The sequence below is a fragment of the Lemur catta genome, chromosome 2 (genome assembly GCF_020740605.2).
Source record: "Lemur catta isolate mLemCat1 chromosome 2, mLemCat1.pri, whole genome shotgun sequence".
NCBI classification, from domain to species: domain Eukaryota; kingdom Metazoa; phylum Chordata; class Mammalia; order Primates; family Lemuridae; genus Lemur; species Lemur catta.
This window is the reverse complement of record NC_059129.1, coordinates 1,473,104-1,593,845: the sequence shown is the minus strand read 5'-3', so window position 1 is coordinate 1,593,845 and position 120,742 is coordinate 1,473,104. Positions and strand designations below refer to the sequence as shown.

Genomic DNA, 120,742 nt, shown 5'->3' with positions numbered 1-120,742 from the left:
AGAGTGTCCAGGAGAGGCGGGTGCGCCAGGCGGGGCTGAGCCCAGAAGCCTGGGGTCCTTCCTGGAGGCCGGTCTCGCACACCCACCTCCCCAGGCCGGGAGCTGCCCTGCAGAGCAAGGGGCCTGTCCAGAGGCTGCCCTGCTGGGGCGGGGCCTCCATCCTGGGCCCCTCGGAGAGCCCGGCCCTGCGGCCCCAGACCCCCTGCAGGGTGACAGGCAGCACAGGGTAGCTGGGGGGTGGCCTCATGACCCCCATGTCAAGGAGGGCAGGGAGGGGGCAGGGAAGCTCCTATAGCCATATCCTGCCTCCCTGGCTTTTCCCCAGAGTCCCCAGGAGCAGCCTGGGAGCCCCCGCTCACTCTGTCCCCTGGAAGTCCCTAGGACTCCCACTCGGGGTGGCTGCTGCCCGGGGCTGGGGGAGGAAATGGTTTGCAGAGAAAGGTTTGTTTTATTGCAATTATTCAGAGAGCATGTCCCAAGGGGGTGGGGGAGGGGGCCCGCTGGTATTAAGTGGAAACATGTGTGGAGCTAGAGATCTTTTTGGAAAAAAAGCAAAAACACAAATTCCTTTCAGTCAGCAGGCCTGGGGCAGAGCAGCAGAGGCCCTCAACCCCCAGGTCGCCACTCTGCCCACCCCCCCCTTCTCTCTCTGTCCCTGTCCCTCTCTCTGTCCCTGTCCCTCTCTCTGTCCCTGTCCCTCTCTCCCTCTCTCTCCCCGTCTCCCCCCCATCTTGCTGCAACAGCCCCCCCCACCCCCACCCCGCACCCAGCGGGCAGGGGCGGGATGAGGGCTTCCTGGGGCACAGGTTTGTTTCTGGGTGGTGATGGGACCACCCTCCAGCCCACTGAGGCTTGGGGGGCTCTGGGGGGGGCCCAGCGAACAGGCGGGGGGGGCTCAGAAGTTGCTGAAGATCTCACGCTTGCGGTTCCAGTCCATCTGCGGCGCCCGCTTATTGATGCGAGTGGCTCGAGCCTTCTCCTTGGCCTCAGCCGCCGTGGGGCTCAGGTGAAGGCCACTCTCCTGGAAGGGGTCTCGCTTCCAGGCACTGCCGTCCTGGGGCGAGCAAGGGGGGCGGGGTGTGGAGAGTGAGCCCCAGAGCCAAGCTCCAGAAGGCAGCCCTTACGGGGGAGCTCACGCCGGAGGCCACCTGGGGGGGCTGTTCACTGGGCCCAGGAGGGCTTTCTGGAGGTGGTGGCCCCACTGCCTGGGCTGATGGCCCTCAGACACCCACCCCAAGACCTCTGGCACCCCCAGGTGTGAGCACAGCAGTGGAGGGAGGGCACCCGGGTACCTCGGTGTCCTTGTCCGAGCCAGGCAGGTCACTTCGGGATGAGCAGGCTGAGCCCCCGTTGAGCTGGGAAACCAGGGCAGGTTGTGCCCTCAGCATCCCCCCCGCCAGGGAGCCACTGCCACAGACACATGCACCCGCACGTACACATCCGCACACACACGCGCACCCACACACACAGCTACATCTGCTCCTCCGCCCAGAGGTGGGCGCCACACCTCTAGTACACTCCAGCTCCGGCTAGGTAGGGTGCCAGTCCCCAAGCAATGACCGGGCAGGTGGCCCTGGCCATGGCCGGCCCACGGCACAGTGAGGCAGTCTGGGTGCAGGAAGTGCCCGCACGAGCAATGGCCGGGGTGAGGCCAGGACTCCATGAGGAGGCAGAGACTGGAGGATGACTTGTTAGCTACGTGGTGCTGGGGACAGGGACAGTGGGCAGCAGCCCTGACCCTAGGTGCTGTGTGGCAGGGTGTGGCGCTGACCCAAGACAGGATCCACTGTGGGCATAAAAGCTGGGGTAACAGGGCCAGAGAGGAGCTCACATCTGCACCTACTCAAGGATGAGGATTTCTGGAGGGAGGGGAGCTTCCGGCAGGCTTGGGGGCCCCCAGAGGTGCCCCTGAGGTCTCCTGGGCCCACCCTCTCACCTGGGCAGGGCTGGTCCCGTTGGTGACTGGTGACGGCAGTGGACCTGTGGAGACACTGTGTCAGTGTCTGGCGGGGCCTCCACACGCACCCACCTGTGTGGCCCTGGGCTGCACCCACCTTCCACGTGCTCCGAGGTGGGCGTGGCCCGAAGCCGCTTGAAGTGCTCGTCTGTCTCAGGGTCCACCACCAGCAGCCGGGCCTCGTCCTCCCGCGCCTTGATGCTGGCGACGACCTCAGCGTGGCGCAGCCCCTCCACATTCTGCCCGTTCACCTGCCGCCACCAGCACAGGGTCAGCACTGCCCAAGGGCCCAGCCAGCCCCCCACACCACCTGGCCAGGTGTGGCATCAAATATTCATCAAAGCTGCCACCAGCCGAGGCAGCGTGAGGAGTGCCAGCTCAGGTTTCCGGAGTCTCCCTCCTCCCAGCAAGGACCCAGGGCCTGGACATGGACACACAGACACACCAGGGGACGTGGGCACACACGTGAGCAGCCCCAGCACCGCCCCCCCCCCCCCGGTACCTCAATGAGTCGGTCCTGGGCTCGGAGGCCAGAGTGGGCAGCGGGTGAGCCTGGGTCCACGGAGCGGATGTACTGGCCGGGCCGGGACTTGTCACTGTGCAGGTTGAACCCATAGCCCTGAGGTCCCTTTCGCAGATGGCAGAGCCGAGGGCGCAGCTCCCTTGGGGACCCATTGACATCCTACAGGGACACAGGACTCGGCTCAGGCTCTGGCTCCAGCCTCCCACCCCCAGTGGCCACGCACCCTGGAGGAGCCGCTGCCCAGCCCCACGCAGCCCCACACTCGGTATCACGTCCCTCAGGGCAGGCCTAGGTCTCGGTGACAAACACTTGGGCACCCCATGCCCCTGGGGCTGGCCCCTCGGGAGGGCTGCCTGTGCCTGAGCCCCCACTGTGGGATCCTGGGCAAAGCCTCAGTTTCTAAACCTGAAAACGGCTCCTGCTGGGACCAGCTGCCTTACAGGGTGGCAGGGAGAGTTCACTTGGCTCAAGCACAGGGCTGCACCCAGGCGGTATGGGAAGCGGCCAGGCCCCCGTGCACCCCTCCCGGAGCTCTCAGGCCAGGCAGTTTTGTTTTCTGTCCAAAGGCCTCCGTGAGGCTGCTGCGGTGGCGGTGGCGGCTGTGTTTGCTTTCACATTCCAGCAAACACTGCAGCTGCCCCGCCCCACGGCCCAGAAGGAAGGGGCTGGGGCAAAAGCCCAGTGAGAGGGCCGGAGCCCGCCCGCCTCCCTGCCCAGCCTGGGCTCGGATGGCCGCATGGTGCCCTGTGGGCCCCCCGCCCCCCGGGGCCTGCCTCACTTTACCTCTGGCATCCTGCAGTAGGGCTCTGGGCCTGGGGGCCGGGCAGGCAGGGGCCAGGCCTGGTGACCCCCACCCAGCCGGGGCCAGGCAGTGCCTGTGGCTGTGGCCCTGGCCAGCGGCTGCTGGTACTCAATTAAACATGGCGATGGCGGGAGCGAGCGGGCATGTGGCAGCTCAGGTTTCCTGGGAGCGCTCAGGGTTCCGGGGCGTGTGCAGGGGACAGCGCGCAGGCCACCTCCCTGCGTGTTGCTGAGGGACCGTGGGCCAGGCTAGGGCTGGGGCAGCACTGGGGGAGGGTCCCTCAGATCTCAGGGTTGGTCTCTAAGCCTTGGGCACCTCGCCCCCTGCAGCCCAGGCCACCCCCTGACCACACCAGCCACCTGGCCTGCAAGCTCACTCCAAACCCAAATCAGCCAGGAATGGCCCATGTCCGTGGGCAGCCACCCAGCCCTGGCAGCAAGGGCATCCTCTTGCAGGGACCCGGCCCCGGGCTCTGGGCCTTCCCCTCACGCTAGAGCAGCCTCTTCCTGTTCAGCCTGTCCAGACACCTGGCCTGGGGGTCTCCTGCCGACCCTCTGAACCCCGCTGCCTGGCCCCATGTGGCCCCCTGGTCCAGGCACGCCAGGGACCCAGCTGGGCAGCATGAGCTGAGCTGGAGGGTGCAAGATCCTCAGACCTCCAGGGCCCACCACGCAGACTCGGCCCCTTCCCCACACACACCTGGAGGAACAGGTGTGGGGCCTTGAGACTGGCCCTGACACTGGAGGTGGCTCTCAGGGAACAGCACCCAGGCAGCACCAGAGGCCAGAGCAGAGGTGGCAGCATGGCGTGGCCGTGCCTGGCCCAGGTGCAGTGGCACATTCATGTCACAGAGACAAGACAGCCAAACACACAGTCACGAACGCACTACTTAGATGACACGCGCAGCCACACCCATGGACGGATGTCCCCACGGTGCTGGCCCCTGCAGTCCCTTCCCACGCCTGCACGGCAGCCTGCAGGACAGCGTCCCTCGAGGTCCCCAAACAGGAAGCAGGATTTGGCAAGCATCTGGAGCCACGAGGCCAGGCTGAAGCCCCACCTGTGTTCTCCGGGTCATTCTAGCCGTCCCTGCGCCTCAGTCCAGAGCCGCCGGCTCTCACGCTCTCCCCGCTGGGCCGAGAGCTTCCTCCCAACACCTGGCCTACACCCCTCTCACTAGAACAGGGTCCGAGGGGTGCCACACTTGGCACCAGGCCCTCAAGTGGCGGGGCTGCAATGCAGGGGGCTGCTGGCAGCCACGGGTGGGGCTGGAGGGCCCGGGGGCAGCGGCGGGAGGCGTGAATTGCTCACATTCCTCCTTTGTGCCCTGGCTCAGCCGCACTTCCTGCCGCCTCCCCAGGCCCTCAGGCTCCCTCGGGCTCCCTGCCGGGCGGCCCCAAGTGGCAGAGCTAGGCAAGCCCTGGTCCCCCAGCCATGCCTGTGACCAGACAAATAGGCTGGCATGGGGTACCCCCCCAACGGTGACTCACCAGCCCTGGCAGAGAAAGGCCTTCATTGTTGCTCAGGGTCCAGCCTGCTTACATCACAGTCCCTGTCCCCTCTCCCCTCTTCTTACCCTGGAGGGCTAAGCCCCCTGCCAGGCACCCCCCCAGCCTGCCCCACCTGACCTGCATAGGCTGGGGCAGGCTCCGTGGAGGGGCTCCTGGGGCTGGGGCAGGCGGTGTGACACTCCCAGAGCGGGCCATGACAGGAGGGACAGACGAGCAGCGGCGGGTTTCTGGCCAGGGCAGCCGAGCTCTCTGGCCAGCCCAGACTGCTAGCCCACTTATCTACCTCCCACTGTGGCCCAGGCTCCCCGGGGATGGGTGGGGACATGGGGGCTGAGTCACTTTGGGGAGCAGGGTGGTGACTGAGCCCACTCCCCTGCGGAGGCTCCAGCCCAGCGCCCCCCACACAGCTGGATTTCCGTCCCAAAAAAGGAAGGAAGCTGCTGGAAGGCCCTGCCCTGCTCCAGGACCAAGGGCTGGGGGACAGGGAGGCAAGGGAGGGGTCCTGGCCCAGAACATACGACAGTGCTGCAGGGACCCATGGGTGCATGTGAGCCGGGGAGCCTGTCACAGGTGCCATGTCCTACCCTACGCAGCCTCCTCTCAGCCCAGTCACTCACTCTCAGCCCCCAAGGCCCTACAGACGGGGGTGGGGCACAGACGGGGGGCAAAGAAGCAGAGGACCCAGGGTCCGTCACCGCCTCCATGGCCCTGACACCGCTAGCTGCCCAGCGTCACTGCTGGGATCCACTACATGCAGCCGCAGCCACCCCCCGCCGGGTGCAGCCCAGGGCTGAGTCACCACTGACTAGGCCTTCAGGGCCCCCATAGGGAGGGGCGGCCACATCAGTGTCCTCCCCTGCCCCACCGCTCCGGCCCCGGCCAGAACAGAGGACACGGAGGCTGAGAGGGGCAAGAGTGGCCCTTACCCCGGGGGACCCCAGCTCTCCAAAGCAAAACCACACACATCACGCTCCTGTCCCTCTGCCACCAACACGCTGTCAGAGCACAGCCCCGCAGGGTGAGCAGTGCCCACAGCCTGCACCCAGCCCAAGCTGGGCGGTGTCTGAGCCTGGTGTGCGGGGGTCAGATGTGGCCCAGCTCTCCTTGCAATGCCGTGAGCTCAGTTAATGAATTGTCAGGTCTCTGGCCAAGAGGGAGAAGGAGAGACCCTGTCCCCACGCCAGCCTCATGCACAGAGGGACCTGCCAGTCCGGCCTCTCTTTGTTCCTCTAAAAATACGCCCAGAGGAAGTCCCTCCTAGGGCTTCCTGCAGCCCCCAGAGCCTGAAATAGCAGAGAGGGGGAAGGTCCCACCCAAGGTGCCTAAGCCACCCCACCCTCCAGATAGGGCCCGAGGGCGGATTTTTCCACCAATAGGTGAACTCTGCCATTTGTGTCTAAATCAATGGACAAATGCTCGAGGGAGGGGAACTTCCTCCTGGGACAGGGTGCCGGGAAGGAGGGAGGCTCCAACCTCGGCCTGGGGGAAGGAAGCCTGGGCCCGGTCTGCCCACCCCCGCCCCCAGGCCCAGCCGGGCCCCCCATCCAAGGCTCAGCAGCCCTGACTGCTCCCACAGCCTGCCCTCAAGTCCCAGGGAACAAAGTGTCCCATGGGTCCCCATTCCCAGGCTGGGCTTCCCACCAGGAATGCCATGTCCCCACCGAGACAGGCCCCGTGGGGCTCAGCTCACAGACGCAGCCAGCTTGAGTGCGGAGAGTTTGGGAAAGGGAACAAGGGAAACGGCAGAGGTCAAGTCCTCTGCACACCCGGAAACTTCAGACCTGACACCTCCACTGCCCGCGCCACTGATACTCAAAGTGGGATCTGGGGAACCCTGGGCTTAAATCCTCTAAAGCTGCAGTCCCCAGCCCCACCCCACCCCTGGCCTGTCAGGAGCTGGGCTGCACAGCAGGTGAGTGGCGGATGAGCCAGCGAAGCCCCTCTGTGCTCACAGCCGCTCCCCTCACTCGCATCACAGCCTGAGCTCCGCCTCCTGTCAGACCAGCAGCGGCCTCAGCTGCCCACAGGAGTGGACCCCACTGTAAACTGCGCATGGGGGGGTCCAGGTTGCGGCTCCTGGTGCGAATCTAATCCCAGATGCTCTGAGGTGGAGCTGAGGCGGTGATGCCAGCACTGGGGAGCGGCTGCGAATGCAGATTGTCCTCAGCAGAGAGGTCTGACTGGCCAGTAAATGTAATGTGCTCAAATCGTCCTGAAACCATGCGACCCCCCCACCTTCCGTGGCAAAACTGTCTTCCATGAAACAAGTCCTTGGTGCCAAAAATGTTGGGACCACTGCTCTAAATGGCTTTCTAAAAAAAAGAAGGACAAAAGGCACAGGGCACGAGCAACAATCACATTACAGCTTCCAAGAGGGCAAAACCAACAGCTAGGCAGGGCCACCTGCCAGGCCCGGCCACCTAGGAGGAGGTGGGACGGGCCTTTCCCTGTTCTTTTCGGGGCCTCCTGGCCTGGGGTGGCGGCAAGGCAAGGGAGAGGTGCTACCCGGCAGGTTCCCGAGAGGAACAGAAATGGGGGCAGGTGTGCGCTCACCCCATAAGCTCCTGTGGGGCCCGCCAGCACCCAGCGGCAGAAGGTAACAGGCCGCAGGGGCAGGTGCACAGCGGACCCAGCCCCGCCCAGCCCTGCTCCCAGCCCACTCCAGCCCCGCATGCCAGGCCCAGCTTGGAGTCTGCTCGGCTCCCTGAGCCCCGGCACTGCCTGCAGAAGCCAGCCCCCGCCAAGCCTTCGGCACCCACAGACTCACAGGCAGGCACAGGGCTGGGCACACCCAGACCTGGAATGTCCCAGCAACTCCTCCCAGGGTTCCTCAGCCACTAGGCAGGGGGAAGGGGGTGTGGCTTATCGGAGTGACCCCTTCCTAGGCTAGGTGGCTACCAAGCATCCCAGAGAAGAGGGTCAGGCCAGGCTGCCCTGACCCCATCGGGTTTGGAACACAGGCTGAGGGCAGAGAGCACCCAGGGTAGTCCCCAGGGGCACAGAGGGTGGTCGCTGGGGCAGAGAAGGGGCCCAAGAGACAGAAAAGAAGTGACCGGAGGCGAAGACTGACATCAGGAGGCTGAGACGGTGGCTCTGGGAGGGGCCTGGTGGTCCGTGTGGGCTGAGCCCTCCATACCTTCTTGCCAGCATCAGAACCCAGGCTGCCCGCACGTGCCCAGTCTGGCTTGGGCTCCCAGGGGTCGTGGGCCGGGGGGAGCCCCCGCTGGGCCATCTCCTCAGTGCAGGTCAGCTGCCGCCGGCGCAGCTCCGCATCCGTGTCCTCGTCCACCACCAGCAGCTGCGTGCGCCCCTCCACAGCCCTGATCCTCTGCACCACCTGGGGGCGCGGGGGGCAGGAGCAGGTCAGTGGCCGGCACCCTGGGCAGCCCATGGGCAGTGGCACACTCCAGGCTGGCCCGGGCATGGGCGGGCAGCTGGCCTGCCGGGGTGGGCGGCTGGACTGAGAGGCCTGCCGGCCCCGCCCCCCACCCCCGGGCTCCAGCGCTCCCTCCCCTGCTCCCGGCCCCTGACTCTGAGGTCCAGGCTGCAAAGGCTTCAGGGTCCTGCCAGGGCATTGCCCTCAGCCCAGGGTCTTCCCCAGGAGGAATGGGGAAGGGGCTGCCGGGTGCTGCCAGCTGGGTGAGTTAGTCTGCCTGAAAGTGACAGAGGTGGTGCATGGCTGGGCTTCAGGCTTTCAGGCTGCATGTGCGTGTGCATGCGTGTCCGCGTGTGCCCACGTGCATCCATCTATGTTGGAGTCTGTCCTCAGTCTGGGTCCGAGGGAGAGAGGTGTCTCCCTGGATCCCCGTTTGGGTGTCTGTACCCATCCCTGTCTTTCTTGGTGGTGCTGTGTGACTCCAGCCCGAGAAGCAGGAGTCAGATCCAGCCAGCGAGGGGGACGGGCAGGTCCACCTGTGGGACAGCTGAGGCGCAGGGGCCTGCGCAGTGTCTGAGCAGGCAGGAGGCCAGCGTGTGCGCGGGGAGAAGGAGCAGTGCCACCAGGCAGCGGGGAAGGAAGGGCGGCAGCGCCTCTCCCACCTGCAGCCTGGGGGAGGGCGGACGCGGCTCCCACCAGCTGCTGGGCTCCAGGTGTGGTCAACAGATGGGAGGGTCTGAACTAGGCCCATCTTCACCAGGCCCTCCTCTGTCCCTCCTCTGTCCCTCCTCTGTCCCCATGACCAGAGAGTGGCGGGGGGGGGGGGGAACCCAGCACCCTGCTGCTTCCCGACGGTGTGACCCAGAGAAGTCTCCCGAGATCTCTGAGCATCACTTTCCTCATCTGTAATTTGGGGTCACGATTTCACTCCTGCCCTCCTGGGACAGCGGGGAAGGTCCAGCATGGCTGTGTGTGTGAAGTTCTTAGAGACCAGCACCCAGAGGCCTCGGATACGCAGGCGTTATTGGGGCAAGGGTGGTGGAGACTATGAAACAGAGGCCGGGCACCAGCGCTGCCAGCCCTCTGCTCAGCCTGCCAGGCCAAGGCCTCCAGCCCTGACCCCCGTCCTTCTTCAGCCGACACTCCAGGTGGAGGACAGAAGGGTGGCAGACAGATGGACAGACAAGGCCCCCGGGTAGAACAGTTCAGCTCCTGGCCTAGCCAAGATCCAATCTGCTGATCACCAGGCCCCAGACTGGCCACACGGACAGGTCACAGACCTGGTGCTGTGAGGGACCCAGAGGACCGAGAGCAGAAGGGGTGCAGGGAGCCTGGCCCAACCAGGGTCTCAGGTGAGTCAGCCCTCAGGGAAGAGGGCTGTTCTTCCTGGCCGTGGGTCCAGCCACAGGAGGCAGGGACTGTGGCCAGTGACTCCTGCTGGGCTAGGTAGCCTCTGAGAAAGCAGCAGCATCTTTGGAGCTAAGGAATGTGCTGCCACCAGTGGCCAGCTCCCCTGGACCCAGAGACACCTGGCGGGACACACAGTGAGGGGTGCACATGGCCAGGTACGCAGACACATAGGCCTGGATAGGAACACCCCCACCTGTCCACACAGCACAGCCCAGGGCACACACGTCCAGCAGTGCGGACCTGTCCCCACACTCACACACTCACACACACACACACAGAGCCCGGGTCACACACACATCCAGCAGTGTAGACCTGTCTCCACACTCACACACTCACACAGACACACACACACAGAGCCCGGGTCACACACACATCCAGCAGTGTAGACCTGTCCACACACACACACACACACACACACACACACACAGCCCAGGGCACACAAGCCCAGCAGTGTAGACCTGTCCACACACTCACACACTCACACACACACACACACACACACACAGCCCAGGGCACACAAGCCCAGCAGTGTAGACCTGTCCACACACTCAGACACATACACACACACACACACACACACACAGCCCAGGGCACACAAGCCCAACAGTGTAGACCTGTCCACACACACACACACTCTCACACACACACACACACACACACACAGAGCCCAGAGCACACACACCCAGCAGTGCGGACCTGTCCACACACTCACACTCACACACACACACAGAGCCCAGGTCACACACACATCCAGCAGTGTAGACCTGTACACACACACACACAGCCCAGAGCACACACGCCCAGCAGTGCGGACCTGTCCCCACACTCACACACACACAGAGCCGAGCTCACACATGTACGGACCTGTCCCCACACTCACACACACACACACACACACACACAGCCCAGAGCACACACGCCCAGCAGTGCGGACTTGTCCACACACTCACATTTAGGCGTGCAGACCTGTATACTCAATGCATACAGTCCAGCACACACATCACAGATGTAAACACACACAGGGATGCCCTTACTGTGACCCCTCCTGGGTGCATAGGGCAGATGTGAGCACACATGGATGACCCTCGAGGGACCTGCCCACACGCACACCCAGCTGTGTGCACACGCACGCAGGTACACACCACAGCACCCAGGTCCCCACCTGCACGGAGACGCCCCAAGTTGCGGAAACCCTGACACATGGTACATTGAGGGCCCAGGGCCGGAGCAGCCGCAGTGCGGGCCCCTCCCTGCCAGGATGCCCCCCCACCCCCCGTGCAGGACGGAGCTTCCGGGGGGGGGGGCGAGGAAGGAGGCTGGTCGCCGCCGCCTCCTGGCCACGTCCCCAGCGCCCCCAAGGAGCTCCGCAGGCCGGGGGGGCGACCCCCGCCTGGCCCAGCAGGGACGCGCTCCCCGGGGAGGGCCCGGGCGAGGCGAGCACCCACCTGGTGGTGCGTCTCACCCTCCACGTTGACGCCGTTGACCTCGACCAGGCGGTCCCCGGCGCGCAGCGCGGCCGCCTCGGCGGGGGAGCCCGGCTCCACGCGCCGGATGAACTGCCCGCGACGGCCCTTCTCGCCGTGCAGGTGGAAGCCGTAGCCCTGCTCGCCGCGCACCAGGCGGCACAGGCGCGGCCGCAGCGCCTCCGGCGCGGCCATGGCGCCCGCTGCCCCCGGCCGGCCCGGCTGGCCCCGCGCTCCCGGCCCTCGCCCGCAAGCAGGGGCGCAGGGGCGGCGCGGGGACCGGCGGTGGCCTCGGCGGCTCCGCTGGCCCGCGTCGCCTCGGGCTCTGGCTGGGGCTCGGCTGCGGCGCCGCCCCCGCGCCCGCCCCTTCCCCGCCCCCGCCGGCCGCCCCCGCCCCGGGCCGCGCCAGCCACGCCGCCCCCGCCTCCGCGCCCGCCCGCCAAGGGGGCTGCGGGGCCGGCACCCCCGAGCCACTGGGAGACTGGGAGTCCCTCCGCCTCGCCCCTACTCTGGGCAACCTCCTTGGCGCCAGCGCCTTTGCCTTCTATTCCAGGCACATTTATTGGACACCTACTGTATGCGCTCACGGCAGGAAGGCAGGTTCTTGATGTGGGGGACAGTTTGGAGAAAGGGTCCCCAGGCCGAAAGACCCCGCACAGGGACCAAAGTGTAAGAACAGGGACGGCAGCCCGTCCCACCTTCCTCAGGAAGCCCCCTCCCCGCCCCTCCAATCCCTGCCTGCTCCCACTCTGCTGTCCCTGTATCTGGATCCCTTCTGCAGCCAAGCTGCCCTGGCCCATTTGCAGGAGGGCAAAGAGGGGTTTAAAAGTAGCATGCACCAGCCCCTCCCTGGACCCTGGAGGCCAGTGACCAGTGACTCCCCGACCTTCCCAGGCAATGTTTGGGCTATCTGCAATGCATGTCCATTCCCTCCCTTTGCTGGGGCCGCTCACCTGTGTTCCAGTCCACCCAGGTCTGGCCTGTGACTTCGCAATCCCAGGCTTGTGCGAGGCTGGGGGAAGGATGAGTTCGTCTGGCTGAAACCTGAGGGTCTTTGCTACTCTCCTCCTGACCTGGGATGAACTGCCCTGAGAACTCTGGCCTCTAGGATGTGGGCAGTGGTCCACCCACACAGGAGCTATTCCTGCAGGCCCCCCCTCCCAAGCCTCCAGCCGTCCATTTCCCCCAGCTTCTGCCTCCCCAAGCATGAGTGTCCCCTCTTCCCCAACTAGACAATACTAATCACAGTGGAGAGTCATCATGCACTGCCATGCCTCTCTGAGTGCATTTTACCTGGAACAACTTAGGGGACCAGGCCATTTTACAGATCAAGAAACAGGTCTGGAGAGGAAGGAGGCCTGAGACTGTGAGATTCAGAGTCCACATTCTTCGCTGTGGAGCTCTTTCTCAGTCTCACATACAGGAAGATGGCTAAGTCCCAGGCCCAGCTTGCCCCCCCCCCCAGCCTGGCCAGGCCCCCTGCACATACCTGGTACCCAGGGCTCAGGCCCAGCCAGCCAAGACAATTCCCCATGTGTGCAGGAAAAGCAGGCTTGGCTCAGTCCTGCCCTCTCTGTCCTCTCTCCAGTGCCCTTGGTCTGGGCTCCCCAGGCCCCACCCAAGAGCAGGGCCTGCCTCTGGGCAGCCTCCTGGGACATGGCCCCCTGGGTGCCCACACCCCAGCAGCTGCCCCTAAAAGCCACTTAGGCGGAGGCTGAATGGCTGCTCCCCCACCCCCACCTCTGCAATTCCTGGTGGAGACCGGCATAGGCTCCGGCCTAGCTGGCCGAGTCCATCTGTCTGCCTGTGCAGGGGATGGATGCCTTTCTGTACCCAGCCTAGTGCTGCTGCCCTTGGAGACCATGAGGATGGGTGTGGCAGTGTGGCCACCCTACACCCCACACACCACACCCAGGTGGGGCCCAGGGGTCATCCCACAGCAACCAGGCCCACCCCAAAGCTGCCAGCCTGTAGCTTTGTGGCCACATGAGAGTCCAGGGAGGTGGCTAGATGCAAAAGCCCCAGACCCGCAGGGGAGGGAAGGGGCCCCAGGTCCCCTGGGTCAGGGGGCTTGCAGAGCTCCTCCCCAACTATGTAGGGCAGACTCTCTTGATCAGCCTTGAGCCCTCACCAGCCTTCTGCAGCCCAGGACTCGGCTGCATCTTCCTGCCTATGACTGAAGATGGGATGGGGAACAACGCTAAGGGAGGGAAGGTAGCCAGGGACATGAGGTCACAGCCAGGGCCAGGAACCAAGGAAGTAGTATGCAGGACACTGCAGTTACAGAGTAACAAAGGAGTCCCTAAAGCAAAAGGGGAGCTGAAGAAGTACCAAGGAAGGTAACAGAGTAACAAAGGCAACATCATAGAGGAACAAGGCTGGGTAACAAAGGAAGTGGGCGCCCAGTGAAGTAGGTGACAGCAACAGGGTAAGTAAAGGCAGGCAGAGAAGAGCTGGAGGTAACAATGTCAGGGTGGCAGCAGGATCAGTGAGAGAGGCTAGAGTAAGGCATGGAGGGCTAGAGTACCAGGAGAGGAGGGTGACCCAGTGCTCTCATGGGCAAACCCTCCCGGGCCTGGCTCTGAGGCCGACCTTGGGCACGACAGGGCCTGTGACAGAGGTGTGGAGGTGTGGGAGACAGGAGAGGCAAAGGCCTCGCGGTGGGGACTTGGGAGGTGTCGGAGCTCTAAGCTGTTTGGAGTCTCCGAGAATGGGAAGGGGAGGGTGGGCTTTCTTTTGCTTGTTCTGCAGGGTGTGGATGGGGTGACCCGGGCCCCCAAGCCAGCTGCGGGAGGGAAGGAGGGTAAGTCAGGGGCAATCAGAGGCCTGGGAGAGTCCCCCATCCACTCCATCCCCTAAAGCCACCCCTGCCAACTTGCTACCGAGGCGTTTGTCCCCTTTGCGACAGAGGGAGAGCAGGCTTCAGTCTTTCCCTCCCCTGGGTTGTCGGAGGGTCCCCCAAGGCTGGGGATTGTCCCCGTGCTCCTGTCGGCAGGGGGTTTTCCTCTGAGCACTGAACCCGCATCCCTCCGGCGAGGCACCAGCGATCCGGACGGAAATAGGAGGTGGCCGTGCGCAGGGCCGGGCCCCATCTGGGGCGGAGCCGCGAGTCCGACGCCCCAGTAGTGGTCCGGAGCTTCCCGGCCGGCGCCGCCTCCCGGTGGGCGTTAAGGGCCCGGACCTCGCCGAGGCCTCCTCTCGCAGCCGACGCCGAGCTCTCAGGCTCGGAAGGGGCAGGCGGGGCCCGCGCGACGGAAGGAGGGAGGAGGCCAACTGAGACCAGGGGCCGGAGGGGACATAAGGGGAGAAATGGCGGGGACCCGGCCCCAGGCGGAGGAGGAGGGGCGGGAATGCGCCACGGAGAACCGCGCGCCCTGCCCCCAATGCCCGCGCTGGCTCCGCCCCCGAGCAGGGCCCGCCCGCGTTGGCCACGCCCACCGCCCGCTTCGTGCCCCGCCCATCGCTGGAGGCGCACGTCGGCGGCTGTCGCAGGGAACAGCGGCCGCGCAGCGCCACCTGGCGGGAGTTGTCGGGGTTGCGGGGTCCAAGCCCCCCTGGCTACGACCTGATCCAGTCCTGCGGGGTGGGGATTGGGGTGAGGCCGGAGCCCCAAGGGCATGGTGGGGTGGTGGCCCGAGGGGAGGAGCCCTGCCCCCCTACTTTGGACCTGGCACCAACCTCTCTGGGCTGTTGTACCTCCCAGCAACATGAAATCTAGGCCCTTCAAAAAGTGTCCCAGCACTTGTGACCAAACATTTGAGGACCACTTGGCACCCGGTGCTGGTAAGCACTGGGGAGACATCGCTGAGACCCTGGGAAACAGGGCTTTGTGCACCTCAGCCTCAGCTAGGGCAGCCCGAGGAGGGGCATTTGGGTGGGCGTCCTTCAGGGTGGGAGCTCCTGGGCTGTCCTGGAACCTACCTAGGGCTCCCGCAGGCTGAGGCAGGAGGGAGGGGGGCAATGGGATGGGGGACAGGGTCAGCCCTGTGGCCCAGCCCCAGGGCATGGATACTGTCCCATAGGCAGAGGGGAGCGCTTGAGGAGTTGTGCATTTGGGGATGACAAGATCAGGACATCCACGTTCCTAAAGGTCAGGTTCCATGAGGAGCAGGGCAGGAGTGGGGGAGGAGTGAGCTTGGAGGGAGGAGAACAGGTCGACCCAAGGGGTCTCTGCCTACTTCTTCCTCCAGTGCAGACCCTGGGAGAGGGCTGGGTGGACTCAAGGTAAATGCATATAGGGGTCCATGGAATGGGTGGAAGAAACAGGAGCATTCTCACTTGGGGTCAGCTAGGGAGAAGGATGCACCCAGGACATCAAAAGGAATGGCCAGCAAGGGATGAAGGGCGGGAGCATGGAAGCTGGCTCCACAGGGGCAGCTCTGGGACCACCCTTCCTCCAGCCCTTGCTTGGTGGCCCCAAGGGGAGACCCTGCACAGGGCCAAGGGAGGGCTCCAAGGGCAGAAGGCATCAGGGCACAAGACCCTGGCCGTGTGAGGTCCAGGCCAGTCGTAGGAGTCAGAAGCCTATAAAGAGCATTGGAGAGAGAGCAGGAGAGTGAGGGGGAACCAGAGGGGCCTGTAAAGGAAGGCCTTGGCATTCGAGATGGCACAGTGCGTGCATGTGGGGCTGGAGCCACGGCCCGGAAATGCAGAGGGTATGAGGTGCACGGGCTCTTGGGGAAGGGAGGGGACAGCTGTAGACAGGAGGAGGGCGTGGCATGAAGAGGGGGAGCCATACCTCTTCTCCCAAAGCCCTTGGCTGAGGGGAGGGAGGGGGCTCAAAGAGATTCAGGTTTGAAATGAATGCTGGGAGATGGGGGAAAGGGGGAAGTCCACACTGGGGAGGGGGACACTCTCTCCAGCCTGGCCAGAGGACATGCGGGGCACCCTGGGGGCTCCTAGGAGGCTGGGTTGAGGAGTCCCGGCTTTTCCCCTTCTGTACAGCTGGGCGGATGGGGCAGGGCCCAGGGTCTGTCCAGCTGCTCCCCTCAAGGAGTTCCTGGGGTCGTCAGCCCTGAGACCTGGTCTGACGACCCACCCCAAACGGGAGAGTGCGGCGTTGGCTGAGGGGACCAGACCCAGCAGCGTCTCTGCCTGGCCCCCCCTCTTCTGCCCCCAGGGACGTGCGGATGGCTGCGGGGCGACGCGGTCCACAGCTCCGTCCGCGGGGGCCGGTGACATTTGCCAGGGCGTGGGCGCGGCTTGTTTGCGCCCCGAAGCGAGATGGCAAAGTACACAGCGCGGAGGAAAAGGGTCACACGCGGGGGCGCAGGAATCAGGCGGGTTTTATTGACCAGACGGCCGTCCTGGCCGGAGGGAGCTGCGCGCCCGGGAAGCCGCAGCTACTCCTCCGGGGTCAGGCGCGGGGGCGCGGCGGGTAGGGGAAGCTCTCAGGGCGACCCTGCGGCCAGGCGGGGCCATGGCTGGGCGGGAGACGCGTCTCCGAAGGCTCTAGAAAGAACAGAGCAGGTCCGTAGAGAGGGGGCCGTGCGCACCCCCTTGCCCCCCGGGCCGCTAGGGTAGAGGCTGCTCCGGGAAGGCCCTTTTCAGCGCCGAGTGGAGGATGGAGGGGCCGGAGATGGCCCCGTGGACGCGCGGACGTGTGCTCCGGGCTCAGACCCCCGGGACTCCTGCCCGCTGCCAACCCGGCCTCCTTCCTCCCCTCACGTACCTGGCCCGCTCTGCGAAGGTCCCGGAGTGGGGGCCCAACCGCGGCTCCGGTTCCAGGGTGCGCGGGCTCCGGGGCGCACGGACGGGGAGCCCAGCCGGGGAGCTCCCGCGTCGCGCGTCCCACGGCTCCTGAGGCCCGGAGGGATACAGGAGGAGAGCATCGCGGGCGGCGGGCCCCGGGGAGAGGTCGTCCCCGGCGAGGGGCCCAGCGGCCGCGGGCAGCGCGCGGCGCCATAGGTAGGGCGAGCGGCGCAGCCCCATGAGCAGGCCGGCGGCGCGGCCCACCGTGTGGTAGCGGGGACTCGCCACGTGCTTGTACCAGGCGCCAGCCGGCGGCAGCAAGAGCGGGAGCAGCAGCAGCGCCAGCAGCCGCCGGCTCGCAGGAGCCCCCCGCACCCCCGGGCCCTGCGCCAGGGCGCTCGCGTCGACGGCCGCCCGGCAGGGCGGGCCAGGAACCGGCTCGGCTGGGTCTGGGCGCGCCCCGAAATTGGGAATTGGGGCGTCGGGGAGCCGGAGCGCGGGAGGCTGGAAGTGAGCAGTGGTCCCGGCGGGTCCAGCTATAACCGCTTGGTGGCCCCGCCCCGCGCGCCCCCGCAGTACCCGCTGGGATCCCCGCAGGTGGCGGCAGGGATGGAGAAGAGGGAGCGCGGGCTGTGGGGCGGGGACGCGGTTCCGGAGCGCCTCACTGAGTGGGCCTCGCCAGAGCTGGTCTTGAGCTCCCCTGGGGCGCTGCCCCTTCCTGTCCGCCTCCTCCCGCAGAGGTGGAACTACCAGGAAGGCAGTCTGGGGCCGTGAGCCTCAGGCACCATTCGAGACCATTCTGTGTGGCTTCTCCCCCGAAGGCTGTCCCTTGTCGTTGCCTAACACAGCTCTCAAATCTGTGCCCACACCTGTCCTGTCCTGCCACCCCTAGCTTCTCCCACCAAGCCCTTACCCCATTGCAGTCAGATGGAGGCTTGGAAACCTCAAGCTGGACACACAGCTGTCCCTGAGGTGAGCGGTTCTCCAGCCCCTCCTCACACCTCCGGCCCTGGCAGGACAGGATAAGACCCTACAACCTCCGGCGCCTCCTGAGGTCACAGTCCCCTCCCCCACAGAACACTTTCTCAGCCAGTCTCAATTTTTTGTCTGAACCAACAACCTGTGATTTTGCTGCCTCTGTGTCTCTATGCTTAGAACATCCTTCCCTCCTTTTCAACTTGGCAAACTCCTACTCATCCTTCAGGACTCTGCTTAAATGGCCCTGGTCTGAATAGTCCCCCCAGTATTCCTCTGGGCCTGCCTGGGCCTAACATTCCCCACCCAGAGAGGGCAGACTCCCAGCAGGTGCAAATTTTATTTTGAGGATGAATCCAGCCCTCAAAATAATCAGGCTTCCCCTCCCACAGCAACCACACCATTCCTGGGCCACCCTCCAGGTCCGAGACACCGGGGATCTTGTTTGGGATCATCACGACATGTCTTATTTTGACCTCCAGACAGTGCCATGGGTGGGACTATTATTGATTCCATTTTACCAATGAGAAAACTAAGGCCTGGGCAGAAGTGGCTTATCCCAGATCACCTGCTGGATAAGTAGCGGGGGTTGGGGGCATGAGATACATCCTAGACCCCCCCCACAAACTTTGGTTTAAGGGAACGAGGGATCCGGGTTGAGAGGGGTAGAGGAGGGGTAGGGGGCAGAGGAAGGCACCTGGATGGGTCTGGCAGTCCCTGGGGAGGTTTAGAAGCAGCAGCAGTTCTCCCCTCAAACGACACACAGAACTGGGGAGACGTGGGCCGTGGGGCCTGGTGGCCAGGTTCAAATCTGACCCAGGCTTGACAGTGCTAGGTGCAGGGGAGAGGGTAAGTGCCTCAACCTCTCCTGCCTCGGTTTCCTCATTTGAAACCTGGGAGCAATAATAGCGGCCACTTCATCATCTTGTTGTGAGCATTGATGATCCAGTCCTGGGTCTTGGAACTGTGCCTGGCAGCCAGTAGGCATTCAATAAATGTCTGCAGCTGGGAGCTATTGTTGCTTTCCCAGAGGCTGACCAACCCCCCAACCTGCTAGTGAAGACACTTTGATGGGGGGACGGGGTAGGGGATGCAGAGGGAGCTGTTACCGTGCCTGGAGGACCACAGGGACCAGGGGCCGCTGCAGCAGAAAGCTACCACCCACCACCCCCGTGGGGCTCCCCTGGGGCCCCTTGTCCTGGAGAGCCACCTGGAGTGTGCAGTGGGCGGACAGTACAGCACGACACAGCGCGGGGGTCCCCTGCTAAGGGGACCTAGACACTCCTGGAACCCTGGGGAACTACAGTCCAGCCCGAGGAGGGCCTAGGGCGCCCCCTGTGGGTGGCTCAGGGAACTTGTGGGGGGGCGGGTCCATCAATATGGAAACTGATCAACAACAGTCGGCTGGGACAAGGTCCCTGTGACAGTTACAAATGGGAGCAGCATAGATGAACCTCAAAAATCCAATGCGGGACAAAGAAGAGAACACTCTGCAGCATGACAGGTTCAGTGTGCTACCATTTTCTGAAGTTTAATACCAGCAATGAATTCCTCTGTCTTGTTTATTGCTGCAGCCCAAGGGGGTGAAAATATCGGGATGTGCTGGGGGGATGTAGGCCACGTGGGAACAGCACTGGGCATGGTGTCTTCTGGGTGGGCGTGTGCAGAATGCATGGCGGGGTGAGCCTAGGGCTGGGTAAAAGGAGGGAAACCCAGAATCGCTTGAGGGTTTGTGGGGGTTCCCAGTTCAGGGTGCAGAGGAGGGGCCCCACCCAGTCCAGTGCCCAGGGGGCCTGGTGACTAAGGCTCTGCCTCCACCTCCAGGGGTCTGGAGCCAAAGCTCCACGGGAGAGGAGGTAATGATCCTAGTAGCCCAGGAGAGCTGACTCACCTCTCGTTCCCTCCACAGAACAGTCCCTCTTGGAGCAGCCGATCGTAGCTGGGTGTGTTTGCTCGGGGCCGGGACCACGTCTGCCCCAGCACTGAGCTGGGCCCAGAACAGGAACTGGAACTCCCCCATGAGGATAAGGTGAATGAGCAACTCTCTCTATTTTGTCATTTTTTAAATTATTAATTTTATCAGGATAACATACATTATAAACCAAATGCTACTATAAGAAAGAAAAACAGCTGTCTCTGGCCACCCTTTCACGTCCTGGTCCTGCTCTCCAGAGGCAACTGCTTCCAACTCTTTTGGCTGTTTCCTTAGTATTTATTTCCATATTTCAATCATAAGCTTAACTGCTATTTTTTTAAATGGTGGTCTTTTTAAGGAGGCATAACATACTTTCAGTAAACCGTGCGTATCTAAACGCTCACGTATGTTGCCTCCATATACACCTACACCTGCAAGCTCAAAGCCCAGAACAGATAGAGAGGATTTCCAGCTTCCCAGGGGGCTCCCGCTGCGCCTCCCTGGCTAGTGCCCCCAGCATGACACATCTGCCACTTAGGGCAGAAGTTCGCAGGCTCAGCGCCACTGACACCAGTAGGGGCTGTCTTTGCATGCAAGATGTTTAGCAGCATCCCTGGCCTTCACTCACTTTGGTAGGCAGAATAACAGCCCCCCAAAGATGGTCACCCCTCATCCCTGCAACCCGTGAATATTTATGCTACATGGTAAGGGAGAATTAGGCTGCAGATAAAACTAAGGTTGCTAATTAGCTGACCTTACTAGAATCTGGTTAGCCTCAACTATCCAGGTGGGCCCAATGTAACATGAGAGCTCCTGAGTGTGGAAGAGGGAGGCCAGGGCAGGGCGGGGTCTGTGAGGAAGGTGGAAGCAGAGCTTGGAGTGGTGCTGCCGACCTTGAGGACGGAAAGTGCCTGTGACCCAGGGAACTTGGGGAGCCTCTAAGAGCGGGGAAGGCTCAGAAGCAGGTTCTCCACTGCAGCCTCCAGAAAGGAAGGTGTGTTCTCCACACCTTGCTTTTAGCTCAGCGTGACCCACTTCAGACTCTGAGCTCCCAAACTGTGAAATGACAAACTTGTGTGGTTTTAAGCCACTATGTTTGTGGTAATTGTTATCGCAGCCTCAGGAGAGTCATGTACCATTAGATGCCAGTAGCAGTCCCGTCCCGCCATGAGAGCCCAGCATGTCTCCCGACATTTCCAAACATCTCCTAGGGGTAAAATCACGCCGGGTGAGAACCGCTGACTTAGGTTATAAACTATTTCTTTTTTTTTTTTTCTTTTTTGAGACAGGATCTCACTCTGTCGCCCTGGCTAGAGTGCAGTGGCATCATCATAGCTCACTGCAACCTCAAACTCTTGGGCTCACGGGATCATCCTGCCCCAGCCTCCTGAGTAGCTGGGACTATAGGCGCCACCACACCTGGCTAATTTTTCTATTTTTAGTAGAGATGGGATCTTACTCTTGCTCAGGCTGGTCTTGAACTCCTGAGCTCAAGCGACCCTCCCACCTCAGCCTCCCAGAGTGCTAGGATTACAGGTGTGAGCCACCGTGCCTGGCCTTGCTAGTGAATTTTTACTTATGCTGTTGTATTTTGAATTTACATGAGCTCTTTCTTGTTCTGATTGTTTTGTGGCTGTTATTGTTGTCCAAGGCATCCTATTTTCATTTCATGGAACCAGTATCTTTTCTGTGGATATCAAATATAGTTCTTTCTAAAGTGTCCTTCCACTCTCTGGGTCTGTTTGTTTTGGCCTGTCTTTCATTCTGCAGGCTCTCCCCACAAGCCTGGAGGGCTCTGGCCTCCTGTTTCCATTTAAGAATGAGACCCTACAGTGCTGCACCCCAGTTCAGTGCATGGACTTCCTCACAATCCTGCTTTCAGGGTCCTGTGTCACACACCCTCAGTGGTTCTGTGAGTGAAATTTCTCACTGGGGTCTCCCAGGGGTCTTTAGTCTTTAGGATGCTCTGAAAAACAAAGCACCTTCCTTCATCTTCTTTCTGTCATTCCAAAATTTGTTTATATCTTTCCCTCTCTGCTTCCTTCATCCTATTTTTTTGTGCTGGTAGATTAATAGCTTTTTCGTTCCTTTGCTGTCCATTTAGTGGGGTTTCATGAAGGTGAGACATCTGCATGGGGCCAGGCCATCTGATTTATTGTGTATAGTGATCCTGGTTTGCAAACGAGGACGTTAAGGACTTCAGTGAGCCAACCAAGGTCACCAGCAAATAAGTGGCAGAACTGAGTTTTTAAGCCCATTTCTGCCTGATTCTAAAGTCCAGGCTCATTCCCCCACAATATACTGCCTCCTCTCTAAAAGGGTTCAGATCTGGACCGGCCTGCTTCCCCGCAGAGGAAGCGAGTCCCAAGTGTGCCCGGCCCCCAAGGGTAGGGAGGAGGCCACCAACAGCTGCAGAAACCCCAAGCCCCAGGACTCAGCCAGCCATTCAAACATGCCCGGACGATCCTCTGTGCAGGCTCCATGCTTGGCAAGTGTGCCCAGCAGTGAAGGGGGCATGTTCCTTTCCCGCCTTCTATAGGCCCCTTCTCCAGAGGGCCGGGGCGAGATTGCCCCTAGCCCGGAGACCGGGGTCCCTCCGTGCTGTTGGAGGGTTTGAACAGGGAGCTAGGGGAGCAGCGTGGAGGAGCCTGGTGGCCAGGCTTGTGTGTGTTCCAGATACAAGAGAGAGGTCTGGGCTGGAGAGAGATGTTGGGCTCCTAACAAGGTTTCTAGATTTAACAAACAAAAATACAGAAGTCCAGTTCAATTTGAATTTCAGAGGAACAACGAGTGACACATTTAAGAACAGCCCGTCGACATTTGGGCTATACTTACGCTAAAACATTATTCCTCGTTCCTCTGAAACTCAAACTGGGCGACCGTGTTTCATCCGGAAGTCCTAGTCCACGGAGCCCGGCGGGGGAAGGGGGGGAAAACGGGCCGGGACACGGGTCCGGCCGGAGCAGCCCAGGGGGCGCGGGGGACGCCAGACCTCCGAGTCGCCAGCTCCGGCTAGAGCGCCCGGGGCCGGGCAGGGGCGCCGCTCTAGCCGGCGCCTCGCTGGGCCGGAAGCCGCGCCGCACACTTCCGCCGGGCGGGCCCGTTGCTGGGCGGGCCGGTGACGTCAGCCCGGAAGGGGCGGGCCCGCCGGGAGTCAGGCCGCGCCGCGCCGGCCGGGAGGGGGCCGGAGCCCGGACCATGGCGGCGGCGGCGGCGGGCACCGAGGGGCGGCGCGCGGCGCTGGAGGCGGCGGCGGCGGCGGCGCCCGAGCGGAGCGGCGGGAGCTGCGTGCTGTGCTGCGGGGATCTGGAGGCCACGGCGCTGGGCCGCTGCGACCACCCGGTGTGCTACCGCTGCTCCACCAAGATGCGGGTGCTGTGCGAGCAGCGCTACTGCGCCGTGTGCCGGGAGGAGCTGCGCCAGGTGCGTCGGGGGCGCCGGGGCGGCGCGGGGGGCGCGGCAGGGCGGGGCGCCCGGCGGCCGGAAGGGACTTCGCCTTCCCGCTGTCCGGCGGCGGGCCTGGCAGCGCCGGCTCTCCCGGGAGAGGCCTGGTCGGGCCAGCTGGGGCGGGGTTCGGCCGCGGCGCGTCCGGGCGGCGAGGCAGGATGCGGCCAAGCTGGGCGGAGGACAGCTGTCTGTGGGGACAGAGCCTGGGGACTTTCCCCCTGTGCCCCGGGAGTTCCTGCTGGGCCACGGGAAGGGCCCTGATCAGATCGAAAACTCTGACCTCGTCTTCGGAGTTCATTCTGTAGAGGTCTCCATTCGGCTGGAGAGAACAAGGCAAGAGGAGGTTTGTCCTGGAGGCGGAGGGTCGAATTCCTTCAGAGACTGGTGTTTCCATCTGTCGAGTGGCGATGACACTCCGACCTTCCCACCAGAGGGGAAGGTCTCCAGGTTCTTGGCGGGAAGGGATAAAAGCGTTAGCAAGTTGTCCTCTTTGCCGGTTCCCACTTTGGGGCTCAACTCCAGAGTGAGTGCGAGATGTTTCTGTCTCTGTCCAGGCCTGGAAGTGCTGGAGGGGTCAGAAGGCGCCATGGCGGTTCCCCCACCCTCTCCGCAGTGGCAGCTGCTGGCTCTGAGCACCTAGCTGGAGATCCCTGGGTTTGCTGCCCTTAGAGATCTGTTTGCTTCCAGGATTGTGAAATTCCCCTGGTTCATAGAAGGCTTCTACTGGTGACATCTGTCAGGAAATCTGACTTTGCTCTAAGTGACTCAGAGAGAGCAGCGTTGAGGAATAGGTTCTTTCTTTTTTTGAAAAGTAGACATTTGTGTTAAAAGAGCCAAAGAAACGCTGTAAAATCTTTTGGGCACTTTGTGGGTATCTACCTGTGCTCTGCTTGGAAAAGACGCTTGGAGATGCTGTGTTGTGGTGGAAGGAGGCAGGCCCAGACCCGGGAGAGAGCTGAGGTGCAGGAACAGTCAGGGAGCCTTTGGCCTGTGGCTTACTCAGAGGGCGCCTCCCGGCTTTGCCAGAGCCTGCCTCGCCAGCCAGTCTTGCAGAGCATGACGTAACTCTCAAAAAGGCAGGTTGCCCAGCACACCTGTAGCTTCCTTCCAGGAAGCAAGGTGCTAGGGAGGTCTTTACTTGTGAGGTCCTGGCCCCGGGTACAGGTATCATGCAGGAAATTCGTGAACACCACATATGGTTGCTATAGCCAGCGTCCGCCGTCTCCCTCCCTGCGGGCCCCACAGCTCCAAGAGCTCTGTGGTAAGAGGCTGTTGACATGCGCTGTCAGCAGGCTCCTGCTGGGGTGTGGTTTGGAACCAGTGCCCCTGGCTGAGCCGGGGCTTCCTCTGGGGCTGCCCCGCATTACTGGGCAGCAGGAGGGGGTCCTAGGAGGTTTGCTATTTAGTGAGAAAATGCCACCCAGCTCAGCTTGATGCCCTCCTCTCGTTTTCTTCCCACTCTTGAACTTGCAGCTTCACCCTGGCCCTGCCTTTCCCCTGCGCTGCTGTCTCGTGTCTGGAATTACCTCTGCCCAGCCCTCCCTTGTGGGACTGGGTCTCTGTGAAAATGGGGAGGAAGGTGTGCCGAGATGCTGTGTCGAATAGGCCGGCCTCGTTTGCTGGTTAACTCCGTACACCTTCACCAAGACCTTCCTTGTGGAGGCCCGGGCAGGGGCTGGTGGAGCGGACTCAGCCTGGCCCTGCAGCTGCTGGTCAGGCGAGGAGCCAGGTCAGCCCGGACTGCCCAGCAGGTGCCCCTGTTGGAAGAGAGGCGGTGGCTGCACTGGTCTTGGTGGGCACAGCTGAGAGAGACCTCTGGGTTCTGTCCCTTCTCTGGACACAAGTTTGTCACGGGCCGTTTTCTGTCTTGCTCACCCCCTCCTCCTGCTCCCTGGTGCTGCAGGAGTCTGAGGGGCTGCAGGCCACTCGGTGCGGCCCCACCTCCACCTCACAGGCAGGCCATGGTTGGGGGGACCCCGACAGCCAGTCCATGGTTACCCCAAGGCCCAGGTCAGGAGGCTGGACCTGCTGATTCAGGTCATGTTTTTCTACTGTCAATGTCCCTTCCCTGTCATACTGTGGTCCTGGCCCACTATGTACGATTATCCCCATTCCTGTCTCCAGCTGGGTTGTCTAGATGACTCCCCCCACCATACCCCTCTCCCCAGGCCTGGGCCGGCCCCGCCGTTGGCTCACTTGCGGGTGCCCATTGCTGGTAGCACTTGGCACTCAGTCCCTGCCCACTGCCAGGCCCCAGGCAGACACTCACAGCCATCCCGAGGGGCCGTGTGGGGCTCCTGTTCCTGCAGGCCTCTCGGCCCACTGACCTCACGCTCCTCGGGGATGGGCCCGACTGTCCCGGGACTCACCCAGCGTGCCCCTTCCTCTCAGTCATTTGCCACCCAGGGCAGCCCTCCTCCAGCGTCCAGGCCTGGCATGTCCTTCTGTCCTCAGACCGCGGCCCCTCCCGTCAGGTGCTCCAGAGCTGTGGTCTCCCTGCCACCTTCCATCTGGAGCCCCAGGCTGGCCCTCTCTCACTGGCCCCACATTCCCCTGTCCCCAGCCTGGCCTCACTGTAGTGTCACCGGGGAGGCAGGGTCTTGCTGGTGGATCCGTGCCCATCCTTGGCCTGGCTGCCATGCCCTCGTGCTCAGCCTTGTCCGGCCACTTGGCTGCCCTCATCCTCTGTGGGTGAGAAGGATTCTGGCCACACTGGGTTACACTGCTGTCCTGCTGTCGCTCCTCAGGTCTGGGGGGCCAGTCCTGGTCTCCCTGTCGCTTCTCTTCCTCCTCAGGGTCCCCACCAGCAGTGAGCACTCTCCATGCCCAGCCCAGTGGCTCCAAGCCTGCTGCCCACTCTCAAGCAAACCCCAGCCTTGACGCTCTGTAGCCCGGGGCAGTTCTTTCCTGAGCCTCTCCCTGTGGCTCCTGTCCTTGCATGAGCTGACCCGAGGCCCCTTCCCCATCTCCCAGCTGGCTCAGGTGTACCAGCCTGGGCCACCCCTACCAGACTGCTCGGGAGGGACGAACATCCTCAGGCCTTCCATGTGATCAGGGTGCCTGCCCCACCCACTGTGCAGACATACCCCCCCATCCAGACTCAGCTCAGTGGGCATCCTGACACCCCTGCCCTGCGCCCACCCCTTGCCCTCTTGGTCCTGCTGCCTCAGTGGCATGAGCAGCACCCTTGGCCTAGTGCAGCTGGCCCGGCTTCCTGGCACACACCCTGATGCCCTCGTCCCTCTTGCTCTGGGCTGCCCCGGGCCCTCCCTGACCCCACCTTGTCCCGGCCACTCTGCCCACCTCCCCACCTCCCCTCTGCCCCAGCTGCTTCCTGGCCCCTTCAGAGAGGCTGACTCTTGAGTCCCTCTGTCCCACCAGTGCTGTCCCACAGAGGTTTCTTAGGGGCTTGCAGTGTGAGGGCATTGCTCGGGGGTTGGGGAATTGGATGCCGGGAGGCGCAGGGTGGCAAAGACAGACAAGTGTCCAGTGTCCTTAGCGTGGCCTGGCACTGTACCCACACAGGTGGCACTCTGAGGAGACATACGTTAGGGGTGCCCTGGAGGCCCCCACAGCCCGGGTGGAGATGGGGCTCCTCACTGCAGCCGAGTCCCGGCCTATCCCCACACAGCCCAAAGAGACGCCACCCAGGGCGGAGCGGGGTGCACAGCTGGGAGGCGGTGACGGGGGCACCCCTGGCCCGGGTTTCCTCTGGGGAAGGAAGTCGATCCTCCGCTGAGTCTGTTGGGCTTGGATGCTTTTTGGCAGCCTCGGGGAGTTCCCTCGAGCTGCTCTGCTGGCCGCCTTGCAGGCAGACGCTGGGGCCCCTGGAGCCCCCGCCTGCGCTGCCTCAGGGAAGCGGCTGTGGGGGTGTGAGTCCCGGCAGTCAGCCCCCCAGGGCCCCTGTGCACCTGCTGGGGCCTGGGCCGGCAAGGCGGGAGGCAGGGCTGAGTGCAAGCTCCCCCAGGAGGGCGGGTCCCACGAGAAGAGGCCAGCACAAGGCCAGGCATCTTCCCCAGTCCGGGCCTGGGGGGAGCTGCCAGGAAGGAAGCGAGCCAGGGACACGGGTGGTGCAGCCCACAGGGACTGGCAGCCTCTGTGATCCATCGGGGCGGAGCTCTGCCTCCCACTTGAAGACGGTGGTGGGAGGGGATGAGGCGCCCACCTGGGCTCAGCACGGCAGGGACACAGAGGCAGGTGGCCAGATCCATCCCGCCCAGCCTCGCCTGACATGACAGAGAGGGCGAGAGAGGTCTGCTGGGCCACTGCTCTTTTGGAGGGGTAGCCGCGGGTCTCCCAGCCCTCTCCCCAAGCGTGTGGTCGCAGAAGTGGGGGCCGAGCTCCCCTGGCTCTCTCCAGGACCCTGTTAAAAGGGGAACCAACTCTAACTACTCTGCTGCTGGGGACAGAGCCACCCAGCACCCCGAGCACGGGTGGGGCTCACTCTCCCAAGTTCATGGCTGTGCTGGTCCCAAATCTCCTCTTTGGTTAAGGCCAAACATAACAGAGATGACCTTGGCCTGACCTTTCCCAAGGTGAGGACATCCCCTGGGTGTGCCGGGGGGGCCTCGGAGCTGAGGCCATGACCAGTGCCAGGCTCGGGGGCAGTGGCCGAGCGGGAAGCGGGTGGAGAGAAGACAGCCCCGGGTGGGCTTGATCCTCGGAGGGGTGTGATGGTACCAACGGTCCTCACCAGAAGGGCTTCGTGGAGAGAAGGGGGTGCTGCAGGGTGAGGGAGCCCCAGGCGGGACAGGAGCCCGAGCCTGCTGGGGACAGGGATCTGTGGAGGGGCAGAGCAGGCCTTGCCCCCACCCTTGCAGGAAGAGACAAGACTGGGGTCTTTGGGCAGCCAGGCTCCGGCAGGTGCTGCGGACCCCTGAGAAATGGGCCCTGGCTGCGGGTTTCTGTGCCAGCCCTGCTGAGTGGCATCCGGTCGTCCCCGCGGCAGCCCAGACCTTCCCGAACAACAGGCAAGGAGCGGTGAGGTGGTCGGCTCAAGAGGCCAGTCCTGTGGTGGCGTCATGGAAACGCAGAGGAGGGGGTGCCGGATGAGGGTGGCCTTGACGCACAGTCACCTGATGCGTCATGGCTGGCGGCCCTCCTTACTCCCTCCGAGGCTGCTTGGAGCACGTGCGTCTCTCCCCTCCGTGAGAGCTCCCCACAGGGTGGGGCTGGGGCCAGGCCGCGGCCACCTGGGGACCCGCCTGGCCGCCTAGTGGAGAGGCCGGGTACTTCCCGTCTGTCCTCTGCGCGGCAACCCCAGGCGGTGGGCTGGGGCGAGGAGGGGAGGCCTGGGTGCGCCTGGCCACTGCCCGCCGAGGCCTCTGAGGATGTCCCCTTCCTCTGAGCCTCGGCTGTGTCCTCGGGGGTATCCCTCTGTGGCCCTGCTTAGCCCCGCTCTCGGTTCCAGGTGGTCTTTGGAAAGAAGCTTCCTGCCTTCGCCACGATCCCCATCCACCAGCTGCAGCACGAGAAGAAGTACGACATCTACTTTGCAGATGGAAAAGTGTTTGCCTTGTACAGGTGAGAGGGGTCCTCGGGCCCGGAGTCCGAGCATCTGGGTGGCCCTTCGTGGCGGGGACGGGGTGCGTGGTGCGCCTGACTGCAGGGCCAGGTGCCTACCTCAGCTTCCACGGACCAGCTGTACGACATCAGTGAGTTCCTCTCCTGTGACCAGGGTGCTCACCCTGCCCTCCTAGGGTGGCACAGAGAGGGCAGGTGCGCTCAGGGAAGGCACCGCAGCGTGGGGACAGCGTCTGCCTTCTGGGGCTCTGTGAGAGACACGTGAGCTCCTGTGAGTCAGGCTTTAGCCTGTGGTCTGAGAACCCAATAACGGGCACAGTTGTCACGGGGATGGTCCCCATCTTCCGGGGGCAGCTCGCTGGCTTGGGGCTAGGGCAGAGCTTCTGACCCAGGCCCCTGTGTGGGCTCAGCCATCGTCTCCTGGGTCTCAGACCGACCTTACTCAGGGCCGTGCTCGCCTCCTGCCCGGGTTACGGCCCTGGAGAGTGGCCCTGCCCCACGTGGTGACACTGAACCTCCAGGGACAATGGGTGGCTCCCGGTGTCTCCCCAGGCAGCTGCTGCAGCATGAGTGCCCGCAGTGCCCCGAGCTGCCGCCCTTCAGCCTCTTCGGGGACCTGGAGCAGCACATGCGGAAGCAGCACGAGCTCTTCTGCTGCCGGCTGTGCCTCCAACACCTGCAGGTGCGCCCCCAGGGGCCCCAGGAGAGCCCTGCAAGCCACGGTGCCGGGGGGTGGGGGTGGGGGTGGGGGGCACACAGCTGTGTGGGGCTCGTCCGCGCTGCCCCTGATCCTGGGCAACTCACAGCGGCTTCAGGCTGGTCCCCCAGTGTCATGCCGCACACGGCCTGGGTGGGGGGAGCGTCCCGTGGCTGAGGGACCCACGGGGCTCTGGGCCAGAGCTGGTCCGTGGAGGCCCATCCTGCTGCTGCTCCGTGCCGGCCGTGGGAAGAGGCGGGGGGGGCCGGGATGCCCCGCCCTGTGCCCAGCCCCCCTTACCCTGCAGATCTTCACGTACGAGCGCAAGTGGTACTCGCGCAAGGACCTGGCTCGCCACCGCATGCAGGGGGACCCGGACGACACGTCGCACCGCGGGCACCCCCTCTGCAAGTTCTGTGACGAGCGCTACCTGGACAACGACGAGCTGCTCAAGCACCTGCGCCGTGATCACTACTTCTGCCACTTCTGCGACGCGGACGGCGCCCAGGACTACTACAGGTGGGTGGGCGCCGAGGTGGCCCTGCCCCGGGGCCCGGGCCGAGCGGTGGCGCTGGCCGGGCTCCTGCTGACACCCCGTCCCGCGCCAGCGACTACGCGTACTTGCGAGAGCACTTCCGGGAGAAGCACTTCCTGTGCGAGGAGGGCCGCTGCAGCACGGAGCAGTTCACCCACGCCTTCCGCACCGAGATCGACCTCAAGGCCCACAAGACGGCCTGCCACAGCCGGAGCCGCGCCGAGGCCCGCCAGAACCGACAGATCGACCTGCAGTTCAGCTACGCGCCGCGGCACTCACGCCGGAATGAGGGTGAGCGGGGTGCTCCTGGGCCCCAGCCTGGCCTGGGCGCCCTGGGGGGGCGGGGTCCACACGGCCAGAGCTCTGGAGGCTTCGGACCTCGGTCTGGAATCAGCTCCCTGCGGCTCCGGGGAGATGAGGGTGAGGGGCTATGCGTGCAGCCTCCACCTCCTCTCCCATTGGATGCGCGGTGAGCAGCGAATGTGGGGGACCCTTCCTCCCCTGGTGCTCTGGTCTGGGGGCCCCGGGGCTCCCTTGGGTCAGGAGGCTGTGACTGAGCAGCTGCTGTGACGGGACACCCAGGTCCTAGCGGTCAGTGGCTGGTGTGGACTTGCAAGCTCTCCATGCCCGTCCCCCAGGCTCAGGTGCCATGGGGGGCCGGGGAGCCTCTGCCGTCCGAGCCTGAGCATTAGCCTTGGTCACTCCTGCTGCCCTCCCGGTGCCAGGAGCAGTGACAGGCTGTTTGTCGGCTGCAGGGGTCGTTGGAGGTGAGGACTACGAGGAGGTGGACAGGTACAGCCGTGCGAGCCGGGCTGGCACGCGCGGAACCCAGCAGAGCCGCCGAGGAAGCTGGAGGTACAAGAGGTGGGAGGCTTTGTGTGCTGTTGACTTCTCCCGGCACCGCCTGGCCAGCAGTGGAGCTGGGCATAGCTCGGGGGTCAGGGGACTTGGCCAGAGCTTTGGGGTCCTGCGTGTGGCAGCAGGGTCTGCTCAGTGTCCTCCGTGGGGAGGAGTTTCTTCCTCTTTTCTCTGGTTTTAGCCGTAGCCTGTGGTTTGGGGTGGGTGCAGGGGTCTGTGTCACTTGGAAGGTCAGTGCGGTTGTGCTGGGAAGTGCTGGCCCAGCAGGTCCCGGCGGGGCAGAGGCATCGGGTCCCAGCCGTACCCCAAGCACTAGGCCCAGGCTCTGCCCATCTGAGGCTGTGGCCCGTGCCCTGCCCAGCCTGAGGGCCAGTCTCCCGCCCCAGGGAAGAAGAGGACCGAGACGTGGCAGCCGCTGTCCGGGCCTCAGTGGCTGCGCAGCACCAGGAGGAGACCCGCAGGAGCGAGGACCGGGAGGAGGGCAGCAGGCCCAAGGAGGAGGCAGCAGCGAGGGGGCCTGAGGAGCCCCGTGGTCCCCGGCGCGTGCCCCGGGCTCAGGGCGAAGGCCCAGGTGAGCCAGCCCTGCCCAGGCCGGGGGGCGGGAGGCCAGCTTGTGAGGAGCGTGGTGCCCGGGGCTGTCCGGGCCTCTGCGGGGCGGAGGGGAGCACCCTCGTGCTCGCTGATCCCCCCGAGGGCCTGACCCTGACCCTGCCCCTGACTTGGGGTCTTTTTCCTTTCTCGTAGGTCCCAAGGAAACCTCAGCAAACGGTCCTGTAGGCCAAGAGACCTTCGTAGCGATGGGACCAGCGACAGGGGCTGCCCCCCTGAGGTGTGTGGGGGCTGGGCAGGGTGCGGGGCACCGGCAGGTGGTGGGAGGGCAAGTGTGGAGCGGGCTGAGGCCTGGTGAGCCGCTGACCCGCTCTCCCCTTGCCGGACTTAGTGCCCTCCCGCCATCCACCCCCAAGCTCAAGGACGAAGACTTCCCCAGTCTCTCCGCCTCCACTTCCTCCTCCACGGCGGCAGCCCTGGGGCCTGTGGGGCTGGCGTTGGCGTACCCCATTCCTGCCAGAGGCAGAGGCAGGAACACCTTCCAGGAGGAGGACTTTCCCGCCCTGGTGTCGTCAGCGTCCAAGCCCAGCACCGCCCCCACCAGCCTCATCTCTGCCTGGAACAGCAGCTGCAGCAAGAAGGTGGCGCAGCCCACCCCAGCCGCCCAGGCTGCCGTTGGGGGCAGCCAGCCCACCAGGAAGGCTGGGAAGGGGAGCAGGGGCAAGAAGGGCGGCCCACCCGCCGTGGCGGAGGAGGATGGCTCGCAGGAGCTGCGGAGCACACATTCCACGGTGTTGGCTTCCGCCCAGACCTCCAAGGTCAGCAGAAAGAAGAAGGTGGGCTCCGAAAAGCCCAGTGCCACGTCACCCCAGCCACTGCCCCCCAGCTGCCCTGCAAAACCCCTCGGGGCTGAGCAGGTCCCCGAAGCTCCCGCCAGCAGAGGTGAAGGGACAGTTGCTCTCATCAACGGACACACAGAGGGCCCAGCCCCGGCACGCGGTGCCCCCAAGGAACCCCCGGGGCTCCCAAGGCCCCTGGGGCCCCCCCCTTGCCCCACGCCCCAGGAAGACTTCCCAGCGCTCGGCGGACCCTGCCCACCCCGGATGCCTCCTCCCCCAGGTGCGTGCGCTGGGCTCAGGCTTGTTCCTCAGGTGTCTGGGGTGGGGCCAGGGTAGTAGAACGAGTCCGGAGCAGGTGGGCACAGACTGGAGCACGGCCTGCAGGTGTGAGGTGTGGGGAAGCCTGTGCCCTGGCTCCCGGCAGTCTCTGCCAGTTGCAGCGCGTCACGATGCAGGGACAGCCATCTGTGACCCACATGGCCTCAGGCCTCCCCTTGGCTGCTCTGTCGCTTCCCTCCCCGTGGAACAGGAGACGTATCGCCTTGTAGGGCTGCGGGCGGGTGGGGGTGGCGCAGGTGCTGGCCCTGGGCTGCTCCGCGGCAGGTGTGGCCAGTGAGGGTCACGTCCAGGCCTTGTCCTGCCACCCCTGCAGGCTTCAACGCTGTGGTGCTCCTGAAGGGCACGCCACCCCCACCCCCGCCAGGGCTGGCGCCCCCCGTCAGCAAGCCGCCCCCTGGCTTCTCTGGCCTCCTGCCCAGCCCTCACCCGGCCTGTGTCCCCGGCCCCACTACCACCACCACGAAAGCGTAAGTGCAGGTGGGCTGCCTGGCCCGTGCCGCTGGGGGCTGGGGGAAAGGTGCCCTCCCCTTGGGCCACCCTAAAGGCCGATGCCTCCACTGCTTCCTCTCCTGTCCTGACCCGCAGGCCCAGGCTGCCACCCGTACCACGGACCTACCTGGTCCCCGAGAACTTCCGGGAGAGGAACCTGCAGCTCATCCAGTCCATCAGGGACTTCCTGCAGAGCGACGAGGCCCGCTTCAGCGAGTTCAAGAGCCACTCGGGGGAGTTCAGACAGGTCAGGAGCCAGGGGTGCGGGGGGCCGGCCCATCTGTCCAGGGCCAGGCCTGGGGCGGGGTGACTGAGTCTGGCTCTCCACGTGGCAGGGCATGATCTCTGCTGCCCAGTACTATAAGAGTTGCCGGGACCTGCTCGGGGAGAACTTCCAGAAGATCTTTAACGAGCTGCTGGTGCTGCTGCCCGACACCACCAAGCAGCAGGAGCTGCTGTCTGCTCACACCGACTTCCACAGCCGGGAGAAGCCTCCTGGCGCCAAGTCCAGGAAGAATAAGAAGAGTGCGTGGCAGACTGACACCCGGCAGGCGGGCCTGGATTGCTGCGTGTGCCCCACCTGCCAGCAGGTCCTTGCTCACGGCGACGTCAGCAGCCACCAGGCGCTGCACGCCGCCCGGGACGATGACTTCCCCTCCCTGCAAGCCATTGCCAGGATCATCACGTAGCTCCCGCCGGCGTGGCGGGCGCTGTCACACCCGTGAGCATCCTTTCTCCTTCCTTCTTCCTCCTGGCTGCTAGGAGGCCAGGAGAGGCCCTGGCGAGGCCACCTGCTCATCCTTGTGGGTGGCCGGGGCCACCAGGGAGTCGCCAGGAAGGTCTGCCCTGCCTGTCAGCACACCGTCACGCAGAAGTTGCATCCCCTGCGTCAGCAGTGGTCTTGGTTTCTATTCTGCTTTTGGAAGGCACCAGGGGAGGGAAGGGCTGGGGTGTGGAGACCTGTCCCTGCTGTCAAAGTCAGAGGTCACAGCGGCCTGCTCTGGGCCCTCCGGAAGCTGTGGGTCCACTGGTGCTGGAGTCAGATGTCATGTGTGTTGTGTAAACAGTTGGCTGTTTCGTGATTAAAGAATGTTCAGGATTAAAAGCAGACACGAAATTGTGCTACTTGAAGTTGAATCTTTTTATGAGACAAGCTGAATCTGGGATCTCAAATTGCCTCTGGCCTTTTATAAGACAGTTTATCTTCAAATAAATTTATTTTGCAATACTGCACCTAGCTGGTGTCCTGAGCTTCTCTTGCCTCCCGAGTGCACCCAAAGCCATATTCAGAAGTTGGGGGGGGTCCTCTGGGACACTATGGCAAAGTAACTTACTCTCAGTTATCTGGATCGAGTTCACTGAAACCCCTGCTTTCTGCTTCAAACACATGAACAGCAAAAATGTCCTAAACACACAGCCACATTCAAACCAGGCAAAGAAAACTTCCCTGGGTAAGAAACAACAGATTGTGGTGGGGCCGGGCGCGGTGGCTCACGCCTGTAATCCTAGCACTCTGGGAGGCCGAGGCAGGCGGATTGCTCAAGGTCAGGAGTTCGAGACCAGCCTCAGCAAGAGCGAGATCCCGTCTCTACTAAAAATAGAAACAAATTATCTGGCCAACTAAAAAATATATATAGAAAAAATTAGCCGGGCATGGTGGCGCATGCCTGTAGTCCCAGCTACTCGGGAGGCTGAGGCAGTAGGATCGCTTAAGCCCAGGAGTTTGAGGTTGCTGTGAGCAAGGCTGACGCCACGGCACTCACTCTAGCCTGGGCAACACAGCGAGACTCTGTCTCAAAAAAAAAAAAAAAAAAACAGATTGTGGTGATGAAGGGACAAAGCCTGTGGCCTGCAGAGGAGCAGGGCCGAAGCCGCATGGCTGTGTTGCCACTGCCCTCCTGAAGCCAAGGCCTTGGACAGTGGCACTCAAGCGGTGTCCCCTGGGTGGGGGCTGGGCTGGGTCCCGCTAGGCTATCCTCCGTCGGACAGGGTAGAGGTCACCTGCCTTCCCTCCACACCAGGGGGGGACCCTCACGCCACTGCCGTCTTTGCAGAGGATTGCAAGGTTCCGGAGCAAGACCGGCCCTGCAGAAGAGCGGAGCAACCTGGGACACAGGGCAGCTCATTGAGGATGCTGACAATAACTACTCTGGAAGAAGAGGTGACAGCCATCATACCACTAGGCCACATGTCAGCAGCAGCAGCTGACGAGCACCACTCCAGGTTCTTCACACACATCACTCATCAGTCCTCGTCCTGCGCTGTGCCCTGAGAGCTGTCACTGCCCTTTCACAGAAGGGGAACCTGAGGCACAGCCAGGCTGGGACACTTGTCCACGACTACCTACCTGGAGGGGCCAAGCTGGCTCTGGCTCCAGTTCTCAACTGCATCACGCCACCAGGAGGTTATGAAAAAGAACCAGCTAGGAATCTTAGAAATGGAAAATTGAGACAAAAATCCCAATATCTGTGTTCAAAATAAACAATGCCACACGGGGGAGTCTCCCAGGCTGTAACTGCAGGAGACAGCAGCGGGAGGCCAGGGGAGTCGGCCGCAGAACCTGAGAGCCCCAGGAGCAGGAGTGCTCAGAGGGGGATGTTTGGCGAGATTGTGACCGCTTTTCCCAATATGAAGAAAGGAAAAAAACAAGCACTAAGCAGGATGAAGTTTTAAAACTTCACATCTAAACACATCAGAAGTCAAAAGAATCCTAAAAATCATTACCAAAAAAAAAAGATAACTTACAAAGACGGCAAGTCACACTGTGGCTGCTCTCAGCAATACAGGACACCAGGACACGACACAGATATATCTTCAAGGTTTTAAGGAAAATAACTGACTTAACGTTTGCATACCCAGTAAAACCATCTTTCATGAATGCAGGAGTAATTCAATGAGTAAGACTTAGAGAACAATTAAAGATACACTCCAGCGAGAGCAGACTGTGGCAAAGTAATTTATGCTGAGTTATTGAGCATAAATTTTTTCTCCAGCAAGAAAAAATCAGAAACAGTATGATGCAAATCTAGACTTCTTCTGTAAGAAAATAATTTGTGCTTAATTATTCGCACCTAGGAGGTGGACAACACCCACATGGGACTTGGAAGGGTAAGAACCTGTGACATTCAGAAGTTAAGATAGAAATACTGGTTAACTTTTCTTTAAAAAAAACAAAGCTAGAGCACTCGGGGAGGCCGAGGCAGGAGGACTGCTTGAGCTCAGGAGCTTGAGACCCGCCTGAGCAAGAGTGAGACCCTGTCTCTACTAAAAATAGAAAGAAATTAGCCAAACAACTAAAAATAGAAAAAATTAGCTGGGCATGGTGGCACATGCCTGTAGTCCCAGGTACTTGGGAGGCTGAGGCAGAAGGATTGTTTGAGCCCGAGAGTTTGAGGTTGCTGTGAGCGAGGCTGATGCCACGGCGCTCTAGCCCGGGCAACAGAGTGAGACTCTGTCTCAAAAAAAAAAAAAAAAAAAAAAAAGAAGTGGTCCAAAGCCTGGAACCTGGAAGAAGTGGTAGTCAGTTGGAGCTAGGTCTGGTGAATATGGTGGATGACGGAGAGTTTCCAAGTCCAGTCTCTGTAGTTTGAGCTGCACTGTCTGTGTGACATGTGGTCGAGTGTTTTCTTGTAAGAGGACTGGCCTGTCTCTATTGACCAATCTTGGCTGCCTAATCGCAAGCATCCTCATCATTTCATCCAACTGGTTGCAACAGACATCTGCTGTAATGGACTGACCAGGTTTCGTGAAGCTGTAGTGGATGATCCCAGCTCCGGACCATGAGACAGACACTGTTAGGTTTTTTTTATGAATACTGGGTTTTGGACTGTGTTTCGGGACTTCATCTTTGTCCAACCATTGTGCTGAATGCTTGTGACTGTCAAAAAGAATCCATTTTTCATCAAATGGAACAATACGGTGTAGAAATGGTTCATCTTTATGTCGTGACAGCAAAGAAAGGCAACTCCGAGACAACTTCTCTGCTGACGCTGGTTTAATTCATGCAGAACCCATCTGTCCGGCTTCTTTACCTTGCCGATTTGTTTCAAATGGTCCAATATTGTTGGAGTAGTAACGTCAGACCTTGCTGCTAATTCACGTGTCAGTTGAGATGGATTCGCTTCCACTACAGCTTTCAGCTCATCATTATCCACCTTGGTCTCAGGTCGCCCATGTGGCTCATTTTCAGGATTAAAATGACCAGAACTTCTCAAACCATTGATGTACTGTGCATTCATTAGCCACATCCTTCCCAAACACTTCGTTGATATTTCCAGCTGTCTGTGCGGCACTGATTCCATGATGGAACTCATATTCGAAAGTAACACCAATTTTGACTTACTCCACAGTTTCACAAAAATTGCTCTAAAAAAAATTTGAAAGGTAATCACAAGCCAAAATGTGCATTGGAAAGAATGAGGATGCACCTTCACAATAAACATAAGAAGTATCAAAGTGAAATGCCAGAGATACCAACTGCCAAACTTAGTACTTGAAGAAATCAGACATTTCATACTTAATAACCTAAATATTTCCCAAAGAATGGCAACTGAGCAGATGTGCTGCCACAATCTCTGTCTCCTGTGTGATCTTCTCAGAATATGATGTTGATACTTCTCTCGTCAAGTGCTGGCATCACCGTCCCTTCCCTAGAACTGACTTAGACCTTGGTAACTTCCTTGACCAACAGATTAAAGAGGAAGTGACGGTAGGTGACTTCTGAGCCTGTGTCACAAAAACCTCAGGCACTTGCACCTTGATCTCTTGGGACCCAGCCACCACGGTGCAGGGAAGCCAAGCGGTCCACGGCAGGGGGAGAGGAGGACCCAGCCCGGCCCGCTCCTGGCTGGGCTCCCAGCCGACAGCAGCTCCCACTTGCCAGCGTGTCACTGGGTCATCTCGGAAGTGGACCTTCTAGTCTCCAGCTGACCTGCCCCAGCTGACACCATGCGGAGCAGAGAAGAGCCTTCTCCAGCAAGCCCTGCCCAAACCACAGATTCGTGAGCTAAATAAACGATTGCTGTTGTTTTAAGCTACTATCTTTGGAGATGGTTTGGTACAAAACAGTAGCAGCCAGATCAGTTTCGATGTCTGTGTTGGTTGCATTCTGATTACATCACAGTGAAGTGCTTGGGGATGGAGCAGCTGGTTGAGTGGTTATTTTGCAGAATGCCCCTCAGACAGTTCTCTCAAATAGTTCAGGGGATAAAAAGTTTTCTATGCTGTATTTGTAATTTTCTGTACGTCTGAGGTGGTTTCAAGAAGAACCAAAGAAAAAAAGAAGGAAAATCACTATATACTGAAGTTTGCGGGATGCAGCTAAACCAGACTGGGAAATTTTTAACCTTAAATGAATGTATTAGAAAAATAAAGATCAGAAGTAAGCTAAATTAAATTCTCAACTCAAGCAGCTGGACAGAGAAAAACAAAATAGCCCACAGAAAGCAGGAGACATACCGGAGATTGAAATGAAACAGAAAACCAACAAAAAAACTGGTAAAAACTAATGTCAGGAATTTTTTGTAAAAGGGACCGATACAGACATATTAAAATCAGAATACTAAGAAAATCGCTGACAAGAAACTTTCAAACCCAGATGACACAATTTTCTATATATAAATGACCACAGTTGGTCCAAGAATAAGTAGAAAGCCCATAGAAAACAGAAATGGAAATCCACCTGCACCCTCCCTCAACAACGAAAAGAGCAAAGAAGGTGCCACGCCCAGACTTTATAATTAAGTTCTACCAAACCTTGAAGAAACACAAAACCTTCACTTTCGTTTTTAGAGACCAGTCTTGCTCTGTTGCCCAGGCTAGAGTGCAGTGGTGTCATCCTAGCTCACAGCAGCCTCAAACTCCTGGCTCAGGCAATCCTCCTGCCTCAGCCTCCCGAGTAGCTGGGACTACAGGCGCCACCACCACACCAGGTGCAGTTTTTAGTTTTTCAGAACTTCACCCTCGGTTCAGTTGATACCAGCTACTGATGGCCATGTGTCCTGGGAAAACTGAGACGAGGAAAGGCCGACATCTCACATCACTCATTTCTAAATCCAAGGAAAAAAGAGCTGAGAGCGCAGAGCAGTTCCCTGTGGGGAAGAGGCCCCTGGAGGTGTGTCAGATGGTACAAATCCTAAACTGAGACTTAATCTTCAAATGTGTTTCTTCTACTTGCCCTAAAATAATCTGTCCACAAGTATAAAACTATAAATAATGTTGTTTTCCTACTGTGGGAATCTCTAATGTGAAAATGTATTCTATGAAAAAGTTTAAACAAAAAGGTAAGCTGGAAAAAAGTGTCAAACAAAAACACAAAAAAGGGGAAATTCTTGAAAATAAACAGAGCAAGTTTTTACCCTATTTCAAGACATATTATTATGTCATGTATAGTAATCAATTGACTACGATACTGCTGCAATAACAGGGAATGGGTCGATCAGAACGGAGAAGCCAGCGACAGGAGCGCACGTGCAAAAGCCTCCATCTGCACAGCGAGCTGCTCTCACACATCAACCGGGAAGGGACGTCCACTCGGTCCCTGGGGCTAAACAACTGGCCACCTTCATGGGGAAAAAAGTTGTGTGTAATGTGAACAGTGATGCTAAATTTTAGAATCTGTAGAGGTAGATTAAAGTTCCAAATATAAAGACTCCAAATTTCAAAACTAAGGAAAAAATATGCAAACATACACCTGCTTAGTATACACAAAACCTCTCTGGCAGAAAAACAGGTGCCAATGACAGTCACTGCCTTTAGGGGTGGGCGCCCAAGGTCAGGGACAGTGGGACACTGCACTGAACAGACTCCTGGCCCCTCGGAGTGTTGTACCTGTGTCTGTGTTACCTACTCACAAAGAAATTTGGCCGGGCGAGGTGGCTCACGCCTGTAATCCCAGCACTCTGGGAGGTCAAGGCGGGAGGATCGCTCGAGGTCAGGAGTTCGAGACCAGCCTGAGCAAGAGCAAGACACCGTCTCTACTAAAAATAGAAAGAAATGATCTGGACAGCTAAAAATATATATGGAAAAAAAATTAGCTGGGCATGGTGGCGCATGCCTGTAGTCCCAGCTACTCGGGAGGCTGAGGCAGGAGGATCATTCGAGCCCAGGAGTTTGAGGTTGCTGTGAACTAGGTGATGCCCTGGCACTCTAGCCTGGGCAACAGAGTGAGACTCTGTCTCAAAAAAAAAAAAAAAGAAATTAAACACACTGGAAAATAATTTGGCTCTTTTTTTTCTTTTTAAACTGCTTTATTAATTTCATAGTATGAAAAGAATTTTTTTTTCCTAAAATGAGTGCAGTTGAAAATATTCAATTAGAAACTGATAAGTGGAAACACTAAAAGGTTTGCGGAAGAAGTAAACCACAAAAATACAATCTTGTAAAGCAGCGGCCACAATAGTAACCTCAGGGGAAATCTTAGGGTTCCAAGTCCCCGTGACTATGGGCGTGAGAGGGAGTCTCCGAGGCTCCTGGCCTTTCTCTTGCTTTCCGCCGCCTCCGCCCAACAGACCTCCCCACATCTCCGGCTTCAGCAATAGCCTGTTAGGTGCATCCCCTGCCCTCCCCGACACTTCCTCCAGCGGCTGGCCTCCCCCCCCCACCCCCCCCCCCCCGATGGGCAGGACTCCCCTCCGTTTGCCGGGGCCGCTCCCCTCCTTCCTGCTCCCGCGGGCATCTCGGACAGTGATGGGGGACCCCGTCACTCAAGAAACTCGGGTTTCTTTTCAAACCCAACGTGCACTTACAGGGGACAGGAGGGGATGGGTAAATTCACACCGAAAGGGTTCAATGTGCACTATCTGGGTGATTGGGCACACTTATAACTTTGACTCAAAGTGTACAAAAGTACTTCATGTAACCAAAACATTTGTGCTCCAGTAATATTCTTAAATAAAAAATAAATAATTTTTTAGAAAAACACACGTTTACCATATAACCCAACAATTGCACTTTTGGGCATTTATTCCAGAGAAATAACAACTTACGTTCACTCAGGCAAAAACCTGTCCGTAAGTGTTGCAGCGGCTCTATTTGTAATCACCAAAAACTGGAAGCAACACAGATGCCCCTGCGGGGGTGAACTGCTAAACCAACTGTAGCACTGCGTCCACACCATGGAATACTCAGCAATAAAAGGAACAAAGTCTCGATACCTACGACAGCCGGGCGCCTGGCCCACGCCGGTAGTCCCAGCACTCTGGGAGGCTGAGGCAGGAGGATCACTTGAGCCCAGGAGTCTGAGGTTGCTGTGAGCGAGGCTGACGCCACGGCACTCACTCTAGCCCGGGCAACAGAACAGGGCTCTGTCTCAAAAAAAAAAAAGATACACACCACAACTTGGATGGACTGCAAGGGAATCATGTCGAGTGAACAGAGGTAATCTCAAAAGGTCACATACTGTATGACTCTGCTTATATAATGTTCTTGAAATAATCCAATTATAGAGACGGAGGGCAGGTCAGTGGTTGCCGGGATTGGGACAAGGTGCGGCCATGACAGGGCAGCAGTCCGAGCTGGGTGGCGGCGGAACAGTTCTGTACCTCAAATGTGGTGGTGGTTACGTGAGCTATGCAGTTGACAAAATTGCACAGACCCACAGACACACGTGCAGGCACACACAGGGCTCCGTAAAACCCACGAAACCTTAGTAAGCTCCGTGGACCGCACCAGGGTCCGTCCCGCTTCCGAGGGTGCACGACAGCCGCACTTTCGGTCCCACTGCAGAAGCTGGGTGAGGGGGCACAGGCTCAGGGTGGCTTTTTTTTTCAATTTCGTATGAATCTATAATTATTTCCAAATAAAAAGTGTGGAAAAAAGGAATTAAACATTTGTAAAACAATACCAAAAATAACAGGAGGGAAAGGACAAGAATATCGTGGGGATGACCCTGGGGTCACGAAAGGCCCCCAGACTGTGAAGAGTCACACCATGCGGATAAGGTTTACAACTATGGCATCAAAATTTAAAACTTCCATATAACAGAGGGTGACAGAAACAAGTGACAAACCAGCACGAGATAAATGCAATCTTTAAAAACGTAAAATACCCAGAATTATATGTAAGTCCTACCAATCAACAAAAGACAAAAAACAGAGAAATGAATAAAGGATATGAAACAAAACTCACAGATGAAACAAAAATGACTAGTAAACACAAGCTACATAGGCACATGTGTAATCTGGAACGAAATTTAAAAACAATAATAGCAGCTGATCACATTTCGTTCGTTTTACGAGCAAGGACAGTGACACCTGGCAGGGCTAAGCAACCCGCCATGGGGCAGGGAGGCAGGATTTGCACCCCCGCCTCTGGGCCCCGGAGCTTCTGTTCTAACCATTGCACCACACTGCCTCTCTGCAGGCAAGAACAGCCAGAGACTGTCACCTCTCAGGCTGGCAAAGGCTACAAAGTCTGACAACACCAAGAGTTGGCGAGGACATGGCCCCGGGAGCTCACATAGGCTAACGTGGGAATGCAAACACGTGCAGTATGTCTCTTCAAAATAAAAGGGCTCCAGCCACGTGTGGTGGCTCACACCTGTAGTCTTGGCTTTGGAATGCCAAAGCAGGAGGATCACTTGAGGCCAGGAGTTTGAGACCAATCTGAGCAACACAGCAAGACCCCGTCTCTACAAAAAATTTTAAAAATTAGCCAGGCATAGTGGCGCCGGCCCATAGTCCTGGCTACTCAGGAGGTTGAGGCAGGAGGATTGCTTGAGCCCAGGAATTTGAGGCTTCAGTGAGCTGTGATGATGCCACTGCCCTCTAGCCTGGACGACAGAACAAGACTCTGTCTCTAAGAAAATAAAAGGGCTCTGAGCCCTTGACAACCATGATCCTTTCAGAAGCCCTAGAGAAACACTGGCCCTGAGCAAACTATCTGCAGTGAGGAGCAAGATGCTGCAGATACCAGTGTCCGTCATTGGGAGGCGCTAAACGAGATTTGGTAGAGAGGAGGAAAAAGGATTGAGCCACATCTGTATGTGCCAAAGTGGACACATGTCAAAAACACATTGAAGGGAAAAGACCAAGCGGTAGAGAACATGTGCAGAGTGGTATGCAGATATAAACAGGAAATGACACACTTCCTATGGCTGCACACACCACGTTAAAGCATGTCGAAAAGGCAGGTTTCACGGTGCCTTGAACAGTTTGACATAGATCCAAACGTTACCATATGACCCAGCAACTCCACTCCCAGCTACATGCCCGAGAGAATTGAAGGTGAAGCCAAACAGATACTCGTGCACCAATGTTCACAGCAGCCTGAAGATGGAAACAACCGTGTCCATCAACAGATGAACAGACAAAACATGGTCCATGCACACAATGGAATATTATTCCAACACACGGAGCAACGAAGCACTGACATATGTCATAATGTGATGCTGGGTAAACAAAGCCAGGCACAAAAGGACAAATGACGTATGATTCCACTTATGTGGAATATCTAGAACTGGCAAAGTCATAGAGCTAGAATGCAGATTGGAGGTTACCAGGGACTGTGGGCAGGGCAATGGAAGTCACTGTTTAATGGGCACAGAGTCTCTGCTAAGGTGATGAATAAGCTTTGGAAATAGTGGTGACGGTCGCACAACATCGGGAGTATAATTAATGCCACTGAACTGTACACTTTCAGAGAGAAAGAGAAAGATACATACAAAGATAAACACAAATATACATATATGGCAACGACAGGCCAAACTCCTGGGGAGGAGGATTGTGGAGGGAAGGTGTGGGAGTCCGCTTTTCATGAGGACTCTGTATCTGTGGGGTCCTCTCACTATCACGAGAAAGGGTACACGAGCTGGGAGTCTCTCCAGCATGTCAGACAGCCTGCTCTGAGTGGCAGAGCTTTTGCCCAGACCGGTGTGATATGTGGTGGGGCCCCCAGAACCTGGGGTGGGGGTCAGCTTGGCCTCCACCTCCCAGCACCCTCCTGGGTTCTGGGCCCCGGTGCCCGTTGGACCCCGGCCCCAGGGCAGAGGCAGAAATGATTCCAGGAGTGCCCAGGTCACGGTCAACTTGTTTACAGTCTTTATTGTAAAGAAGTTGCAGTGGGAACATGGGACACTGAAAATACACAATCACCGATTGTTCTTTCAGAATAGGGAGGGAGAGATCTATATATACAAAAATTGTAAACATGTTCACTTAAATATCCACACAGAATTGGTCTATGCTACAATATACAGGGCTGTCTCTCAACTGCAACTCCAGAGAGAGGCATCTGTCTTAAGATGAAATGCGGCGACCGTGTTTGGTATCGACCTAATGTGAAAAGCAGCTTGAGCGATGCATGAGCAGTCAGCTATGCAGAGGGACCCCCACCTGGGGCTGGGCCGTAAAACAGGGTGCAGGGTGGGGAGGGAGGGGCCGGTCCAGGATGCCAGGTAAAGGGAACAGCACAGAATGGACGTGTCCGGGGCACAGCGGGCAGATGGAATCTCTCAGCCTCTCTCCTGGCGAGGGGCTTGTCTTGCCTGGCACCCAGGTGTCCTATTCCCTCCTTGGGCAAGGTCTCACCAAACGGCTGGGACAGGGCTGGCGCCCAGGCCCACAGCTATCTTGTGCCTTCCTGACCAGAACCATCAACACCGGGGCCTGGGCAAAGGCAGGTAGGGGCTGGGGCTGGGCCACAGACAGAGGAGCGGCTTGTGGGGCACTATGAGGTGGAACCTGAAGACTTAACCACAATCACAACATCGACACGGCCAGGTTGCTCTACCGAGCCTGCGAGAGGAAATGGTGGGAGGGTCTGGACGGGACAAACCATCATGACAGGAGCAAGGACAGTCACTACCCACAGGGACATGGGACGGGGAACACTAGCCAGGATCCCCAGCCATGGTAGGGGGTGTCCTTGTACCGGGTCCTGGGCAGTCCCTGCACCTGGTTGTGGGGCCAGTTGGACCCTTGACCCCAGAGTGCACAGGTGAGCCCGAGGTTGTCTGGCCCCTGAGGGGAACGCCTCCCCCAGGTCAGTACGCTCCAGCTAGTGGACACATGCCCTGGGCTGTGCTGTCCCCTCCTGAGGACCTCAGGCCTGGGGCCAGGTGCTGAGTGGACTGAGGGGACTTGCAGGGGGATGGCCCAGGCACTCTAGGGACTAGGTCCTCTTGGCCCCGGACAGCCCACAGTAGCCACGCCCTCTGTCCCTGGTGCAGGACTGGAAGGACCCAAGGGAGGCCCCAGGAGGCCCTGGGGGCTGCGTTGGTGGAGCGGCCTTCAGGCCCTGGTCTGGGCCTGCCAGCCACTAGTAGGCGGGCACCTGGTACCCTTTGGGGCTGGTGTCCAAGGTCTCGGTGAAGGGCGGGCTCTGGTAGGTCTCCGTGCCCTCCACGCCACTGCCCACTGGGTAGCCGGGGTAGGCCTGGCCCGCCCCGGCGCTCAGCTGTTCGGTGGCGAAGAGTGACATGTCGGTGCCCAGGCGGAACCGCTGCAGGGCCTTCACGGTGAGCGCCACCTGGGCGGGGACCCGCGGTCAGCCAGGGCCGACTGCGCCCCGCCCCCCGGCCCGCCCGCCGCCCCCCGCCCGCGGCCGCGCACTCACCCAGCTGAGGACCGAGAAGAAGCTGAAGGCTATGACTGCCCGCGCCGCGTCCCCCGCCTGCGCCGTGCCGGGCCCGGGCGCCGTGCGCTGCCACTGGTTGGCGAGGAAGCAGAAGCCCACGAACCACAGGAAGGACCAGAGCCCTGGAGGCGGCGGGCGCGGGTCGGGCGGCGCTCCACGCGGGCAACCCGCGTGGCCTCCCCGAACCGCACGGGGCGTCGGGCCGCGCCACCCCTCTCCGCCCCCAGACGCGCAGGTGCAGCCCGAGGGGCCCCGCCCCGCGCACCTGAGAAAGCCCCGCCCCCGCCCGCCCCGTGCACCCGAGAAAGCCCCGCCCCCAGCCCGCCCCGTGCACCCGAGAAAGCCCCGCCCCCAGCCCGCCCCGCGCACCGGGGAAAGCCCCGCCCCCGCCCGCCCGAAGCACCTGAGAAAGCCCCGCCCCCGCCCGCCCCGCGCACCCGAGAAAGCCCCGCCCCCGCCCGCCCCGCGCACCCGAGAAAGCCCCGCCCCCGCACGCCCCGCGCACCCCAGAAAGCCCCGCCCCCGCCCGCCCCGCGCACCTGAGAAAGCCCCGCCCCCGCCCGCCCCGCGCACCCCAGAAAGCCCCGCCCCCGCCCGCCCCGCCCGCCCGAGAAAGCCCCGCCCCCGCCCGCCCCGCGCACCTGAGAAAGCCCCGCCCGCGGAAGCGCCGCCCCACGCACCTGAGAAGCCCAGGTCGAGCAGCACGGCGCGCCGGCGGTCGCGGACGCTGCTGATCTGCTGGAAACGCACGTCGAGCAGCAGGAAGGCGGCGCAGGCCAGGAAGGCCCCCAGGCCGAGCGCGACGCCGAAGCGGCAGGCGCCCGCGTTCCCGTTGAAGACGCAGCGCAGCTCGGGGCCGCTGTCGGCGTTCACGTAGCCCTCGTTGATTATGGGCCCGAAGACGGCAATGGAGAACACCTGCGGCGGCGGGCGGCGCTCAGCGCCCGCGGGGTCCCTCTGCCCGCCCAGACCCCAGGCCTCCGTCCCCCACCCCGAGCGCCCCATCCCGGGCCGGTCCCGGCGGCACCCGCCCCTCTCTGGGTGGAGGCTCTGCGTGCAACCCCTCCTTCCCCACCCCTCGCGTATTTAGCAGCTATGACAACATGAACCGTTCACTGAGCATCTACTATGCCCAGGCCCTGAGCTAAAACCACTACGTTTGCTCAGTGAACTCTCCAAAAGCCCCACGCGGCCGCCATTGTTCTTGTCTCCTTTATAAATGGAGAAATTGGGGCTTCAACAGGTGAAGCGACCTGTCCAGCATCGCGTGGTTGATAGCCGAGGCCAAGATTCAACCAGGTCCTTCAAACCGCGTGGGGCCCCTGGGGTCCCCCCCGAGCCACTGGGGAGTGTGGAACAGGGGCCCTCGCCTGGATCGGTGACTCCCAGGCTGGAGCCGGAGGGGCAGGGGGAGGTGGCAGCCGGGGTGCCGCGGGAACAGGTACCAGAGCTGTTGCCAGGCCCCGTGCAGCCCGCCCGTCTTCTAGCCAAATGGGGCAAGGGCACAGCTCATGGAGTGCTGGGATGGAGAAATGTCCCCGCGGCTTCCCGCACTTGGTGGACACCCGAGGGATGATGACCCCCGCGTGACCGTGTTTAACTACTAATGTCGCCCTAAGTGTTTGGGCTCAAACAAGACACCGTGGACCTCGGGGTTCAGTCACACCTCAGTGCCGCTGCTCACCAGTTCTGGCGGGCAGGTATGAGGTGGACCACGGTCATTTTAGCCAGACGCTGCTCTTTCAGCTCTGGGCAGCCCTCTGTTGCCAAGAAAAGACCTCCAGTCTCAACTTCTTCCTTTCGCTCTTTTCCCGACCCAGCTCCGAGATACAACAGTCAGGGGGAGCCGGGGCATGGGCATGGCCCCCAACAGTGGGCCCCAGTCTGGACCTGAGCTAGGACCAGAAGGCAGGGCTCCTGCTTCACTCCCCGGGGAAGGCGGAGGCCCTCTGCCCCACCCTGGCGCGGTCTCCTCAAAGACCGGCCTGGGGGTGCGGCCGGCGCTAGCTGGAGCGGCTGGACAAACCGAGAACTCAGCCCCCGTCCCGGGTGGGAAGGAGGCGCAAGGCCCCGGTCCTAGGGAAGCCCCTGGACCTGCCCCTCCGCCACCTCCAGGAAGCCTCCCCCAGCCCCAGCCCCTCCTCCCTCAACTCACAGCCGGACGGGGGGCGGGGGAAGGACCAGTTCCTTCCGGAGCCTGGAGGGCGTGTGCGGGGAAGGGGCGAGGCTCCGCACGATCCCTCTTGGCTGCCTGTGGCCCCCTCCTCGTGCCCCTCCGCGAATCCGGTCCCCACCCGGCGCCCGCTTCCAGGTCATGCGAGCAGGAAAAGCGGAGCGAGGGCTGAGGAGGGGGCTTGAAATTAGCTCTGAAGAGGAATTAGGGGGTAGGGGGCGACTGGCGGTGACCTCTCAAGGTCCCTCTCCTTGGCCGCGGGTCTCTCCCCCGCCCAAAGGTGGGCGCGCCCGGCCGGGTGACGTCACCCCAACCTGCGGCCGGCGGGGGAGGGGCCGGCGAGGATGAGGAGGAGGTTGGGGGCGAGGGGCAGGGGGCGGGAGGGCACGAGGGCCGCGGGGCGAGGCGGGGTCCGGAGCCGCAGCCGGGGCCTGGGCAGGGGCCACTCACCCAGGACGCGACCCGCAGCAGGGTCTGGGGCCGCCGCGCGAAGCTCACGGGGTCCAGGGCGGCCCCCGCGCGGCCCGCGCCGAACGAGGCACCCTCCATGGCCGGCCCGGGCGGGACGCGCGCCCCAGCGCCCTGTGTCCGTCTGTCCGTCCGGCCGGCCCCGCCCGAGGCCGCCCGGGTCCGCTGCTGCTGCTGCGGGTGGTAAGGATGCTGCAGCTGCCGCCGCCGCGTCCCGGGAGCGCGCGCCGGCCGCGGCGGGGGCGCGCGGGGCGGGGCCGAGCCGGCGCCCCCCCGCCGGGTCCACGCGCGCGGGCCGGAGCCCTCCTCTCCCTCCGCCCCGCCCACCTCCGTCCCCCGCCCGCACCTGCGTGATCCGGTCCGAGACCACCCTCCCGACCTGCCGCCGGGCCTCCAGGGTAAAGCGGGCAGGGACTGGGCTCAAACTCCGCTGCAGCCTGGAGGATGGACAGGACGTGACTGCGCTCCTCTGAGCAGGGCCCTGCCCTCCCGGGAGCCAGGGCCTGGCTGCCTTGTGCCCCTGCGGGGACCCCGGGTACCTTCCCTTGCGCTCCTTTCAGGCCGGCCTGGCAGGAGTTCAGGTGACTCCTGTGTTTGTCTAGAGCACTGAGAAAAGTTTCCCTTTATCGAGCATTTATAGTGCCAGGTGCTTTCCTGCGGGGAGGGAGGGACTGTTGGTTCAACATCTCACAGCTTCTAAGCCCCCATTTTTCAGATAGGCAAATAAGCAGGTCACTTGAGTTCCTTGATCACAGAAAGTGAAGAGCTGGAATTCGAACCCAGGTCCCTGCTGTACCAACCCTGTGGACAGATGGTGGCGGCTGCCCCAGCTGGGCACAGGGGCAGGGCAGGTGCTGCCCACTGTATTTCGTCCAGTCCATTACACTGTGCGTCCAGTCCCGTCTCCTCTGTGTCACCATCTCCCCCTTTCACTTGATCATTCACATCAGCACCCAAAATGCTGCACTTCTGCCAGAAGAAACCCAAATACCCTTCGCAACCCCACTCCCCGTCCAGCTGCGGCACATGCTGCTCCCTTCAGCAGCAAACTCCATGTGGACACTCTGCTCCCACTACCTCTCTCCCCACCCCTCTGAAACCCAGGGTGACCAAGCTCCCACCACTCCACCCAAATGCACGGTTGCCAGTGACCTCCACTCCCAGTCCCATGGGCAAGTTTCAGATGCTGCCATTCCCTCCCTCCAGGATACAATTCCAAGGTCATTCTTGGGTCCCTCTTCTTGCCCACTTTGTGACCTGCAAGCCTTAGGGGCCCAAGGTACGATTCTGGGGTCTCCTCCCTCTAAGTTGGTTCCTTTGGTCTGTGTCGGCCCTGGAGTGCCAGCTCCAGCCAGAACCTTCCCTGGCACTGGAGCTCCACTTGCCTTGGGCTGGATGGCCTGGAAAACGGCCTGAGGCAAAGTGAAGTTTTATTGGGAGGTGAAGTGGGGAAGACAGGGAAAAAGGAAAGCAAGGCAGGGAGGAGGGCAGCAGACACAGCAGGGTGACACTACTGACCACAGCATCGCTGGAGAGCCTGGGTGCTTCCTGGTGCACTTGCAGAAGGCCAGAGAGAAGCCTGTGCCTGGGGGAGGGAGGAGGAGCAACTTCTCATTTATGCTACCTGGCCCCCTGGGCAGCCCCTGCAGAAGCCAGCACCCCACGGGGCCAGTCAGGTAGAGGTACCTGCAGCTCCCTCTGCATGAGGCATCCAAGGTCAACTTGTTCCCAGGGAAAGGCTGAGACACCTGCAGGATAGAGGTGCCCAGAGCTTTATGACCACAGGCCTGGAACACACATTGTGGCTGGGCTGTTCTGGCTGGGAGCCAAGGCCTAGAGGCAGGTGGAACTGAGCAGATCTGGGAAAGCCCAAAAGCTGGGTTCAGGTTACCCCTAAACCTGCTGCACTGTCTTCTCCATCTCACTGATGCACAGAGCGACTCCCAGTCTCCTCTGGCTCCTTTCTCAACCTGGGGATTCTCTGGTTCTGTCTTCAAGGGATCCAGCATCCTCTCCCCCGGGGCGAGCCTCCCTCTCAGCTGGCACACGGGTGACTGCCCTGGCTTCCTAACCTTCACCTGCTTCATCCCAGCTCAGCAGCCAGAAGGGCTTTCCCAAAGTCACATCACTCCCTGCCATACCTGGCTTCAAACGCTCCAAGAGCTTGGAGTTAAAGCAATGTCTTTGCTGGCTGGGGCCTTGCAGACCTTGTGCCATCACCTCTCCTTGTCTCTCTGACCTCCAGCAGCTACTCTGGCCCCCGGTGCCCCAGCCCATCAGCTGCCTTACTGTTGCCTGCTCCCACCTGGCGACCTCTCTCTCCTCCTAAGAAGCCAGAAGCCCAGAAAGGAAAGCACAGCTGAACACAGAAGGGCAGGAGCAGGCCCTGTCCCTTGCTGCAAGCCCCAGCACAAAGCACACTGAAACCAGGTCCTTGGTCACTTCTCCAGTGTTTTATTTTGGCCTCAAACTCTGAGGAGGCTGCCCCCATGAAGCCTCTGTTGACAGGGCTGGCACAGCTATGGAAGGCCCTGTGCCGGGCAGGGAGTGGGCAGCATGGTTGGTGGACCCTCAAGGAAGAACCCTGTCTGGGCTTCCCTGAAAGGACTGAGCGGAGTGGAGACCTCAGCGCCCAGGCCTCATTCCTGAAGTGGACGGCACAGAGCCACTGGGGCCACAGGCACTGCAGGTGTCCCCACTGTAGGCATGGGAAGGCAATGGCCTGGCCTCAAGGGGCAGGCATAGGGAAGCCCAGCCAGGTCTGCTATCTTCTTGTGTGAGGAACTTGGTGTCAGGGTGTGGGCTGAGCAGAAGGCTGCACCCTGGATGCTAAGGAGCATCCCAGGCTGCTCCCACCTCCCTCACCTGCAGTCCCGCGGGGCTGGGGCTGAGGAGGAGGCCAGCAGGGGGCCTGCAGTGTGCAGTGGGCACCTCCACTTCTACCCCAAACCTGAGAGGGGCGGGACCCCATGGGCAGTGTGCTGGTGGCCACCCAACTGAGATATGACAGGCTCTGGCTCTGTTCACTTTAATGAGTGCCCTGCTCCTGTCCAGCCAGGCCACCCCATGGGCCCTGGCTGGCTGCCCCACAGGCTCTGGCTGCCACTCTCTAGTCACAGGAGCCGTCCTTCCAGCCGTCTCGCCAGCGCTCATCCACTTTCGAGCAGTCGAAGTCAGGCTTGCCCAGCTTGCGGTTCACCTCATTGTGCAGGCGGCACAGCCACTGGGAGAAGCATTCCCGAGTGCGGGTGTCTGGCTGGTTCCTGCATATCCTGCGTGGGGGGAGCACAGGAAGGACAGGAGGAGGCAGTGGCTCCACTGTCTCTGCCAGCTCCTTGCCTGCTCCTGAGGGAGAAGAGCTGGGGCACCGAGAAGTGCCCTCATGCTCCGAGGGATAGGAATTCCTAGAACAGGGCTGACCCTGCAGCTTCCCAGGTGTGCTTGACTCCCAAGACTGCTCAAACACCCACTTGGGGAGGTTGGCAAACCCTGACAAAGGCCCAGGGCAAGACATTAAAGCATAGACCTGGCAACTTTACAACTTTATAACAATCAGGAAGCCTCATCCCAGTGTCCCTGGCCCCAGGCAGGGAGTAGAAGGGGTGGGGCTGGGCACAACCGCAGAACTGGAAACTAGACTTGTTTCTTAGCACCTGAGGCCCTGGAGCAACAGACGTCATTCTAACTACGCAGGCAGCTCTGTCTGTCCCACGTATCCAGCCTAGAAACACCTGTAACGGCCAGGCCCAGCTCTTGGGTGCCTCAATGAAGGAAAGCTGGCTTTGAGGGGCAAAAGCAGTGGGTTCCCAAGGTCTTACAACCAGCAGTTCTGCTCCAGAAGTCAGGCAAAGTGTTCTCCCTAACTTGCTTGGAGCCTCCATCAGTGCTAAACAAGGGAGGGAAGCCCTTCCTGGGAGCCTGTGGCTATAGAACACAGCGATGCCCAGCAGCAGATCCAGGCAGTGTGGTCTTTGAGGAGAAAGGAGAAAGCTCAAATAACCCCCGATCCCCACCCTATTGGTGGTCCTTGCTCCTCAGCAACCCTCTGCCACTATTTCTCTAGGCTCCCTTCTATGACATCAGCCAAAGGCCCCAGGCCCAGGCTCCAGGTGCAATGGTCTGTTGCCTGCAGAAACAGCTTACCTCTCCCTTAGGTCTTCAGCACATTCCTCACATGGGTAGAACTTGGAAAATAAATGTATGAATTGGGCCATGTCTTGCTGCTGTTCTGGGGTGGGCAGGTCGGGATAGTAGGCGGCCAGGGTGTGGAGAAGAGCCCAGCTGTTGCGGCCCAGTTCCTCTCGATCCTGTGGACAATCCTCCCTAAACTGTCTGTCCCGCTGTAGAAGTAGGCCGACTAAGGGTCAGTTCGTTCTCCCCCAACACAAACCCCACAAAATTCCCTCTTTTTACGCCCCGGCCCGTGACCCACGGACTCCGGAACGAAGTCCAGCTCACGCAGGGCTGAAAGACGAAAGGCCAGGCCTACGGGGGGGGTGGGGCGGGGAGCGGGGGCAAGGTTTAGGGATAGCCAATCTGGCGGCCTAAGCCCTTGGGAGGTCTGCCCGGGGCACCTGAGGACAAGGAGTAGGGGTTGAGGGCTGGGGCTGGGGGGTCGGGAAGGGCATCTGAACCTTCTGCTGCGTCCGCATCCACGTCTTGAAGTCCACGCAGGCCCTGCAAGGCCGCCTCCGGGAGGCGTCCTCAGTGACCTGAGAATCGAGGGTCGGCGCCTGGGCTGGCGTCGGGGCCGAGGCGGCAGCGTCTCTCCGCCCCGCGCCCCGGCCCCGCGCGTCGGTCGCCAGGTCGTCCATCACCTCCGAGCGCGCGCCACCCGGCAAGAAGGAGAAGAGGTTTCCGGGGTAGAAGCGGCCCCGTTCGCCGGGCGCCGCCATCTTGCCCGCGCAATGTCTGCCGGGCCAGGTCGGCCTCCAGATGGGCCTCCAGGTCGGCCTCCAGGCCAGTGCGCGCGCTGCCGCCAGCGCGCGGCCACAGGAGCCGGGGACGCGCGCCGCGGGCGCGGAGGCCGGGCCCGAGCCGGGGCTGGGGGCGGGACTCGGGGCGGGGACCGGCTCGGGGGCGGGACCGGCGGCCGGGGCCCGGGCCCTGGTCGAGGCGGAGCCAGAGGCCGAGGAGCGGGCCGGGGCGGCGCCGGAGGCCCGGGCCGGGGCCAAGGACCCCGCGGGGGCGGGGGCGGGGGCGGGGGCGGGGGCGGGGCTGGGGAGCCGGGCCCTGCTCGCGCCCCTGGGCCTTGTGCCCCGGCCCGAGGCCGGCTTGCGTCGTCCGTGGCGGCGCTCTCGCTTCCTCCAGTAGAAGACCAACGTGTTATGGAAGCTGCGCCGCGGCCGCCTTGTGGACTCCGGCTGAGACCGAGGCGAAGTCCGTGTTGCGGCCCGCGCCGCCCCCATCGCTCCGCTCTGGCCGTCCGGCGTGCCGGCGGCCAGGCTCTGTGTCCTCAGCCGAGGGGCGTGCCCACCTGCTGGCTGCCCAGGGCCATGGCAACGGGCGCCTGGCAACGCGGGGCGGGGCGTGCCCTCAAGGAGAGATGTGTGCGCTAGGACCCTGCGCCCGCGGTTTGGCCCCGGCGCCCGGCGCCATGGCAACGGGGGCAACGCGGGGCGGGTCCGCGGCCGCAGGGGAGGCGGTGCGCGCCGGGGCTCCTGTAGCCCGGATGAGGGCGCGCCCACCGCGGGAGCCTCGGGGGCTGCTCTGCCTGCGTGCGCGCGCGTTCGCTCCGCAGTATGCGTGCACGCCTTGCCTGTCCTGGTCGCTGTCCCAGGCGCTGAGAACGGGGAACGAGACTCCGTTCCCCGATCGCCTCACTTCACTACCCAGTCAGTGGCCAAGACAAGCAAAGCCAGGAGTCACTGACAATCCTCTCTTGCCAGCTGTGGCGAAGCGCAGACGGGCGTGGCAAATCCGGAAGGCCTCCTTCAGGAGGCGACCCTTGGACAGGGGCCCGAAGGATGAGGAATCGGCCGAGGACTACTCTCAGGGCCAAGCCCAAGCTGGGAGAGTCCTGGCGTTTTGCAGAGGCAGAAAGCCCGTGGGCAGGACGTTCGGGAGGCTGGCGGGAGGGCAGGTCCAGAGCTGGGCAGGAGCCCACTGAGGATCTTGCCAGCTGCTGTGGGAACTGGGAGTTTCTCCTAAGGGCAGTGGGAAGGTGCTGGGCGGTTTTGGGCAAGGCTATCCCAAGCGGATCCCATTTCTGTTTTGCAAAGATCCCTCTGCCTGTAATATGGGGAGTGGCTTTCATAGGGGCAAGTGAGGAGCACAGGGATGGGGGGAGCTGTTGTGGCCGCAGGGGGAGAGAAGGGGTAGGGGCGAGGCAGAGGAAAAGTGGACGGGATCCAGGGCTGACAGGTGTGGAGCAGGGGGCTGTCGGTCAGAGTGGGAAGGGGGCCTCAATCCCTCTAGGTCCCTGCTTGTGAGTTGCTCCTCCTCTCCTCTGCCTTCCAGGGGAGCAGGGTCTGTCCCCGCTTCAACCCCACCAGGCCAGTTGGACCCTCGGCTGAGGTTGGGGAGAGGGTGACAGCTAAGCTGAAAGACACTCTGCAAATCAGGCCTATGACAGCAGGTGTTCATTGCCTGGGCCAGGACCAGGCAAAGCTTGAGGGCTTCAGAGAGAGCCGCTGGTGGACACACACACAAAGGCCCTTTATTGAGGCCAAGGCGGTTTTCTGGAGGGATGTCTCAGAGGCTGACCCCTCCTTGGGGGGGGGGGGTTGGGGTAGGGACAATCCCAACACAGAGCTGGTGGCCCCAGCACCAGGAAGAGCCAGTGTGTCAGGGTTGAATGTGGTTCTGGAAATTACTATAAGGAAGCAATCTGGAGAGGTAGGGCACCTGGGTGAGCCCTCTGTCCAGAGATTCCAGGGCCTGCGACCTCCCCCAGCAGATGGGAGAATGAGTCCCTCCTGACCACAGAGGTTGTGTTTGCAGAAAGTTGTGATAAATCATGAATTCAGAGGGGGCTCTCAAAACACTCCTAGTGACCGCCTCCCCAACCCCCCAAGCGCCAGTGACTGCAAGGATGGACTCTCTGCAGCCCTGCCCAAGTCTCCCCACCACAGGAGAACTCCTAGGGAGAGCCTGTGAGGTCTGTGCCCCACCCCAACCCCCAGCATGCACAAAAAAACTCACAGTAACTATCCATTTAATTCTTTTTTTTTTTTTTTTTGAGACAGAGTCTCACTTTGTTGCCCGGGCTAGAGTGAGTGCCGTGGCGTCAGCCTAGCTCACAGCAACCTCAAACTCCTGGGCTCGAGCAATCCTCCTGCCTCAGCCTCCTGAGCAGCTGGGACTACAGGCATGTACCACCATGCCCAGCTAATTTTTTCTATATATATATATTTTTAGCTGTCCATATACTTTCTATTTTTAGTAGAGACGGGGTTTCTCTCTTGCTCAGGCTGGTCTCGAGCCCCTGAGCTCAAACAATCCGCCTGCCTTGGCCTCCCAGAGAGTTAGGATTACAGGCGTGAGCCACCGCACCCAGTTGATATCCATTTAATTCTTATTTCCTCCTGTGTGACTTGGGGACATTAAGAGACCTTTCCTCCAATCTTAGGATTAAGGCAGACAAGGCACTTAAAGCCCTAGGCATTGAGTGCTTGGTTCCAGATGACAAGCCCCTCAGGCCAATTCAAAGACAGCTGTTGGGTGCACTGAGGCAGGAAATCCCAGCACCTTGCAGGGCCAGGAAAGCCCAGAGAGGTGGGCCAACAGACCGGAGGCAGTTTGGTGACCCCCCCTTCTCCCCCCTCTTCCCATGGCCAGACTCAATGGGGGGTGCCCAGGCAGCAGCCCCAGCCCCTCTACCACCCAGTCTTCAGGACAGCGTCTTGCACACCTCGAGGGCCGGCAGCTCATTCTTCCACCATCCCTGCCTTGGCCCCCCAAGCCCTGCGCTCCAACCCCCAGATCTTGGGTATGGGGGACAGCAAGGAACCTGCAAAGGACCCAGGGGTGGGCGGGGTAGCTCCACAGGGACCCACAGGCTTGGGGCATTGGCGGGGAATTCCACTCCAGCCAGTCTTCTGGGTGCCCGGGAGCCTCCTGGAGGGCAGAGAGGCGGAGCAGTCGTCAGTGGTCAGCCGTGCCCACACACTTCAGAGGCCCACAGCCCGGGAGGTCACAGCAATGGCAGGTCCCCGGCACCCCGTTTCAGTGCGCGCCGCAGCCCTGGTGCAGATTAAGCAGCTCCAGGTAAGACCTGGCTAGGTCCCCACCAGTAAGAAGGGGGAGGAAGAGGGGTCCTGAGTTGCCTCCAACCTTTCCTCCCGCAGACTTTCGCCTTCTCAGTGCACTGGTCAGACGGCAGCGACACTTTTGTGCGCAGAAGCTGGGACGAGTTCAGACAGCTCCAGGTAAGTGACCCTGGGCGACCCCAACGGTCTTGGCTCCCCCCAGCCGGCCAGCTGCCTCCCAGAGCACGACTCACCAGCGAGCTCCCCCTGAGGGCCTCCCTTCCTGCCCTCTCGGGCTTCCAGCTCCTAAGATCTGGGCCAGGGACCCTGCCCTCCCAAGGGAACCTGGTGGGCTCTCCAGGACTGATACCCGGGTTCATGCCCTCAGAAGACCCTGAAAGAGACCTTCCCGGTGGAGGCTGGCCTGCTGCGGAGATCGGACCGCATTCTCCCCAAGCTTCCCGGTCAGCCCAGCAGGGGCCCCACGAGGGGTGGGGAAGGCAGCGCCTTGTGGGGAGGGGGGCAGGGGGGCCTGGGCGTGGGGTTCCACAGTGTGCCTTTGTGGTACCCGAAGATGCACCGCTGTTGGCGCACGGGGGACGCACGGGCCGAGGCCTGGCCCGCCTGCGGCGGCTGGAGACCTATTCACGGACACTGCTGGTGACTGCAGAGCGTGTGGCGCAGAGCCCGGCCCTCACCAGCTTCTTTGCACCGCAACCCCTCGACCTGGAGCCCGAATTGCCACCGGGCAGGTGCCTGACCCACCCCCAACTCCAGGGCATTTGGAGGCTGGGTGGACTTGGGGATCCTGGCGAGCCCACCCACCCAACCTCTCCCATGTGCCGGCTGCCCTTCCCAGCCTGGTGATCCTGCCCGCCCCCGAGGAGCCCCTATCCCGCCCCGCCAGCAGCCTCGCCATCCACAGCCTGGAGACTCAGAGCCTGCGCTGCCTGCAGCCCTTCAGCACCCAGGACACGCGGGGCAGGTCTTTCCACGTGCAGGCCCAGGAAAGCCTGGACGTGCTGCTGCGACACCCCTCAGGTAGGGCCCTACTGGAATGGGGATTCGCCCTCTGACCCCCGGTCCTGAGTGGGCCTCAGGATCTGAGTCCCCTCCCACTTGCTGCGCACAGGCTGGTGGCTGGTGGAGAATGAGGACCAGCAGACAGCCTGGTTTCCAGCTCCCTACCTGGAGGAGGTGGCCCTAGGCCAGGGCCCAGACGGGGTGCCATCCATGGGGAGCAGCGGTATGACCCTCCCCTCCCCCACGCCCACCGCTATCGCTGGACTGTGTGGCAAGACTGGGCCAGAGAAAGCACCAGAGGGGAGGGCAGCGGTGACAGGGGCCCAGGAGCACATGCTTGGTCGTCATAGCTAGAGGGAGCCCCGAATGGGTTTAGAGTGGTCTCTCAGCACAGAGCCAAGCATATAGGGACAACCTGGAGAAAAGTGGGAGCCCTGGCCTCTGTGGTCCCACAGTGATCCCCAAACACCCCCGCCCAGGCCCCCAGTTCTGTGCTTCCCGCACCTACGAGAGCAGCCGCGCAGATGAACTGTCGGTGCCTGCGGGGGCGTGTGTGCATGTGCTGGAAACGTCCGACCTCGGCTGGTGGCTGTGCAGGTGTGGGAAATGGGGCTGGGGTGGGGAGCCTGGGAGGTGGGCGGGTCCCTAACCAAGCCCTGCCCCTCACAGGTATGGTGGCCGTACGGGACTCCTCCCCGCAGTGCTGCTGCAGCCGGAAGGGCTGGGCGCGCTCCTCCGTGGGCCCGGGTTCCGTGGTGGGGAGGACAGAGCTGGTGAGGCCCGCGGCTCCCCTGACGCCCCCCAGGCCAGGACCCCTGCCCCTACCGTGCCTACCCGACCCCAGCTGAGTGCCATCCAGAGCCGCTGCTGCACCATCACCCGCAGGGCACTGGGACGGCACCTAGGGCCCCAGGGCTCCCCTTGAGGACTGTGGAACCACGGGGCGGGGGCCTGCGCTGCGCACGCCACAACCCCTGTGGGCCAAGGATCGGCAGGATGACTGCCCCTGTCCTGACTGTCCCTGTCCGTGGCTGCACCATCCCCAGCACCGGGGTAGTCGCTGGCTAGGGGACGAGTTCCCATTTCCTCTGAGTAAAACTCTCTTAATGACCCAAACCCAGTCTCACTGTGCTGAGGGGCTGCCAGGCCAGGGTGCAGGGGTGGGCAGGCAGGGTGGAGACCGACAGGCCCCGATGCCCACAGTGGCTGGTCGAGGTTGCGGCCAGAGACCTGGGACCGGCGCCCATGCAGCCATGCGGAGCCGGGATAGAAAAGAACACCTTTATGTGTTTCGGAGGGCTGGGGGGCCGCAGGGAGAGCGGGCAGTTTCATGTTGTGCCACAGGAAGTCCAGGAAGGTGGCTGCCTGCAGTGTCCTGCTGAGCCGCTGAAAGTGCCGCTCTGGGGGAGCACAGAGGGAGGTCAGGGGGGTCCACACACCCACCAGGCAGCTCCCCCCTCTCAGGCCACGCCCACGCACCGGTGTAGGGCAGCAGGGCCTCCAGTGCCGCCCGCACACCCTCGTAGGCCAGCAGCTCCTCCGGGGCCTCGTGTCGAAGGAGCACACTCAGCACGGCCTGGGCTTCATGGCAGTGCCGTGAGTTGGTGTTCCATGTGACACAGAAGCGCAACAGGGCCTCTGTAGGCAAGACAGGTGGTCACCCTGCCTGCGGGGCTATTCCACCCTGACTGGCCCCTGCACACTGGGCCACCCCACCCTGCCCGGCCCCTGCCCGCCAGCCCTGGACCTTTCTGGTCTCGCCGCAGGCGGAGCACGGTGGCTTCCAGCTTCTCGCAGGCCTCAGGGTCCCTCCGGATGGCTGTGGGAGGAGGGAAGACTGAGCCCCAGAAAAGGGGTCCATGGTCCCAAGCCCACCCTCCCTGCCCCTGGGGCGGGGGGCGCTGACCCTGGATGACGGTCAGCACGGTATGGGGCCGGTCCAGGGAGATGGCCAGGCCCAGAGCGCGCAGGTACCGCTTCTCCTGGAGCAGGTTGTCCAGTTCTTGCTGCCTGGTGGGGCGGGGGGAGGAGAAGGCCACTGAGGACCCTGGCTGGGGGGCTAAAGGCAGCACCCCCGGCTCAGCGGGCCTGGGCCTGCGCACGCACTGGTGGTGATCACAGCCCCCAGCCTCAGTTTCTCACGGCACAAGCAGGGGTGATGCTGCACATCCCCTGACTGCGGACTTACCTGACCACCTGTTCCTCCTGCCTGGCCTGCTCCTCCGCCTGCTCTGCCTCGGTCACGTCCTGCGATCAGACTAGTGTCAGAGGGGCCCTCACACTGCCCCAGCCCCGCCCCACCCCTTGGGGCCCCCAACCTTCCAGAGGATGACACAGGAGTCGCTGGCGCCGGTGAGGGCACGGTCGTCCAGCCGGCTGCAGTGCAGGCCCCACACCTTGTCCTCATGGGCGTCCAGCGTGCGCACACACTCGTTGTTCTTGACGGTCCAGAGCTTCACAAGCCCATCAGAGCCACTGGGTGTGGGGTTGGAGAGGCTCAGTGCTGGGGCCGGTCCCCTACCCTGCCCTCGCACCTGCCTCGCCCCACCTCTCACCTGGACAGCAGCTGCGTGCCTCGGCTCACAAAGGCCACCTTCAGCACGGAAGCATCATGCCCCTCAAACGTCTGCAAGGTGGGGAAGGGGAGGGCGTGAGATGTCACCAGGGTGGGGGGGCTGGGCCTGGGGGACGTTGCTGACCTTGAGACAGCTGAAGTCCTGTAGTGCCCAAAGCTTGATGGTGCCATCAGCCGAGGCTGTGGCCAGCACTTGGTCCATGGGTGAGAACTGGATACACCAGAGGCCGCGGCGGTGGCCTGAGAAGACGCCCAGCAGCTGGCACTGAGGCAGGGCCCACAGCTTGGCCGTGCGGTCCTGCGAGCCTGTTGCCAGCAGCTTGTCATTGGGGGCAACAGCCACACTGTTGATGTCCTGGCGACGGGAGCAGGCAGCAGCTCAGACCCCCACCCAGCAAAGGCTCGGCCACCGCCCCAACCCCATGGCCACGTGTGGTCACCTTGTCATGGCAGCGCTGGGTGGTCTGGGCCTGCAGGAGGATGGGGCCACCATCTGGAGCTGTGCTCTTAGACAGCAGGGCTTCAGGAAGGGGCCACAGCTTCACGGTGCAGTCCTGGCTGCCAGTCACCAGGAAGGACTCCTTCAGCCTGTGGCCGACGGGGGGAAGAGGAGGCGCTGCCGAGCCCTGGCCAGCCCTGATCACCAGCGCACCACAGGTCTGGCCTGCCGGACCCCACTCCAGACCAGAGGGACTATCCCAGGATGCAGACTGGCCGTGCCACCCCCAAACACCCCAGGGGCCAAATCCCCTTCTGCACTATCCACCCCTGGCGCCCCCATACCCAGTGACTTGGCCCCAGCCCTAAACAGCCTTGTTTAGTGTGTCTCGACCCCAACACCCTCTGCCTCACCAAGGCTACTTCCCAGGAATCCCCCCGCATCCATGGTGCCAGGGGCTCCACCACCCTGTTTGCCGTTCTACATCCCTGCTCAAAGAGCACGTCAAAGCCACCACCACTGCCACTGCCTCCTCTGCTGCTCCCCTGAGCTGCAGCACCCACTGGCAGGCCTGGGCCTCTGCCACCTCTGACACTTCCGGGTCCAGCCCTGACCCGCTACCTAGAGCAGCAGATGGTGCCCACGCTGTGTGTGTGCCCGGAGCCCTGAGCCACACAGGCCACCTGGCCAGCCTTGTTCATCCTCCAGATACGGACACTCTGATCCTGGGGAGAGAGGCTGGGCTGTGGTCCTATTGCCTTGGCCTCCCCTCCTGGGGTGCCCATACCTCTATACCTCTCAGATGCCTCACCTTGGCACAGCTGGCAAAGAGCCACCCCTTCCGGAACACATCCAGGGCCAGGACGATGTCTGGGAAGAAGTGTCAGGCTGAGCGCTCCGAGACCAATCATCGCAGAGTTGGAGTGGGGGCAATAAACCCCTGGGCATGAGCTGGGCTCCACTCACCTGTGTGGCCGTGGAGGATCTGGCAGGACAACGTCTGTAGCTCAAACACTTTGAGGCAGGGGCTATTGGAGGCCACAACGACGTGGGAGTCCTCCGGCCCAAGGAACCGGACATCCAAGACCTCCTCACTGTAGCCCGCGAACTGTAGGGGCAGGAAGGTCAGCAGCCAGGACCTGGCTACGTGGAGGGCTGGTGCCCCCACCCCCAGGCTGAGCAGGGGAGGGGCTCACCTGTTTCTGCAGCCGCAGCGAGCGTGCCTCGTAGAGCAGCAGATTGTGGTCGGCGGTGACGCTGAGGAGCAGGCTGGCAGCGTGGGCCAGCGCGCAGTGGGTCAGCTCCCGCCCGGGGCCCGGCAGCCGAGGCTGCGTGTACACACACTGCCCAGAAGCCGCCTCCCACACGCGCAGCGTGCCTGTGTGGGGATGGGGCTGCTGAGACGCAGGTCCGTGGGCCTCGCCCGGCCCCTGCTGTCTGCTCGTGCCCCACCCCCACATACCTTGGTCACCAGCTGTCAGGAAGTGCAGGCCTGGAGACTTCACACCCAGCTCAGGTGCCGGTTCCTCTGGCAACAACACAGCAGCCTCCACACTCTGGGAATGAGCTGAGTCAAAGGCTGCGGCCATGTCCCCTCCCTGCCCAACTCTCTGGCCTTGACCCCCAGATGCCCCCACCTCAAACACTGGCACAGTCCTCGTGGCCTGGCGGCTGCAAAGATCCCAAACAATGCAGATCTTGTCACGGCCGGAGCTGCAGGGAAACAGCCACCTTAGGTCCAGAGTCTCAGCCTCGGCCTCCCCTTCCTACCAGGGTCTGCCACTGACCTGAGCATAGTGTGGCCGTCAGTACTGAAGGCCAGCGAAGTGACAGCACTGTAGTGCGCAGTCAGCACAGCTAGGCACGACCTGTCCTGCAGTGACCACATGCGGATGGCAGCATCCGCGGCTGAGGAGAAGAGCAGCAGGCGGGCAGGGTCCGGGTGGAAGGCCACCAGACTGCGGGGACAGGTGGGACAGGATGGGTGAGCTGTGCGCCCTGAGCGTGGTGCCTCTGCATGCCCACCTCCTGCTGCCCCCACTCACTGCACGACACCATGTGAGCCCCGAAAGTGGTGTGTCCCGTAGTGCTGCACAATGTCCCAGATGCGCACAGCCCCATCACAGCCACCTGCAGGAAAGCGTTTGAGGTGAGGGGCTGGTGTGCCCAAAGCCCCTGCCCCCGTGCCCTTCAGCCCATCCGCCCCACTGGGGGCCTACCTGTGGCCAGCAGTGTGGAGGTGGGGTCAAAGGCCATGGTGGCCACGGGGGCTGTGTGTATCGCTTTCCACAAGCGGGTAACACTGCCCTCTCGCCAGGCCCACTGAGCCAGCAGCAATGCCCGGCTGGCTGTCACCAGCACCTGGAGGAAGGTGCAATTCAGCTGACAGGTAGAGACATCCTCATCCACTCAAAGTGTAAGAGGGAAGCACCAGAACTTGTCTCCCATCCCTGCCCCACATACCTCATCATCGGGGCTGAGATCAAAGGCCGTGATGTCCTCCTGGTCCTCCTACAGAAAAGAGTGGGTGCCCAGAGCGCCGTGTGCACAGGCTGCTCCCCGCTGGTCCCCTCATACATACCCCCTCTGCCCTCACCTGCTCCAGGCTCCGCAGCACGGCCCCCGAGGCCACTTCCAGGACATTGACTCTGGTACCACAGACGCAGAAGAGGTGCTGGCCGGTCCGGTCCAGCTGGGCACAGAGGGATCTCAGCCAAGGTAACATTTGGCACCCCCTAGCTTCCAGCTGCCCTACCACCCTGCCTGCCCCGGCATGGTACCTGTGTTTTTCCGCCCTTGTAGAAAGGCTCAATCTTACGCTCAACAGCATAGCTGGAAAGAGAACAGGGGAGTGAGTGATCACCCACCTCCTTGGTCCTCAGTGCCTGGCCCTGTGCTGGGTGCTCTTCCAGAGGTAAACCTGATAGGCCCCTGCCCTTGAGGAGTTCCTGGGCACCAGCAGGGACCCAGGGAGAAAACTAGCAGAACTGTGAGTGGGTGCTGGTATCCCCAAGTGATGGAGAAGTTGTGACCCAGAACTGGCTGGTAACCCCCACAGTGCACCACGCAGAGGCAGTCCACCAGCCCAGTCTTCCAAAATTCCTTAATGAAGACCAGGCAGGACGCTAGGGGGTGCCCTGAGGGCAGCCAAGCCTGGGTAACAGCCTGGAGCACCACCCTCCTCAGCGTCTTCATCCCTGACATCCAGCACACCCACTCCCCACCCTGGCTGCTCACCTACACTCTCTTAGCCCTGCTGCCAGTTACATTCCTCACACTCCTCCCAGAAGGGCTTTTGCTAGCCTGTCCTGTGTTTTCCTTTATTCTCACATTGCAGCCCATTGCTCCAGGCCCAGCCTGGTGACAGGTTTTCTATTTTCTGCCTGCCTGTTCCCTGCAAGAGGCCTGGGCTTCTTTTCCATGCAATCCCAGAAGTCTGCCTGCCAGGATGAAACCAGCCCCTCATCCCCCTGCACCCAGCTGACCCTCCAACAGAGGTGCTGCAGGCACTGAGTCTTCCCTTTGCTAGTGCTTGTCACCACCTAAGACCCTCAACCACTGATGAAAATAACTTATCCCACGAAACTGCGCTCCCCAGGGTGGGGGCTGAGTCTGTTCCCACCCAGGCACTAAGCACTTAGCTGTTCAGGTCTCCCGGGCCACTGCGGACCAGCCCGGCCCATCTCCTCTCTTCCTGCTCCCCAGACAGGAAGACAACAGGTGACCCGCCCCCCAAGGCTACCCGCCATCCTTCGTCTCCCACCGCGCCCAGAAGGAGCCCCAAATTGTGCTCAGCCCTCCCCTTCCTCCCCCTCTGGGATTTCTCGCCCCACTCTACCCCCACAAGCCGGCTCTCTGTCTAACCGACGCTCGCTGCGCCCTGCCGGCCTGCCCGCGGGGTGCCGGCTTCCACGACCCGCGGGCCAGTCCGCACACAGCCCTCGCGCCCTCCGCAGACCCGAACGGGCGCCCGCGCCCACCCCACGGCCCGCGCTGCTCCGCGCGCGCCTCCGCTAGTCCGGCTGCTAACCCGGCTCAACTCGCCGGGCAGCGCCCGCATCCCAGCGCCCGGGCTCACTTGGCCTTGAAGCGGCTCGCTCCGGCTGCGGTCTCTGCCATGTCGCCGCCGCCGTCGCCGCTCCCGCGGAAGTCGGCTTGAACCACCACTGCCGCCACCGCGTGAGGCAGATCGGCGCGGAACTCCGCGCTGCGGCGCGCCGCGATGGCGTCACCGCGCGCGTTACTATGACGTCTCGACGCGGGGCGCTCGGCGCCATCTTTGCTGTGGGCAGTGGCTGCCGCGTCGGGAAGCGGAAGCTGGCAGAGGCGTTTCTGGTCTGGAAGGTGCGTGGGCATGTGGGCGTATGCTGGCGAAGGGGTGGGGTGGGCCGCGCGCAGTCTGGTCTCAATGGCAATTTAAAAAGGTTTTCGTAGAAAGTGTTTACTCGTGCCCTCAGCATTCTGGGATTTGGGGGCAACCGTGGTCAGCTGTTGTCAGTGAGTAGAGCGAGCCCTAAAGTAGGCCGTGTGTCGGGGCTCCCACTCTGGCATGATAAATAATGCAAGTAAATCAATAAATTGGATAATTTCAGAGTCACTCACATATTCATTGAGCACCTTCTGTGTGCAAGGCAGTGTTCTGGGCACCTGGGGGACACCAGAGAAGAAAACGAAAATCCCTGCCCTGGAGTAGCTCTTATTCTCAAGGGCTGGGGGGGTGGGGGCGAGGCAGGGGCAGGGGCAGCACAGGGAATGCCCTTAGTAGGTAAGTGCTGTGTGCCATGGAAAAACAGATTAGCAAGGGCTGAAGGGAGGGCAGGAGATGCAGTTCACCCAGGCTGAAGTGCAGTGGCAGGATCATAGTTTACCGCACCCTCAAAGTCCTGGGCTCAAGCAATCCTCCTGCCTCAGCCTCCACCATGCCGGGCTAGCCTTTTTATTTTTGTAAAAGCCGAAAGATTTATACGATCTGAAGAGAAACCAGAGCATAACCTTTTTATTTTTGTAGAGCGAGGTCTCCTTATGTTACTCAGGCTGGTCTTGAACTCTTGGCCTCAAGCAATCCTGTCCTCAGCCTCCCAAAGTGCTAGGATTAGTGCTGGGATTACAGCCAGGAGCCACGTCCCCAGCCAGGAGGTGCAATTTTTTTTTTCTTTGCCAAGGAAAAAAGAAACTTGGAAAGGATGTGCAATTTTTTTTTATTTTTTTTATTTTTATTTTTTTTTGAGACAGAGTCTCACTTTGTTGCCCGGGCTAGAGTGAGTGCCATGGCATCAGCCTCGTTCACAGCAACCTCAAACTCCTGGGCTTAAGCGATCCTACTGCCTCAGCCTCCCGAGTAGCTGGGACTACAGGCATGCGCCACTATGCCCGGCTAATTTTTTCTATATAGATTTTTAGTTGGCCATATAATTTCTTTCTATTTTTAGTAGAGACAGGGTCTCGCTCTTGCTCAGGCTGGTCTCGAACTCCTGACCTCGAGCAATCCACCCGCCTCGGCCTCCCAGAGTGCTAGGATTACAGGCGTGAGCCACTGCGCCTGGCCTAATTTTTTCTATATATATATTTTTTAGTTGTCCAGATAATTTTTAGTAGAGACAGGGTCTCGCTCAGGCTGGTCTCGAACTCCTGACCTCGAGCGATCCACCCGCCTCGGCCTCCCAGAGGGCTAGGATTACAGGCGTGAGCCACCGCGCCCGGCCAGGATGTGCAATTTTAAATGGAGTGGTGAAGGAGGCTTTATTGAGAATGTGACTCCTGAGCAAACACTTAAGTTGGAGGAAGCAGCCCAGGCTGAGGAACTGCCAGCACATAGGGGTGCCATGGGGGGCATTGGGGTACCCCACATTTAGAAGACACAACAAAGCGTATGTGGCTGCAGGGAGTGTGGAGAGAATGTAAGGGCAGAAGGTCAGAGAGAATGTGGTGCCTTGAGCCATTGTGAGAAGTGGCTTTTATTCTGAATTAAAGGTTTTGAGCTGTTTGTGCTGCTGGCTATGAAGCTAATAAAACAAACTGGTAGAAAGTAACCACGGAGACTGGGAGAGGAGGATCAGGGAAAACCTCTGCGAGGAGAGAGACATTTGAGTGGAAAGAAGAAAGTAGGCAAACGCGGGCGACGGGAAGAGCTTTCCAGACAGGCACAATAGCCAGTACAAAGACCCAGTGGTGGTCCAAGGGAGAAAGGCCAAAGCGTCTCCCTGGAGTAGTGCCTGGAGAGGTCGACCGGGCAACAAATGTGACAGGGTGTGAGGCCAGCAGGCAGGGCGCAAGGCGAGCCGGGCCTGGGCTCTGCGTTTATTCACCTCCATTTACACCTTGGCCCCGGGCCCCCCACAGCTCAGCCCTGGCACTGCCTTCTGGGATGCCCCCAGCCTCCTGCGGGGTGCCGGCGAGCAGGGCTTCATCCTCCTCTAGGAAGTTGCCAAGCTGGGCCAGCTGCCGGCGTACAAGGCTGGTGGCCCGGTGCACCCGGCGCACACGCCGCAGCAGGCACAGCAGCAGGGTCCGGCTGCGCTCCTGGCGCTCACTCCAGGTGTCACGCAGCTCGCGATAGCAGTTGTGGCCAGCAAGCTCGGCTGGACCCAGGGTGGCCCCACAGCCCAGGGGACAGCACCGCCGGGCATCTTGCTGGCAATGCTGCTGGTGCTCGGCCAGGGCTCCACGTGGCACCCGTGCAGTGCAGCCCTCGTTGGGGCAGGCCATCAGCTCGAACGGGCACGAGTCCTGGTGCCCCTTGCGATGTGCCAGGGGGCATGTCACCAGGCAGCCTGCTTCGGCGTTCTTGCACTGCAGATGGAGAGCACTGTGTGAGCCAAAGCTCGGCATTGCCAGCTGTTCCCCCATGGAACCTCCACCCCTGGCTTTCTGCTCACCAGGTGCCAATGAACTGACAGCCTCCCAAGCTTTTCTGACTCTAGTGAGGGGATGGGGAGAGGACAGCAGGGCGAATGCTTAGAGGTGGGAAGAATCTAGAGGTCCCAGGGGTGGGGGCCTGAGTATTGGAGAATTGGGAGGTACATGGCTGGATTGGCTTGGTGAGTGATATGATATATATGCCGGGCTTTTTTTTTTTTAAACCTCAGTTTCCTCATCTGTAAAGTCAGGGGGCTGAAGAGTAATGACCAGCACACCAAGCAGTTCATCCTCCTTGATAATCTCCATTTTACAGCTGAGCCCCAGGGGTTCAGAAAGGTTAGCTAACTTGCCCAGAGTCACACAGCAAGTAAATGGTAGAGCTAGGATTCAAACTCAGCCACATTTGTTGACCCCAAAGCTGCACTTGGTTCTCTTTGAAGGTGGGATTCTCCTTGTCCCCTCTCCTGCCTCTGCTCCACACAAGGGTGATGTGAGTGGATGCTTTGAGCTACCTTAACTTCCAGACGGCCAATGGTTTTCCGGAGTTTATTCACATGGACCATCTTTTTCCTTTTCACCTCTTTCCTGCAGCATGGACAGGTCTTTTGTCTGGAAGGAAGTATGACAGGGGCGAGTGTTGGGAGTGGAAAGGGCAAGTGGAGGAGATATGTCTCCCCTGGTCAAGCCTTCACTGGGTGACCCAAGCAGTCCCTTCTCCAGCTGGAGGAGGCATGAGGGTAGATACAGGGAGCTCTCAGCTCCTAGGGTGGGGCCAGGGTCTGCAGACACCATGGGTGGGGTGAGGGGACCCACACATTTTAGTGTCCCAGGGGATTTGGCAGCTGAGTGTTATGGTCATTGTGACCCAGTGCTTGGCAGACTTTCCCCTCTCTTCTGGGCCACAAGAGTGGCTCCTAGCCTTGCCCCTGCCCTCCCAGCCCCTTGGGTACCCAGTGGCACCTGGCTAGCCACCGGAGGATGCACTTTTTGCAGAAGATGTGGTTGCATGGCAGCCTCACTGGCTTCTTGAGAACCCCATGGCAGACAGAGCACAGGAAGTTGCAGTCGGGAGGGCTGGCGAAGAGGTTGATATCATACCCGCCACTCTGCAAAGGCCAGGCCAGTGTCAGGGCCTGGCTGGGACGTCTCCCACTCCACATAACCAGCAAGAGGCCCCAGCAAGCTTTGGGCGGGGAGGTGGGCCACAAAAGAACCCCAAGTAGAGGGCCCAGATCAGCACCCACTTTGAGAGGGCAGCTGTAGGGTTCAAGACCCCCCCGAAGACTACCAGTCCCTGGCTGGAGAAGCTGGCCTTAGCGGGGAGTTAGACCTCGTCCAAGTCTTCTGAAAACTGCTGTATGGGGGCCCACTGACCATCCTTTCTCAGAGGGAGACATGGGGTCCATCCCTGGGCAGACCTCTGGAGTTGGGCACAAATCTCAGGGATGGAGACCAGAAGGCCCCAGGCTTACCATGATCTGTGTCTGCACGGCAGCTCCACTGATCCCCAGGGCTTGGGAGCCTGCATTTCACAGTGAGACTGGGCCGACATCACAGTGGCATTGTCCAGCTCAGGCCAATCACAGCACTGGTCCAGGGTCTGCTGGCGCCCTTGCAGCACATAAATGGTGGGTAGCCCTGACCTGGGACAGGTCTATGGAACCCCCTGCCATGGGGTGGCTGACTGCTGATCCCCAGGCAGCATCAGGCCACGAAGCAAGCTTTGGAAGCTGCTTCCCCAACGCCAAGGCTTTCAGCAGAATCACAGGGAGTGCTGCCAGGTGGCCAGACCTCCAGGAACTAGGAAGCTTTAGACATTGACCCATTGGGTCTCTTCATTTAGGGCCCAAGATTCAGGGTGCCAGCTCCAGGTCACAGAGGACTAAATTCCTGTGCAAGCTGCAGCCCCACAGCTGCAGGGGCGGGGCCCAGCCTCCCAGATCTCGTGCTTGAACATCTGGGCAGACCTGTGGGGAACGGGAATCAACTCCAGCCTGTGGAAACACGTTCCCACAGGTTTAGCGCTGTTGGAATGCTGCGTTGACCTAATCCTGAAGAACCTAACCCTGAGAGCACTAGGGAGCCACTGAAGGCCTGAACCATGAACTACCACACGGCCATGCTTGCGGGCCCCACCTGGCTCACCTAAGCGCGGGGTACTTTACCTGCTAGTATGGAGGCTATGTCTGGGGCATGGCTAGAGGCCAGTATTCTCAACCTGGCTCTGCCACTTAAGGGGTGTGGGGCACTAGACGTCAGCTGCCAACCTCCCACGTTCTACCCTGTGTGGTGTGCAAAGCGGAGTTGGCTGGCCTGGGAAAAGAAAGCATCCCACTAAGCTTTCGTTCCAGGCCGACAGCCGGGACCCCAAGAACATCCACACGCAGAGAATTAAACACAGCTTTACTCGAAACACTGGGGACAACCAAATCCCCCTCCCCCCGTGGTCCTGGCAGCGTCGGGCGGCCTCAGGCTCGGGGCGACGAGTGTCCTGTAGAGAGAAGGCAGGGTCAGGGGTCGCAGGCCAGAAGCCGGATCACGCGGGCGGTCGCACCGGGCTCGGGCCCGCGGCGCCTGTCAGGACCTGGATTGTCCCGCCGCACTCGTGGCAGCGGGCGCTGACCCGAGGCCCTTGTTGGCTCTGGGCGCCGCATCGTAGCCGGGGGTGAGTTTCAACGAACGCCGGCCTTCCCCGCCCCCCACCAGCACGCAGCGACGGACCGATCGGCCAGGCCGACCTCGGACGGCGCGGGAGGAGCGCCGCCTGGCGGCGCGGACATTTATAGCCACCATTCCGGTCACGCAGATTCCCGGGCCGCGGCTCGGGCAGGACGCGCAGGCGCACGCAGAGCGTGGCGAGGGGCGGAGCAACGCAGAACCAATCAGGCTTCCTTATGGGTCCTGCAGCCGGGCAGTGGAGATCTCGCGGCGCTGGGCTTGATATAAAAGCTCCTTCCCGGGCGAGCAGGTTCTTTTTCTCCGAGAAAACACGTGAGTTTGCGTGGCGATGGCGGCGGCGCGGGCCCTGGGCGGCGGCATCCGCAGACATCGGGCCGTAGTCGGGCTCTTGCTCTTGGGCGGAGCCCCCACCCGGGTCTCGCGGGCGGCCGCAGACGCTGGGGCCTCACTAATCGTGTGGGTTTTGTTTTTCCCAGCAAATGGCGGATGACGCCGGTGCAGCGGGAGGGCCCGGAGGCCCCGGGGGCCCCGGAATGGGTGGACGCGGCGGCTTCCGTGGAGGCTTCGGCAGCGGCATTCGGGGCCGAGGTCGCGGCCGTGGTCGCGGCCGGGGCCGAGGCCGCGGAGCCCGCGGAGGCAAGGCCGAGGACAAGGAGGTAGGTCCGAGGCACGGGCGGGGGCAGGCCCGTGGGCGGCGCCGGGGAGGCAACCTGTTCCCTCGCTCTTCTCTTTCTCCAGTGGATGCCCGTCACCAAGCTGGGCCGCCTGGTTAAGGACATGAAGATCAAATCCCTGGAGGAGATCTATCTCTTTTCCTTGCCCATTAAGGTACGCCTCGAGCGGTGGGGCGTTGAGCGAGTGCGCCCCCGTTGAGCCTTGGAGCCATTTGGGCTGGGGTCCGAAGGTTGAGATCTATCATTGGCCCACTTTGAGGGGCCCAGGGTCTCCCGTTGGAGTGATTGGGATTGCGTTATGGGCAGAGTCTGAGGAGGGGATTCCACTTGGAGTGAAAGCTTGGATACCTTGTGTGAGGACGTTAGAATAAATGAATGGTAGTATTTGTCTTGTTTAAGCACTTTATTTGATGTTTGCACTACGAGTCTTTTTTGTGTTTTGTTGCAGGAGTCTGAGATCATCGATTTTTTCCTGGGGGCATCTCTCAAAGACGAGGTTTTGAAGATTATGCCGGTGCAAAAGCAGACCCGCGCTGGCCAGCGCACCAGGTTCAAGGTGTCAAAGCAATTTTCGTCTGGCTGGGCTGTTGGTGCCAAGGGGCTTGGCGAGGCTCTCCCAGCTCTGCATGGTTGCACTAGGCTACACTCGTGTGACTTTCGTAATGTGGAGAGAAAGAAAAGATCTCCTCGGGACCTCGGATTAGCCTTTCAGTGGCTTCTCTTTCCTTGAGGGGTGCAACAGGTCCTGGGTGTGGGTACTGATGCTGTGTGGGACCGCCAGCTACCTCACTGTCTCTTTGCAGGCATTTGTTGCCATTGGGGATTACAATGGCCACGTCGGTCTAGGTGTAAAGTGCTCCAAGGAGGTAGCCACTGCCATCCGAGGGGCCATCATCCTGGCCAAGCTCTCCATTGTTCCTGTGCGTAGAGGCTACTGGGGGAACAAGATCGGCAAGCCCCACACTGTACCTTGCAAGGTAGGCCAGGGGGTGGTGAGTGTTGGGTCTGTGATGGAGCAGAGACTCCCAGCCCTGGTCTCCTGACTCCTGTCCTTCCCAGGTGACAGGCCGCTGCGGCTCTGTGCTGGTACGTCTCATCCCTGCTCCTAGAGGAACTGGCATCGTCTCAGCCCCTGTGCCCAAGAAGCTGCTCATGATGGCTGGTATTGATGACTGCTACACTTCAGCCAGGGGCTGTACTGCCACCCTGGGCAACTTTGGTAGGTGATGCATGGGGTCGGCCACAACCTCTCTCAGCTCCGCTTGATCACACAGGCCTAGTGTGTGCTTGGCGTATTTCCAGGGAGAGAGAGGAAGGCTCTCCTAATGCACGACAGACTTGCCCACAGTGGCCTCTCTGTTCCTAGGAGTGCGACATCTTCAGGTCCTGGGGTGGAGGACTTGTGTCAAGTCACACCACCAATCTTTCTTCTGATGTCTTTTGTTCTCCAGCAAAGGCAACCTTTGATGCCATCTCCAAGACTTATAGCTATCTGACTCCTGATCTCTGGAAAGAGACAGTGTTCACCAAGTCTCCCTACCAGGTACTGCCGCCCAGCCAGTGGGGTTCAGCTGTCCTTGGCCTTAGCACAGTCCAGAGACTGGGTGTTTGGTCGCTGCCTAAGCAAGCACGGTGGGGGGTGGTGGCGGCTACAACTAAGGCCCTGTTTTTTTGTAGGAGTTCACCGACCATCTTGTCAAGACCCACACCAGAGTCTCTGTGCAGAGGACCCAGGCTCCAGCTGTGGCTACAACATAGCATTTTTATACAAGAAAAATAAAGTGAAATTAAGCCTGTTAATGGTTGTCTCTTGCCTGCGTGACATGAATTTAGTGGTGGCTTGGATCTGGAAGGGAGGTGGGACGTTAAGATGAAGAATTAAGCAATTAGATTCACAGGGACATAGGCAGGTTGCATCACTTTATTTCAAGCATACAGTCGTATGTGGTGGGGGAGGAGGGCTGCACAGCTGCCTCAGGCTGCAGCAGCCTGTTTTGTGGCCTCTTTTGCTGCCTTCCTCTCTGCCAGCATCCTTTGCTTCTGTTTCGCCAGGCACTTTCTGGCAGAATAATGGGCCCCCAGCTCATGATCTGAGAAAGAGAAGGAAACAGACTGGAAACAGTCTGTCAAGGTCCTGGGGGAATCAGTCTATGTGCAGAGAGGAAAGTTGGTGGCTAAGGTCATAAACTGGACATAATGTACTTGTCCCCAGGTGGACCTAACTGGTAAGCTCTGGGCAGTGGAGCTGGCCCACAGCCATAGGGAGAGTGGACAGACTAGAGGGGAGTGAGATGGCAAGAAAAAGATTTGGGCCAGGGTGGGGGCTCGCTCAGGGCTCACTCACAGCGGTCCTGGTAGGCCTTGGCCACCTGGGCGAACTGCTCCAACTCCTTGGCACAGTTCTGCCTGTAGCTCTCTCCTTCCCTCTGCTGACAGGCCTTAAGCCTCTCCTGGATGATGTTGACAATTTCTTGATCAACTTTGCTGGACAAAAAGAGAACAAGAATTTATTTGTAAAGAATTTTTTCCTGTACCTGGGAAGACTAGAATGAAAGGACCTTGGAGCCCCATGGTCTGCCCCCCACATCACCCCCAAGGTCTGGGCCAACCCCAGGAGGCATATTCTGGCTGGCTGAGGCCGTCCCGGGGTGACCCCCAGCAGGATGTGCTGTGCAGGTCTCCACATTCCCTGTCGTTCACGTACTAGTCCCTTCTCCATTGCATTTCAGCTTCAAACATGCACAAGATGTCTTTCTCCTTGCACTCGGTGATCTCTGGCACGCGGCGGTACTCGCGGTGGTAGTAGTAATACCTGTTCTTTGCGTGCTGCCGCTCTATAAACTCTGCAAAGACAAAACCCCACACTCAAGAGCCCCGTCGGTTTGGACAGGCCTTTAGCTTTGTTATTTCTCAAAAGCCACAGAGTAGGGAGGCAGGAAGATTTCCTGAATGTTCCCAGCTGTTAGAGAAAACAGGCAACTCAACTCTGGAAGAGGTGCAGGCTAACACAGACAGTCCTGCAAGTATTAGGCTACAAATGTTTACCGCTGACAGCTCCCTTAGTGCCAGGCATCTTCCTCAGAGTTCCATATGCATTATCTCACTTTGTCCCCATCCCAGACAACTCTATGGGGCAGGTCCTTCTCATTTACATTTACAGACAGGGGACTGAGACTCAGACACAGCTCTGCAAGCTCAATTCCCCCACGGTAGAGGGACCCCACGGTGTAGGAAGAGACTCCAACAGGGAGCCACCAGCAAGCAGGAGAACCTGCCCTGTCCCCCTTCGGGCTTCAGCTTCCCCAGTGGTAAATAAACAAGCTAGACTAAAAGCTCAACCACCCAGACGCATAAAACAGCAGGACACTGCTACAAGAAAGGAGGAGCTGGGCCCAAGGCTGCGCCCTCTCCAGATCTTTGAGGGTTTGATTTGCAGACTTCATCCTTCCTAGTGAAAAAACCACCAGAGCATACCATGTACCCCACATATTTTTTTGTTGAAGGAATGAGATCAATTGAATGGATGAAGTGCCTGGCGCTAGTGACTGAAGACAGAGCAAGCTCTTGCTGCTGCCCCCGGAGCTGGCTGAACCACACAGACTGCATTGAGCATTCTCCTGATTCGGACCAGAGATGGGAATTTGGGCATCTCGGCCATCACCCCAACACCTGGTCATTTTGCAGGGAGACGGGTCTAACAGGCCCCAGGACTCTGCTGGTTGCGTCTGCAAACGGAGGCAGGAGGCCAGGGGTGCAAAAGAAGGCCGAAGAAGGCAACGGAGCTTGGGGGAGTCTCTGCGCTGGGGGTCCCGGGGTGCGGCAGGGGGTGGTCCTGGGGCGACGAGACCCGGGGAGAGGGGAGGTATTAGGGGGCGGGGGTCTCCAGGGGGCGTCAGGGAGATCCTGGGCAGCGGCGCAGCCCGGGCTGGTGGCAGGATGCCGGGGCCCAGGGGTCTCCGGAGGACGGCAAAGATCCCGGAGCCGGCAGGGCCCGCGGTGGGGGCCCCGTACCTCTCACGAGGGTCACGGGCCGGTCCACGAGGAGGTCAAAGGCCTTCTGCAAGTAGACAACGGGGTTGGGCAGCGAGGTCTGCGGCGAGAGCGCCGGCGTGCGGCGCGGAGGCTCAGGATACACGTCCTTGTCCCAGCTGTCCGGCATGGCGGCGGCTGGCGGCGGACTCCGCTCCCGGACGCGGCGCCCCGGCCTCGGCCTGCGCCCGCGCACTGCGGCCTAGGTTGCCGGTGCAGAGGACGCCCGGGGTGGCTGCGCCTGCGCACCGGCCGGCGCGGCCGCGGGGCACCCTGGGACTTGTAGTGACCCGGCTCGGGCCCGCCTCGCCGCAGCGCGCCCCCACGTGGGGCCTCAGCGCCGTCGCAGTCCGCCTCCTCCCGAGTCCGGGCTCCGCGCGGGCGGCGGGCGGGCGCTGGGGACCCGGCGGGAGTGTCTGCAGGTTGACGAGGAGGCAGAAGGAATAACGCAACGGCTCATGCCATTCCCGTTGCGTGCTAGGGCAGGGAGCAAGATTTAACAGTCCGGCTCTTACGGAGAGCGCAGGCTCCTAGGGCACGCGCAGCAAGTAAGCCAACGAGTAACAGGACACACCACACGCCCTACTCCTCCAGGAAGCCTTCTGGGATTGCCCAGTCCCTACAGGCTTCTCTGGACTCCACTCTCTCTGCCAGGGCCCTTCATGGACGGGCTGATGTTGGTGGGCTTGGGGGCCCGTCTAGGGCAGGAAGCAGGGACACAGGACCACCAACTCTGGGGACTCTCAGAATCTACAATCACCCAAACGTCAGATCTTTAAATTGTGAACTCTTAGAAATACAGGACATCAGACCCAAAGAATCTTAACATTTTAGTGGCATAGAATCTTAGTATTTAGCAATGCAAAATCCATGGATCTTGGAGACATCTTAGGTCTGTAAAACTCTGATCCTACAGCTAAAGAACTTTATAACCATAGAATCTTTGAATTAACAAATAAGAGGTTTCAACTCCCTTTTTATTCAAAACTTGAATTCAAGATTTACATTCATAAAAGCACCCAATTCTCATGGATCATAGGCTGTTAGAGCTAGGGAGCTTGTTTTTGTGTGTGTGTGTGGTTTTTTTTTTTGAAACAGGGTTTTTTTTTTTTTGAGACAGTGCAGGGGTGAGATCATAGCTCACCACAACCTCAAACTCCTGCTGGGTCAAGGGATCCTCCTGCCTCAGCCTCCCAAGTAGCTGGGACTACAGGCATGTGCCACAATGCCCAGCTAATTTTTCTATTTTTTTATAGAGACGGGATCTTGATGTTACTCAGGCTGGTCTTCGTACTCCTGGCCTCAAGCAATTCTCCCGCCTCAGCTTCCCAGAGGGCTAGGATTACAGACGTGAGCCACTGTACCCAGCTGGGGATTTTGTTTTTCTAATTGTTTTTCTTTTTTTTTTTTTTTGAGACAGAGTCTCGCTCTTTTGCCCTGGCTAGAGTGCTGTGGCGTCAGTCTAGCTCACAGCAACCTCAAACTCCTGGGCTTAAGTGATCCTTCTGCCTCAGCCTCCTGAGTAGCTGGGACTACAGGCATGTGCCACCATGCCCGGCTAATTTTTTCTATATATATTTTTAGCTGTCCAAATCATTTCTTTCTATTTTTAGTAGAGACGGGGTCTCGCTTTTGCTCAGGCTGGTCTCGAACTCCTGACCTCGAGCTATCCTCCCACGTTGGCCTCCCAGAGTGCTAGGATTACAGGCGTCAGCCACTGCGCCCGGCCCCAGCTGGGGATCGTGATCTTGGTGATCCTGGCCCTCCTCCTCCTCACTCCTGCCCCTGCCGTTTGTCCAGCTGTCTCATAGCCCTCAGGACAGGACCCCTCTGTTTGGTTGTCAGGAAACTGGACTCAGGCTCTCAGAAGCCCCCAAACAGGGTCCCTCAGCCCCTACCAGGCCAAGTGGGTCCTGTCCTGGGAGGGTCATGACCCAGTCTCAGGGCCATTGAGGAAAGGAGTGGCAGCCCTGGCTCCAGGTGTCCCCATGCCAGGCTGCTCATCTGATGCCTCTCCTGACGCCACCCTGCCTGGGCTGCTCCTGGCACTGGAGACCATGCTGGCCTCGGGGGATGATCGCGCTCTCCTGCCAGGGGCTAAATCTGGGAACTGGCTGCTGTGCATCCTGGCCCTGCCACTCCACCTCTGGCGCCTGGTGGGGAGGCCCCTTGCTGACCTTCAGGGATCGGCTGCCATGGTCAGTGGGGCCAGGGCAGCGGTGGGTGGGCTGGGGCTGGAGCTGGGGCATGCCAGTCTTCCTGGGGAGGGGGCAGCTGGGCTTCTGGACTCTGCCCCAGCAGGGACAGTCCCTGGGCCTGTGAGGGAGTGGGAGGTTGGAGGGGCAACAAGGGGGCCAGAGCTGGGCCAGTGGGTGTAGAAGGGGCAAGGAAATGGACACATGGCAGCGGCCACCTGCCCATGGAGCCCTCTGCCCGTGGGCCCGCCCCGCCTAGGCTCTGCCAGGCTGCGCCCACTGGGGCAGGAAGCCTGTGGCGGCGGAGGCCCCATCCCTAGGTGCTGCCCCTCGGTGAGCCCCCCGCTCCCCTCCTGTAGGCAGACGGGGAGGTGCTGGGGACCGCCCGGCCGCAGTCTGTGGTCTCCAGCTCGCTTGTTTGCCTCTGGGTTCCGGGAGCATCCTGCCACCACCACCAGGGAGACCCCACCTCTGACCTCCCTCCTTCCTGCCCCCCAGTCCCACCGGAAGTTTTCCGCCCCTCGGCATGGTCACCTGGGCTTCCTGCCCCACAGGAGAAGCCGCCGGCACCGGGGCAAGGTGAAGACGTGGCCACAGGATGACCCCAGCCGGCCCGTGCACCTCACGGCCTTCCTGGGCTACAAGGCGGGCATGACCCACACCCTGCGTGAGGTGCACCGGCCGGGGCTCAGTGAGTCACAGCAGCGGGGGCACCTGCTGGGGGGTGGAAACTTCCAATGCCATGAGCCAGAATTCACTGTCCTGGTCCAGGAGGGGCCACAGTCCCAGCAAGGCTGAGACCCTGCCCACAGGAATCACAGCCAGCACAGCGCCAGGATCCGCACTGGCCTTTAGTGCGGTTCTGTCACTGCGCTTGCTGACAAGTGGGGAAACCAAGGCTCAGAGCAGTCACGAGACTGGCCCAGGACCAGGTAGTGAGCGAAGGAGCCGATTCAAGGGCAGGTGCCCCACACCTGGCCTCTAGCCACCTGCCGGGCTGCCTGCGATTTTGGGCATTTCTGGTCTATTTCGTATCCTGGTGTTTCATGTATACATATTTATAGAGAGTTGAGTTTTTGTTTTAATTGTAGATTCACATGTCGTTGTAAGGAATGATACAGAGCAATTCCATGGACTCCCCCAGTTCCCACCATAGAAACATCTCGAAAGATTCTAGTAACATGGCACGACCAGGAGGCTGATGTGGACAGCCTACCCTTTCCTGCGGGTTTCCCCAGTTCTCAGAAATCCATTCAAGTGTGTGTGTGTTTGTGTATTAAGTCCTTTTTTTTTTTTTTCTTTTGAGACAGGGTCTCACTCTGTGACCCCAGGTGGAGTGCAGTGGTGTCATCATAGCTCACTGCTACTGCAAACTCCTGGACTCAAGTGATTCTCCTGCTTCAGCCTCCCGAGTAGCTGGGGCCACCACGGCTGGCTAATTTTTCTATTTTTTGTACAGAGGGGGTCTTGCTATGTTGCCCAGGCTGGTCTTGAACTCCTGAGCTCAAGTGATCCTCCCACCTCAGCCTCCCAAAGGGATTACAGTCTGGAGCCACTGCACGCGCTCCTAATATATTTTTTGAACATGTACTTCTTTCACTTCATGTCGGCCTAAGCAGTGATACCCATGAAACAACTGGTTTTGGACTAGTCATAGGCCTTGCTAGAACTTACAAAAATCCATTTATATATTATGCACACATTTTATCCACATAAAATACATTAAAATAACAAATGCTCATTTGGGGTCCAGTGAAGGAGGCCCAGCCCTGCTCTGAGGACACTGCCTGGCTGCTGGCCTGGCCCACCCTGCGTGGCTGGCTCTTCCCTCCCTTCCCGATGGTACTCAGGGGGACCCTGTCCCTGCATCTCATCTAGAAATTTCCAAGCGGGAGGAAGTGGAGGCAGTGACGATTGTGGAGACACCTCCCCTAGTGGTGGTGGGCGTGGTGGGCTATGTGGCCACGCCTCGAGGTCTGCGGAGCTTTAAGACCATCTTTGCCGAGCACCTCAGCGATGAGTGCCGCCGCCGCTTCTACAAAGACTGGTGAGCGCTGCTGCCCGTGGGTGGGCCGTGCCAGGGCTGGTGGGACCACAGGGCCTGAAGCCCCAGCTCTGTGCTGAAATGATGGGGGCAGGTGGACAGGTGGAGAGGTGTCAACAGTGTGTGGAAGATAGGAAAGTGTGGTGTGGGTGTGGTGCCTTCAACTCAATAATAGCTGAGTACCAGAGGGCTGGAGAGGAAATCAGGATTGAGGAGAAAAAGGAAGCAGATGTTCTAATCCTTAGGGTTAATTAAAGGGCTAATTTGATGGAATGTTAGAGTTGGCTGTGAGCTTCCTAGCAGCCAGGGTGAAAAGGGAAACAGCCAACGGAAAAGCTCTTGTACATAGACAGAAAGATATTCTCAGGCCTTAAATCTTCCCTGGCCCCAAGTCCTGAAAAGGAAGGGCTACCTGTCTGGGGAAACTCATAGACAGTCCCCTCACGGAGGCAGAGGAACAGCCCAGTCCTGACCCTCTGTGGGTGGTGACAAGCTTGCGCCCCAGGGTCAGAAGAGACCGTGACCACAGGCAAGTCAGCTGACCTCTTGAGTCTCTCTGCTGTGAAGTGGGGCTAGGAGTGATCCCGGCGCTTTGGCGGCTGCTGTGAGGACCGGCTGAGTGAAGCCTGCCGTGTGCTCAGCACAGAGGAAGCAGTCAGTACCTGCCGGCTGTCCTGGACTGTGCTGTCCCTGTTGTCAGTCTGCCCTCACCCAGGGGCTTTCACTGCTGTGCAGCTTGGTTCTTCACCTGTAGGATGGGATGATAATTTCCACCTCCCAGAGCTCCGGTGAGGGTTAGAAATGATGTGTCCCAAACCTAAGGCCTGGTGCCTGGCCATCAGCGGTCTGAGCAGTGTGGCAGCAGGGGCAGCCTCCAGGAGCCTGGCCCGCAGGGCTGACCATCAACCCCCCTCTGGCAGCTTCTCACGTCTGCCACTCACTCTTGGGCCTCCCACTTTACAGAGGAGGAAACTGAGGCCCAGAGAGGGAGAGATGGTCTATGTTCAGAGCTGGTGACCACAACAGCCCAGGGGCCTCAGCAGAGGTCCCAGCAGCGGGACCCCTGCTTGGAGGGCTGCGGGTAGGGAGGGGGAGGACGGGCCTGGGCAGCTGCCCCCGCTGGGGTCCCCGAGCACCCTCCTGTGTGTCGGTCAGGCACAAGAGCAAGAAGAAAGCCTTCACCAAGGCCTGCAAGAGATGGCGGGACGCCAGCGGCAAGAAGCAGCTCCAGAAAGACTTTGCCGCCATGAAGAAATATTGCAAGGTCATTCGGGTCATTGTCCACACCCAGGTCAGCCCCCACCCCCTGCTGTCAGCCAGTCCATCTCCTGGGCCCACCCTCCCCCACCCCGGTTTCCAGGAGCCCTGGCAAATGTCAGCCTAAAAATACCATGAGCCGTGGGCACAGCCCCAAAGGGCTGGCTGGCTGGCGGCTGTGCTGGCCACACGCAGCCCCAGGATGAGATGTCGAGTGTTGGTGTATTCCAAGGGGCCGTGGGGCATCAGCCATGCCCAGTGGGCAACTGAGGCCCCGAAATGCTCTGTAGGGCCTGGGTCTCCCACCAAACGTCCAGTGTGGAGGGCCAGCCACCTCCCTTTGGGTTCCGGCACAAACGTACGTGTAAATCAGTGTTCGTGTCTCGGGTCTGGCTTGATGCGGGCTAACAGGTGACTAACACCCTCTGACTTATTCTGGAACACTCCTTGGGATCTTGTCCTCGGGGAAGGCTTCCTTAGGCCCCCGGAGCAGTGACCTCCCCCTGCCCAGAGTCTCCCACATGCCCTGCGTACACACTGGCCACCACTCTCACACCGGCAGTCCATGGTTGAGCGAGTCATTGGCGAATGTCCACTTACCTCAAGAGACCTGAGCTCCCCAGAGCAGAGGCAGGGGGAGGGACCACAGCTGCCTTGTTCACTGCTGGGCCCCCAGCACCCACCAAGAGCCTGGTATGCAGTAGGTGCTCCATAAATACTCATTGAGCATTATTACGGGAGCTAGCTGGTCTGTTTCCACCTGTTTATTGCCATAGCCTGAGCCGCACGCAGCTTCAGCCAGAAATGTTTAAAATAAAAATCAGGTCGTATCACACCCCGCACCTAGAAGAAAGCTCGAGCTGTTCCCACAGGACCTGCCGGCCTGCCTACCCTCCTTGCTCACTACCATCTAGCCTCATTGGTCCCCCTGCCATCCCATCAACTCGCCACGATCTTCCCTGCCACCGGCCCTTTGCACATGCTGTCCCACTACCCAAAAGGATCTCAGATCCTCGCCTGGTGGTTCCTCCCTGTTATTGGTGTCCCCTCCTCAGAGAGGCCCTCCTTGAGCGGACCACTGTATCCGAAATGCCCCTCGCCAACCTTCCATCAGAGAACTTAGTCCTCTCTGGGAGTTTACTTGGCTTCCATCTGTCCCCCAGCTAGACAGTGACTCCCTCAGGTGATGGACCTCGTCGGCGTCGTTCCGCGCTGTGTCCACAGTCCCTGGCACAGCACGCAGCACACAGCTGGCTCACGGGAACATCCGTGAATGAATGCATGCATGAAAGATTTGGAGGGTCACTGGCTGGGAGTGACCCTTTGGGAACTGACCACTGTGCCGTGTCCTGCAGATGAAGCTTCTACCCTTCCGGCAGAAGAAGGCCCACATCATGGAGATCCAGCTGAATGGTGGCACGGTGGCAGAGAAGGTGGCCTGGGCCCAGGCCCGGCTGGAGAAGCAGGTGCCAGTGCACAGTGTGTTCAGCCAGAGTGAGGTCATTGATGTCATTGCTGTCACCAAGGGCCGGGGTGTCAAAGGTAGGGGTCAGTGTGGATGGTGGCTCCAAGGTGGGCTACTTGGAGGCAGTGGGGACCAGACTGGCCACTCAGCCACCGGCCCCTCCCACTTGCAGGGGTCACAAGCCGCTGGCATACCAAGAAGCTGCCTCGGAAGACCCACAAGGGGCTGCGTAAGGTGGCTTGCATCGGCGCCTGGCACCCTGCCCGCGTGGGCTGCTCCATTGCCCGGGCTGGGCAGAAGGGCTACCACCACCGCACTGAGCTCAACAAGAAGGTGCGTCCACAGCCCAGGGTGAGGGAGGGGGGTGTCGCTGTGTGATCATACCCCAGTGGGTGGGGTGCGTGACCCAGACACTGCCTGGGTCACAAAATGCCCCCACCAGTGAGCACATGTGCTGACGGGCCTGGACATGCGGCTGGCTCCAGAAGCCACCTCTGGCCCCCTCTTTTCCCGACAGATCTACCGCATTGGCCGGGGGCTGCACATGGAGGACGGGAAGGTGGTCAGAAACAACGCGTCCACCAGCTATGACGTGACCGACAAGTCCATTACACCGCTGGTGAGGGTGGACAGCCAGCCTGGCCAAGGGGGCCTGGCACGTGTGTGCAGGGCAGGCCCAAGCCCCAGCTGGGTGCTGCCCTGACCAAGAGCTCGAAATCTGTGTCCCAAACATTTGGCTGCAGCCACCTAGGTGGACCAAATCCCTGCTGTTTCTGGAATCTTCCAAGCCTCCCCTGGAGGCAGTTTACAACCAGCTGCTGTTCCAGGGTGTGGAGGGCAGCAGCTGCTGCTCTGGCCTGGGAGTCAGGCCACCTGGGGTCAAGCCTCAGCTCCAGCACGTAGCAGCTACAGAGCCTGGAGCAGGTGACCCCACCTCTCTGAGCCTTAGTTTCCTCCCCAACAAAAATGCAGGTTGTTAAATGAGATAATGTAGGAACAGGACCTAGCATGTGACTCACATGCTGCCCTCGTTAGTGTGGATCATGAGGGTGTCACCTCCACACCTGGGGCTGGGCGTGGGGCTCCTTCCACTCGCAGCCCCGCGTGGGGAATTTTCCCTGGGGCTCCCAGCCACCTCCTAACTGGACAACCCTTTCCTGGGCCTGGCCCCTCACCTGTCTCCTCTGCAGGGAGGCTTCCCCCACTATGGGGAAGTCAACAACGACTTCGTCATGCTAAAGGGTTGCATCGCAGGTACCAAGAAGCGGGTCATTACGCTAAGAAAGGTCAGCACGGAGTGGTGGGCTGCTGGGGCCAGCCTGTCCTGCCCTCCAGCCTGCTCAGGGGGGTTGGAGGGTGCCGGGTGGTGGGAGCAGAAAGGGAGGGGTCTGGCAGGAACTGGGTGAGCAAGACCTCGGTGCGGACTGCAGTGACGGGAGGGGGTGGGGTGAGCTCCGCCTGATGCCGGCCTCTCCCACGGATCCCCAGTCCCTCCGGGTGCACCACAGCCGCCAGGCCCTGGAGAATATTGAGCTCAAGTTCATCGACACCACCTCCAAGTTCGGCCATGGCCGCTTCCAGACAGCCCAGGAGAAGAGGGTCTTCATGGTGAGCCCCCTTGTTCTCTGGGCATAGACTCACCCCAGCCTGCCCCAGAGTAGGGCGGAGGAGCAGAGAGTGGGCAGTGGGGGGCCCGGGCACTGATCCCGCTGGGAGAGAAGGCCCCGGGGGACTCTGCAGGCTGGCTAGGGGCGGCGTTCCTGGCCACACTCTTGTCACTAACCCTCCTCCCGCGTCCCCCAACCAGGGCCCGCAGAAGAAGCATCTCGAGAAGGAAAAGCCGGAGAGCTCAGGAGACTCCTAGGCTGCGCGGGATGGGTGGTCCCTGCAGCGGCGCCCCGCCTGCCCTTCTGTCCAATAAAGGCCGGAGGCCCCTGTTCCCGCGCTGTCTCAGAGGGTCGGGGCGCGGACAGGACGAGAGTCCGGGGGGACGCAGCTCTGCGGGTGGCGCGCCACCCCCAACCTGGGCAGGCCCCACGTGCGCCTTCCGCCCGCCTGCCGCCTGGTGGCGTCCCAGCCGGGCGCTCGGGGGGCGGGGCTGCCGGCCGGCAGGGGGCGGGGCCTCGGTGAAGCAGCCCGGGAGTCGCCTTGGAAGCACGTCAGCGATGGGCGGGGCCTGCAGGAAAGACGGGCTAGGGTCCGCCCCGGAGGGGCGGGGCCTCGGGGAAGCGGCCCGGGAGTCGCCTTGGAAGTACGTCAGCGATGGGCGGGGCCTGCGGGAAAGGGGCTAGGGTTCGCCCCCCCCGGTGGGCGGGGCCTCGGGGAAGCGGCCCGGGAGTGGCCCTTCTCGGGGGGCGGGGCCTCCCGGAGGCGGAGGCCGGAGCTCGCGCCGGGTTGCGGGGCGGGGGGCCGGGGGATCGGTCCTCCGGAGCGACGGTCCAACGGTCGGCGGCCTCGGTCCGTCGGAGACGGCGAGTGCGCGGCGGTCCCAGTGGCGCCATGTCGTTCTGCAGCTTCTTCGGGGGCGAGATTTTCCAGAACCACTTTGAGCCGGGTTCGTGCCGCGGTCGGCTGGGGCGCGCGTCGGCGGGCTTGCTTGCCCTCCGCGGAAATGGAGCCCCGAGACGGGGAATGGGGCGTGTGGCCGCCGGAGAGAAGCGGCCGCGGGTCAAGCGGATGGCGGAGGCGGGCGGAGTCTGCGAGGCGGGCAAAGCAGGGTGCCCAAGGAGAGGGGGCGTTAGAGGGAGGGGTCGCCGACCCAGAGGAGGACAGGTCTCGAGTGTCAACGAGGCCGTTTCTGGGGCGACCCCGGGGGGCCAGGTACATGGACGTGGTGACGCTGGTGGGGGCATCCGGGTAAGGGTCGGGCCTTCGCAGGGTCGCGATGGAAGGTCTTGTCCAGGGGAAGTCCTGTGACTGGGCTGTCCTTACCCGGGGCATCCCCCTAGCCTTTCCTGTTCCCCCATTTTTTGGGATCCGCGGGATGGGTCAGTAAGCACAGAACGTCCCGTTCTGATCGGATGTGCCCTCCAGGTGCTTCCCCTCCTGCCCAGGGCCGGTGAACTTTGGCTAGTGAAGTCTGGCTAGACAGACTGGTGGTTTGGGCCATGTCCAGCCCTCAGCACTGGCCCCGTGAGTCCCCTTGGGGGCTGGGGCTGGCCTGGTAGTGGACTAATTTGGTAAAAACACAGCCACAGGCAAGACTAGAGCATTGGCCTCCCTGGGGTGGAATCCACTGGTGTCAGCCCTCTAGGGGGCTGGGCTGTGACACAGGACCACCCAGCACAGCCCTCCCCGGAGACCCTCTGGCTGTGGGAGGCCAGCTGTCCTCAGGCTGCTCCCTCAAGCCAGAATCTCCACTCCCGTTGCGGATTCTAGTTCCTCATTGCTTGCTTCTCCAGTTCCTGGTAAAGGCCGATTAGTTCACAGACTCAGGGAGGCTGTCCCCCGGCGATTCAGTGCCCTGGAGGTTACTTGTTTTAGTCCTTCAGATAGTTCTGCAAGTCAGTTTTGCAACGTTCCCTGCCTCCTCCACCCCAAAGAGACATTTTCGGGATCCTCTTTCCCAGCCCTCTGTCTTCCTGGGCTCCCTGTTTGGCCTGGAGGCCTTTTCTCTGGGACCATCTCTTCCTGCCTGGAGAGCAGGCCAGTGGCTGGGTGTCCAGCTCAGGGCTTTGCTGGGGAGCAGGGATGGCCACTTGAGAAGGGAAGGGCCAGGTGGTCGTGTTGGTCCGGGCCCTGCCATGTGGGTCCCCAGGGGATGGGGTGGGAGTGAGTGTCCTCATCACACTCCCAGGTTCCTGCAGCATCTGCATATCACTACGCCTCCCTGTGGGTGGAACAGGTGAAAGATTCCACGTCACAGGGCTACTGAGGAGAGCGAGGAGACAAGTGTGAGAAGCGACTCTCCTGGTCTCTGGCACAGCCACTAAGTGTGAGCTCAGTGCTATGTCTTCCCCACAGAGCCAAGCTGAGGCCTGTGAGTGGCGGGCGCGTGGGGAGGGAGTGCAGCCCACCCCCAGAGTAGGGCAGGGCTGCCTCAGCTTGTGTCCCAGGATTTGGGAGCTCGCCCTCAAGAGGCTGGAGCCAACATCTCTGCCTTTGCCTTTCCTCTGCCCCAGGTATCTACGTGTGTGCCAAGTGTGGCTACGAGCTGTTCTCCAGCCGTTCAAAGTACGCACACTCGTCCCCATGGCCGGCATTCACCGAGACCATCCACGCTGATAGCGTGGCCAAGCGTCCAGAGTGCAACCGACCTGGAGCCCTGAAGGTAGGTGACAGGGGCAGGGGCTGGGGAGGCAGGGAGGCCCAGAGAGCCAGTCCCACCTTCCCAGCTCTGCTCACCCCACAGCTCCAGGGCCTTAGAGTCTGTCTCTTCCAGGCCTCTGGACTCAGTCCGAGGCTGCCAGCCCAGACTATCGGGAGAGCCTGGTGTCCTGGGGGAGCATGGGAAACAGGACAGCCTTTCTGGGTTGGCCCCAGGACGAAGGTCGATCTCATGTGGGCAGCTAGCTTGGGGGATGGGCTTGCAGGGAGAGACACCATCTGCTGGTAGCACCGAGGGCCATAGCTGCGGCTGTTTCATGGCCAGAGCTCAAGTGGCTGCTTTGTGATCTTCCCAGGTGTCCTGTGGCAGGTGTGGCAATGGGTTGGGCCACGAGTTCCTGAATGACGGCCCCAAGCAGGGGCAGTCCCGATTCTGAATATTTAGCAGCTCGCTGAAGTTCATCCCTAAAGGTGAGCGTGCCTCGCACAGCTGGGACGGGCCTGTTGTAGGTCTCAGGGTCTGGGTCGGGGGAGCACACTGTGCTCGTCCACTTGTCATGACAAAGTACAGGGGGCACCAGAACATGCTGCCCAGGAACTAACTGCCCAGCGCCACCCCCAAAGGGACAAGAGGGCAGATGCTCTGCTTCCTCTGCCTTGTTGATCATGGGTGCCCCGAAAGAGGCATCTGAGGGAGAACGTGGCAGAGGGTTTTCTCCAGAGGCCTGGCCTTTCCCCGGGGCTAGTGTCAGAGGCGGGTGGGCAGAGGCTGGGGACCTGGGGTGTGTGCGTCTCCTCCTGGCTGTAGCCATGGGCTTGCCTGTCAGTCTGGCTGAGCCTGGCTCCTCCTCTGCTGAGTGGTGCGTGGCAGAGCCTCCTTCGCAGGCCATCAAGAACAAGTGCAGTTAGTGTGCGCCTGGAGCCTGGCACATGGTAATAGCTCAGTAAATCCGTGCTGCTGTTGCCGGTGTTCTCACTGTTCGTAGTCTGGGTCTGGGGAGTTGTCACCTGGGTGCATTGCATCTCAGAGCAGCCTCTGGCCCACTGTCCTCACCCTCACGCACATCCTCGTGTGTCATCGCATGTCTGTCTGCAGACCCAGTCACCCTCCGGACTCCGCCCCGTGCTCTGTAGTTTGAATCCAGGTCCCCCCTTGCTATCCACAGGCCCATGGCTGGTTCCTTAATCCCAGCCTCACCCTTGTACGATGGCTTGTCAGCAGCACGTGTTCACAGCCATCGCTGTGCTGTGGGGCTGTGAGCGGGCTGTAGGCTCTGGCGCATGGCAAGCACGCGGTGACATTTTGTCCTTTTGTTATTTGTCCGTCATCTGTGTGGAGAAAGAAGAGATTCTGGGTTCTCCTGTAGATCTCAGGGAACGAAATAGAGCAAATGGACTGCCATGAGCCGGGCATCTTGTCCCTCCCTCTCCCGGCCCGCAGGGGACGTGTCTGAAGCATGACTTCACAGTGACTTCCTCTTCTCTCCCAACCCTCCTTTCTTTCAGGCAAAGAATCTTCTGCCTGCCAGGGACACTAGGCAGCAGCCCACACTCCATGTGGACCCGACACCATGGCCACATTCTGGCCATCCTACCTTGGAATTGGAACCCCAGACATTCAGACAGGGAACCCGGTGGGGGTGGCTGAAACCTCCGGAAGGCTCCCAAGCCTTGGTTCTGAACAGGATCTCCTTTGCTGGTAGTTCATACCCCCTGCCAGGACCGGCCAGCTGTCTTGGCCTCCCGCTCGCTCAAGGAGTCTCCAAGGAGGTGGGCTCTGGGTGCAGCTCATCTTTGACGTCATGCCGTCGCCTTCTCTTCTTGGCCCACTGCCCACTCCCTGTCTGTCTGGACTCACCCCATGGGGCCCAGTTCCAAAGCTCTGGTCCTCACCAAAGCTTATACCCACATACCCCGGCTGTGCTAGGCTACAGAATGCAAACAGAAGCTGCCCTGGCCAGCTGCTCCAGCCCCGGTCACTTCATGATCCCCTCTGGCTAAACCCTTCCAGGCCAGCCAGAGTGGTGATGTCCATGACCTGCTGGGGGAGCAGGCCGGTGGGACACACCCTTGGTTTCTCGTCCGTGAAGGAAGAAGCCTGAATGCCGTTTCACAATCTGTGCGGATGTAGTTTGCTTCACTCGGGCTTAGGAAAGTGGCTGTTGCTCCATCACTGTAACCAGCACAGCGTTGGGGCCCTGGAGTTTACACCCTGGCAGAGACGGGGACCGTGCCTTACTGTACGTGCTCAGAGTTCTTGCCACGTGGGAGATGGGTGATGCTGACATCCCCACAACCATCTTGAATATTTTCTGGAGTAATCAGGTGGAAATCAATAAACAAATGAAACCCAAGCCTGCTGTCTTTTTTGTTTTGTTTTATTTTTTGAGACAAGGTCTTGCTCTGTCTACCAGGCTAGAGTGCAGTATCCTCATCTTAGTTCACTGCAGCCTCCAACTCCTGGGCTCAAGTGACCATCTGCCACAGCCTCCTGAGTAGCTGGGACCACAGGCGCATGGCACCACACCCGGCGAATTAAAAAAAAAATTTTCATAGAGACGGGGGTCTCGCTATGTTACTCAGGTTGGCCTCAAGCGCCCACCTCAGCTTCCCAAAGTGCTGGGGTTACAGGTGTGCGCCACTGTGCTCAGCCGGGCCTGCTGTCTTTATGCCAGGACATGACTGGTGGCTCTTTGCACAGTTTAGAAATATTTGTTGAGCATCTGCTGTGTCCCCAGTTCCAGCCTCGGTGCTGGGGATTTGGCTGTGAGCAAGATGGGGTCCCGGCCGCCAGGACATGTGGTGTGGCTGGGGAGGCACGTGGCAGTTAGTTAATGTCAGGTCCTCATAGGGCCGGGAGCAACTGAAGAGTAGTGATGCCAGAATGTGGAGGTGTGGGGGGTTGGAGGGCTGCCCTTTTGGCTCCATGGGTCAGGGAGGAGGACTCCGAGGAGGGTTGTCTCAGCTCAGCAGTGACAGGTGAGAACCGAGGAGAGCAGCTCCCAGGCAGTGGGCATAGTGCGTACAAAAGCCTTGAGCCCTCAGCAAACCTGGCCTGGCCTGGGCCCTGAAGGGGGAGGTACAAGGTGTGACCCACAAGGAGATGCTCTATACTCCAAAAGAATTATGCGATTGCCCCAATTTATATTGACAGAAATCTGGAGAAGAGCATGGGGATGGATATTAGGGGTGGGTGTTTCGTCATTCTGAGCCCATGGCTGGGATCACCCCAAAAGTTGTACCAGGGGAGTTCCCACAAGGGAGTGCCCCAAACCATCCTGAAATGGGTCTGGCTGAGACCCAAAGAAAGCAGCATTGAATGCCGGGTGCTCAGTCTGAAGCATTAGGGGAACTTGCTCACAGAGGGTGGCAGCCCACCTTGCCCCGACAAGAGAACAGGGGTGTCCTACCTAGGGGAGTCCACAGCCAGGGGTCAGGGCATGGGTGTATATGAGGGTTTGAGGAATCTGGCTCAGGGCTAGGTCGAGTTTCTTTCAGTCCTTTGGGCAACAACCTAGATACCTTTATCAGTGCCTGGGAATGTTCAAGGCCCCCAAAACTGCAGCTGGGTCATAAAATGTCAAGGCACTCTAATTTTGGGTCAGGACCCAGAAGAAAAGCGGGAAAGAACCGGGACACCCTACGGCAGGGATGACGGGGAAGGAACATAAAGTGGATTAGCTGCATTTACTGATAGGGGCCCACCAAGCAGAGATTCTGGGCTGAATGTTGCTGCTCTTGGGGTTACAAAGGGCCCTGGCTGGTTGGTAGTTGGGGGGCTGAAACGTGGGCCAAAAGTGACTTACGCAAAGTGGTAAAACGCCAGACCCACCTTGGTGCACTGTAGCGGACAGGATTCAAAGGCTTAGGGAGATCGGGGTGAGTTCCCCTGCCATGGGAGGGTCCAGGGGACCCACCTTCTGCCATGCCCGTGAGAAATGAATCTGTGAGGGGAGCTCCAGCCTCCTCCAAGCGCTCTGTGATCGCTTCTCTCTTGCAGGTCAGACGTCACACCGGCCACTGAGGTAGGAAACCTAAGTGCAGCAGAGCAGTCGGATCCCAGGGGGGCACGGGCCACATGTGTCAACCCCCCAAACAAGGTGGGTGTGGCCGCTATGATGGACAGCAGGGTCAAAGCAGCAACTGCCATTGTCTGCCACACCGAACAGTCAGGGAGTTCCTGGAAGTGAAATAGATGAGTCTATTGAATTCTTGCTTGATGTGTATGAGTAGACGAGTTCTAGGTCACGTGAACAAAAGTCTGACATAAAAACCCAGAATCGTGGCCCTCAATCAACTCCCAGACTAGAGCCAGGTTATAGACCCAGAAGCCCCTGAATGAAGGGGCAAGTCCCCTTGAGGAAGGGCCCCCAAATTTATCCTCTTAGTCTTTTTCCAGCCTTCTCCAAAGGGACCTAGATGGCCTTTCCCCAGGGTAACTACGAATTGGAGAAAAGACCCTTTGGGGACTGCTGGGTGCTGGCTCTGAACTGACGAGAATTCCAGGAGATAAACCTCACCGTGTCCGAGCCGGGGCTTGTGGAGGCCAGGTGACCCAGGGAGCGTTAGCTCAGGTCTGATCCCTGTGGGCCCATCTGTGGTTTTGCCGGTTCTGGAAGGTATGACTGGAACAGACATGCTCAGCGGAGGCTGCAGTCCTGCCTGGCAGGGCAGAGCCTGCAGGTGCAGGGCAGGTGGGGGAGGGAGAGGCCAGCTCGCGCTGCCAGCCCGTTCAGCCTGCTCACCCCTCGGTGACCGGACTCTGCCAGCGAGGCCCCCTCCCCACCCCAGGCTAGGGGTCTCTGGTCTGACTGGAGCCAGCAGTCGGCCCCTTCTTCCCCTGTGGTGCCCCCCTTTTTATTGCCAGGTGGAGCCCACAGGGCACCTGCTTGCTAGCCAAGTGCCGGTTCAGGGGCAGCCGGCTCTGGGTGGTCTGGGAACGGCCACAGCAGCTGGCAGGCCTGGGCACGGCAGGGCACATCCGCCCGGGTGAGGGGCAGGTGGTCTGGGACACCGTGGAACCCCGCAGGAGCCCAGGGCAGCAAACGTTTGCGTAATGAGCGAACTGATAATGCTTTGAACTTTTGCTCACCCAGCTTTTCTTTCCCCTGAGTGACAAGTGCCAGGGACAGCCGGGACCTTGGTGCGCGGGTGGCCTGTCTCAGGAACCTCCCCTCTAGGGGCGGGCGGGCAGATGGGAGGGGGCGTCGGAAGGGTCGGCGAAGGTCACCGCCGAGCCGGGCGAGGCCACCGTGCCGCTCACGCCCATACGTAGGAGGCCGGGCGCGACGACCCGCTTCCAAGCCCGCCGCGGTCAAGGCCACCTCCCCGGCCGGCGCAGGGGCCGCGTGCAGCACGGGCCAGCAGGGGGCGCGCTCGCCCCGCGCTGCCGGGGGCCCGGGGCGGGAGAGCGCGCAGGCGCGGGACGGCGCTGCAGTTCTCCGAGGAGCCGCCCGGGCGCCGCGGCTCCGACGACACGGCGGGGGCTCCGACGACACGGCGGGGTCCCCGCACCACCCCGGCCCCGCGGCCCGCGCCCAAGAGGCCGAGCCTCCGGGCGTCCGAGGCTGCTGGCGCGGGGACCCGCTTGCTGGCTTCGCTAGTGACGATGCAGCGAGAGCAGTCGAGGCCCGGGTGCCCGTCCCGAGCCAGCGCGACCGAGGCAGGGCTGGGGTCGGGCGGGACGGGGCGGTGGCAACGGCGGCGTGGCGGGGCGCGGGCGGAGGAGGACGCCAGATCACGCGAGCCCGGCCCGCCTCCCGGGCCCCCGGCTCTGCCCACGTCGCTCCCCACAACCGAGACAGCGCCTAGCTGCCTCCCCAGCCAGCCATCTGTGCAAAATAGTAGGCAGACCAGGTATTAAGTAGGCCCCCTCGGTGGCTCCCACGGCCCCTGCAGGCGCTGTCCGCGGCCGACCCCACCTCCAGCTTGATTTCCTGTCTGGAAAGGAGCCCGGTGGTACTTGTCATAATTACGTTGTGTTTATGCCCCAAACCCTCGCGCCTGCCCTCTAGGCAAAGCAGACTCGGGTCTAGAAACATATTCCTGTGTTCCTGGAGTTCCTTGGTCCCCTCCCTTCCTCATCCCCTCCCCACCTGTCAGTATCCTTCTAGAAGCCTTTCCTGGTGGCTCTGCCGCAGTGGCTCTCCCCTTGCCGCCCCCGCAGGGGCCCTGGGCGAGCCTCCTATACGCACAGCTCTTCTTGCAGGTCTCACTCCATCCCAGGTCAAAGAGCTCCCCAAGGCCATCAGCTGCAGCGCGGCATTTCATCCTCTTCCTCAAAGGCGGAGCCCAGTGAGTCCCACGTACAGTAGCAGCACGTGAGCAAATGCTCATCAAACCGCACCGCCTACTGCCCTCTCCTTCTGCGGGGTTGCACAGTTAGGACAGGTGCCAGGTGTGTACTCCCCATCTGCACGAGCACGTGCATGGTCGGACCCCAGGACCACCTTTCTCCCTGTCCTGGTCCCAGGCACTAGGGCTGTGGTCAGCTGAGCCCCGGAAAGACAGGCGGGAGGGGAGGTGCTGGGGAGAGGCCGAGGGTGACCTGTGGATAAGCCGCCCCCACTTCCAGCCCCTCTCCAGCCCCCAGAGCCTGTCTCCTTGTAAAACCGTGGACATTCTCCATGGTTCAGCCCCTGGTTTCCTGTCTTACCGTGCTTCATCTCCACCCGGGACATTTACAAGCTACTGTTGGCTTCGCAGGGCTTGGCGGCCGGGTCCGTGGCCGGAGACTGGGAGGAGAGTCTGGCCAGAGCTAGCTGGGTGCGGTGCCAGGGCCTGTGCGGTCTGCTCCTGTCCCTGGAGTCGGCCTGGTGGCCCTGGGCTCCCCGTTCCACCTCAACTCCAGTGGCTTTTTGTTCTCTTAGTCTGGGAGGGCGGTTCTTTGCTGGGCCCTGTGACTCGGGGGCCAGGAGCCCCTGGTGTGTGTCCAGGGCTGGGGGGAGGGCAGGGCAATTGGAGCTAGAGAGAGGACAGCAATGACCAGTGTGGGGGACAAGGGATGGAGTCATTGTTCTCTGAGAAAGGGGTGGGGGCTGAGTCTGAAGTTCCTGAAGCTTAAGAGGGGCCTGGTGGGGGTGGGCGAGGCAGCTGCCCCAGGCTTGGGGTCTTCCTGAGCACCGAGCCCAACAAGACTGGCCATGTGCCTGTCTGGGCAGCTGGGGATGGACGCTTGCCCCGGAGGTGAGCGCGGGTGGAGTGGGGCCTGGCCCGGGGGTCCTGTCTGCTGGCCAGGCTGGACTTACTCTTCAGAGTGGGCTTACTGGCTGTGACACTGCTGTGTGGGGAGATTCACCTGGGGCTTTCCACACTGGGGGGAAGGTGACCGGGGCCTGGATCTCTGCACCCGCTTCCACCTGTGCCCACACCTACACTCAGGGTATGCACACCCACGCGGTGTCAGGGACAGGCACGTCTGTCCTGTGCCTTCTGCAGAGCATGGGCCTCCTGAGCCTGTGTCCAGGTGTTCACGGTCACCTCCCAGCCATGGGGATCACAGACAGGGCACGGCTGGACAGACTCGGCCGCAGAGCCCCAGTGGCCCGACCTGGGACCACCTGGATGACGCCCTGCCCTCCCCTCGGGGCTGAAGGGCTTCCATGCCGAGGTCTGGCTTGAGGCCAAGAAGGTGGAGGAGGTGGGGATGGGGGAGCCCAGGCTCTGTGGGACCCTCCTGCACCCCCCTGAGACCCTCCTTGGGGATAAAGGCCTGGGTAAAGGATTGCTACGTTATGAATTGAGCTGCCGGGCTGGTGGGTGAGTAGCAATTTTCAGGGCCCAGCTGTGCATCCTGGGGACCCGGCTCCCGGCCCTGGACAAGCAGGGACCAGTAGCAAATGGCCCTCTGTGCTGGTCCCTCCAGGAACACCCCAGGGAAGGGAGGGTGCCTGGCTGGAAGCAGGCTGGGGCCACCCCTCCACGGAGAGGGGCCTGGCTCCTCCTGGCAAACCCTGCGTCCCTCGCTCCTCTCTACTCCTGCCCAGGGGAAGATTTTCCTGTGTCCCTCCTGACGCTGGGGATCTGATCTGCCCTGGCAAACCCCGGGCAGCCCCAGGACCTTTCTCTGTTAGTGTCCCCAGGTCACCAGGAACCAGATGTCCTGGGTTCTGGCAGACCAAACTGGCTCGCCACTGTGAGGCCAGGGAGGCTTTCCCCCTTCACTCTCGTCCCTAGGGAAGACGGAATTATGAGGTGCTCGGGTCCCCCAAGGAGGGAGCAGATTCAGGGCACCCCTGCTTGTACTGTGGTCACTGTGACATGTCCTCTGCCCCCTTAACATAAAGAACAGTCACAGAGCACTTAGGATGGGGCGCTCAGAGGCAGGAGCTAGTGTCACCTTTACTCGGTGAAGTGGAAAAGTGAGGATGGGGCTGCCCAGTCACCTGCCAGGGGGCAGAGCTGGGCTTGAGTCAGTCCTGAAGGCCCCAGGGCCTTGCTGCCAGCCTCGCCCCGTCCCCAGCCATGGGCTTGGCCCTGTGGGCCTGGGGGGGTGGGATGGGGGAAGGCCTTTCTCCGGGGCCTCTCCTTGGGAGGAACCGCATCCTCTATGTGCTCCAGCAAATCAGGCATCTGAAGTGGGGAAAAACCCACCAAAATCAAGGACAGCTGGGCCTGCCCTCTGGGCATAGCACCCCCTCTGCTCCCCTTGCAGGCTCCGAATCAAATCCAGCAGGCTGTGGGAGCGGGTCTGGGGGTTAGAGGGTGTGGTTTTAAGGGAGGGAGTTCCCAGAGTTCCTGTATGTGTGAAATCCCACATGGAGGGAGGAAAGGCAGTGTTATTAATCACTTTCCAGAGTGAGGCAGCTGCTTCCATGCCACGCCCTGCTGCTGGGGGGCCTGGGCCGGGGGTGCCCAGCCTGGGCACAGAAAGACTGGGAAAGAGGCAGAGAGGGGTGTGGGTGAGGGACACGCATAGACACTCTCAGTCACACACTGCGTGCACATACACACACTGACAGTCACTCAGTCACTCAACAAACATTTATGAGCACTTGCCGTGGTTGGGTGTGCAGCCACAGAAGGGATCAAGACTGACCCATCCTTGCCCTTGCAGAGCTCGTGGGCAGGCGGAGGCAGATGGGCGTCTCAACCGCCCGCAAGGGGATAGTTAAAGACTGAGAAGGGGCAGACAGAGCCGGATGCTGGTCATCGGTCTGTGAGGCCAGGCTGGGCCCTGCTCTCACCATGACTGTGCTCCTTGGGACTCCATCCCTCTCTGTCCCTTCCTGCTCTGGCCCTCTGTGTCGTCTCCCCCAGGGATGGGGTTTACTGGGCCTTCTCCCTCCCACACTGTCCCTCCGCCGCATCAGGCCTTCCTCCACATGCTGACTGCTTGTCTGAGGCCGGGCAAGGCGGGTGGACAGACAGACCACCTGCCTGGCTGTCCTGCCTGGACAGGGGTCCAGAGGAGCTCAGGCGTGGGGGACCCTCAAAGCTGCTGGGCCCCTGAGAGACCCAGCTGGGCAGAAGGAACTTGCTAACGCCTGTTTCTTGGCAGAGGAGGCTCAAGCAGACAGAGGTGAGTGACCCTCCCGGGGCACAGGGACAGCCCCCACCCTATGTCCCCATGGCTTAGTCTCTCTTTTACTGTGTGGCCCAGAGAGGGGATCCACCATCCATGGGTCATGCAGGAGCCAGCAGGGAGCTGGGGCTGGGCCCAGGGGTGGGGTGGCAGGGCAGGGGCAGATAGAGGAATGCCCAGACATCTGGGGAGGGGGAGGACACAGCCCTGTGCGTGAGGAGCCCAGAGAGGAAGGATCTGAAATTATCACCTTCTTCAGGGGTCAGACATGGAATCCCATAAGACCCAGCAATTCCTCTCCTAGGTACACACCTGAGAGAAATGGAACAGGTCCACACGAACTCTTATGGACCAATGTTCATAGCAGCATTATTCATAATGCACTTCCAAAAAGTGGTAACGGCCCAAATGTCCCTCAGGTGACGAGGAATAAACAAAATGTGGGCTGTCCACACAAAGGAGCATCATTCCGCCATAAGCAAAGGATGACGCACTGACACACGCGACATGCATGCACCGGGAAGACACTGTGCTAAGCGAGAGAAACCAGACACAGAAGGACAAACGTTGTACGATTGCATTTCTATGACATGTCCAGAGTGGCAAATCCACAGAGACAGGACGTAGGTTGGCGGTTGCCAGGGGCTGGCGGGGAGGGGACAATGGGGAGTGACTGCTTAAAGGGTCTGGGATTTCTCTCTGGGGTGACGAAAATGTTCTCAAATGGGTTGTGGTGGTGACTGCACAACATCACGAATATACCGGAAACCACTGGACTGTACACTTCAAGTGGCTGAGTTGTACGGTTTGTGAATTGTGTCTCAGTAAAGCTACTACCAGAAAGGACCTCAGAGTCAGGATCGGGGTCTCTGTTTTACAAAGAAGGAACAGGGGCTCAGGGCTGGGAAGAGCCCGAGGCCATGTGGCCAGAGAGGGTGGGACTGGAACCAGCCTCAGCCCCCACCCCAGGGATGGGCTCCAGGTCCTGCCCTCCAGGGGCTCCCTGCTGGGAGGCTGGTCTCCTCCTCCCCAACTAACCGTCACCTCCAGAAAGCCTTGCCTGAGCCCTCCGCCCATTCGTAGCCTTCCACTGACCAGCATTTATTGAGCGCCTGCGGGGTGCCAGGCTCTGTGTTAGGTGCTGGGATACACTGGTGAGCAAACAGCCCAGATCTGCACCACCCCTCTCGGGAGGGGAGATGGAGGGTGGGGGCAGGGGGCCAGCTTCCAGTAGAACTCTGCATGCAGACGCCTTGTCCCTGGACCTCACCCTGCCCCAACATGGTCTGCGTCCTGCCGTTCTTGGTCGATGCCTCCTGGAAGGTCCTCTGGCCCTCAGCAGATGAGGGGCTAAGGCACAGTCGCCCAGCAGGGGGATGGCAGAGCAAAAGCCAGGAGATGGGAATGACTATGTTGGTGCTGGCACAGGGAGGTGGAGGGGCCACCAGGGAATACAAACTGGAGTTTGGAGTCCTGAACAGTGACTGCTGAGACTGGTGGGTGCTGCAGGGTGGGCAGGACCCTCCCCCGGACACAGTTCTAAGGACAGCCAGCTTGTCTGGAACAAATCCCGTTTTCAGCTAGACCGGAAGAACTTCCCATGACCCCAGGTGTGCCGGCAGGCTCTCCAGACGGTGCTGAACCAACCTGCCCGCGGGGCTCCTGGCTGCGGGTTGCCCTCACGAGCAGGTTCAGCCCTGGCATCTGGACCCTGGTTGGGGGCCTGGTCAGTGCTCTCCACCCCATCAGCCCTGGGGGGCCCCATCTGGCCGGGCTGCCCCTAGGTGGGAGGTAGGAAATGGCTGTGGGTCACGGAAGCCCCCAGCACTTCCGAGGCAGCCCAGCCTGCTGGGACTGGTCCAGATGCCATTAGGCCCGGAACTGTTCATTAAGGAGCAGAACCCAGGACTGAGGCGTCAGGACATTGGCTGGAAGGAGGCTGGGCGTCTGCACGGAGCCTGTGCCCGCCTGGCACCCACCCCACAGCCGGGAAGGCTGGGGCAGAGGCAGAGAGAGGACCCAGGTCCAGTTCTAGCTCTACCCCAGGCCGCGCAAGTTGCTCCCCTCTGGGAGGCTCCGGCTCCTCTCCTCTGCCTTCCGCGCAGGCTCTGCGGGGGAGGGGGGATTGTTCGCGAACCTTGGGGGGATGAAGCTGCTGCAGAGTGTCCCAACCTCGGCTGGGGACTCTCGCAGCCCTCGGAGGAGCTCCCAGGGCAGGAGCTGAGCGCCCGTCCTCCCGGCAGCACAGGGTGTCCTCCAACCCCTGCTACCTGGTCACCCACATCCCAGGGGAAGGCAGGCGGACTAGGCTGGGCAGGAGGTGTGACCCGATAGACAGGGTCAGGGGACTCAGCTCTCCACCGCGCCCCTGGGACGGACGGCTGTCTTCTCTGAGCCTGTTTCCCCGACTCTAAAACGGTAACTGGGACCGCCTAGTCCTCCCCTGCAGGCAGGGCTGTGACCCTGATGAATCGCTGGGCCGACTGTCGGCGGGGAGTGCAAGGCCGCCCCTTCCCCGCCGCACACCCCTCCCCCACGTTCTGGGAGCCCCCTCTGCGCACGAGGGTGCTGGCCTGGCCTCATGCTCCCTTCCCAGGCGGGGCGCCCGGGTCCACGCGTTCCTTCGGTCCACTGGGCCTGGCGATGAGGCTCCCGCTCCCGGAGACCCGGGCTCGGCCCGCGCACCTGCGGCCCCTGTCCCAGAGCGGCGGGGACCGGCCCCCTAAGATCGGGTTCTGTGGCCCGCGCCGCCCTGTCACTGCCCTGTGTTCCGATCTGCAGCCGCCGCTGCGTCCTCCCTGCGCAGGGGTGAATACGCCGGAACCGAGCGAACCGGAGCCCTGGGTCTCGGCGCAGGAGCCGCCAAGTAGTCCCAGCGGCTCCGAGTCGCGCCCAGGCGTCGGTGGGTGCCGGCGTGTCCCTGTCCCGGCGGTGTCCGGGAGGGGGCGGGACTCCCCAGCCCCGCCCCGGCCCCGGCCCCGCCCCCGCCCGCTCCCAGGCACCGGGGCAGCGGGGCGCTGAGCAGAAGCCGGGCGCCCGCGGGCTGAGCGCGGCGCTGGCCGGGATGCGCGCCCGCCTGCGGCCCCCGCTCTCGGGCCAGGGCGCGGCGCGACCCCATGGCAGGTAGCGGTGGCCTGGGCGGCGGGGCCGGGGACGGCCAGAGCGCGGGGACCGGGCAGGGGGCCGCACTGCGGGCGCCCCGCGCGCCACTGCTGCTGGTGGCTCTGGTGCTCGGCGCCTACTGCCTCTGCGCTCTCCCGGGCCGCTGCCCTCCGGCCGCCCGCGGCCCCGCGCCCGCCCTCGCGCCCACCGAGCCGCCCCGCACCGCCCGCCGCCCCGGAGCGCGGGCTCTGCCAGTGGCCAGCGGCCCGGGCCTCCGGCGCTTCCCGCAGGCGCTCATCGTGGGCGTGAAGAAGGGCGGCACGCGCGCGCTGCTCGAGTTCCTGCGGCTGCACCCCGACGTCCGCGCGCTCGGCTTCGAGCCCCACTTCTTCGACAGATGCTACGCGCGCGGCCTCGCCTGGTACCGGTGAGCTCCCGGCGCACCCGCCCCGCGGCTTTGGTGCGCCCGGCGGTGCCTTCCTGGGAGGGCCTCGTGCGCGCCGGGGTCTCACTGGGCAGGCAGCGGGGCGAGGTCTCCGGGCAGGACCCCAAGGACGCAGCTCCGAAAGGAGGAGTGGTACCTGGTTGCGGGTCCCAGAAACTTTGGAAAGTTCGGGGAAAGCCCTGGTTCGGGTCTGCTGAGGGAACCAGCAAGAGCGGGGGAGGGGGTGCGATCCAGCCGGGAAGTAGTTTCAAGCCAGTGGGATTACTTGGGAGCGTTAGAAAGGCCTCCTGCTCAGTCGCCTCCTTGGCTGGGTCTCTCTGGGCATGTCTGCCCATCTGACCGCTGGCTAGTTACCCTAGGAAGGGGCCCCCAGGTTCCCTGCAGCCTCCCCAAGACCCCCGACCCTGGCCAGACCACCCTTGGTGGTCCTGGGAGTCTGGAGAAAGACCAGGCTTTAGGGAAGAAACTGCCTCTAAGTGGGGGTCCGAGGGCAGAGGTTCAGGCTCCAGCCTCAAGCATGGGGCTCTGTGGCTGCCCTACCCCCAACCCAGGAGGGACTTGGGGTGCCGTGGTGGAATGTGGGGAGCACCCCGTCCCAGCTAAGGCAGCCCGTCCTGGTGGCTGGTTATCCCCAAGCTTGGGCTGAGCCCCTGCCCAGGGTCACCTGGGGAATTAGTGCTGGGGGGGGGCAGTGGCAGGACCCAGACTCTTGGCTCCAGGTGCACCAGTCTGTGTTCTCAGATCCTCTTCCTCTGCCTTCCCCACCGCCATTTGCTAACTTTGCTTTTTGCATTAAAACTACTCTCGGGTTTGGAGGGCAGGCAGGGCGGGGCCTCTGTGAGAAGTGGGGGGTTGGCTCCTGAGCTTTGGGGGGTTGTGCTGCCAGGGGTCCAGGGAAGCCAGGTGGTGGTGCAGGGAAGATGAGGCCATCCTGGGCGCCTGGCCGAATGCTGCCATCCTCAGCTCAGGCTCCAGGGAGAGACCCCGGCCCCCTCCCGGACTGCAGCAGGGTTCACGCAGTCCTCCTCCCTGCAGCTCTAAGGACGGGGAGGAGGAGCAGTGACAGGGGAGAGGGGAGAGGGTTGAGGACAGGCAGCTAACTGGAGCGCAAACTTCAGAGCCCACCGACCCCAGAGCAAGAGCATCTCGGCTGGGTTTAGCTCTAGAAGGTTCTCAAAGAGCAAGGATTCTGAGGGCTCTGGCACTCGGTCTGGGGAGAATGGGGCCACAGACAGCCGGGGCCAGGCCGAGACTGGGGGTCAGATCCTCAGCCCTGGGAGGGGCTCTTGGGGACACTGATGCCCAGATGGGAGTGGGGGCTGTGCAGGAGACTGTAGCCCTGGGAGAGACTCTTTCTTCCTCATTTTTAGACCCCCACCTCCATGGGGGGAGGGGCGGGTTCAGAGGATTGGGAGGGATTGGCTCCCTTGGTCCCTGGCCCATTAATCTGGTGTGTCAGTCACTCACAAGTATCCCCAAACTCAGCCTTTGTTCATCTATTCACTCACTCACTGGCACCTTCTGTTTGCCAGGTGCTGGGGTCACCCCCTCACCAAGGCTTTGAGCTGGGAGGGGTGCCCGTCTGGGGCAGGTGGGGGCTACACTTTGGCCATAATACTTTGGAAAAGTAAGAGGAGGTGAGGGGGGTGTGGGTAGGGAAGGGGCTGCAATAGCAGTGGCTGGGGGGAGGAGGGGAGGGACATTCTGTGGGACTTACCCCCACTTGATCCTGGGGAGAGGCTCCGTGGATGGTGGGTGAGCCCCCAGCACTCTCTGGCACCTGTTCGGAGCATAACTGGTTTCCGCTGGGTCCCAGGCCCGCCTGATCGGCCCAGGAGAGGTCAGGGTGCCCAGTTAGCCCTGGCTGGCTGGAAGCCGCAGGGAAATGCACACCAGATGAGGTGGGCTCTGCGGAAGGGAGGGAGGGTCCCAGGGGCAGCTTGTCAGATGCTTGCCTGTAGGGGTCAGAGTCCTGCCCCTCACCCTCACTCCCAGAGCCCTCCCCCTCCATGCCAGCTGGGACAGACTTCTGAGGCCTGGGGAGGGTAAGTCATTGATCCCGGAGATCTCTGATCTCACAGCTGGTTTGTGTGAGAGTGGGCCCCGAAAGTTCTCGTTCCGCCTCCGTGTTCCTACACCCTTCCTCTGCGCGGGTCTGGGAGCATATTCCCCCCTGAGCTCTGACTTCCTTGGAGAGGAAGCATGCGGGGGTAGCATTTGCAGGAGCAGGGGGAGGGGTCTTCAGAGTCAGACGTGTCCGGTCTGGGAAAGGAGAGAGCATGGGCTCCTGGGGTCAATGCCAGAGTGAGGATGGGGGCCAGGGCTGGCGCCCTTCCCTGGGAGGGGCCCAAGGGATCTCTGCAGCAAGGCTGGGGGGGCACACTCCCCTTCTCATGACTTCTCCCTGGGGAAAGGGGGGGCCTGAGCTGGCTGCACCAGGCTGCAGCCCTGAGCCTCAGACCTTGGCGCTGACGCCACCCATGGCCTTTGAATTCATCCCCAGGGTGGCTGGGTGCTGTTCCCACGCGGTTTCCGGCTATGAGAGGTAGGGTGTGGGGTGCAGGGGTGCTGGGAGCAGCAGCAGAGCAGACACCTCCCTTCCAGCTGGGCCAGAGGGAGGTCGGCCCCTGCAGCCCTCTGTAGCCAGCGCAGGGGCGAGAGGGCCGAGGCCAGCGTCCCCCTCGGCACTTCCTGCTCGGTGGCTGAGCCTCAGCATGGGTGCCTTCGAAATGGGGCAGTGGGTGGGGTGGAGGGCACTTCCGCTCACTGTCACCAAGACGGAGGAAAAAGGATGGTCCCCAGGACTTCTGTGGACCAGCTCTCCCCGAGGCCTTGTTTTGAGGGTTGGGAGGCTCCTGTGCCGCCTACCCCAACGCTGCCCCGCCCGGGGAGGTGTCAGGGAGCCTGGCATTCTTGTCCACCACTGGGGAGCCAAGCACCCCAGGGCGTGGGTCTGTGCACCTGTGTGTGGCCTGGCCCGGGTTTTCTCGGGGAGGGGGAGGTTGAGCAGGAAGAGAAGACCCAGGCCCTGCCTCCTGCGGCCGAGTCTTGGGGCCACTTAGGTCAGCCTCCCGCTGGGGCCCGTCCTGGGGCTGTTGGGGCAGGGGCTGGGGGACCCCTCAGAGCACAGGAGGCAGGGCCAGGCAGGGCCAGGCATGGCCAGGCAGGGACGTCCCCTCCCTAGCACAGGTCCCCACAGCCTCTGTCTCTATTGACCCAGTTCTCAGCCCTCCCTGAGCTATTTGCTCAGCTGCCCCACCCTGCCGTGCCCCGCCCGACCTCACCCTGCGCGACCTGGCTGGCAGGTGCCGCCTCGGGACGCGGCCGGGGTGCCTGGGCCTGCCCGGGCAGGCGCTCAGGATGGGCTTCCCCAGGTTTGGGGCAGTCAAGGGGCTGTGGTCGGCCACCTCCCCCTGAACCTTGGGGTCGGGTCAGTTCCCTCCTCCCCTGGGTCAGAATGGGAGGCATTTCAGAAATGCCTGAGCCTGGCACCCTCAGCCTGGCACCCAGCGGCCAGGGTCTCAGGAAAGGTCCTCAGGCCAGGCACAGCCACGTCACTAACTTTTCTCAAACATGCTGGGCTCTGCTGATGGCCTTTTGGCATTTCGAGTCTGGGCCCAGGCTGATAGGAACTAGCAGGGCTGCAATCGAAGTCAGAGCAGGTGTAATTAAACTCAGGGGAGGGAGAGAGAGCGAGGGCTACTTCGTTGGGACATTTGTCAATAATTGATGCCTAATTTGGGGACACTGTCAGCCACCAAGTGAAAAGGTGACCTCGAGTGATTACACTGCAGTGGCTTGCAGGGCGGCCAGTCCAGGCGGGCTGGCCTCAGGGCTACTGGGTCTGGCAAGAGAGCAGTGCCAGGGTTGGGTGCATTGTAGCCCTGGGAGGGGTGGCTCTTGTGGGTGTGGACTGCCAGGATCTGAGGGAGCTGGCCCGTGGGGTGAGGGAGGGCAGTGCTTGTGCAGGGACAGTCCTGGGACGGTTGGTGGCAGAGAAGAGCATCCGGGCCCCACCCCATGACCATCGCACAGCGGCAGCAAAAGGGCAGCCCCGCCTCCCCGCCCAGGCTGCCCACGGCAAGCTAGGAGGGCTGGGCCTGAGCAGGGAGGGGGCCTGCCTGCCTTGGTGGCCTAGGCTCACTGGCAGGCCGGGGGCCCCTCTAGTGTGGAGGGGCCGTGTCAGCTCAGGCTGCCTCTCCTCCCCTCCGTCACACAGGAGCCTGATGCCGCGTACCCTGGACGGGCAGGTCACCATGGAGAAGACCCCCAGTTACTTCGTGACTCAAGAGGCCCCTCACCGCATCCACGGCATGTCCCCGGACACGAAGCTGATCGTGGTGGTGCGGAACCCTGTGACCCGGGCCATCTCCGACTATGCCCAGACGCTCTCCAAGACCCCAGGCCTGCCCAGCTTCCGCACCCTGGCCTTCCGCCATGGCCTGGGCCCCGTGGACGCCGCCTGGAGCGCCGTGCGCATCGGCCTGTACGCCCAGCACCTGGACAACTGGCTGCGCTACTTCCCCCTGTCCCACTTCCTGTTCGTCAGCGGGGAGCGCCTGGTCAGCGACCCAGCGGGAGAGGTCGGCCGCGTGCAGGACTTCCTGGGCCTCAAGCGAGTGGTCACGGACAAGCACTTCTACTTCAACGCCACCAAGGGCTTCCCCTGCCTCAAGAAGGCCCAGGGCAGCAGCCGGCCGCGCTGCCTGGGCAAGTCCAAGGGCCGGCCTCACCCGCGCGTGCCGCAGGCCGTGGTGCGGCGCCTGCAGGACTTCTACCGGCCCTTCAACCGCAAGTTCTACCAGATGACCGGCCAGGACTTCGGCTGGGACTGAGCCAGGGCCGGCCCCGCCTGGGGAGGCTCAGCAACTTTAATTTATGTCTGCTCACCCTGCCAGTGCAGGCTGCCTCCCGTGCGGGGTGAATATTTAAGAAATAAAGTTTGGATCTGGATTCTTCCATGTGACCTTGAGGATGGAGGGTGCAGGTGCCACCACCAGGGAAGTGGTGCACTGATCGCGTGCCCGGTGTCATCCAACACCTGTCCCTTAGACATCCTAAGAGGTGGGCAGTGTGCTTGGTTACACCTTTCAGGTGAGCATGTGAGGCTCAGAGACGCTTAGGGCCTGCCCATAGACACACAGCTTAGCCCTAGTGACTCTGGGGGCCGCCCTCGGGCTGTCTTCTCGACCGGGGGCTGCACCCACGGCCTCCACTAATCCCGTGTCCTGGTGCAGGGTGGGGGGCTCTTCCTTAAGGAAGCCTCATGGAATGGCCCCAGTGTAGCAGTGAGTGCTGGTGTCTGTTGCAGTAGGGCCCGCCACTGCCTAGGCCCCGCCCATGGCCAGGCCCCGCCCACTCCCGCAGTTCTGCTGCGTTTTTCCTGTGCCCTCCCCCCTGGGTGGGGCTGCAACCAATGCCCATCTGCAGCCCAGCTGCCCGCTCCTAAGCTCCTAACGGAGTCAGGCCAGACCCAGGCAGGCTGGGGTGCCCAGTCCACCCCTCTCCTCGGGAACGTGAGGGCCCCCTCAGTAATAACCCTTACCTGCTCCTGGCCAGGTACCCACCAGCTGCCCTGACAATGACCTCAGGGGCTGCCGGGCTTGTCACAGGTCCTGGCTGTGGTCTCTGCACCCCAGGCCGCTCCTTTGGTCTCATGGCCCTTCCTGGGTGCTGACGTGGCCTTTCTACCTCTGGCTGCTTGGAGCCACTCCCTGCCCTGGGACCCAGGGACACAGGCAGTGGGGGGGGACTTGCAGGGAGGGGCAGCCTGTCAGCCTCCACCCCCCTCTGGCTGACCCTCAAGGTCGGCTGTGGCCCCACCAGTCACCAGGGCCACTGTCTTTGTCATGGGACCTCATCGGTTGTGTGGACGTGGTGGGGTGGGGGGTGGGAGACCTGCTCCTGCTCCTACTAGTTTCTGGGTCCCCTGGACAATCTCCTCTGGACCTGCCCCAAGGGGCCAGCCCCGTCTGTGCCCCCCGCCTCCCCCCGGTCCCAGGCCAGGCCAGAGGCAGGGCCAGGAGCTGGTTCTGGGCTCCCCTCCCAGCACCCAAGGAGCAACCGCAGTCACGCGTGGTGGGTGGCTGTGGGCCCAGATGTGTGCACAGCCCCGACCCTCCTCCCCACCTCGGACCTTGGGCCTGGGAGGAGGAGAAAGGGCTGGCCTGACTTCCAGCAACCATGGAGGGGACAGACTCCACTTGGGAACCCCTGCTGGGTGGGGAGCCGTGGGCTTGGTGGCTCCATTCCCATCCTCTGCGCTGATGCCCCCCGTAAAGACTGGGCACAGTGGCCTGCCCTGGGTGGTGGGAGTCGGAGCAGGCAGGACAGCCCCTGACATAGTTCCCAGCCAGTGCACGAACATTTCCTCTCCCTGGACCCGCCCTTCTCGCATCTGGACAGTTTCAGGGCCTCTCACGGTGCCCCAGCACCACTTGTGTTCTACGCTGAGCTGTCGCAGTGGCAGCCAGAGGGGTGTCTTCAGGGCAAACCAGGTCCTGTTATTTTATTTATTTATTTATTTTTTGAGACAGAGTCTCACTCTGTTGCCTGGGCTAGAGGTCCGTGGTGTCAGCCTAGCTCACAGCAACCTCAAACTCCTGGGCTCAAGCGATCCTCCTGCCTCAGCCTCCCAAGTAGCTGGGACTACAGGCATGTGCCACCATGCCCGGCTAATTTTTCTCTATATATTTTTAGCTGTCCATATAATTTCTTTCTATTTTTAGTAGAGATGGGGTCTCGCTCTTGCTCAGGCTGGTCACGAACTCCTGAGCTCAAACAATCCACCCGCCTCGGCCTCCCAGAGTGCTAGGATTACAGGCGTGAGCCAGTGCTCCCGGCCAAGATCCTGTTATTTTAAAATGCTCCAATCCCCATCCCCACCACTTCTAGGATGAAGACTAGATGCCTGACCACAGCTGTGAAGGCCCTCTAGGGGTTGCCCCCTAATCCTGCATGCTCCCCGTGCCCCCACAGTCCTGCCTTACTGGCCCCTGCCAGCTCCTTCCACCTGCTTTCTGACCTCACGGCCTTTGCACATGCTGTTCCCTCTGCCTGGAATGCCTTTCCCTGCAGAAGGTGCAGCCTTGGAACAGAGAGCCGCGCTCTCACTTGGGCTCCCTGCTTCCTCCCTACGTTTAGAGTTCCTTTTCTGAGCCCAGGCAAGTGACCCACTTTCCCCCTCCTGAGCCTTCTGGGGTGCAGAGCTGGAGGGGTGTTGGCTTGCCCGGTGCCAGGGCCTGGGCCCAGGGCGTGGAGGGCTGACTCTGGAAGCAGAACGTGCTGCTCCCCCCAGCGTGGAAACTTTGCCAGACCACTGAGGCCTGTGCGCGGTGCCCAGCTGTGCCTCAGCTCACACTGAGGGCAGATGTGGGGGGTGGGGCTCCTGGGGAGAGTCATCAGCCTTTAATTAAAGTCCCTAAATTGCTTCCCCTGCTGCTCCATGAGTTTTCCATGTTGGAATGTTCCAGATGGGGCGAGAAGTGCTGATTCAACCACCCTCTTCCTGTTCTGCGCAGTGGAGGAGAGGGGCCCTGGAGCCCCTCTCTAGCCCTCCTACCCCGGCAGACCGAGAGGGTGGGTAGGGGGGTCCTCACAGCCCTGGGAGTTCAGGAGGGGGCAGGGAACCTGAGAGGGGCTGCTTCCACCTGGAGGGTCCTCACTCACTCCAGACCTCCTGGCCTCAGCTGGTCCAGGCTCGGGCACCATGGTGGGTCTGGGTGGCACACGGCGGGCACCGGAAGCCCTGCACAGACCCTGGCCCAGGTGCCCCAGTATCCAGCTGGAGACAAGGAAGCGGCTGGCTCCTGGACCCGCCTCCCTGTAGGCCCAAAAGAACCTTCCTCCCAGAAGCCTGGTCCTGGGTGAGGAAGGAGGCTCTGGCTGAGCCAGCAGCTGCCCTACCCCCTTCTCACGTGTCACCCTCCTGCAAAGCCTCCCTCCCTCCCCCGGGGCCCCACCAGCCTCTTGGGTAAAGGCAGAAGCTGGGGCAGTGCCTGCTGTCCCCTGCCCTGCTCCCAGACAGGCCTGAGGCCTGGGCCTCCCTGTGGGCAGAGCGCTGGGAAGATGGCTGGTTCGGGGGATAGTGAGCGAAAGAGCCCACAGCTGGGTTCATTCTCTCAGCTGACAGGTGCCGAGGGGCTGGCATTCGTGGCTCCGAGGATGCCCCAGCCAGCAGGGCAGGTTCTGTCCCTGTCCTCACAGGTGTGTGTGTGACAGAACAAACCACCAAGCGACCGAAAGCAAAGCGCTGGCTGCAGAGTGTGACGGGCACCAGGCAGCACGCATAAGGGACCAGACTGGGAGCTGCCCCGGTGGGACAGGTGACCGTTTCCCTGCAGGTGGGCAGCAGGCGCCTCGAGGCGGTGACAGACGGGCAGTGTCGGGTGATGGAGGGTGGTTAAGAAAAATTCCGGCAGTAAAACGGGCCCTGCACGTAGATGCCCCAAAGAGTTAAGGCCAGGGACGCGAGCAGACACCGGCACTCCACGTTCACGCAGCGCCGTTCACGGGGGCCAGGGGTGGAAACGACCCAGGTGTCCCCGGACAGATGGTCTCCGCGCACGGTGCGATGTCGTCAGCCACAAAAAGCAGCGAAGCACTGACCCCTGCCGTTAGTACGACGTGGACAGACCTCGAACACTCGGTGCTGAGTGAACAGGCCGGCACGGAGGGGCCCGCGGTTCGCGTCCACGCGGGTGAAACGCCCGGAGTCGGCGCCTCCGCAGAGCCGGGAGCAGCCGGGCCGGGGAGGGCGTGTCGCGAGTCAGCGCTTAGCCGCTACGGGCTGTTCCTCTGGGGTCATGAAACTGTCTTGCAGTTAGGTAGAGGTGGTGGCTAGACAGGTGGCGGTTGTTAAAAAGGTTAAATTACGGCTAAACTGGGCCTTCACCTTCGCTCGCCCAGCCGGAGCGCGCCCCGCCCTGCGAGCGCATGCGCGGTGAGTGCCCGGTGCAGGTGCACCGCTTTTTCCCTTTGATACCTGATTTTTACTGTGCCTTCGTCGGTGTTTAGACACGTTTAGACACACGAACGCCTCCCACTGTGTCACGGCTGCCTGCAGCGTCCGCCACGGTAACGTGCTGCACAGGTTCGCAGCCCGGCAGCAACAGGCCGTGCCATGTGGCCCAGGCGTGTGGCAGGCTGAGCCATCTAGGTTCGTGTAGGGACACTCTGTGACGTTCACACAAGGACGAAATTGCCACATGGTGCGTTTCTCAGAAGGCGTCCCGTCGTTAGGTGACGCAGGACTGTACTCACATTGCCCGGCAGGAGGGGAAGGCCTGCCACCCAGGGCCTGGGGACGCGCCAGGGGCGGTCAGCAGGTGGTCAGGAGTGAGGGGAAGCTGAGGCCAGAACCTTCACTGGGGTTTCTACGGGGAAGGCACAGCTGGGCTGGGGAAACCATTCAGCACCGGTAGTTTGAATAATTCTGGTGGCCCTGGGGCATGGCCTGGGTGACTCAGGGCAGGGGAGGTTGGTGTGTCACGTGAGAGTTAGGTAGGGAGGTGGTCAGAGGCTGGACCATGGGTGGCAGGGAGATGTGGACAACGTGGCTGCGGTTCGGCGGTGGAAGTCACGAGTGCCAAATGGACTAAGGCAGAGCCTGAGAAAACGCAGGACACCAGCCTTACGTCCGAGGCTTCCTGCCATGGGCTGTTCCCTTCGGAGCCCTGGCCCCTTGCCAAGCCCTGGACTGCAGCCCCTGCCTTGGGGACTTGTCTCAGATGGGAACTGGGTCCCGGCGCAGCTGGGGCCCTGGGCTGGGCACAGGTTGGTGGCACTGTGGCCCTCCCGGAGCCTGGCTGGTCCTGCAGCAGCCCACCTCGCTGGCCTCCCAGGGCAGGGCAGTGAGTCCAGGGAAGATCTGTGGGCCGCGCTGGGGGCACAGTGTGGGCCAGGCCTGCTGGCCTGGGCAAAAGAGGTTTGCTCCAAACCCCGGGGGCAGGGGGGTTGAGGATGGTTCCTGGAGGCTGGCCAGTCTGCCGAGGTCAGAGGCAGGGCCACCCGCTGGACAAGGAGCCAAGCCTGCGTCTTCAATCTGTGCGCAGGGCCTGGCCTGGAACGCAGCTAGTTCTCGGGGGACTCTGGCCACGGCGGCCAGCAGGGAGACTGGACAGGCAGCAGACCACCAAGGCCACGCAGACCTTCAGGTGCATGTGCCGCCTGCAGCCCCCGAGCCCTGCTGCCTGTGGAGGATGAGGAGACTGCTGTGATCCCCGCGACACGCATTGCCCAGGCTTCCAGGGACATCAGAAGACGAGGACCCTGCTCCCGCCCAAGGCTGTGAGGCCGAGGAATTCCTTTCAAGCTGCTTAATCGGAGCCACATTGCGAGTGCCTTTTGCTGGAAGAGCCGTTCGAAAACAGTCAGTTAACCAAAACAGTTCATGCGAAACTGTTGCCAGAAGGATTTCGTACCGGCATCCTGATTACGGGGAGAACGACGAGCTTTCCCGTTGGGCAACAGCAAACAACCGGAGATCGTGTTCCGACTGCGACTCTGGTCTCCGTGCTGCCGGAGGGCCCCGCGCAGGGGCAGGCGTCGGCTGCACTGGGCGGCCCCCCACGGCCAGATCCTGTCATCTCCCTTCCGTCCCCCCCTCCCCCGAGCAAGGACGGGCTATCTGATGGGAAGCCAGTCCTGGGGCCGGCGCTGGGACTGCTGCAGGGAAGCCTGTCCCCCTCGGAGATGACAGCAGGGGAGAGGCCTCCTGCCAAACACACCGACTTTGAGAGGAGAAGCATCCGGAGACTGGCCCCTGGTTTCACCATCTGGGCTCCAGTTGGGAAGGGGGAGCCCCCTTGTGCAGGGGTGACGCAGGGGCCAGTGCTTCTGCCGCTGGCTGGTCCTGCTGGGGGCCCAGTGCGGTGCCCTGCCCCTTCCTGCCGCGACATCCAACCCTGCCCTGCAGACTCAGGCGGCGGCTGTCTATGTCGGCCTCCCGGCAGCAGTTGGAGGGTCGTGTGAGTTACATGCCAGGAAAGTTTCTGGGACATTTCTAGTCCTGTGACACACGTGGTGAGACTCAGGCAGGCCTCACCCTTCAGGGCCCGTGTTCTTTGCGTTCCCCTCACGGCCGTCCTGGAGCGAAGCCGGACACCAGCAAACCCTCATGGAGGCTCCGCCTGGACAGTCGGGAAGCGAGGCCACCGGGCTTAGCTGCCAGAGGGGCCCGTCGTGGGTTGAATGGTGCCCCCCAAATTCACATCTACCCAGAACTACGAATGTGACTTAATTTGGAAATTGGGTCTTTGCAGAGGCAATTGGTTTAAGATCTTGAGATGAAATCATCCTGGACTTAAGGTGGGCCCTAAACCTAATGTCCTTTCAAGAGGGGGTGAGGACACAGAGACACCCAGTGAGGGACTTGTGCTCCACCCAGCACAGCAAGAGCTCCTGGGCAGAGCCCAGCGATTTCACAGAGTGGGCGGTGATGCCACTGCTGCCGGCCAGCACCAGGCTGTCCAGCCCCCTGGCACCATGTCGGTGTGCCCACCACCCTCCCGCCCACTCACAAAGGCCAGTCCCTGCTCTTCCTGAGAAGAAACTCAATTCCCGACAGACTCAAAGACAACAAAATCAGCCAGGGCAGGTGAGCGGGCTGTGCCACCTCCCTGGCGGGTGTGGGGCTGTGTTCCCACGGACCCTACGGCCCATGCCTGGCAAGACTCCGCCCGGAGTCACAGCAGGACAGGTGTTGGGGGGTCAGCGTCAGGGACCATTTTCATCTGGATTTTCTTTCTTTTTTTTTTTTTTTTGAGATGGGGTCTTGCTATGTTGCCCAGGCTGGTCTTGAACTCCTGGCATAAAGATTCTCCTGCCTTGGTCTCCCAAAGTGCTGGGATTGGCCTCCCACTGCACCTGGCCCAATTCATCCAGATTTTATTAACCTAATTAAGGAAGGGCCTAGAAGCAGAGGGAAGGTGGTCATCATGGGAGGTGCACGGACCCATCAGACAGGAGGTGTCACCCGTCACCCCCCCTTGCCCCAGCCTCTCCATCGTGACGCCGCTGAGGAGGCTTGTTGGCTGCTGTTCCCGCCGAGAATCTCTGTTCCGATCATTCCACACATGCTCCTCATGCCAGGCCCTGGGCCCGGCGGTGCTTTGGAACAGAGCAGAAGTGGCCCCTGCCTGGCAGAGGGTCGGGTCTGTCTGGGAAGGAGACGGACGACAGACGGTCACCCCCACACTATCTGACAGACGCCAGGCAGGGGGAGGCCGTTCCAGCAGGGGAATGTAGTTGGCTAAAACGCAGCCCCCAGAGATGCCCACGTCCCGTCTGCAGAACCTGCGAACAGCCCTCACGTGGGAAAGGCTGTATAGGTGCGGTTAGGTTAGCGTCTTTCCATGAGGAGATCACCCTGGATTAGCCGGGGACCAGCCCAATGTCGTCACAGGGACTCTCGAGAGAGGGAGGCAGGAGGGTCAGAGCCAGAGAAGGGGACGCGAGGACAGAGACAAAGGTCTGAGCGATGCCAGGGAGGGCCGGGAGCCTGGCAGCCTGGGAGCCGGGCAGGGTGGCAGCCCTTCTTCCCCAGAGCCTGCAGAAGCCACGCTTCCGGCTCCAAAACTGCAAGAGAGTAAATCTGCTTTGTTTTAAGTCACAGCGTTTCTGGTAATTGGTTCCAATAGCAACAGGGAAGCAGGGGCTCAGTGACCTTCCCGGAGAAGCTGACGTTGGGGCTGAGACCTGCGGGCCGGGTGGAGGCAGCAGGCAGAAAGCCGACGCAGCGTTCCTGGCAGAGCGAATGGCACGTGCAGAGGCCGGGGCTGGGAGGACTCCCGGGCCCTCAGAACAGCGGTTCTCAAACTTTCTGGCCTCAGAACCCTTTCACGCTCTTAAGAATTCTTGGAGGCCTCACAGAGCTTTTGTTTCTGTGGATTCTATCCAGGGCTAGCTACATAATTTGCAGGGCTCAGTGCAAAATGAAAACGCAGGGCCTCTTTCCCAAAAAGCAGGAAAAGATTACTGGGAATGGTACTAAAATAGTTTCCACAATCTCTCTCTTTCCTCCTCTCTCTGTCTTGACTTGTCAAAGGGGTTCTATGTGTTATTTAAGGTCACTCTAAGTAAAGAAAAATAAAATATTTAAAATAGGAACATAAATTTTACCATTCATATTTATATTATGCAATGCCAGTTTAAATGCAAAAGAGAGAGCATTTAACTGGTATTCAGGGTCACTGAAATGATACAATTTGTATTTTTTAGCTTGTCCCCAGAGGGTCCCTGGAGCAGGCCAGACTTGCATTGACCACAGACCCCAGTCAGGGCCAGGGAGGTTGGAAGAGGGAAGAGGCACGGAGCTGGCCTGAGGGGGGATTCCCAGGGCTGAGGACACTTACAGGGTGACTGAGAACACTGGGACGCGCTGGGGGCCTGGTGACTCACAGGAGGCGTGTCCACACTCCCACCTGACAGCCAGTGCCCCTCTGCCAGCCTAGGGTGGACGCCCGGTGCCCCAGCTGGGATGTGCTGAGCCAGGCGTCTGCTCCGGAGGTGTCCACGAGAGGATGGGTGACCTCCAAGGGTCTTTAAGCTCCACGCCGGCCACGCAGGTCCCTGGGTGGAGGTGGGCAGGAAGCTCACACCTGCCCCCCGACATTTAGGATCGAGATGTGAGGGAGAGTGGGCTGCTCGGGAACCCCAGCGAAGGGAGTCTTTCAAGGGGAGGTGATCAGCTGTGCCAAGTTAGTGCAGGTGTGTCACCCTCGGCACTGTTGACATTGGGGCTATCCTGTGCATTGTAGGGTGCTTAGCGGTGTCCCCGGCCACCACCCACTAGAGGCCAGTAGCACCCCCAAGTTGTGACAAAATTGTCCCCAGATATCACAAAGTGTCCCACAGGGGACAAAATCACCGCTGGTTAGATGGATTTAGCAACATGGGGCCTGTTTTAATTGCCTCTTGATTCACCTGTTGGTGAGAGAGGAACTCCCACCCTAGGGCTGAGGGCAGACAAACGCCTGACGCCCGATGCTGGGCCCACGAGCTCGCCAGCAGTTTTTAGTCACGTACACTCATGGCCCAGGGGACGGGGACGCCGCACACTGCACCAGGCCCCAGGGAGTTGCGCCTGGGAACACAGTGAACCAGCAGGGCCCGTGGGAGGCGGCTGTGTAGTACCAGGAGGGTGGGACGTCCCTGGATCCCGCAGGAGGATGCAACAGGCTTCTGTGAATAAGTCCCAGATGAGCCGGGATTGTGCTCTGTTTGACAAGGGGGGTTGTTTGACTGGGGGACCCTTTCCCTCCCAATTTCAGACATCAGGGCGGCACATGACACCGGGGCCTCAACTCAGGCCTGTCCCACTCCGCAGCCAGTTCCTGGGGATAAACGAGGGTCCCCTGCTGGGTCGATGCGTGAGCCCAGCCTGTGGCTTCTCCCTCCAGGGGCCCAGGGTATGGGCCTCGGGACTCATTCTTTCCTCCCAGTCACCTGACTGCTTCCTTTGATTCCCTTTTCTAAATTGTGTTCACCTGTGCAAATATTTGTGCTCCGCCTAGCCGGCTGCTGCCGGGCCCTTAAGGTCGCTGGAGCTGGCGCTGGCGCAGAGCTGCATCTGGGGGAGAGCGTGTCTCACAACCTCTGCTTGTTTAATTCTTTCCTCTCCCCGGGGACACGCATGTGTCTGTTCACTGACAGCACGCACAGGCTGTATTTAAAACGAGATTAAGAACAATATCACCGCGCAATTCTGGAAATATCACAGCTGGAAGGTGGAGTCCATGCCCGGTCATGAGCACACTTGCACCCGGCAGCCAAGAGCTCTCCACGGCTGGGGACGCGGCGCCAGTCGAGATTCCTGTCCAGCAGCGAGGACACTGCGTCGTCTGGGCCAGCGCTGCTCCAATACCCTCCTCTGATTCCCTAAGGTCCTCCGAGGACTGAAGGCGCGTCTCCCTTTCCCTCCTGGAAGCTAAACAGCAGCGGTGGGTCCAGCAGAGAGAATGTTTCCTCCACCCTTGCAGGGGCCAGTGGCACTGGGCTGCGGGGTTTGTCCCCGCAGCTCTGATCCCGGCTGCAGGCACCTTGTCCGTTTGTGCCCCGGACAGATGGGCAGGAAATCAATGGTTTTGCTCTGCTGACACACAGCGCCGGAGACCATTAAACACCACCGACACAATTATTCCCCATGAAGATGTAGCTATTGATGTAACAGTTATAAGGATGACACGCAGGACACTTGGACAGTGACAGCTGGGGGTAGTCTGCTTTTGCCAGAAAATCGGGGGAGGAGTTGAGCTTTTCTTTTTCCTCTTTTTTTGTACTTTAAAAACTGTATTATGAAGTACAGTTGACCCTCGGATGACACGGTTTGAACTGTACGGGGCCACTTGTACATGGAGTGTTTTCAATAAAAGTTACACCGAGTGTGCCCCTCCTAACCCCCTCCACCTCTGCCACCCCTGAGACAGCAGGGCCAGCCCCTCCTCTTCCTCCTCCTCAGCTGACTCAACGTGAAGACGACGGGGATGAAGGCCCATACGATGACCCACTTCCACTTAATAGCACATATGTTTTCTCTTCCCTATGATTTTCTTAGTAACGGTTTTTTCTCTAGCTGACTTTATTGTAAAAATATAGTATATAATACATGTAACATACAACATGTGTGTTAATCAACTGTTTGTTGTCAGTAAGGCTTCCGCTCAACGGTAGGCAAGTAGCGGTTACGTTTTTGGGGAGTCAGAAGTTTCGTGTGGATTTTTGACTACGTGGGGGGCAGTGCCCCTCGGCCCTGAGCTGTTCAAGGCTCAGCGGTAGTTTGCACCTCTGGGAGGGTTGCAAGGGTAGTTCGGAGGGTTCCAGCTTCCTCTCCTCCCTGTCCGTGTCCTACCGAACCACAGTGCGGCTGACAAGGCGCCGACAGCTATCACGGTCATGGCGCTAGCAGCTGAACTGCGACTCTGTTTGGATGGCACCAGTTTTTCCTCCAATGTCCTTTTCTGTTCCGAAATCCCACATGACATCTGGTTGTCTCCTTAATCCCCTCTGGTCTGTGACGGATTTTTAGTCTCTTCTCTTCTTTTGTGACCTTGTCCCTTCTGAAGAGCACTGTTCAGGGTTTTATAGAATGTGCCTCGGGTGGCTTTGCCTGATGCTCTCTTAGGGTCAGATCGAGGTTCTGGATTCGGGGAGGAGCCCCCAGAGGAGAGGCGAGGTGCCGCCCAGGGCACGGGACCAGGGGTCCATGCTGTGGACCCCTCTTTTTCCTGGTGATGTTCACCTTGCGCACCTGGTTCAGGTGGTGTCTGCCACCGAACGTTCCTGTTTTTCCTTTGTAATTAAGCAACACTTGGGGGGATACTTTGGTGTCACATGCACATCCCGTTTCTCCCTAAACTCTGCCCTGAATCTTACCATTCCTTGGCGCTTCGAATTCTGGAAGTTCTCAGAGCAGCCTTGTTTTCTTCATCTGTGAAATCAAACTCAAGCTGCTGGCCAGCCGGGCGCGGTGGCTCCCGCCTGTAATCCCAGCACTCCGGGAGGCCGAGGCGGGAGGATCACTTGAGCCCAGGAGTTCGAGACCAGCCTGAGCAAGAGCAAGACCCCGTCTCTAAAAAACAAACAAACACCCCCCCCAAAAAAAAACCCCTCCAGCAGCCGAGGGTCTTCAGGCCGTCTTCCTACGGAGCGTCGTGATTTCAGGGACCCAGGGAAACTGTCACCACGTGGCCACATCAAGGTGGCACCATGGTGCTAGTGTCTAATCAGCCGCCTGGTCCGGATATTCCTGGGAGAGAAACGACCTCGGTGCCCTGCTCTCCGTCCTAGGTTCTGGTTATGGACGTGACTTCAGGGCTGGCTTGAAGGGCATCCTCGCCTTCAAGCCCATGCCGCTGCCACTGGTCTGTCAGCTTCGTCAGGAGCAATGTGTGCAATTAATAAAGGAGACAGGCCAGCCGGGAAACCAATTATAACAAACACATCAGATATCCATCGAGCGGCACAAACACGCGTCCCCATTGATCGGTGCCAATCATCCTTGGTATCTGTGCCGCTCAGGCCCGTTTCCTGCTCCTTCGGGGACCTTGGTGACATGTCAGTTTCAGGGTATTTCCCGAGTGCACTCTCATGGAGCTTGCTCTGCCATGCACTGGGTCACACGTAAGTCGAACCGAGGGGGCATTTTTGCTGCCGTTATGTGCTTTGTTCTGACCCCTATCTGGTACGTATGTGAGAAAGACTTGAAAGGAAGAGTATGCAGAAACAACACCCGAAGCCAGGGCCCAGAGACTGAGCGAAGGCATTCAGGGAGGGCCTGTGTTCCGTCGGTGCCGAGTCCTGGCGCCTCAGCTCCTGGCCATGGGGGGGATCCCCTTTCCCACCTCCCTGGCTGGCGGGCGGCCACGAGGACACCCTCACCCCAGCTTGTTCCAAGGCGGCCCATTCTGTGGCTGGACGGACTGAGCCTAGTTCCCAAACGTCCCCCCGGTAATCTGAGCTCTGCCTGCCAAGCTCTGGCAGGATGAGGGTCAATCCCTTGCCCCTCAGCAGCCGCCCGAGTGCAGGGATCCTGTGTCTGTGTCACTCGTCCCCAGAGCCCAGCACAGGGCCTGACCAGAGTTGGCTCCAGTAGAGCTTTGCTAAGTCAAGTCCCAGCAGATGCCTGGGGAGCCTCGGGCCATCCTCCCACCTCAGCCTCCCAAGTAGCTGGGACTCCAGGTGCACACAACAACACCCAGGTAATTAAAAAAAGTTTTTTTTATAGATGGGGTCTTGCTGTCTTGCTCAGGCTGGTCTCAAACCCCTGGCCTCAAACAATCCTCCCACCTCAGCCTTCATTTCAGCTTACAAAAGCAGAGTTTTATGGAATTGCCATGGACTACAGAGCACTTAAGATGAGAAAGGGCATCCTTACCCCGTATTTTGGGAAAATACAACATTAGAACTCTATCAACAACACTCCAAACAAATATCAGCGATGTTTCTCTCTAAGTTCTCTTAGTCCTGTGCAATTCCTTCTTGTTCTGCTAGATCTTGGGTCCGATGAAGCCTTCTGCTTCTTGGAAGAGAGTTCTGGACACCCTAAAACCTGAAAGTTGTTTGCAGTCTCAGCTCTGACACCTCTTCTCGAGAGTTCCTTCTCTGAAGCGTCAGTAACTGCAGGAGCCTGCCGCAGGCTTTTCCAGGAGGTTGAGTTTTCTTCCTTGCTACAGACATGAACTCTGGCTTGCAGTTTATAGCAGGGCCTCCGGGCATGCACCAGAGTGAAACAAAAACTGTCTGAAGACACAGAGACTGAGTGGCTCTGGTTAATTTATTATTGATAATTTTCAAATCTGAAAGGTCTAGTAAGAGTTCATAATGAGAATAATGCCGGTGGAGAGGAACTATGGCTTCTTCTAGGGCATGCGAAATGAGATGATAAAGCCATTCCAAAAAATGTTTAGACAAAATGTCTCTAAGGATAACGATTAATCCTATTTTCAAAGAAGTCGCTGAATATTACATCTGATTTATAAAAGTGGATAGACATAATTTTTAGGAAGGGAAAAAAAATCTCAAGATAGAAGACGTAATTATCCTGAGACATAATTTTTTTTTGAACCGACATCAAGTAGAGAGATTCAGCAAGGTGGAAGTAGACATCAGTATTTTAATGAAACTTCCTGGGTAGCTCTGACGTGCCTGACCAGGTGTGAGCGTCTCTGGCCTGGAAGATGCTGGATTCAAACTGAAGAAAGAAGGCTGTGGCCGAGGAAACCTAAACCGTAACTGAAACCGTGAGGACCGGCCGGAAGAGTCCAGCAGGAGGTGAAATTGCCCCAGGCTGCAAGCGCGGAGCCCGAGGGAGGGGCTTCCTGAGGGTCTGCGCCCCCGTAGACGCTACCGTGCAAGGCGGGGGCGCCAGCCGCGCTCAGCGATGACTCCCTACGGCGCGGCGGTTCTGGAACACTGTGCTAACGCGTGGGTTCGTCTCTCCCAACACCACCTGAGGCTGCTGGGTGTCTCTTCTGCCTGGGCCACTCTTCCCCGTGACTCCCGCGATCTCGTGTCACGCCAGCACCCAGGAAACACACCTAAGTATTTCTAGCTCCTGTTTTCATCAGGTGAAAGAATAAATCCATGATTTTTCATTTCATTTATTTATTTATTTTTTGAGACAGGGTCTCAGTCTGTCACCCACGCTGGAGTGCAGAGGTGTCATCATACCTCACTGCAGCCCCAAACTCCTGGGCTCCAGTGATCCTCCTGCCTCAGCCTCCCGAGTAGCTGGGACTATAGGCGTGCGCCACCACACCTGGCTAATTTTTGTATTTTTTGTAGAGATGGGGTCTTGCTCTTGCTCAGGCTGCTCTCAAACTCCTTGCCTCAAGTGATCCTCCTGCCCTGGCCTCCCAGAGTGCTGGGGTTATAAGTAAGAGCCACCATGCCCGGCCCACTTTAACCATTTCTAAGCATCCCATTGGTTCCGTAGTGTCAAATACATTCATATTGTTCTGCAACCATCACCACCAACCATCTCTAGAATTTTTTCATCTGCCCAAAGTGAAACTGTGTACCTGTTCAACACTAACTTTCCATTCCCTCCCCTTCCTTGTCCCTGGTAAACCAGGTTCTGTTTCTTTGAGTTTGACCACTCTAGCTACACGTAAGTGGAATCATATAGTACTTGTCCTTTGGTGACTGGTGTCCCTGGCTTAGCACAGTGTTCCAAGTTCACGTGTGTTGTAGCGTGTCAGCACTGCCTTCTTTTTTAAGGCTGGATGAGATTCAGTGTGGTGAACTGACACTGAGCTTTGCCAACAGGTTTGGAGAGCCGTCAGATGCTGTCACAAGGTTGTAAATGTTGTAGCTGACACACACCTGTGACCTACTTCTTAAGATGCTGACGGCTGTGTCCCATCTGCAGAAATTCTGGTTGGATCGGTTGGGGTGTGGCCTGGACAGTCGGCGGTTTTAAAGTTCCCAGGTGATTCTACTTTGCAGCCAAGATTGAGAAGCTCTGCCCCGGGCCTGCTCCTCAAAATCTGCTCTCCAGTGTCCTGGGAGGGCAGAGAGCAGGCAGTCAAGGAGGGCTTCTTGGAGGAGGAGTGATGAGTGGCAGAGAGCATTCCAGGCAGAGAGGAAAGCTGGGAGATGGCGCAGGACAAACTGCAGCATCGAGGGGCAGGAAAGAACAAGCTTGATAGTCCTGGATGTCACAGCTCAGATCTTTTTTTTGGGCACAAGTTCAAGAACATGCAGTCCAGACAGGCTTCTGTGCAAAGGGAGTTTACTGGTGTCCGCAAGAGCATCCCCTGGGAGTCGGCTCCTCCCAGGCCCCCAGAACCAGAATCTGCATTTTAACAGGGTCCCTGGGTGACTCATCTGCTCATTAACGTTTGTCTCTGCTTTAGCAGATGAGAAACAGAAACTAAACCTGAACTGCAGAACAGAGTGTTCTGTCTAACCGGGGCTTTCCGCGAGCTGGCAGGACAGGGTTTGCATCTGTAGATCTGTCTCCGGATTCTCGCGTCTTTGCAGACAAGTCCCAGGAATGCTACTTTGTTGCCTGGTGACATCTCCTGCCGGGAGCCTGTGTGTCCGAGGGGAGGAGGGCTTTCCCTGCTTTGTCCTCTGATGAGAACAATACCTCACTCATCTCCGTATGTCAGCATAATGTGTTGCAAGAGAGTAAAAATCAGTGTAAAAAGAAAACCACTTTGCAACTGATCCTGTGGGATTTTTTATTTCCTTACCAGCTTTGAGATTGGCCTGTGTGCTCATTTCTCTCCGGATGAGAAGTGTAACGAACTTTCCGTCCTATGTACCTTGAAGACCCAGCTGACCCCTCACAGTTGACAAAGCCACTGTGCACACTGATTAGCACGCACTGCGCCCCCCGGCTGGGGCAGACCCAGGGTTAGGTGCCTTTGCGCCTCGCATTACATTTTCATCAGCTGATCGAGACATAGCCTTGTTTTATGTGTGCTTCTGGTTAAAGACAACTTAAAAAAGATATATTGTTGATTCCTTAACACCCCAGGCCGGTGTGTATTGACGTGGAGTCCGTCTGTCCTGTGTCCTCGGGGGCGGGGTGTGGATTTTATCTGGGAAGTCTCTGGGGGATTTTAAGCAGGGGAGAGACATGTTCCAGGTTACGGGTTTTGGGGATCAAAAGTTTCGCCGAGATGAAACGCACATAAGAGCAGCTATCTGAGAGTGGACGATCCCTTGGCGTTTGGGGTGAGAGGAGGAAGCAGCCTGTGAGCAAATCGGCTTCAGCAGCGAGACTGTCCCCGTTCCCAGCTTCCCCATCGCCAGCCCTTCTTCCTAAAGAACTTTTGGATTTGTCCCTCCTGCCCTCTCCAGGCTGTCATGGCTGGTCTGTTTGCACTCACCCCATAGCAATAATAAAAGTAATAGTTAACAACTACTGAGAATTGAATTACTGTGTTAGGAACTGGGCGACATGCTCTCAGGCAGCAGCTTGTTTACTCTTCATAAGAATTCTGTGAAGTAGGTTCTTTTATCCTCATTTTATATGCAAGCAAACTAAGGCACAGAGAGGTTAAGCAACTTGCCCAAGGGCACACAGCTATCCTACCCTCCAACTCTGCCAGAACTACCAGCCTAACAGCAAACCTGGATCAAGACATGCTTAAGACCTTCATTGTCTTCCCCCACTCCAGGCAGATAAAATTAAGGCCATATACTCAAAATAAAGACCACTTTGGCTTGAGAAGTTCTTGAGGTTCAAGCAAGCAAACTGACTTTCAATTGCCAGAGTCCCGGATTAGTAAATGATTAGTCATTTTCTTTATTAAACATGTACTTGGATTCTTAATAAAGGCCCTTAGCTTTCTAACACCTCAATAACTGGCACATCGACAAATCCTAAACTGGCAAGTCAGAGAAGTTAACAATAA

At 60.5% G+C, this 120,742-nt stretch overlaps 13 protein-coding genes, 2 long non-coding RNA genes and 3 other non-coding genes across 28 annotated transcripts; 8 read left to right on the top strand and 10 right to left on the bottom strand.

Annotated features, from left to right (window-relative positions):
• Positions 1 to 713: 713 nt before the first annotated feature.
• Positions 714 to 12,961, bottom strand: SLC9A3R2 (SLC9A3 regulator 2). Of its 5 annotated transcripts, none has more exons than XM_045541150.1 (8): positions 12,532 to 12,961; positions 11,996 to 12,054; positions 7,930 to 8,130; positions 2,460 to 2,639; positions 2,055 to 2,208; positions 1,937 to 1,980; positions 1,293 to 1,355; positions 715 to 1,054 (listed from the first exon to the last, which is right to left on the bottom strand). In XM_045541150.1, exons 1-8 carry the CDS (start codon positions 12,698 to 12,700, stop codon positions 896 to 898), a joined length of 1,029 nt encoding a protein of 342 aa, XP_045397106.1. In that variant the 5' UTR covers positions 12,701 to 12,961; the 3' UTR covers positions 715 to 895. The 5 variants fall into 5 exon arrangements, with proteins under 5 accessions (XP_045397105.1, XP_045397106.1, XP_045397108.1 ...); XM_045541152.1 differs by having other exon boundaries at positions 717 to 1,054; positions 11,996 to 12,115; positions 12,532 to 12,591; XM_045541149.1 differs by lacking the exon at positions 12,532 to 12,961 and having other exon boundaries at positions 714 to 1,054; positions 11,996 to 12,435.
• Positions 12,962 to 16,308: 3,347 nt separating this feature from the next.
• On the bottom strand, positions 16,309 to 18,163 carry NPW (neuropeptide W). Its single transcript, XM_045540938.1, has 3 exons — positions 18,124 to 18,163; positions 16,714 to 17,509; positions 16,309 to 16,493 (listed from the first exon to the last, which is right to left on the bottom strand). The coding sequence occupies exons 1-3, from the start codon at positions 18,161 to 18,163 to the stop codon at positions 16,433 to 16,435; spliced, it is 897 nt and encodes a 298-aa protein (XP_045396894.1). The 3' UTR covers positions 16,309 to 16,432.
• A 915-nt stretch (positions 18,164 to 19,078) lies between these two features.
• LOC123631480 lies at positions 19,079 to 22,665 on the bottom strand. 2 transcript variants are annotated; one of them, XR_006733168.1, is made up of 3 exons: positions 22,459 to 22,665; positions 19,600 to 19,719; positions 19,079 to 19,400 (listed from the first exon to the last, which is right to left on the bottom strand). It is a non-coding gene; the product is annotated as an uncharacterized LOC123631480 (long non-coding RNA). The 2 variants fall into 2 exon arrangements; XR_006733167.1 differs by having other exon boundaries at positions 19,600 to 19,713.
• A 93-nt stretch (positions 22,666 to 22,758) lies between these two features.
• ZNF598 (zinc finger protein 598, E3 ubiquitin ligase) lies at positions 22,759 to 34,132 on the top strand. 3 transcript variants are annotated; one of them, XM_045541146.1, is made up of 12 exons: positions 22,759 to 23,046; positions 28,481 to 28,593; positions 29,146 to 29,275; positions 29,598 to 29,809; positions 29,899 to 30,116; positions 30,581 to 30,680; positions 31,070 to 31,254; positions 31,428 to 31,512; positions 31,624 to 32,351; positions 32,724 to 32,877; positions 32,996 to 33,146; positions 33,235 to 34,132. In XM_045541146.1, the coding sequence occupies exons 1-12, from the start codon at positions 22,822 to 22,824 to the stop codon at positions 33,586 to 33,588; spliced, it is 2,655 nt and encodes an 884-aa protein (XP_045397102.1). In that variant the 5' UTR covers positions 22,759 to 22,821; the 3' UTR covers positions 33,589 to 34,132. The 3 variants fall into 3 exon arrangements, with proteins under 3 accessions (XP_045397102.1, XP_045397101.1, XP_045397103.1); XM_045541145.1 differs by having other exon boundaries at positions 30,581 to 30,689; XM_045541147.1 differs by lacking the exon at positions 22,759 to 23,046 and adding an exon at positions 23,121 to 23,413 and having other exon boundaries at positions 29,150 to 29,275; positions 30,581 to 30,689.
• Positions 34,133 to 44,599: 10,467 nt separating this feature from the next.
• On the bottom strand, positions 44,600 to 52,344 carry SYNGR3 (synaptogyrin 3). Its single transcript, XM_045541144.1, has 8 exons — positions 52,257 to 52,344; positions 49,800 to 49,861; positions 49,632 to 49,698; positions 48,460 to 48,550; positions 48,096 to 48,287; positions 46,153 to 46,390; positions 45,452 to 45,594; positions 44,600 to 45,364 (listed from the first exon to the last, which is right to left on the bottom strand). Exons 2-8 carry the CDS (start codon positions 49,822 to 49,824, stop codon positions 45,155 to 45,157), a joined length of 966 nt encoding a protein of 321 aa, XP_045397100.1. The 5' UTR covers positions 49,825 to 49,861; positions 52,257 to 52,344; the 3' UTR covers positions 44,600 to 45,154.
• GFER (growth factor, augmenter of liver regeneration) lies at positions 50,547 to 53,125 on the bottom strand. Its single transcript, XM_045541143.1, has 3 exons — positions 52,748 to 53,125; positions 52,257 to 52,453; positions 50,547 to 51,385 (listed from the first exon to the last, which is right to left on the bottom strand). Exons 1-3 carry the CDS (start codon positions 53,006 to 53,008, stop codon positions 51,223 to 51,225), a joined length of 621 nt encoding a protein of 206 aa, XP_045397099.1. The 5' UTR covers positions 53,009 to 53,125; the 3' UTR covers positions 50,547 to 51,222.
• Positions 53,126 to 55,594: 2,469 nt separating this feature from the next.
• Positions 55,595 to 58,441, top strand: NOXO1 (NADPH oxidase organizer 1). 4 transcript variants are annotated; one of them, XM_045541140.1, is made up of 8 exons: positions 55,595 to 56,321; positions 56,402 to 56,482; positions 56,694 to 56,766; positions 56,877 to 57,054; positions 57,162 to 57,343; positions 57,435 to 57,548; positions 57,805 to 57,922; positions 57,995 to 58,441. In XM_045541140.1, the coding sequence occupies exons 1-8, from the start codon at positions 56,046 to 56,048 to the stop codon at positions 58,248 to 58,250; spliced, it is 1,278 nt and encodes a 425-aa protein (XP_045397096.1). In that variant the 5' UTR covers positions 55,595 to 56,045; the 3' UTR covers positions 58,251 to 58,441. The 4 variants fall into 4 exon arrangements, with proteins under 4 accessions (XP_045397096.1, XP_045397097.1, XP_045397095.1 ...); XM_045541141.1 differs by having other exon boundaries at positions 56,691 to 56,766; positions 57,228 to 57,343; XM_045541139.1 differs by having other exon boundaries at positions 56,691 to 56,766.
• A 7-nt stretch (positions 58,442 to 58,448) lies between these two features.
• Positions 58,449 to 64,553, bottom strand: TBL3 (transducin beta like 3). Its single transcript, XM_045540937.1, has 23 exons — positions 64,418 to 64,553; positions 63,120 to 63,171; positions 62,936 to 63,031; positions 62,803 to 62,850; positions 62,559 to 62,700; positions 62,385 to 62,469; positions 62,127 to 62,297; positions 61,977 to 62,052; positions 61,802 to 61,895; positions 61,536 to 61,717; positions 61,306 to 61,447; positions 61,151 to 61,209; positions 60,961 to 61,064; positions 60,341 to 60,488; positions 60,025 to 60,255; positions 59,881 to 59,951; positions 59,644 to 59,800; positions 59,514 to 59,572; positions 59,232 to 59,335; positions 59,073 to 59,144; positions 58,805 to 58,963; positions 58,527 to 58,725; positions 58,449 to 58,464 (listed from the first exon to the last, which is right to left on the bottom strand). Exons 1-23 carry the CDS (start codon positions 64,456 to 64,458, stop codon positions 58,449 to 58,451), a joined length of 2,508 nt encoding a protein of 835 aa, XP_045396893.1. The 5' UTR covers positions 64,459 to 64,553.
• Positions 64,554 to 66,636: 2,083 nt separating this feature from the next.
• RNF151 (ring finger protein 151) lies at positions 66,637 to 68,870 on the bottom strand. The gene is made up of 4 exons (XM_045540936.1): positions 68,841 to 68,870; positions 68,158 to 68,303; positions 67,710 to 67,806; positions 66,637 to 67,128 (listed from the first exon to the last, which is right to left on the bottom strand). Exons 1-4 carry the CDS (start codon positions 68,868 to 68,870, stop codon positions 66,637 to 66,639), a joined length of 765 nt encoding a protein of 254 aa, XP_045396892.1.
• Positions 68,871 to 69,769: 899 nt separating this feature from the next.
• On the bottom strand, positions 69,770 to 69,878 carry LOC123633813. Its single transcript, XR_006733804.1, has one exon. It is a non-coding gene; the product is annotated as a small nucleolar RNA ACA64 (small nucleolar RNA).
• A 287-nt stretch (positions 69,879 to 70,165) lies between these two features.
• Positions 70,166 to 72,350, top strand: RPS2 (ribosomal protein S2). Its single transcript, XM_045541137.1, has 8 exons — positions 70,166 to 70,188; positions 70,353 to 70,532; positions 70,615 to 70,704; positions 70,999 to 71,106; positions 71,354 to 71,527; positions 71,610 to 71,769; positions 72,002 to 72,093; positions 72,228 to 72,350. Exons 2-8 carry the CDS (start codon positions 70,356 to 70,358, stop codon positions 72,306 to 72,308), a joined length of 882 nt encoding a protein of 293 aa, XP_045397093.1. The 5' UTR covers positions 70,166 to 70,188; positions 70,353 to 70,355; the 3' UTR covers positions 72,309 to 72,350.
• On the top strand, positions 71,161 to 71,294 carry LOC123633748. The gene has a single exon (XR_006733755.1). It is a non-coding gene; the product is annotated as a small nucleolar RNA SNORA64/SNORA10 family (small nucleolar RNA).
• On the top strand, positions 71,797 to 71,929 carry LOC123633749. Its single transcript, XR_006733756.1, has one exon. It is a non-coding gene; the product is annotated as a small nucleolar RNA SNORA64/SNORA10 family (small nucleolar RNA).
• A 103-nt stretch (positions 72,351 to 72,453) lies between the features above and the next one.
• On the bottom strand, positions 72,454 to 74,804 carry NDUFB10 (NADH:ubiquinone oxidoreductase subunit B10). Its single transcript, XM_045541138.1, has 4 exons — positions 74,562 to 74,804; positions 73,255 to 73,393; positions 72,895 to 73,034; positions 72,454 to 72,640 (listed from the first exon to the last, which is right to left on the bottom strand). The coding sequence occupies exons 1-4, from the start codon at positions 74,707 to 74,709 to the stop codon at positions 72,525 to 72,527; spliced, it is 543 nt and encodes a 180-aa protein (XP_045397094.1). The 5' UTR covers positions 74,710 to 74,804; the 3' UTR covers positions 72,454 to 72,524.
• Positions 74,805 to 76,634: 1,830 nt separating this feature from the next.
• On the top strand, positions 76,635 to 83,479 carry RPL3L (ribosomal protein L3 like). The gene is made up of 10 exons (XM_045541134.1): positions 76,635 to 76,777; positions 77,273 to 77,465; positions 78,653 to 78,821; positions 79,974 to 80,109; positions 81,431 to 81,617; positions 81,713 to 81,873; positions 82,058 to 82,159; positions 82,731 to 82,826; positions 83,029 to 83,148; positions 83,348 to 83,479. The coding sequence occupies exons 1-10, from the start codon at positions 76,637 to 76,639 to the stop codon at positions 83,402 to 83,404; spliced, it is 1,362 nt and encodes a 453-aa protein (XP_045397090.1). The 5' UTR covers positions 76,635 to 76,636; the 3' UTR covers positions 83,405 to 83,479.
• A 434-nt stretch (positions 83,480 to 83,913) lies between these two features.
• On the top strand, positions 83,914 to 88,160 carry MSRB1 (methionine sulfoxide reductase B1). Its single transcript, XM_045541135.1, has 4 exons — positions 83,914 to 84,094; positions 85,662 to 85,810; positions 86,163 to 86,277; positions 87,313 to 88,160. The coding sequence occupies exons 1-4, from the start codon at positions 84,040 to 84,042 to the stop codon at positions 87,342 to 87,344; spliced, it is 351 nt and encodes a 116-aa protein (XP_045397091.1). The 5' UTR covers positions 83,914 to 84,039; the 3' UTR covers positions 87,345 to 88,160.
• Positions 88,161 to 88,310: 150 nt separating this feature from the next.
• On the bottom strand, positions 88,311 to 90,694 carry LOC123631470. The gene is made up of 3 exons (XR_006733166.1): positions 90,327 to 90,694; positions 89,724 to 89,986; positions 88,311 to 88,873 (listed from the first exon to the last, which is right to left on the bottom strand). It is a non-coding gene; the product is annotated as an uncharacterized LOC123631470 (long non-coding RNA).
• Positions 90,695 to 98,354: 7,660 nt separating this feature from the next.
• Positions 98,355 to 103,829, top strand: HS3ST6 (heparan sulfate-glucosamine 3-sulfotransferase 6). Its single transcript, XM_045541133.1, has 2 exons — positions 98,355 to 98,858; positions 103,096 to 103,829. The coding sequence occupies exons 1-2, from the start codon at positions 98,446 to 98,448 to the stop codon at positions 103,709 to 103,711; spliced, it is 1,029 nt and encodes a 342-aa protein (XP_045397089.1). The 5' UTR covers positions 98,355 to 98,445; the 3' UTR covers positions 103,712 to 103,829.
• The last annotated feature ends 16,913 nt before the right edge of the window (positions 103,830 to 120,742 follow it).

Bases quoted from the DNA above. Each gene is read 5' to 3' on its own strand.
- SLC9A3R2 (XM_045541149.1), bottom strand. From the start codon at position 12,250: ATGCTTGGGGAGGCAGAAGCTGGGGGAAATGGACGGCTGGAGGCTTGG. The intron at 2,640-7,929 runs GTATGGAGGGCT...GTGTCCCTGTAG, and splicing joins GTTCTGATGCTGGCAAGAAG to GATGTCAATGGGTCCCCAAG. The intron at 1,055-1,292 runs GTACCCGGGTGC...TGCTCGCCCCAG, and splicing joins GCTCGGACAAGGACACCGAG to GACGGCAGTGCCTGGAAGCG.
- NPW (XM_045540938.1), bottom strand. From the start codon at position 18,163: ATGATCCCAAACAAGATCCCCGGTGTCTCGGACCTGGAGG. The intron at 17,510-18,123 runs GTGGCCCAGGAA...ATGGTGCCTGAG, and splicing joins CGGTGTCTCGGACCTGGAGG to GCTCACGGCCCCAGACTGCC. The intron at 16,494-16,713 runs GTACGTGAGGGG...TGTTCTTTCTAG, and splicing joins ACCTTCGCAGAGCGGGCCAG to AGCCTTCGGAGACGCGTCTC.
- ZNF598 (XM_045541145.1), top strand. From the start codon at position 22,822: ATGGCGGCGGCGGCGGCGGGCACCGAGGGGCGGCGCGCGGCGCTGGAG. The intron at 23,047-28,480 runs GTGCGTCGGGGG...TCTCGGTTCCAG, and splicing joins GCCGGGAGGAGCTGCGCCAG to GTGGTCTTTGGAAAGAAGCT. The intron at 30,117-30,580 runs GTGAGCGGGGTG...TGTCGGCTGCAG, and splicing joins GCACTCACGCCGGAATGAGG to GGGTCGTTGGAGGTGAGGAC.
- SYNGR3 (XM_045541144.1), bottom strand. From the start codon at position 49,824: ATGCCTCATGCAGAGGGAGCTGCAG. The intron at 49,699-49,799 runs GTACCTCTACCT...TCCCTCCCCCAG, and splicing joins TCATGCAGAGGGAGCTGCAG to GCACAGGCTTCTCTCTGGCC. The intron at 46,391-48,095 runs GTGAGTGGCCCC...CCGCCGCCGCAG, and splicing joins TGCTGCGGGTCGCGTCCTGG to GTGTTCTCCATTGCCGTCTT.
- GFER (XM_045541143.1), bottom strand. From the start codon at position 53,008: ATGGCGGCGCCCGGCGAACGGGGCCGCTTCTACCCCGGAAACCTCTTC. The intron at 52,454-52,747 runs GTTCAGATGCCC...CTACTTCTACAG, and splicing joins GGATGCGGACGCAGCAGAAG to CGGGACAGACAGTTTAGGGA. The intron at 51,386-52,256 runs GTAAGCTGTTTC...CCCCCCACGCAG, and splicing joins GCTGAAGACCTAAGGGAGAG to GATATGCAGGAACCAGCCAG.
- NOXO1 (XM_045541139.1), top strand. From the start codon at position 56,046: ATGGGGGACAGCAAGGAACCTGCAAAGGACCCAGGGGTGGGCGGGGTA. The intron at 56,322-56,401 runs GTAAGACCTGGC...TTCCTCCCGCAG, and splicing joins TGCAGATTAAGCAGCTCCAG to ACTTTCGCCTTCTCAGTGCA. The intron at 57,055-57,161 runs GTGCCTGACCCA...TGCCCTTCCCAG, and splicing joins CCCGAATTGCCACCGGGCAG to CCTGGTGATCCTGCCCGCCC.
- TBL3 (XM_045540937.1), bottom strand. From the start codon at position 64,458: ATGGCAGAGACCGCAGCCGGAGCGAGCCGCTTCAAGGCCAA. The intron at 63,032-63,119 runs GTACCATGCCGG...CTCTGTGCCCAG, and splicing joins ACAAGGGCGGAAAAACACAG to CTGGACCGGACCGGCCAGCA. The intron at 59,336-59,513 runs GTAAGTCCGCAG...CCGCCCCACCAG, and splicing joins CAGGAGGAACAGGTGGTCAG to GCAGCAAGAACTGGACAACC.
- RNF151 (XM_045540936.1), bottom strand. From the start codon at position 68,870: ATGGCAGGGGGTTCCATAGACCTGTCCCAG. The intron at 68,304-68,840 runs GTCAGGGCTACC...TGGCCTTTGCAG, and splicing joins GTTCCATAGACCTGTCCCAG to AGTGGCGGGTATGATATCAA. The intron at 67,807-68,157 runs GTGCCACTGGGT...ACTTCCTTCCAG, and splicing joins ATCCTCCGGTGGCTAGCCAG to ACAAAAGACCTGTCCATGCT.
- RPS2 (XM_045541137.1), top strand. From the start codon at position 70,356: ATGGCGGATGACGCCGGTGCAGCGGGAGGGCCCGGAGGCCCCGGGGGC. The intron at 71,770-72,001 runs GTAGGTGATGCA...TTTGTTCTCCAG, and splicing joins TGCCACCCTGGGCAACTTTG to CAAAGGCAACCTTTGATGCC. The intron at 72,094-72,227 runs GTACTGCCGCCC...GTTTTTTTGTAG, and splicing joins TCACCAAGTCTCCCTACCAG to GAGTTCACCGACCATCTTGT.
- NDUFB10 (XM_045541138.1), bottom strand. From the start codon at position 74,709: ATGCCGGACAGCTGGGACAAGGACGTGTATCCTGAGCCTCCGCGCCGC. The intron at 73,394-74,561 runs GTACGGGGCCCC...TTGTCTTTGCAG, and splicing joins GCCCGTGACCCTCGTGAGAG to AGTTTATAGAGCGGCAGCAC. The intron at 72,641-72,894 runs GTGAGTGAGCCC...TCTCTTTCTCAG, and splicing joins CAAGGCCTACCAGGACCGCT to ATCATGAGCTGGGGGCCCAT.
- RPL3L (XM_045541134.1), top strand. From the start codon at position 76,637: ATGCTGGCCTCGGGGGATGATCGCGCTCTCCTGCCAGGGGCTAAATCT. The intron at 78,822-79,973 runs GTGAGCGCTGCT...TGTGTCGGTCAG, and splicing joins CGCCGCTTCTACAAAGACTG to GCACAAGAGCAAGAAGAAAG. The intron at 80,110-81,430 runs GTCAGCCCCCAC...CGTGTCCTGCAG, and splicing joins GGGTCATTGTCCACACCCAG to ATGAAGCTTCTACCCTTCCG.
- HS3ST6 (XM_045541133.1), top strand. From the start codon at position 98,446: ATGGCAGGTAGCGGTGGCCTGGGCGGCGGGGCCGGGGACGGCCAGAGC. The intron at 98,859-103,095 runs GTGAGCTCCCGG...TCCGTCACACAG, and splicing joins CGCGGCCTCGCCTGGTACCG to GAGCCTGATGCCGCGTACCC.